Source organism: Leucoraja erinacea, chromosome 12 (genome assembly GCF_028641065.1).
Source record: "Leucoraja erinacea ecotype New England chromosome 12, Leri_hhj_1, whole genome shotgun sequence".
Lineage (NCBI taxonomy): Eukaryota > Metazoa > Chordata > Chondrichthyes > Rajiformes > Rajidae > Leucoraja > Leucoraja erinaceus.
The window spans coordinates 50,832,072-50,960,489 of record NC_073388.1 but is presented as its reverse complement, the minus strand read 5'-3'; the positions used below and the strand labels follow the sequence as shown (position 1 = coordinate 50,960,489).

At 45.5% G+C, this 128,418-nt stretch overlaps 1 protein-coding gene across 1 annotated transcript; it reads right to left on the bottom strand.

The window, feature by feature from the left end:
• Window positions 1–22,644: 22,644 nt before the first annotated feature.
• On the bottom strand, window positions 22,645–117,156 carry LOC129702362 (monocarboxylate transporter 8-like). The gene is made up of 6 exons (XM_055644130.1): window positions 115,657–117,156; window positions 82,179–82,323; window positions 57,510–57,939; window positions 30,016–30,159; window positions 26,660–26,888; window positions 22,645–24,922 (listed from the first exon to the last, which is right to left on the bottom strand). The coding sequence occupies exons 1-6, from the start codon at window positions 115,976–115,978 to the stop codon at window positions 24,696–24,698; spliced, it is 1,497 nt and encodes a 498-aa protein (XP_055500105.1). The 5' UTR covers window positions 115,979–117,156; the 3' UTR covers window positions 22,645–24,695.
• Between the last annotated feature and the right edge of the window lie 11,262 nt (window positions 117,157–128,418).

Genomic DNA, 128,418 nt, shown 5'->3' with positions numbered 1-128,418 from the left:
GGCCAGCTCTATGAAGAGTCCTGGTGGTTCCAAAGTTCTTCCATTTAAGACTGACAGAGGCCACTGTGCTCTTCAGGACTTGCAATGCTGCAGAAATTGTTTTATACCCTTCCCCAGATCTGTGTCTGGACACAATCCTGTCTCGGAGGTCTACGGACAATTCCTTAGTCTCCATGGCTTGGTTTTTTGCTCTGACATGCACTGTCAACTGTGGGACCTTATATAGACAGGTGTGTGCCTTTCCAAATCATGTCCAATCAATTTAATTTACCACTTGTGGATTCCAATCAAGTTGTAGAAACATCTCGCAGATAATCAATGGAAACAGGATGAACCTAAGCTCAATTTTGAGTGTCAGAGCAAAGGGTCTGAATACTTATGTAAATGTCTATTTCAGTTATTTATTTTTCATTACTTTGCAAACATTTCTAAATACCTGTTTTCACTTCTTCATTCTGGGGTATTGTGTGTAGATTGATGATAAAAAAAATGTTTTAATCCATTTTAAAATAAGGCTGTAACGTAACAAAATGTGGAAAAAGTGAAGAGGTCTGAATAGTTTCTGAATGCACTGTATAGTCGCTGCTGTAAATTCTACATGATAAAACCAAAAAGTATAAAAATAGCCTTTATTAAAATCTGACAATGTGCACTTTAACCACATGTGATTTTTTTTTTCTATTACAAATCTCAAATTGTGGAGTACAGAGGCAAATAAATAAATGATGGTTCTTTGTCCCAAACTTTATGGAGGGCACTGCAACTTTAAGCTCAGCTGCTTTTGCAATGTTAATTTAATAATTGTATAAACTCATCTCCTGCCACTATTTGTATTCCAGACAGTTTTAACTCGGCATTTGTGGCATTAAGATAAGATTTAATTTAATTGGCATCTTATTCAGACCAAAGAAATCTGAAATGAGAAATATCCGACATATCACTATTGTCAACTATGTGGTGTTCTTATTTCCCGGTACTTGCGTCATAGATAATTGGAGGATATGGAACTCGTGATGTCTGCAGTGTATTTCACTGTTTGTTATCCTGTGTTAATGATGTGTTTGGCTATTGAGGCAAGTCAAGTGAAATTTATTGTCATATGCGAGGTGCAGGTACAATGAAAATCTTCAACTAACATCGTGGGCTCATATACTCGGACAACACTTAAGCAAGTTTTACATAAATGATACAAATCAGTGAAGGAAGACTGCAAGCCACCCAACAATTCCATGGTAGTACCAGAGATGGTCCGTGGTGTTCTGTTCCCAAGATAGGATTAGGGTTGTGCAGGTCAGTTCAAGTATCTGATGGTTATAGTAATGTAGCTATTGCTGCTACTGATACGCAAGCCCCAATGGTAGCAGCAATAGGAAGGCATTCCCTGGATGGTGAGGATCCTGACAATAGATACCGGCTTCTTGAGATGGCACCTCCAGTTGATGCTAGCAATGGTGGGGAGGGCTGTGTGCATGTGTGACTAGGCCAGATTTACCACTCTGCAGCCTCTTGCGTTCTTGTGCCATTGTGCAACCAGTCAGTGTACTTTCTACCATGCAGTAAGGTAGAACTTTGTTAAAATATTTGGTGACATGCTAAATCTCTCAAAACGTCTAAGTGGAGGTACCAGCGGGTGATTACATCTTTGTTGGACTCGCGATAGGTTATCCAAGATGTCGGTGCCCAGGCATTGAAGCTGCTCGTTCTCTCCACTGTCCCACCAAAGAAAACTGGCCAATGATTTCCTGACTTCCTCTTTCTGAAGTCAACAATTTGTTCCTTGATTTTGTTGATAATGAGCGAGAGGTTGTTGATGTGGCACCATTCTACCAAGTTTTGTATCTCCTGGTTCATCGCCACCTCTGATTCGGCCAACAGCAGTGGAATTATCGTCAAATATATACATGGCATTGAAGCTGTGCTTAATAAAGCAGGGGGCTAAGCACACAGTGTTGAGGTTCGCCTGTGTTGGTGGTCATTGAGGTGATCTTACAGATTGCAATATCTGATCAAGGAAGTCAAGCCTTCAGTTGCAAATGGAGGTACAGAGGCTCAGATCTTGGAGCTTGGTGATGAATTTGGAAGAAATTATAGTGTTGATAGTCAACTGGTGATGAACAGCAGCCTGACATTTGTTCGTGTTATAGAGGTGGTCCACAGCGCAGTCGAGAGCCAGTGAGATAGCATCTGCTCTGGACCTGTTGTGATAGGCAAATTGAAACAAACCCAGGTCATTTCATGCCACAACCAACTACTCAAAACACTTAATTATTGTGGATGTAAGTTCCACCGGATATCAGTCATTGAGGCAGGTGTCTTTGCTGTTCTTGGACATTGGTATGATAGGTGCCGTTTTGAAGCAGGTGGGAACCACCGATTGCAGAAGCCAGAGGTTGAAGATGTCCGTGAATACTCTGAGAAGTTGGTCCGCACTGGTCTTTAGTATTCGGCTAAGTACACCATCTAGGATTTGCAATCTTGAAGGATGCTCTTGACGTCGGCCTCGGCGACTAACATCATTCTGACCTCAGGAGACGCGAGGGAATGTGAAGGTGTATTATTGTTCTCACTTTCAAAGGGTGCGTTAAAGGCATTGAGTCCATCGGAAATGATGCATGCTACCTGGTTTCAACTTGCAAGCCCAGCCACAGCTGTAAAGTGTATGTCCATGACGGCAGCTCGGTCCGGAATCGCCTCTTCACATTGACAATGGCCCTCAGGTGGTTGTACCTGGACTACTTGTATGACTGGATCATCAATAGACAATAGGCAATAGGTGCAGGAGTAGGCCATTCGCCCCTTCGAGCCAGCACCACCATTCAATGTGATCATGGCGGATCATCCCCAATCAGTACCCCTTTCCTGCCTTCTCCCCATATCCCCTGACTCCGCTATTTTAAGAGCCCTATCTAGCTCTCTCTTGAAAGCATCCAGAGAACCTGCCTCCACTGCCCTCAGTACTAAATGTCACAGATCTAGCCTTCAGTGATTACAAATCTAGTTCATCCAGGACTTCTGATTCAAAAAGATTCAATGTTTTTGAAATCAGCATGGGCTGGGGGGCGGGGGGGTGAACAAGTTAGCCGTGAGTTGATAGAGCAGTTCACTTGTTTAAGAATAATTGAAAACAATTGCAGTCTTATATCAGGATCAACATTACAGTCTTTGTAGTAAAAAATATGTGTGCTTACTTTATTACTTGCCAATGAGTTCACTGCAATAAGAGTTTATACAACAATTAGAGGACTACCAAAATCCAAGCAGATGATAGATAGATTGTATGCTAAACATATGGAGTGCATATTTGATGGACTCTTAATTTCCATCTCAACATATTAGTTTTTCATTTTTGCACAAGTTGGTAGACATAATAATATGTTCAAGTAGGCTGCATTGATTTAGCTTGCACTGGTAAATGTCCTAATTACTTGTAATGTGCAGAAACCAGGAATTCGCAAATCTGAAGCAAATGAGCTATTTTCCATTCACCAGCATGTTCTGATGAAGGATCTTTGACCCAGAATGTTGACCAGTTATTCTTTCCACAGTTACGGCTGAGTTCTTCCAGTATTTGTATTTGTGGGCAATTTACAATGTCAAAAGGAAAGTCCCACGATGATAATAAACATAAGTGCAATGAGGATCATTCAATAATGCTTGCATACACTGTACTCGCTCACATTCATATTATGAATTTGTTGAAATGGCTGTACAGGTGATGGCCATAGAAAAAGGATTAGCTAATGCTTTAGATCAATGCTCTTTCATGGGAAGTATCTTTGGTCAGAGATTTTAAGTTTTAAGGTACAGATGAGGAGAGAAGAAAACAAATGTGAAAATCTGCCGTTGATAGCTTCAACAGTCAAATTTGGGTCACGATCTTCGACAATTGGTAATCCCGGTTGACTGGTTTAAGTTTTTAATGTGATTCTGTTTTTAGTCTTGTGCATTTGCATTAGTGGGGCTGCAGTTAACAGTGCAAGTTACTTTGTGATAAATCTCTAAATGCAGGAAATGTTATGGTTTTCCCCTCATGCACTTGAATTAGTCGTGATTAGGACGGCAATTTTAATTTTCTGTATTGGAAATCAATGGGCCAGAATGGCACAACTCTCTGCATCTGCTTAAGATTGCATCTGCTTAGATGTTTCATGTGTAACTTCCTGGTAGTGCAAGCTGGTAAAGTCAATGGTACCTTGGATATTTGGATGTGGCAAGATTGTCAAAAGTATCATAATGTTAGTGTCAATAATTGAGAAAGATGCACAAAAGGCTAAATTTGGAGAAGAGTCAGAAAAAGGGCAATTCTTCTATTGGGCAGGGGGTACAGAAGTATAATGTCTCGCACCGCAAAGGCTCAAGAATGGCCACTTTCTCACAAACATCATGTTATAAGGTCATACCTCAGGTTCTTGTACCAACCTGCACAACCTTAATCCTACCTTGGCAATGGAAAACTATCGACTGCCTTTTGCACTACCAAGGACTTGTTTTCTAATTGTTTTGCTCAAGCATCACGTAAGAATTTTGTGTAATTTGTGTATAATTTATATTTGTGCATGGTCAGTCTAAGCCTGTGTTGCTGCAGGCAAGATTTCTCATTGTATCTGTACTTCATACTTGTGCATATGCCAATAAACTGAAACAAAAAGATTTTTTTAAATAAAAATAGATTACATTTGTGGTGTTCAAAAAAAAAAGAAAAAAAATCTACTGATTTGGGTGGAATGATAGAGCACTTAAAATTGTGCCCAGTAGGTAAGTCAGATTGATCAGTACTGCTTTCACAATAATTGTTAAATGTTTAAGTACTCTCTCGATCAGCAGACTACTTTCTGTGGGAAATTTTATTGGGGATTTACTATGAACATTTAGAAAGAAAATACATTGGAACAGTTAGTGATGAGATGCTGGCAATGGAACAAGCTTTGAAGGTTCACCATTGATTTTCCTGCTCAATGCAACATGTATAATGACCCCCCCCCCCCCCCCCCCCCTCACAAATGCCCGATTGTTCTGATGGTTATAGCCTTGAAAGGAAGTGATCTCGGAAGCTGATCTTACTCCTAACCTTGGTAATTAGGTGTTTAAGAAGGAACTGCAGATGCTGGAAATCGAAGGTACACAAAAATGCTGGAGAAACTCAGCGGGTGCAGCAGCATCAATGGAGCGAAGGATATAGGCAACGTTTCGGGCCGAAACTGGGTCTGAAGAAGGGTTTCAGCCCAAAACGTTGCCTATTTCCTTCGCTCCATAGATGCTGCTGCACCCGCTGAGTTTCTCCGGCATTTTTGTGTACCCTCGGTAATTAGGTAATATTTTTGTCAATTACAGTTGTAAGTCTATAAAGTATTTGAGCTGCACAGAAGACATGAAATTAAACTTTACATTACACAGGAGCTTTCGATTTTAAGGGAACTTTATTGTTGTACTGGATGAACTAATGCACAATAGTACAACACAAGAACGATGTCTGACCTGATTATGATGCCAATTTAAACTGCCGACATACAGTGCGTTCAGAAACTATTCAGACCCCTTCACTTTTTCCACATTTTGTTACGTTACAGCCTTATTTTAAAATGGACTACATTTTCTTTATCATCAATCTGCACACACTACCCCAGAATCACAAAGCAAAAACAGGTGTTTAGAAATTTTTCCTAAGTAATTCAAATGCAATAACTGAAATATCACATTTACATAAGTATTCAGACCCTTTGCTATAACGCCCAAAATTGAGCTTAGGTTCATCCTGTTTCCATTGATTATCCTTGAGATGTTTCTACAACTTGATTGGAGTCCACCAGTGGTAAATTAAATTGATTGGACATGATTTGGAAAGGCACACCCCTGTCTATATAAGGTCCCACAGTTGACAGTGCATGTCAGAGCAAAAACCATGCCATGAAGATGATGGAAATGTCCGTAGACCTCCGAGACATGATTGTGTCGAGACACAGATCTGGAGAATGGTATAAAACAATTTCTGCGGCATTGCAGGTCCTGAAGAGCACAGTGGCCTCCGTCATTCTTAAATGGAAGAACTTTGGAACCACCAGGACTGTTCATAGAGCTGGCCGCCCGGCCAAACTGAGCAATCGGGGGAGAAGGGCCTTGGTCAGGGAGGTGACCAAAAATCCGATGGTCACTCTGACTGAGCTCCAGAGTTCCTCTATGGAGACGGGAGAACCTTCCAGAAGGACGACAATATCTGCAGCACTCCGCCAATCAGGCCTTTATGGTAGAGTGGCCAGACGGAAGCCACTCCTCAGTAAAATGCACATGACAGCCCGCTTGGAATTTGCCAAAAGGCACTACCACAATTCCCTGGTATGATGAAACCAAGATTGAACTCTTTGGCCTGAATGCCAAGCGTCACGTCTAGAGGAAACCAGGCACCGCTCACCACATGGCCAATACCATACCTTCGGTGAGGCATGGTGGTGGCAGCATCATGCTGTGGGGATGTTTTTCAGCGGCAGGAACTGGGAGACTAGTCAGGATCGAGGGAAAGATGAACTGAGCAAAGTACAGAGAGACCCTAGATGAAAACCTGCTCCAGAGCGTTCTGGACCTCAGACTGGGGCGGAGGTTTACCTTCCAACAGGACAACGACCCTAAGCACACAGCCAAGACAACACAGGAGTGGCTTCGTGACTAGTCTGTGAATGTCCTTGAGTGGCCCAGCCAGAGCCCGGACTTGAACCCGATCGAACATCTCTGGAGGGACCTGAAAATAGCTGTGCATCAACGCTCCCCATCCAACCTGACAGAGCATGCGAGGATCTGCAGAGAAGAATGGGAGAAATTACCCAAATACAGGTGTGCCAAGTTTGTAGCGTCATACCCAAGAAGACTTGAGGCTGTAATCGCTGCCAAAGGTGCCTCAACAAATAAAGGGTCTGAATACTTGTGCAAATGTAATATTTCAGTTATTTATTTTTACTTTGCAAAAAATTCTAAACACCTGTTGTTGCTTTTTTATTATGGGCTATTGTGTGTAGATTGATGATTTAAAAAAATGAATTTAATCCATTTTAGAATAAGTCTGTAATGTAACAAAATGTTGAAAATGTGAAGGGGTCTGAATACTTTCTGAATGTATCCCTTAATCCCCTACCTGTTCATGTGCCTGTCGTAAAAAACTCTTAAATGTTGCTATTGATCCAGTTCCCATTACTTCCCCTAGCAAATGTTTCAGGCACTGAGGACTGACTGCATGTAAAACAAGAAACAACCTGGCTCATAAATTTCAAGATTCAAGAAGATTCAAGAGAGTTTATTGTCATGTGTCCCAGATAGGACAATGGAATTCTTGCTTTGCTTCAGCATAACAGAATATGGTAGGCATGAATACAGAACAGATCAGTGTGTCCATATATCATTATATGAATATATACATACATGAATAAATAAACAGATAAAGTGCAAATAAACAGATAATGGGTTATTGATGTTCAGAGTTTTGTATGAGTTGAGTTTAATAGCATGATGGCTGTGGGGAAGTAGCTATTCCTGAACCTGGATGTTGCAGTCTTCAGGCTCCTGTACCTTCTACCTGAAGGTAGCGGGGAGATGAGTGTGTGGCCAGGATGGTGTGGGTCCTTGATGATGCTGCCAGCCTTTTTGAGGCAGCGACTGCGATAGATCCCCTCGATGATAGGGAGGTCAGAGCCGATGATGGGCAGTGTTTACTACTTTTTGTAGTCTTTTCCGCTCCTTCTAACTCCACATTCCATCTTAAATCTATGCCTAATATTTAATATCCTGGGGAAAAGATTATGATTACCTTATTCATGCCTAATAATATAAATCAAATATTTACATGTAAAATATTAAAAAGGATGTATTACCATGTGTTTTAAGACTTGAAGATAGTCCAGCCGTTACTTTTTATGTATTGACTGAATTAATCAAGTGACAGGAATTTAGTAACTAAACAATATTAACCATAAATTAACTACTTCACATGGTGAGACAAGGGACTGTCAAATGTATAAAAGCAATTTCCATCATAATTGCAAATGTGGAATTTAAAGTCGCAAGTAGTTTTAAATGGTCAAATAAAACTCTAATTTTGACTAATAACTTGGCGTGCTTGTGACATCGTAGTGTAATTTTATACAAAAACTAGACTAAGTGGGACCCGTTGCGTCCCAGCTTCACACGGGAGGGCTGGTCCCCCAACGCAATATTCCACCTCTCCACCAATTCCAATATTGCTAGCCAGTGGGGGGAGGGGGAGGATGCTTTCTGGAGCGCTAGTATGGATGTTGTGGGCCGAAGGAACACGTAAAACCACATAAAGCACATAAAGGGCACTCGCAGTTCAGTAGACAATCATTGTTGCGTAGATTCCCAGCTCAGACTGAGAGTCGTGGCCTCTCCCTCATCATCTTGCAGCAACTGAGCCACGTCGAGTCCCCCTCCCCGGAAGGGTGGTTGAAAGGATAGAGAATCTCAACAAATTTTAAACACTAATAACTCTTATTTTTCATCTATGGGAAAAATCCTCCGGGCCTGATCTTTGGAAGAGGACTCTGAGTAAGATGGCTAAAAAATCACAGCCATATATGGTAGCGTTTTTGTTCTAAAATCAAACAACAGTGCAAACAGGAAGTGGTCAAGATGAGACTTTTAATTATATAGATTGTAGCATTGATTTATCTTTTGTCCCAGCCATAATACATTGGTATTTTTGTACAATATTTTATTAATTCATATGTTGATTTTCCTTTGGTGTCAATGAAATGGGCAATAGGCAGTGTCCACTGCTAATGAATGGTGCACAGCATACATCCATAAACTCCCATAGAAACGAGGAACTGCAGATGCTTATTTATAAAAAAAATAACACCAGTTTCGTTTAGTTACAGCGCCGAAACAGGCTCTTCGGCCACTTTGCGTAGCTCAAGCAGGTTGGTGTATTCCATATATGTAACACTGAGGGAAATAAAAACCTTCAAATAATTCTGCTATAACGTGTGTTTCCATAACATTAGATATAATGCGATTGATGAATCAGGGAAACTACTTGTATTATTTGGGCCAAATTGGTTATAGTGTGATGTAGATTATGAACTAGAGAACCTCTTTGTCAGAGCAATCAATCGAGGACTCAGACTTATATGGAGAGCAAGAATGTATTACATGATATCACGGAGGAACTGCCCGGGAGACGGTTCCTCAAAAATACAGACGGCATGGGTTTATATACTGATGAGCAAACTAGACCAAACCTGAGTTCCTTCAACAGCTTAGTCGGGGAGTTGCGATTTGATCAAAGCTGCCTAAATTACATTACTCAGACCTGTACATACAGTATTTTGGTTTTGCAGATAACAGATAATAACATGATGTACAAAGAACCAGATATGTGTACGCAATGCTCAATCATTCAGCCAAGGCTTTCCTAAGGAACAAAGCAGTATCTTTAGTTTCGTAATTTGTGTCAGCAAGCAGAACAGTTAAAGTTCAGCAAAATCCTCTCACCATCCCTCCTTTTTGATCATACCTGATTAACCTATCCCGGGGTATGGGAACTCATCGCCCTCAGGCAAAGGTCTCATCTTGAGACATTCTCCCTCGCCATACTGCGGGTCTGAAGTACCCACTCCACCGTGGATTCTAGTGGTAATGCTTCCTCCAGGGTAACAAGCAACAAATACATATAATTCCTAGCAGGAGCACGATTATTATTCCGAAAAATATTCCAGAATGCGTCAAGGTGGCTCACCAGTTTCCAAAAGTCCACCAGCCCGTCGGGGTTATAATTGTGACATTCTTGCCCCCACTTTAAAATCATATCAACATCCTGTTTTATTGTAGAAATCACCTCCCATTCGCTATGGTTGCAGAGGGCAACCCATAAGGGTATTCCTTCTTCACTATGATGGGGAATGTGAGTGCATACCCAACAGAGGAGGTATTACTGCCTTCAGCGAACTTATAAACCAAAGCTACAAACTGATTATATCCATCAACTGCATTTGAAGTACAGAGATAGTAACATTCTGACCTGCAAGAGTGATCGTCACCCTCTAAATACAATAGTTGTTGAAAATTCATGCATTAAAAAAAAACATAACATAATGACTCCGACAGGTCTTCCTCTGTACCTAGGGCAGTGTAGCATAAGCATTGCGCATTTGGCAACATTTCAGAAAATTTACATTTACAATAGACTGACAGAAAGCAACTCAACATACTAATAAAAAGGCAATCGCATTCCCAAAGTTAAACCCAGTTCATTAAAAAGTGTTGAGAAATACACCACCTTAACCGGCCCTCAGTTCTTGGTTCGGATTACACCATGTGGCTGGGGAAAAGACTTGTATAAAACCCAGTTCACTAAAAAGTGTAAAATGAGGAATAAATACCCCACCTTAACGGTACCCTCACTAAAATATTCTTGGTTCGGAATCATTTTTACAACCATGTGGCTGGGGAAAAGACTTGTCCATAAAACACGCCAGTCCCCCGGGCCATCTCTTTTGTTTAATGTTACTTTGTCTTCCCGCCTGGCTTGGGCAGGCACCTCTCCAGCTCCAGGTACTAGCTCCTGCTTGCTCATGTTCTCCCTGCAAAAGCAGATGTTCACCTGTTCCCAAAATGTCTAAAATCCAGGAGGGAATATTGAGAAAATCTTTTTATCTTTCCCCAAGTTCTAAATAAAGCCAATTTCATAGCTATAATTTTTGAAATGTACTCTAAACTACTAGAATGCGTCGCATGTTGTGCAGACGCGCAAAAAACATGCCGTCTTTATTATTAGAATACCCTGCAGCGCGCCAAAGCATACGCACGGTTTTCTGACAATGTGTTGCCTGCGACCGTTTGCATACTGTTTGACGTTTTTTTGAAATCCTGGAGCGCCAGCTACCAGATATATTTTGGGCTGTCCGTTTTTGGAATCTCTGCTTCCAGTCCTCGCAGCTTTTGCTTTTCCATGCTGTTCGCCAGTTTCCCCGTTTTTGTCTAACTTCCAGTCTGATCCTTTTCCCTTCTTAAATTTAGACGGTATATTCAGCCTGTTTCCCTTGTTCTCAGATATTTTTCTCCCGGCCCCTCTTGCTCATGTTCTGGGCAGGCTCCCTCAGAGCGTGATACTTCTCGTATCCTGTCGATTACACCAGATTGTCAGAGAAAAGTCTTTCTGCATGGGAACTCGCTTCCAGTACAGACGGCACAGGGTGTCACCTGTTTCCAACCATACTTTGTCTGCCGGACGGAGATCCAGGAGGGACTAGGGGGTCACCAAATTGACCTCTCTGATCTGGTCGCTTTTGAACAACAACAACAACAACGCGGCATCTTTAATTTCGCAAAATTCTCTCACAACCAGTGAAAAGTAATTCAGGGAGAGAAAAATAAATACAGTTTTCAAGTCACCTCCTTGCAGTGTTTAAAGCGCATTGTCTCTTAAGGACATACTCTTGTAAGTTTCACGGTGGCCATTGCAATTTACAAGTATAAAAAAGCTGTCTTAGGGAAAACAACTCTATGTAACCTCCCTACAGTAATCAAATACCATTATCCTTTAAAAATGCAGCCTCTTAGTTGCACTGCTAGTGGGCATTGAAATTGGCAAACAATCGCTTCTATGGATACACGCAATAATATCTATTAAACAATGTAATGTACAGCATTTAGGACTTTAGTTTGAAGAAGGATCGCAATCTGAATCATCGCCTATCCATGTTCTCCAGCGATACTGCCTAAACCACTGAGTTACTCCAGCACTTTATCTTTTTTGTAAGCCATCATCTGCGGTTCCTTGTGACTAGCCTTTAGTATTGTTTTAGCTTGTGACAGCATTGTTATTAAACCCTGTGTGGAAAATAACTTGGTTATTGCCAGTGCAGAATTCTCTTGTCCCCAACCCCATTTTTCTCCATTGTCACAAATGTTTTTGTGACATGATTATCTATAACGCAAAGTTTCTTTCGAACGCAACTATTTCAGTAGAACTATCTGTAGTAGAATTGGTCTTTGTCATGAAAGTGCACTGTCCTCCAGAGGGGCAAGAACATTGAACTGTTTAATTTATGACCTCATTTATGCACAGCAAGTACCAAGCATTGGGGAGTCAACAACCCGACTTGTAATACTGGTAATGTTCCATGGTTCTGGGCTGATGATGGTGGGTAGCAGTAGGAGCAGAAGTTAAAGCCTACTGTTAACCAAAAATATGATTTTTAATATGTATACACAGTAAAATACAATGGAACCTGTATTTCATGTTCATTTTACCGTCAATTGAATATTATCTCAAGCTGTGTCACACCACTCGTGTTGCCTCAAACAATGCATCCATTGAACACTGGAGAACCTTTTACATCAAGCCCAGCCCCTCAGTGTTGCAAGGGGTGGGGAGAATCTGTGATCTTGTGTTTGGTATGCTCTATGGGGTTCTGCAGGCACATTGCTTTCATTTTTGAAGAACTGATCACTTTGTGGAGACGTGTAAGAAAGAACTGCAGATGCTGGAAAAATCGAAGGTAGACAAAGATGCTGGAGAAACTCAGCGGGTGATGCTGCCTCATTTTCTCCAGCATTTTCGTCTAACTTTGTGGAGACGGTTCATGCTGGAAGAAGAAATCCCAGTTTTTGTTTTTTTGTTTAGCTTGGAGATACAGTGGGAAAGAGGTCCTTCGGCCAACCCAGTCTGTGCTGACCAGCGATCACCCTGCACACTAGCACTATCCCACACACTAGCGACAATTTGACACCTTTTACCAAAGCCAATTAATCTAAAAACATGGACGTCTTTGGAGTGCGGGAGGAAGCTGGAGAACCCGCAGAAAACCCCCACGGTTACAGGGAGAACGTGCAAAGAGGGGAAATAAAATCACAAATCTTAGCAGATTGTGTGTAATGCCCCTGTCCCATTTAGGAAACCTGAACGGAAACCTCTGGAGACTTTGCGCCCCACCATCAGGTTTCCGTGCGGTTCCCAGAGGTTTTTGTCAGTCTCCCTACCTGCTTCCACTACCTGAAACCTCCGGCAACCACCTGCAACCTCCGGGAACCGCACGGACACCTTGGGTGGGGCGCAAAGTCTCCAGAGGTTTCCGTTTAGGTTTCCTAAGTGGGACAGGGGCATTACTCTTTGTCATGGACTTTTGCTACTGGAGACTTGGCAAATGATGCAGCCTCTGAACTCATAACTCAAGAAGCTATGGGAGAAGAATATAGATGCCGCTGTGTCTGTCAGTAAATGGTTTTGTTTGCGTGCAGTTGCTTCTTTATCTTATAAAGCTATTTGCAAAATGTGCTGATCAGATTTTTCCTGTTTCCCGGTTCCAAGTGTTGATTAGCCTCAATACGTCCCCTAACGAATTGGTACATTTCAGTGCAAAAGAAGATCTTTAGAGAAGTGGCTGCAATCTGAAAATACAACATGACTGTGTAGCCGGACATAGTGCGAACTCCATCTTCAAATTCGCCGACGACACCACCGTTGTTGGACGAATTACAGATGGTGATGAGTCAGAGTATAGAAGTGAGATTCGTCTTAATGGACAAAGAAGATCTTTTCGATAAAATCTGGGCTCCATTCATTAACTATCTGAAGGGATAGATTGGCACAGCACGAGGATCCAACTGAAACTTGAACTCAGGATCAGATGAAAAGCTATACTTTCTATGAACCTATCTCCATTGACGTATTACAGGTAACCCATTCCACCTCTTCCGTTTTTCTGTTTTTTTTAATTTGTAACTTTCTACCCTCTCTTTCTCTCTCTTTCTATAAAAAATAAAAACACTAGAAGCAGAAGTAATTGATAATTGAACATTTTAATAATGTATGACTGATGTATATGAAAAGTCTTTTTACTATAATATGTAACTATACTTTATAATATGTCTACTTCTAATAAAAATATTTTTAAAAAAAGAAAAAAAAAAAGAAGTGAGATCGACCGATGGACCAAATGGTGCCAGCACAACAACATGGCTCTCAATATCAGTAAAACCAATGAACTGATTGTGGACTTTGGAAGAGGAAGGATAAGAACCCACAATCGTGCTTATATCTACGGGACGATTGTGGAGAGAGTCAAAAACCTCACATTCCTGGGTGTGCATATTTCCGAAGATCTTTCCTGGACCCAGCACACTGGTGCAATTATGAAGAAAGCACATCAGTGCCTCTACTTCCTGAGAAGATGAAGGAGATTCGGTATGTCAGAGTATTCTCCTGAACTTCTACAGGTTTACAGTAGAGAGCATGCTGACTAGTTGCATCATGGCCCCGTTCGGCAACTTGAATGTCCAGGAGCGGAAACGCCTGCAAAAAGTTGTGAGCACTGCCCAGTCCGTCATCGGCTCTGACCTCCCCACCATCGAAGGGATTTATCGCAGTCGCTGCCTCAAAAGGGCAGCTAACAATATCAGAGGTCCACACCATCCTGGCCACACACTCATTTCACCCCTGCCATCGGGAAGAAGGTACAGGAGCCTGAAAACTGTAACATCCAGGTTCAGGAACAACTGCTTCCCCACAGCCCTCAGGCTATTAATCACTACAACCTCAAATTACCTCTGAACTACAATAGACTATTGTTGTTATTATTGCACTACTATTGTTTGTTTTTTGTGTATGTGTACACATATATGTATGTGTCCTTGTGAGTATGTGTGTATATATACACACTGAACATTTTTTCTCTTGTTTATTTTATTGTTTACAGTGTACTATCTTTACATATTCTGTTGCAAGTTTAATAGAATGTAATTGTTCTATCTGGGACACATGACAATAAAACACTCTTGATTCTTGACTAATTAAGCAAGGTTTTGCCACAAGGTGGAGACTTTAAGGAGCTAAATCTTTACCTTATTTCCTGGCTGAAATAGACATCTAGACTGCTTAATTTTATTTGCATATAATATTTTAACGATCATGTTTATAGAACTCAAATGCCACTAAGTAATTGGCGCTTGCAAGAATTTAAGGTCTGTTTCCAGAACTGTTCTAATTTCTAGGTGCATTTATTTAAATGTATCTTTGCAGAGACAAAGTTGGTGTATGTTTATTTTCCAGCAGAAGTTTAATGCAGTGCCACACAGAAGTGGAACTCTTGTCTTCACTTAGGCGATGTGGCTCTGTAATTTCCCACCCCAGAACCCAGTCACCACCCGGAGGGGACTATTGACTTCTGAATACAAGGAGAATCATGATCGGAAGGTTGAGTTGAGGTTGGTGAGCTTATGGGAAAATGGAGCAAACTCTAAAATCGCAAAGCTCTGTGGTGTCTTGATTGCGATGCTCTATGGTGGTCTAGGGTGTTCTGTGGGCACTTATTGCTTTGGTTTTGGAAGAACGGAGCACTTTGTGGAGATGGCTCATACTGGAAGAAGAAAACCAGCTTTAACTTTTTAGTTTAATTTACAGAAACAGGCCCATCGGCCCACTGATCAGCCATCACCCTGTGCACTAGCATTATTCTACACACTAGGGACAATATCACAATTTTTACCAAAGCCAATTAACCTACACATCTGTACGTCTTTGGAATGTGGGAGGAAACCGGAGCACACAGAGAAAACCCCCGCAGGTCACGGTGGAACACACAAACTCTGTGCAGACCAGCACCCACTGTCAGACTCGAACCTGGGTCTCTGCCACTGTAAGGCAGCAACTCTACCGCTGTGCCACTTAACTGATTTCTTTGCAGATATAGTGCTTGGATGACTATCGTGCTCCTGCAATTAGCAATATATTAGGTGAGCGGGCAGATATCTGCTGTTTGGTGTGTTCCTGTGACCAGCAAGTTACGAGGCAATGCAGAGAGCAGTCCTGGCATCAGTGGATGGTCTTGCAGCATTTCAAGTTCAAGTTCAAGTTCAAGTGAGTTTATTGTCATATGTCCCTGATAGGCCAATGAAATTCTTGCTTTGTTTCAGCACACAGAACATAGTAGGCATTTACTACAAAACACATCAATGTGTCCATATACCATGTATAAATATATACACACATGAATAAATAGACTGATAAAGTGCAAATAACAGATAATGGCTTATCAGAGTTTTGTCCGAGCCAGGTTTAATAGCCTGATGACTGTGGGGAAGTAGCTATTACTTAACCTGGTTGTTACAGTCTTCAGGCTCCTGTACCTCCTACCTGAAGGTAGCAGGGAGATGAGTGTGTGGCCAGGATGGTGTGGGTCTCTGATTATACTGTCAGCCTTTTTAAGGCAGCGACTGCGATAAATCCCCTCGATGGAAGAAAGGTCAGAGCCGATGATGGACTGGGCAGGGTTTACTACTTTTTGTAGGATTTTCCTTTCCAGGGCTCTCAAGTTGCCGAACCAAGCCATGATGCAACCGGTCAGCCTGCTCTCTCAGTGACAAATGCTCTGGAAAACCAAGCTTGCAAGTGCATTGCTCTTCACAGGGGTGCAGGTATGATGGGAACTCTGAAAAACAAGAAACTGGCTCTTGGAGCAAAAAGCAAACTGCTGGAGAAACTCAGTAAGTCAGTGGGTAAACTGGCATAAGGAACTGACAGGTAGACGAAACATTCTGGAGAAACTCAGTGGGTGAGGCAGCATCTATGGAGAGAAGGAATTGGTGACGTTTCGTGTCGAGAGCCTTCTTCAGACTGGTCGGGGGGGGCGATTCAACTGGCAGTTAAATCGTGTATTCAGCATTGTTGCCAGTAATGTGTACTCCTGACCTATTCGACACTCAAAGCAGAGTTTTCCGTAAATTAATTTTATACTTTAAAACTGCAAAAGGAAAAATATCTAAATTGATGTGTTCCATGCAAGGACAATAATGGTTAAATTGATGGGTAAAGATCCATCACAGAAGTTAAAATCCCAAAACAACATATAATGGCAGTTTTTACACCATTCTCAAAGTACTTCTAAATGGCGTCAAGTTGGGAAAAGGGGAAGTACAACAGGATCTGGGGGTCCTTGTACATCAGTCTATGAAAGTAAGCATGCAGGTACAGCAGGCAGTGAAGAAAGTGAATGGCATGTTGGCCTTTATACCAAGAGGAATTGAATATAGGAGCAAAGAGGTCCTTCTGCAGTTGTACAGAGCCCCAGTGAGACCACACCTGGAGTATTGTGTGCAGTTTTGGTCCCCTAATTTGAGGAAGGACATTCTTGCTATTGAGGGAGTGCAGCGCAGGTTTACAAGGTTAATTCCCGGGATGGCGGGACTGTCATATTCTGAGAGAATGGAGCAGCTGGGCTTGTACACTCTGGAGTTTAGAAGGATGAGAGGGTATCTCATTGAAACATATAAGATTGTTAAGGGCTTGGACACGCTAGAGGCAGTAAACATGTTTCCAATGTTGGGGGAGTCCAGAACCAGGGACCACAGTTTAAGAATAAGGAGTAAGTCATTTAGAACGGAGACGAGGAAACACTTTTTCTCACAGAGAGTGGTGAGTCTGTGGAATTCTCTGCCTCAGAGGGTGGTGGGGGCAGGTTCTCGGGATGCTTTCAAGAGAGAGCTACATAGGGCTCTTAAAAATAGCAGAGTCAGGGGATATGGGGAGAAGGCAGGAATGGGGTACTGATTGGAGATGATCAGCCATGATCACATTGAATGGCGGTGCTGGCTCGAAGGGCCAAATGGCCTACTCCTGCACCTATTGCCTATTGTCTATTGTCCAACTTCGATAGCCATTAATTATCGGAGATGATTTGGAGGTAGAGCGTAAAGCCCTCACGACACACAAAAGACAGCAAAGATGAATCTTCCAGATGTCGTTTCTTGATTAATTGCTTTTCCCTCACTCCGACACCTAACTGAAACTTCTAATCCGTTAGAGGAATCTGCGCAACACTCCTCTAACAAAAAAAACACACCCTAGCTATGTATCAAATCCTACCTACAAAAATACAGGGAGATAAAAACTAAAACTTAAAATATCAGACATGATAATAATACTGACTTAAGCTTAATGGCTCATACACAACAGATAGGAAGTTCAAAATTTGGCTCCTCTACACTTTAGAATTTACAATTGTAGCCACTTATGATTGCTACAAGTGTGTGATAATTTGTGCTGATTAAAAACACCAACATGGTTTTATTGTTTAATTCAGACTTTATTTTTACAAAGATTAATTAAACACAACATTTGGCAACCTTAAGTGTGCTTAGTACAAATACTGATGAGTTTTCATCTTTAATAATGACAGTGGCACTTACAACGGTAAATTGCTGTAGTATTAGGCTTGTGATGTTCACGTTATCAAGAGAATTAACACTATCTGGCACCTCACTTTGCTCACTTTCCCCTGTAGTGCCACAGTGATTTAGAATCCAGTAGAATGGATGGGGGAGGGATGGAGAGAGAGAGGGAAATATTTCGCTTGGGCAGCTTACAACCCAGCGGTATGAAGATTGACCTCTAACTTCAAGTAACACTTGCTTTCCCTCTCTCTCCATCCCTCCCCCATCCCAGTTCTCTGACCAGTCTGACTGTCCTCCTGATTAAATTATACTTTGTATGCCTCATTGTCACTTTCCCCGAGCTAACAATGATCTATTCTACATTTTCCTTTAGCTTTGTCCTCTTTGATCTCTCGTTTTCACACCTTACCCTTCCATATCTGTGTCTTCCTCTCCCCTGACTCAGTCTGAAGAATGGTCTCAACCCGAAATGTCACCCATTCCTTCTCTCCAGAGATGCTGCTTGTCCCGCTGAGTTACTCCAGCATTTTGTGTTGATCCTGACATCAATGTGATCTGGGTGCAAGTCAGGTGGCTGATATTTTTTTTTTTTTTGCCAAACTTCTGCTTTTTAAGCTCTCTTAAAGGGCCTGTCCCACTTTCACCACCTAATTCACAACCTTTTTTACTCGTGAACATTTTTCATCAGGCTAGAAAAACGCCCCGACCTACTTGATGCCACGAGCATCACAACCCACCTGCGACCTCCTACAACCTTCTACGACCTCGTGACGACCATGCTGCGAGTATGAGTCAGGGCAAACTGGGCAGAGGTCGTGAATTAGGTCGTGAAAGTGGGACAGGCCCTTGAGGGTGAATGGCTTCCAACAATGTGATATTGAAGAAAAACCTAACTGAATATTTTGTAAGTAGTTAAAATCTATTTAATCCCTAAGGTTCCCTGTAAGGGAGGTGATAAAAATGACTTGTTGCAACCACATGTGAGTCGCTGAATGGTGGTGTGATCCAGGGCACACGTGTCTATAGTTGGTGTTTGTGACTTGAAGAGCTGAGCCAGAGACCAAGCTTCAGCTGATGGACGATCAGGAAGGGGAAACGTTACCTGGATATTTAGTACCAGGAGGTGATCGCATCTCATAACATAGGGTTTCTGATTTAGTCCGTTTTCAGAGACATTAGGTAAAAGGAAGTGAAAAGCCTGGCTGTTATCAGGCAACTGAATCATCCTACCACAACTAAAGAGCAGTCCTGAATTACTATCTACCGCATTAGTGACCTTAAGACCATCTTTGATCAGACTGTACTGACTTTACCCCGCACTAAACGTTATTCTCTTATCATGTATTTTCTACACTGTAATGGTACGATTGTAATCACGTATTGTCTTTCCGCTGACTGGATAGCACGCAACAAAAAGCTTTTCACTGTACCTCGGTAGACGTGGCAATAAACTAAACTGAACTGTTGGCTGAAGCCTCCATACCCTGGGATACTGAGCTGCCACTACTGCCCTTTCATCAACCATGTTTCCAGCATTGCAACATTATCCAACCCCATGTGCAGATCCACTCCCTCAGCTCTTTGCATTAAAGTAAATGCAATGCAGCCCACCAGCTCCCTCAGGCTTCCCTTTTTGTCTCTGCCTTCTCTTCCCACTGGACCTGGCTATTGAATTTTTGATAAATGAGTTTCAGGCTGAGTCGGCCTCTCTTTCTGCTGCACTGTCCCGCTGGGTCCCAGAATCGAGAAAGGGGGAAGCAGGTGGAGGGCTGGTGTCTGGCCAGTAGATGGAGCACCACAATGGCTCAGAAGGTAGAAGAAGACTGCTGTAGATACAAACTCCCAACTGTGGTGGAGTCCATGTTGTTGGACCTGGGCCTGCCTTTGTAAAGGACCACCAATGTGATGGCTCCCTGTGCACCTGTCTCACCACTGCTAGGTGTCACACACAGGTGGGAGGGACATACCCACCGAAAGAACCCATCAGGAGGACAATCAAACTCGACAGTGAATTGTCACCCATGGTGTTGATGTATGCCGGGTCATAACATTTTGTAATGTATATAAATGATGTGGATGAAGGAACCAAAGGGATGGACACTAAATTTGCCTGGTGCCACATTAGATAGGCAGGAAAGTAAGTTGTGAAGAGGAAATTGTGAAATTTGGCAGACAAAGTATTGCATCTACATGGCACAAGATTGCAATGATCTGAGATTCAGAGAAATCTGGGTATCCTAGTGCATGATTTGTAAAGTCTTTGCATTTAGATATAGCATAAAAACTAAAGAAATCGGATTGTTTATATTGTATGGGGCATTGCACTAAAAATGCAGGGTGGTCATGCTTCAGCTATGTATGTCAATCCTACACATCCCATGCTAACTGCACAAAGGAGTATTTTGCTTAACATTCTGCTGCCCGTCTTCAAAAAGTATTTGATTGTGTTTAACTCAGCAACATCTCAAAATTACCCGTTGATATTTGCTTGGTTGTGCAAATACTATTGACAGAAAGATGCGACCTTTCCTTATTCAGAATTAAACACACAGTGACCTAGGAACAAGAGTAGTCCATTTAGATCATGGCTGCTTTGTTCTTTGGCTCCATTTGCATATCGTTGCTTCATATCCTTTGACTGAGGTTTACAAGGCAAAGATATTGACTTTTTTAGCTGAACCCCACTGCTTCCAGCTCCTGACGTTGGACAACTTTCGAAGGAAAACGTGTTCTAGATTTCCACTGTTCTTTGCATGAAAAAATACTTCCTGACATCATCCTAAAGATGCAGACACAAGAAACTGCAGATGCGAGAATCATCAGTCAAACAAAGTGCTGGAGGAACTCGGCGGGTCAGGCAGCATTTGTGGCAGCAATGGGCAGGCAACGTTTTGGGTCAGAACACAGCTGCAGACTGCAATGTTGTCTGTCCATTCGATCCACAGCTGCTGCCTGACCTGCTGAGTTCCTCGAGCACTTAGTATTTTCGTCATTCTAAAGATTCAGGCTTCAATTTTAGAATTATGCTGCTAGTTCTCCCACCATTCTCCTAGTCTGGTGGTAGAGAGAAGTTATTGTTTATCAAATCCTTTAAATATCTTAACCATCAGATTATCCTTTCATCTTCTGAACTTTTCAACCATTACAATTTAACCGTTTCAGCTCTGGTAACAGCTCTGGTAACAACCAAGACTAAGATTTCCTTTCTAAGGTGTAGTGCCTGAAACTAAATACTGAGATAAGAATGAAATCTCTGATGTTGTTTCATCGCAATGTCGTATAACTTGGAACCAGGTTTTTTTTGATAAGTGAGACATAAATGTTTCTCAGAGAAATGCAGAGATTTCATGCTTTCAGCCACAAAGTAAATTGTATTAAATGTAGTTGTTCATAACTTTTTGTGAAACACAAGTTTTGGGAAGGTACCATTTAGGGGACCAGGGGCGGTGCAAAGATTGGAATGATTGGTCTTGCTGTAATGTGGACAAACCCATAAGTCTAGGCACCCATGATCACACAATGTGTGGGAGCAAGCAACAAGTTGGAATTAACAATGACCAATGCAGGGCACAGCAGGTAATGTTACTGTCTCTAAACTCCAAGAACCCAGGTTTACTTTAGACCCTTAAGGTTAGACCCTCAGTGTGGAGTTATTACGTTCTTTCTGAAAACAGGAGCAGGAGTAGGTTGGCAGTCCCCTTGTCCCGCCGTTCAATGTCATCTTGGCTGATCTGGTCCAAGGGCTCACCTCTTCTGTGGCAGTCTCGACTCTCCTCAATTCCCTCACCTTTCACAAATGTATCTGTCTCCATCCTAAATACTTTCAATGATCCAGCCCAATGGCCTACCCCCAGATTTCCTCGCCTACTTGCATTGGTTAGCTGGCTACTATGAACTACTCCTGGGATAGGTGGGAAGTGGAACGTTCATAGAATTATGGTACAGAAGTAGACCCCATTGGCCAACCTCGGCCATGCCCGACTGTGATGCCCCGTCTCTGCGCATCCATTTTGTTGGCATTAAGCCTGTGTCCCTCTATGCATTTCCTATATCCAAGTGTCCGTCAAACATTGTAACTGTATCTGCTCCCACCACCTCCTCTGGAAGCTCATTCCAGATATTCAGCACCCCCAGTGTTAGAAAAATGTACTCCTCAGTACTCTTTTAAACTTCTGCCCTCTCACCTTAAACATGTGCCCTCTAGTCCTAGCCTCCAGCTAACCCATCCTCTCTCTAATGCATCTGAATTTTACAAATATCTATAAGGTCACCCTTCTTCTTCCCAGTCTTTGTCATCTCTTCTTACAACAAGAGTCTACCCATGGAGCAGGGGTCGGCAACCTACGGCCCAGGGGCCGGATTGGACCCGTGTCCCGAAATCATCTGGCCCGCAGGCGTATATTTTTTTTCAATTAATTTTCACGAGCTGGGAACTGTAGCCAGTCCTGGGGACGTGATCTGACCTGCGAAAATGCGAAAAACAACACCAAGTGTCACGCTATGGCGATAGATGTGGCCCGCCATCCACTCACAGACATGGGTCCTGGCCCCGATGCAGAACAAGGTTGCCAACTCCTGCCATAGAGCCTCATTGGCAAATCCCTCCAGGAAATCCTCCCCAAGCTACTGCAGTGATGTTCTCTCTCATTAGTCGTGCAACACCCTTTCATTTTTGTACCTTCCACTTTCAGCTGGTTTGGGAACAGCACCATCCATGACCACAAGAAATTGCAGCGAATTGTGGACGCGACCTGGACCATCACACAAACCAACCTCCCATCCATTGACTCCATTTATACCTCACCCTGCCTCGGCAAGGCCAGCAGCATCATCAAGGACAAGTCGCACCCTGGCCACTCCCTCTTCTCCTCTCTCCCATTGGGCAAAAGGTATAGAAGTGTGAAAACGCACACCTCCAGAACAGGGACAGTTTCTTCCCAGCTGTTGTCAGGCAACTGAATCATCCTACCACAACCAGGGAGCAGTCCTGAACTACTATCTACCTCATTGGTGACCCTTGGGCCATTTGTGATGGGACTTTATTGCTCATCATGTATACACTGTAAACGGCTCGATTATAATCATGTATTGTCTTTCTGCTGACTGGATAGCACGCAACAAAAGCTGTTCACTGTCCCTCGGTAGACGTGACAATAAACTAAACTGAACTGATGTCCGAAGCCTCCATACCCTGGGATACTGAGCTGCCACTACTGCCCTTTCATCAACCATGTTTCCATCATCGCAACAATATCCAACCTCATTTGCAGATCCCCGCTCTCAGCTCCTTGCATTAAAGTAAATGCAATGCAGTCTACCAGCTCCTTCAGGCTTCCCTTTTTGTCTCTGCTTTCTCTTCCCGCTGGACTTGGCTGTTGAATTTTCTACAAATGAGTCTGAGGCTGAGTCAGCCTAACTATTCTCCTAACTATTGACGTAAATAAACATGATCCACTTTCCCATCGTGCAGCCCAGCCTTCTCACCGATGCCTCCCTGGTCAAGGCCTCGGCACTTTGTCCTCAGCCCCAGTGCTTCCACCTCGAAGACGGCTACACCCAAAATGGCCACTTCCCGTTTTATGGTCCTGTAAGCCTTGCCGGCATTCCATCTCCCAATCCCTCGGGTACCTGCTGGTCTCGTTGCCTGTCATTGGTCTTGCCTAGCTCCCACTCCCTTTCTCTTGCGATCTCCCGGTCGATGGCCAAGTGAGAGAGATGTACAGGAAAATAAGCGGGGAAACTGGATCAATCCAGGCTGGCTTAGACTTGATGAGCAGAATGGCCTCCTATGTCATGAGAAAACATGTGAATACAATACATTCTGCACCACCACTGTGACATTGAGGCTAAGAGGTACACAGTGGTCTATATACATGCAGCTGAATGCTTATTCTATTGATGTGCAGGTGTCAGGGGTTATGAGGAAAAGGCAGGAGAATGGGGTTAGGAGGGAGAGATAGATCAGTCATGATTGAATGGCAGAGTTGGCTTGATGGGCCGAATGGTCTAATTCTGCTCCTATCACATGGTCTTGTGACCTGTTACTGCTTGCGCACAATCAGAATCTGAGCCTCAATGGATACAAAACTGGGACATGACACAATCAGCCCCAAAGGCACTGTCTGGATTATACCTGTGACAGACCCATCACTGACATGATGGGCCGAATGGCCTCCTCCTATGCTGCATCCTTTCCAAGCTTTCCGTTCCACACAGTGCACCACGACCAGAACAATGATTAGTTCTAATAAATTACAATAATGAAAATCTGTCAGCATTGCCAGACTGCGATTAATTCCAACACTATACTCCAAACGCAGCCACAGACTTGTCAAATCTGCCTCGTTATCTAAGAACTTTCTGCTGAGTATTGTTTAATTTTTTTCACTGATTCCTTCATTGAGTGTTTAGAAAGAGTGTGGAAGAGCTATTATTGTAAACTATGTGAATAAACCAACAAGAAACATCACAGTGTATGTTGGGAATGACCCACTTTCTGGAATGTCGTGTGGACCTGGGTTGACTGATTACACACAGGCTTCTGGGTTGGGGTTTCCAGGAAGGATGTCCCCAGTTAATACATTTTCAGACGCCAACAGCACGTTGTCCATGGTGGACTCTTCTTTCTTTTGCCTTTTCAGCATTCGACGATGAATTATTGGCACACAGAATAGAACACATCCACCAATGATGGGTGGAATTCCAGCCAAGTAGAAGGCCAAGTGATAGTTGCCCAAGGAATCTTCAATAAACCCTATGTGAAGTAAACAGATCGAAAGTTAGGAGAGCTCTTTATTAAAACGCAACAAAGTTGAGGCTTCAACTAACTGACTCTAATCTGGGTGGAAATCTACGGCAACAGTGTTTTAATCGAATAATAATCTGAGTGTTTGGGCAGTGGGGTTTAGTTTACTATTGGTGATCGTTTCCGCATGACCCAGGCACGGAAATCGCTATCAAAACGTGGGGGGGGATGGGGGGACACACAATTTCTTGGCGGCCACGCTCACTCACTCACTCACTCACACACACACACACACACACACACACACACACACACTCACCCACACCCACACACACGGCTTCGGAGGCTTCAGCCGTGGGCCCTATGGACGGTAATTAGTGACGGGTGCCGGCAGTCGCTGAAAGAAATCGCATAAGGCCCACAGCCAGCGCGGAGAAGCAGCGCTAAATGCAGCTCAACTCTGCCTGTCTCGCCGGGTTAACCTACAGCCCTGCCTGGACTGACGGGACACCAGTCCCGGGCTGTGGAGCTAGCGCTGCTTCTCCGCGCTGGCTGTAAACCTGGGCCGTCATTGGCAGGCAGGGTTGACAGGCAGAGTTGAGCTGGGTTTAGCGCTGCTTCTCTGCGCTGGCTGTGGGCCTGGGGGCACCACTCCCGTCTGACACCCGACGTCTCTGGCCACCCCCGGGCGTGGTGGGGGGGGGGGGGGGAGGGGGGGGGGGCACTCGGGTGGGGGCAGGGAAAGATCCAGTGGCGGTTCGGCAGCGATTGCGGCGTCGGAGAGCCGGGATGGATCCTGGCTGCGGATGAAGCGCAGGTCTGTGTCCAGGGCTGCCCAGGGTGTTTTTCACTTGACCTGGGCATGCAATTCAAGCTCCGCTCTGATCTCTGCCCCACGGACGTCTCCCTCCTCCAATCATCACGCTGAATTATCATGGTCCCGCCCCCATTGCCTGCTGACTGACGTCTCTCTCATCCAATCGGCGCCCTCGATCAGCAGTCCCACCCCCACTGTCTCGTGGAAAGCGGAGATTTCACTGGGTTTTAAAATCCGGATTACAAAAATGGGGGGGGGGGGGGTGGGGATCGCCCCCCCCCTCTCAAAACAGAGGGGGGGGACGGGAGGGGGACGTGTCCCCCCTGGCCCCCCCTGGATTTCCGCCCCTGCACATGACCTCTGCCCTGATCAACGGGATGGATCAAAGCTGATTTTCAATGCAACGGAATCTTATACCAAAAGCTGTTAATCAAAACAAGCAGATTAGTCGGGCCATTTACTCTTCAGGTAGTTATGAGGTATAACTGTGTATTGTTTAGTTTAATTTAGTTTAGTTTAGTTTAGAGATACAGAGCGGAAACAGGCCCTTCGGCCCACCGAGTCCGTACCGACCAGCGATCCCGCACAGTAACACCATCCTACACAAACTAGGGACAATGTACATTTACACTTACACCAAGCCAAATAACCTACAAACCTGTACGCCTTTGGAGTGTGGGAGGAAAGCGAAGAACTCGGAGAAAACCAACGCGGTCATGGGGAGAACGTACAAACTCCTTGCAGACAGCACCTGTAGTCAGGATTGAACCCGGGTCTCTGGCGCTGTAAGGCAGTAGCTCTAACACCATGCCACCGCGCCGCCCCTGTTAGTATACAGGAGCTACATTCCAGTATGAACAGCGGACTGAATTCTTTGCTGTTCTTAGTCCATATTGCTGAAACAAATGCCACTTCCCTTTGTCACTGACCTGCAATGGGTGGTCCTGCAGACATAGGAATAGCCATAAGTCCCAGCAGGAAGCCGATAGCCTGGGAAGCCTCTTGAGGCTCAACCAATTCAAAGGCAATGGGCGCCATAATGGTTATGAAACATCCATCGCAAAGTCCCAGGAAAATACAGACCACAATGAGGCCTTCGAATATTTTGCAGAGCGGTATCATGATGGACATAAATCCCATCACCCAGAATGCCGCCACCTGCAAATGGCAACAAGAGGTCATTAGGTTCTTATTGTGCCATGTACCAAGGTACCGTGAAAAGCTTTGTGTTCAATACAATTAATTCTCTCCCCTGGCTCTCAGTCTGAAGAAAGGTCTCGACCCAAAACGTTACCCAGTCCTTCTATCCAGAGATGCTGCCTGTCCTGCTGAGTTACTACAGCATTTTGTGTCTATCTTTGGTGTAAACCAGCATCTGCAGTTCCCTCCTACACAATACTATACATGATTATTCCCAATGTCATTAATCCCAGGAAACTGCAATACTAAAACATAAACACATTGGGTTAACAAACAATAGGCATTTTAATGCACTGCCATTGCAGAGTTGTACTCCCAACAAATGCATCTGTATAAGGTAGGTTCTGGCTGGAAGTGGGAAGAGAAGCAACAGCAGTATAGATCTACCATTGAATTACCATCTTAGCCTCTCCGTGCTCTATAATTTTTCCTATTGCCCTGCAGCTATAAACAATTGATTTTTCCTCAAATTATTTCTTAATAGGTTTTGTTCCCTCTGTGTTACAGTAGTAATTAGAACAAAAACTAGATATTGGCCATCAGGGAGACTCAGATTTGCTCCTGCACTCGCCCAAAGTAGGTTCAAGCATCAATCATTAATATTATTCAGAAGCAAGAAAACTTAGCTACATTTCAAACCCTCCAACCTGCATGTAGTAAGGACAATTGGTGTATCTCAGTCCTATCCAATATTGGCTAACTATGTTGTGATTGACTAGACATCACATTTTACTGGTCTATACAGCAGCACCAGGTCCATAAATATTCTGATCTGTATTATGTCTCTTGATTATGTAGCCAACAACAATAATAATAATAATAATAATAATAATAACTTTATTTGTTAAGCACCTTAAAAACAACCAAAGCTGACCAAAGTGCTGTACAGAAAAAAGAAAACAAGCAAGACATCATAAAACACGCAGAACAACAGAACATACAACTAACACGAGGCGCATAAACTACATACGAAAATCCAAACAATAAATTAAAAAAACATAAAACACGAGCACGAACAACGCAGCAAAACCAATCAAATAAAGTTAATAAACAATTCAACACCTCACTGGTCTACAAAGGCCACGGAGAATAGATATCTCTTCAGGAGTGACTTAAAAACAGCTAGAGAAGGGGCCTGTTTAACGTGCAGAGGCAATTCATTCCACAATCTCGGAGCCGACACAGCAAAGGCACGGTCCCCTCTGAGCTTCCGCTTAGTCTTTGGCTCAATCAGGAGCAGCTGATCATCTGACCTGAGAGAGCGGGAGGGCGAATAAGGGTGAAGAAGCTCAGATAGGTAGGACGGGGCAAGACCACTTAGGGATTTAAAAGTAAATAAAATAATTTAAAAACGAATCCTATACTGAATAGGCAGCCAGTGGAGAGAGGCCAAAAGGTGTGAAACATGATCATGCTTTCGTGTGCCAGTCAAGAGACGAACAGCTGCATTCTGTACCATCTGGAGACGGGCGATGGAGGACCGACTAACCCCCAGATACAGTGCATTGCAGTAATCCAGCCGGGTGGTAACAAAGGCATGGATTACCGTCTCAAAGTGCTGCCTTGACAAAATCGGCTTTATTTTTGCCAGCTGCCTCAGATGGAAAAAAACAGATTTAACAACAGCCCTCACCTGACAGTCAAATCTAAGCTCAGGGTCCACTTTAATCCCCAGGTTCATGATGTTAGGTTTGAGATATGCAGACAAAGAGCCTAGTTCACAGGGGGGTCCCAGAAGGGCCACCAAAGATCATTACCTCCGTCTTGTCATCATTAAATTTTAAAAAGTTCAGTGACATCCAAGCCTTTATGTCACTGAGACACTCAAGCAAGAGCCCGACAGAGTGTACACCCCCCTTTCCCAGAGGCACATAAAGCTGACTGTCATCAGCATAAAAGTGGAATGAAATCCCGTGCTTCCTAAGGATGGAACCGAGTGGGAGCAAATAGAATGAAAAGAGGAGAGGGCCAAGAACTGAGCCCTGTGGGACCCCACACGAGAGAGGAGCAGAGGAGGATACAGAGTCCCCAAGGCTGACACAGAAAGTTCGATCAGCCAAGTACGACCTGAACCACTCCAGTGCTATGCCCCTGATACCCACCCACTGCTCCAAACGGGAGATCAAAATTTCATGATCCACAGTGTCAAAGGCAGCTGACAAATCTAAAAGCACGAGGACAACACAGTCACCTTGATCAGTAGCCAAAAAAATATCATTAAAAACCCTCAAAAGGGCCGATTCTGTGCTGTGTCGGGACTTAAAACCGGACTGGAAAACCTCCAAAACGTCATGTTCCTCCAAAAAGGCCATCAATTGCTTGTGCACGATCCTCTCTAGGACTTTTGATAAAAAAGGCAGTTTGGAGATAGGCCTGAAATTCCCAAGAACTGCAGGGTCAAGAGCAGGTTTCTTAATCAGGGGTTGTACTACTGCATGTTTAAAAAGCGCAGGAACAACACCCGAGGACAAACTGCTATTAACGACAGCGATAACAGATGGTCCTACAGTGGGCAACACCTCCTTAAACAGCCGAGGAGGAACAGCATCATTCGGAGAACCTGAGGGCTTTGAACGACCAACAATCTCATGCAAAAAGGAGAGAGACACGGGCTTAAAATGATCAAATACAGCCGTGCATGGAACAAATACCGAGGGGTCATAAGCAGATGGTGGGATTAGAGCTCTAATCATTGTACATTTCCTTAAACATCATCTAGTTTAATCTGTCCTTTTCACACCTTACCCTTTCATATCTCTAGTTTCCCCCTCCCCTGACTCTCAGTCTGAAGAAGGGTCTCAAACTGAAACGTCACCCATTCCTTCTCTCCAGAGATGCTGCCTGCCCCGCTGAGTTACTCCAGCATTGTCTATCTTGATTATAATCATTGGGTTTAAGAAATTAAGTTGGTGCCATTTTGCAGGTGAGTCTTTAACAGGACTATGACAATAAATCGGAGAATTTTACATGTGTAACAGACACAAATGGCTTCACTCAGTGCAATTAAAACAACGTATAATAATGAACATTGGGAAACTTAGAACCTGCTTCTCAAAGATGGAGCATTTCGACTGGATCGATCTACCTGCAGATAGATCTTCTTGGGCCCAGGGATGGAATCACCAATTTTTCCAAAGACCAGACGTCCAGCTCCTGATGAAGCTCCAATGCAGACAAGTAATATCCAATTTTTCTCGGTTTCTCTAAATTCCTTTTTGACATGATTCATCTGCAGATAAATAATTTGATAGATATTAGAATGAACACATCAACCAGGCTGAAGATGATCCACAAAATAAATGACTATTTCATGAAAAACAGGTCGGCATGTTTGGCCCAACTTGCCAATGTCCCAGCTACAGTAGTCCCACCTGCCTGGGTTTGGCCCATACCCGTTCAAACCTGTCCTATCCATATACCTGTCTAACTGTTTCATTAACATTGGGATAGTCCCTACTTCAACTACCTCCTCTGGCAGGTTGTTCCATACACCCACCACTCTTTATGTGAAAAAGTTACCCATCAGATTCCTATTAACTCTTTTCCCCTTCACCTTAAACCTGTGTCCTCTGATCCTCGTCAGTCCTACTCTGGGCAAGAGGCTCTGCATCTATTCCTCCCATGATTTTATACAACTCTATAAGATCACCCTCATCCTCCTGCGCTCCAAGGAACAGAATAGTAAGATTAAACAAGAACTTACCAGTTCGAAGTTTGATCTGTATTTTATGAGTAGTTATGATGAGGGATTACGTGAAGAACCCGCTTCAGCACGCATGCGCGGCATACTTCAAAGCAGCGGTGTGGAATCACAGATAGACACAGTTATTTGAAGTAAACATAGTAAAGACAAGGAGACATCAGTTTGCTAGTTTGATCCATATAATGAGGGTGGGAGCGGAGGGCAAGTAATCCCTCATCGTAACTCCTCATAAAATACAGATCAAACTTCGAACTGGTAAGTTCTCGTTTAATCTTACTATTTTACTTCGGAGTCACGTGAGTGACTACGTGAAGACTTCAAAGTTCTGTGATTTCAAACCGTGTAACAGTTCATACTTCACTCGCTGCCAAAGTCATTCAAGGGAGGAAGTATGTTATCGTAATCAACCATGAATCTGTTTGTAAAAACAATAATGGTGTTATTAACAACAACAAGATCAATTGCTCCCCCAGGCTTAAATTATATATTTTTTGCAGATTCTTTTTCTGCAAACGATACAGGTTCTGTCAGTGGTTTGTTAAAAAAGTTTGGAACGTATACTCCCTGGACCAACCTGCAGTAGCCAGGATGAGGTCCATAGGCTCTTCCATTCTCTTAGTCACTGACGTGGGAGCCGTCCTGGTGGAATAAGACTTATACACGTCAGTATTTACTCCAGCAACTCCCAGTACCTGCTTGAGCCACTAGAGATAGTTTAGCTCGTCAACCGACCAAGAGGTTTATTGTGGCTGACCCATAAGGCTTTTTCTTCTCCCTCGGTATTCCTTATTATAATAATAATAATAATAATAATAATAATAATAATAATAATAATAATAACGTTATTTATAAAGCACTTTAAACAACTGCAGTTGCCACAAAGTGCTGTACATGAGAACTCATGGACAAGAGGTTATTACAAACCATTAAAAACCGTAAAACAAAGGACTATAAAACAGTAAAAATTAAAAGACATTAAAAGCACTAAAAACAGGAGCAATGTCTCAGCCAGTGTCGAAAGCCAGAGAATAAAAATGAGTTTTTAGGGTGGATTTGAAGATGGACAGTGAGGGGGCCTGTCTGATGTGCAACGGCAAGGTGTTCCAGAGTGCCGGAGCAGCAACAGAAAAGGCTCTATCCCCTCTGAGCTATTATTGTGTCGATGTAGATCTCTGAGTGGGTCATGACACATAAAACGTGGTTCAGGTGGGTATGCCCGGAATTTCATGACTGGACCTGATGTTCCTGGTCTGTTCTGTTTGGCCAACCCTTGAATGGGAATGTGACACTATCTGGTGTCATAACCATGTTGTCCCATCGCAGTAGATGGGAGAACTGGCTCTTTGTGTTGATGTAAGGCCACCAGCATGTCCATCTTCAGGGTAGGCTGTTCCAGGGTGAGTGACCTGGCTGGTAATCATCCCCTAAGGTATGTCAGGATTTCACTGACATCCCAACTTGGGTGTACCTATTTCTGGGGAATGGATTGAATATACCTCTCCTGTATCTGATCACCAGTGAGCAGTACCCAAGTTGAGTAGGCTGACAGAACATTTCCTTCATTGTGGTGAAGACCTGCCAGGAGCTCCAGTACAGTTTTGTTGTAGTTGAATGTGTAATTCCTGTTTTGGAAAAACAGTGTCCCATTTCTTGATGCTCCTTAGGTATGTTCCCTAGGATATGCGACGGAATGCTGTCATCAGGTTGATAGTGCTGCTGATCCAAGCACAGCAGTGGTCTTCCCAATTCTGCAATTCTTTTAATGACCATATCGAGGATCACTGGGAAGCATGCCTGTGGATTTGGTCCACTGTAATGTGCGTAGTACCCGACTGATGAAGCCGTAGTACCTATTGAAGAGGTAGAAGGAAAGGAGAATTTAGAGATTAGATTTCCCCCACCCTTCAACACGTGGGAATGTCTCCATTGCCGCTGCCTTGAAATTGGTTTTATGTGACGTAAGTTAATACGTGGTGATTTGATTGGATATAAGGAATCAATATCTGGTGTCCATATTGCTTAGTAATGAAAAAAAAATGAAATGATTCAACTTATTGTCATTGTCAATGTACAGTACAGAGACAACGAAATGCATTTTTAGCATCTCCCTTGAAAGGGAGACACAGGGCGTCGCGGTGTGCCCGCGCCGCTGGAATAATTCCAGCAATATTTTTGGTTTAAATGTATGTTTACAGTATTTAGCTCACCTGATAAGTGAGGTTACTGATGGTCAAATATGTTTGACGACATACGGTTACCAATTGTTAATAAATTGTCATCTAATATCGATGTTCTCCGCCCAAGTGGTTTGGTATATGCCACCACTGTGATGTTGTTAACTTATACATGAACATGCAAATTTGGTGGATTACTGAGCAAATGCTTCACTAGAATTAAGTAAGTTAATATATAACACGTTTAAGTCAATTTGCATTGGCACTGAGTATTACAAGCTCAGTAACACATCCGGACACATAAGATGTTACTCAAAACAGGTGGAAGTGTACAACCATAATCCTTCCTGCCGATAATTCCATGATAACACTCCAGATTAATCCATTTGCCCCCATACCACAGGTATGGATATAGTTTTGAACACTAGTATCTCAGCTCATAGGAAAGGTACAATGTTCAGTAGCTGGTAATGCTGCTACTATCCCAATTACTATGCCACGTAGTTGATTGGTGGTTAATGTTACCATAACTGATAATCTTAATGAATACCAGATGACAAAGTTGTGGATGGTCACGTAATATCTGGATATATGGCAGTGCCCGCTAAATAAGTTAGTATCTACTGCAGCTAACGCTGTATCCAAGGATAGTCTGTCGTTAATATATAGACATGCCATGACGGAATGTTTCTTAAGTGTCAGGGCTGGTTGATTCTGGATAGCTTTGACTTAAATGCCGCAATGCTCATCATGGTTACTCCATCCAGGTAATTGCGGTATCCAAAACTTATATGACAAGGTACTGAATGGTATGCATCTTCAAGGTTGATGTCTACCATAAAGTATCCTTGGTTCCATGGTAGTAGTTACAAATCCCATGAATGGGTATACCTGGTGAATACTCAAGTGGTTTATCAATGATGGTGCGACATTCACCATCGCGGGAGGGTAGACCCCTTGGGGTGCTTGCTAAATTGTAAGATATTATATATAACTACCAAAAGTGATAGCTTCCTAACCAGGTGTGATTCACCCACCCCTTGTTAGTACAACCCTTCACCTCTATGTGACGGTAGGAACCATACTTATCTGTCTTTATTGCTGTTTTCTTTGGTTTCTGGTTCCTTATTCTTGTAGGGATGATGTTTGTTGGGGGGTGGCACATTTTCCCTGGGGCCTGCTCTGGGCCGTGGCCTAAAATCCTACGGGTTTGGCATGCAGGCCCCAAGCTTTCACCAGTACCTTGGGGTAGACGCCGCTGGTGGACGCGGAGAGGTACTGCTGTCTGGTATTCTGTGTGGTGCTCATTCCAGACTCTGCCCTCTTGTGCCGAATAGTTTGAACACTTTGTCCAGTTTTTTAGGACTGGTTTGGTAAATGCCAGGTAGCAGGATCTGTGCTTGTGAGGTCGGCATTCTCATAGTCCTGTTAATTTCATAGATTGAGGGCAGGTTTGTGACTTCACTAGAGAAGTTATGGGGTATACTGTTGAACAGTAGGGTCAGGTGTTTTGCCATACTACCCTGCCCTTCTGGAATGAGCAGGTGGACATGATAGCCGACGTCAGATATCAAATGCATTTTAAAAACATTTAGGTTAAATGCGCTGCTCAATGTATCCCCCAATAATGGCGGGCACTTTGAGTAAATGCAATTTAGGGGAGGCGTGATAAATCCAACGCCTCATGGCTACCTGTCTTGGAGAGGTTTTTTGGAAAAGACAGGTAGTAGGCTGGCCTCAGTTAAGACTGAAGCCATTTCGCTCGTGGTGAAACCACGTAGTGGCCACACCCAGCAGCTCTTCCTGTTCCTGTACCTCATGCGTACTCCCGTTGTTGTTCAGCCAGTGCCCCTCTTCTTGACCAGCCCAGGTCTGGTCGCCAAAGCTGGCCTCGGATGAGGAGGAAGCAATGGCCAGTGCATGAGGCACTGTGGAGGGAGTGCCTGAACTCCCTCTGCGAAACTGCTCCCCATAAAGCAAGTCTCGCTGGAGCTTATGCTCCACGAGCCGCTCCATGTGGCTCAGGCGGCTGTCTCTGCCCTAAGCGGGCGGTGAGACGTCCCCGTCCGGCGAATCGGATACCACCGGCCGGATTGTTGACATCCAGTCCGCTGCTCAGGCGCTAGTGGAACTGGGCTCGGCTCGGTGTCGGGGATGGCGGAGTGCCGGGTTGGCGGTCCTACCGCCCTCTGTCCCCCACTGATGAGACGCCTGTCTGCTGGAGCCGAGCTGGGGACAGGTTTATTGGAGCCTTGTTCCTTGAGCTGCCTCTGGACTGGAAACCGGCGCAGCTCTGTCTGTGGACCGCAGTGTGTGCGGTCCTGTGCCGTCTCTCCCCTTTCCGTGAATGGAGCACTCCTTCCCCGGAGTCCAAGGGCCCGCTTGTAGCTGGACTGGCACCGGCGCAGCTCCCTGTCCGTGGACCGCAGCGAGTGCGGTCCTGTGCTGTCTCTCCCCTGCGTGACCGGAACACGGCTGAAACGTAATGCCGCACATGCGTGCTGAAGCGGGTTCTTCACGTAGTCACTCACGTGACTCCGAAGTAAAACCCAGCCTACTCAACCTCTCCCTATAGCTCAGACCCTCTAGTCCTGGCTACATCCTCGTAAATCTTCAGTGTATTCTTTCTGGGATATCTTCCAGTTTGTGTGCATGGTTTCCCACTTCTATAATTGGTGCTGATATTTTTTGCAGATCCTTTATCTATTTGTTAGAAGATATCATTGGAACCTGCACAAAGTTCTTCTGCCTCTGCATTTTGAACAGTCACACATTAAGCTTTTTCTACATGTTGTCCAATCAATAGTTGTAGTGAAGATAAAGATGATTGACCATAATCTTTTCCATCTATATATTATTATCATGTCTCTCTGTATTGCCTCTCAATATATATTATTAAACAGAAATAAAATGGGAAATTTTGCAAATACCCTGCAAGTGAGGCAGCATCTGTAGAGGAAGAAATAGAGTCAACATTGTAGGACCTTAATCAGAACCAAGAAAAGCAGGAGATGGTGAACGAAGAGATGGTGAGAGAAACAGATAGATTGAAGGGCAGGAGACGTTAGACGTCAAAAACCACGAAAGACCCAAACAAAATGAGTACGGAGGAACAGCAGATGCTGGTTTAAACTGAAGATAGACACAAAATGCTGGAGTAACTCAGCGGGACAGGCAGCATCTCTGGAGAGAAGGAATTGGTGACGTTTCGGGTCAATCAATCAATCAGTTTTATTCGCCACTTGCACATAAAGTCCAAGTGAAATGAATTTGCCCACAGCGGTACAATGAAAAAGAACACACAAAAACATAATAAGAATTGTACATAATAAGAAGGTCGAGACCCTTCTTCAGAATAAAAGTGGGTAGTATATCACTGATAAATAACAAAGGCAGGTTTGGAGGAGGTGTACACAGGAGAAGAGTTAGTATTTGAAACAACCAGAGGACAGTGAATGAAAAAAAATGACTGTGAATGTTAGAATGTCAGAAAAAGAGAGAGAGAGAGAGAGAGAGAGAGAGAGAGAGAGAGAGAGAGAGAGAGAGAGAGAGAGAGAGAGAGAGAGAGAGAGAGAGAGAGAGAGAGAGAGAGAGAGGCTGGGATTGGGAGATACAGAAGCTGGAATTGCTGACCATCTGAGAATATTCAGTTCAAAGTTGTGTCTGGATTTAACTTGTTTAAACTCACAATTTGCTGTGGAAATCTGAAATTAGGACCGTCAGCTCAAGCCAAGTGAGACAATACTGGTTTATTAAGAACTTGCCAATCTGAAGCGTTTTGATGATCCATTTAAAATAAAATGTTCTATTGCGTTAATCTCAAAATGTAAAACTTCAAATTTGCATACATCCAAATTTGGCGATCATTTATCAAGTAGAGAGCCAGTCAAAAAAAGCTTGCCATCTGTCCTCACAACAAAAAAATAGAATTTCTCTTAATATATGCATATTTTATTTCAAATATTCTACTAAATAAAATAATTTGCTCTCCCTGTTGCTCCAAGTCATAAGGTCATAAGGAATAGGAGTAGATTAGGCCATTCGGCCCATCAAGTTTACTCCGCCATTCTATCATGGCTGATCTATCTCTCCCGCCTCACCCCATTCTCCTGCCTTCTCCCCATAACCTCTGACACCTGTACTAATCAAGAATCTGTCTAGAAAAATATCCACTGACTTGGCCTCCACAGCCTTCTGTGGCAAAGAATTCCACAGATTCACCACCCTCTGTCTGAGGAAATTTCTCCTCAACTCCTTCCTAAAGGAACGTCCTTTAATTCTAAGGCTATGACCTCTAGTCCTAGACTCTCCCACTAGTTGAAACATCCTCTCCACATCCACTCCATCCAAGCCTTTCACTATTCTGTATGTTTCAATGAGGTCCCCCCTCATTCTTCTAAACTCCAGTGAGTACAGGCCATTGGTGACAAATGCTCATCATAGGTTAAACTACTCATTCCTGGGATTGTTCTTGTAAACTTCCTCTGGACCCTCTCCAGAGCCAGCACATCCTTCCTCAGATATGGTGCCCAAACTTGCTCACAATATTCCAAATGCAGCCTGACCAGTGCTATATAGAGCCTCAGCATTACGTCCCTGTTTTGTATACAATCCCTCTTGAAATTAATGCTAGCATTGCTTTTGCTATCTTTACTACCGATTCGACTTGCAGATTAACTCTTTGGGAATCCTGCACCAGCACTCCCAAATCCCTCTGCACCTCTGATTTATGGATTTTCACCCTATTTAGAAAATAGTCTTCGCCTTTATTCCTACTACCAAAGTGCATGAATCCACCCATTACTATGCTATATTCCATCTGCCACATCACTGCCCACTCTTCCAACCTGTCCAAGTCCTTCTGCAGAGTCCTTGCTTTCTATACACTACCTGCCCCACCACCTATTTTCGTGTCATCCGCAAACTTTGCCACAAAGCCTTCAATCCCCTCATCCAAATCATTAATATACAACATGACGAGTAGCGGCCCCAGCACCGACCCCTGCGGAACTCCGCTAGTCACTGGCAGCCAACCAGAAAAAGCCCCCTTTATTGCCACTATTTGTCTTCTGCCATCCAGCCAACCTGATATCCATGCAAGTATCCGCCCTGTGATACCGTGGGCTCTCATCTTCCTTAGTAGCCTCACGTGTGGCACCTCATCAAAGGCTTTCTGAAAATCTAAGTAAAAAACATCTACTCACTCCTTTGTATATCCTGCTATTTACTTCTTCAAAGAATTCCAGCAAATTTGTCAACCTTCACAAAGCCATGCTGACTTCAGCCTACGTTATCGTGAGGTTCTAAGTACCCCGTAACCCCATCCTTTATAGACACAAAAAGTAACTCAGGTCTGAAGTAGAGTCTCGACCCAAAACATCACCCAATCCTTTTCTCCAGAGATGCTGCCTCTCCCGCTGAGTTACTCCTGCTATTTGTATCTATCTTCGGTTTAAACCAGCATCCGCAGTTCCTTCTTACACACCTCATCCTTTATAATCGAAATAATTAAAAGTCTAAACTTGACCACTTCCTGTTTGTACTGTATATTGATTTTTTTTTAAAACGCCACCACTTACGGCTGTGATGTTTGGCCATCTTACTCAGAGTCCCCGACCAGTTGTCAGGGCCAGAAGATTTTTCCCATCGATGAAAAATAAAAGACTTATTAATGTTTAAAAAATGTTGAGATTCTCTCTCCTGTCAAACACGCCATGAAGGCCACGCCCCTTCAGGTGGGAGGGGGAGGGAGGAGGGGCTATAAAACCCGGAAGTGTGGACATGCCTCAGTCTTTGCAAGATGGGGGAGCGAGAGACCACGACTATCAGTCTGTGCTGTGAATAACATTGTGCACATGTCTATTAAACTGTGAGTGTGGTTTTACTGACCTGTGAGCGCCCTTAATGTGGTTTGAAAATGACGTTTGAAAATTAAAATGTGGTTTGAAAATCTATATAATTAAACGTCTAATCTTGACTACTTCCTGTTTGCGCTATATATTGATTTTAGAAAAATTGCTACCACGTACGGCAGTGATTTTTGGCCATCTTACTCAGAGCCTCCTTCCGCTCATCAGGTGCCGAGGATTTTTTCCATCGATGAAAAATAAAAGAGTTATTAGTGTTTAAATAATGTTGAGATTCTCTCTCCTGTCAATCACGCCATGAAGGCCACGCCCCCTCCAGAGGGAGGGGAGGGATCATAAAACCCGGAAGTGTGGCCGTGGCTCAGTCTCTGCATGATGGAGAGGGGAAGGTCATGACTCTCTGTCTTTGGTGGCCTTGCACCCTGCTTGAAATGGTATCAAACTGCACTTGAATTTGGTGGCCTTGCACCCTGCTTGAAGTGGTATCAAACTGCATTTGAATTTGGTGGTCCTGCACCCTGCTTGAAGTGGCAGTAAACTGCACTTGAGTTTTGCGGCCTTGCACCCTGCTTGAAGTGGCATGAAACCGCACTTTAATTTGGCGGCATTGCACCCTGCTTGAAGTGGCAGTAAACTGCACTTGAGTTTGGCGGCGTTGCACCCTGCTTGAAGTGGCATGAAACTGCACTTGAGTTTGGCGGCCTTGCACCCTGCTTGAAGTGGCATGAATCTGCATTTGGGATTGCACTCTGCTTGAAGTGGTATGAAACTGCGCTTGAGTTTGGCGGCCTTGCACTCTGCTTGAAGTGGCAGGAAACCGCATTTGAGTTTGGCGGCCTTGCACCCTGCTTGAAGTGGCATGAATCTGCTCTTGAGTTTCGCTGCTTGAAGTGGTATGAAACTGCGCTTGAGTTTGGCGGCCTTGCACCCTGCTTGAAGTGGCAGGAAACTGCACGAATTTGGCAGCCTAGCACCCTGCTTGAAATGGTAGGAAACTGCACTTGAATTTGGCGGCCTTGCACCCTGCCTGAAATGGAATTTCAAGGAATAGCCGTGTCAACTTCCAGCCCACCAGCCGTGAGTGAGTGAGCTGCCAGCACACCAGTCTTGAGTGACTGAGCTGCCAGCCCAAGAAGCCATTCGGTCTACAATGTCCATAATAGCCCTCTGGAAACCCGTCCCTTCTGCCCACAACACCCATACTAGCTCTGCAGAACTCCCCCCCCGCACTATCCACCAATTGGTGGAGAGGTGGAATATTGTGTTGGGGCACCAGCTCTCCCATGTGAACATGGGTCCCAATGAGTCCCACTTAGTCTAGTGGACTCTAAAATCTTACCAACAACCAAAGTCAGACTAACCGGCCTATGGTTCACCACAATTCTGCCTTGCTCCCCTTTTGTGCAGTGGGGTAATATTGGCAATTATCCAATCATCTGTGATTTCACATTCTCCCTCTCAAATTGCAGATTAAAACTTATCATATTGTGGTCGCTATCTTATAATGGTTCCTTTACCTTGAGTTCCCTTATCAAATTCGGTTCATTACACTACACTAAATCCAAAATTGCTTTTTCCCTGGTAGGCTCCAGTAAAAGCTGCTCTAAGAATCCATCTCCGAGGCACTCTACAAATTCCCTTTTTTGGGGTCCAGTGATTTTCCCAGTCTACCTGCATTTGAAATATCCCATAACCACCGTAGCATTGCCTTGTTTTACATGCCAATTTTATCTCCTGATGTAACTTGTACCTTATATCCTGCCTACTGTTTAGAGGCATGTAAATAGTTCCCATTAGGGTCTTTCACAACGACTCTACATCAGGGATCGGCAACCCATGGCCTCCGGGCCGAATCCGATCCTCATCCGGCCCGCAGGCGGATTATTTTTCCCGTAATCATCCGGCCCACCGACAGAGCAGGCCCAGCGGGAACTGTATAAGGCCATCAGCACGCAGGAGAAGTCACACCTGGGCACTGCCTTCATCACCGTGGGCAACTTCAACAACCTGAGAGAAGTCGTCCCATAACTCCACCAGCACATCACCTGCCCTACGCGCGGAGACCACATACTGGATCACTGCTACACCACCATCTGCTACAAGCCGCCCCCCCCCGCCATGGCTACAAGGCCAACCCCAACCATGGCTACAAGGCTGCCCCCACCCACCACTGGGCAAATCAGGTACCCGAGCCAGCTGTCTGCCCCTTTTCCGGGGTTACGTCAGTGGTGGTGGTGGTGTTAGGAACCCTGGGGGATTTCCAGGACTGCTGGACACTGAGGGGGGTTGAATGTATCCTGGACAAGGATTGCAATATAGTTGTTTAGCAGTTTACTTGGTATATTTGTTTGTCTTGTACTATAGTGGTGGGTTCTGTTCTGTTTTATTGCGTTGTAAATACTATTTTAATATTTGACTAAATATTTTTGATTTTTTTTAAAAACTGGGCAAATCAGACCACCCCTCCATCCTGCTCCTCCCGGCCCACAGGTCAGTTCAACGCTGGACAGACCAAGCAGACTTCACACTTCCGGACTGAATTGTTCATGTGGAATGGGAGATGTTCCGGGCCGCCTCAGACGGCAACATCAATGAGTACACGGACACAGTCACCGGGTTCATCCCGAAATGCACGGTGGACGTTTTTCCGACCAAAAGGGGTTCCCAAACCTCAGGTGTTCCCAAACCGGAAGCCGTGGATTGGCGGCGAGATCCGCGCAGATCTGCAGGCTCGGACCGCGGCGTTCAACTCCGGCTCCGTGGACGACTACAAAAGGACCCGGTACGATCTGAGGAGCACAATTAGAAGGGCCAAAGGACACTAATTGAGGGTGGAAGCCAACCTCACCTCCGGCAACCCACGGCACCACTGATAGAGTCTTCGGACCATAACGGACTACAATGTCCCCCCACCACCAACACCAACACCAACACCGCAGCTTCCCTCCCAGATGAGCTAAACTATTTCCACGCTCGGTTCGAGAGGAAGCAGCTGACCCCCCCCCCCCCCCGCCCAGACCTTCCGTTGGCAGAGGACCACACCCCGTCCATCACAGAGGACAACGTGCGGCAGTCGCTCCAGAGAGTCATCGCTCGCAAAGCGGCCAGCCCGGACGGCATACCCGGTCGCGTCCTGAAGGCATGTGCAAGTCAGCTAGCGGCGACATTTTTCACCTCTCGCTTTCCCCAAGATCCATCCCCACTTGTCTGAAATTCTCCACCATCGATCATCCCCCGTACCCAAACACAACCAACCCACCACCCTCAACGACTGGCGACCCAGAGCATTGACACCCGTCAGCAGCAGATGCTTTTAGAAGCAAGTCAAGGACATCATTTGCTGCTCACTCCCCAATAACCAGGACCCCTGCCAATTAGCCTACCGCCCCACCAGATCAACAGACGATGCCATCGCCGCCCTTCACACCACCCTCACACAACTGGACAACAGGGACACTCATGCGAGGATGCTGTTCATAGACTACAGTTCAGTATTCAACACAATAGTGCCCTCTAAGCTGGTCAGCAAGCTCCTGGACCTGGGGCCGACCCAAGCTGGTGAAGATGGGAGACCACACCTCCCACAGCCCTCACCCTCAACATCGGCGCACCTCAGGGGTGTGTCCTCAGCCCCCTCCTGCACTCCCTGTACACCCACGACTGTGTGGCCCGACATGACGCCAACACCATCGTCAAGTTCACGGATGACACTGCGGTCGTGGGTCTGATCACCAACGGGGCCGCGCTGATGAAGCCGAATTTTAGTTAAAAATATAAGGAGATATTAAATTGGCTTCTGGGCTAGCTTACCGCTTATATTTAGTGTCAAATTAGGCTTGCCTCAGGTTGCAGTGTGTGGGATAATAAATACCATAACATTGTCTCCCAAGTGAAGAAGTGACGAGAGAGGAACCAGGGAAGTGGAAAGATAAGATGACATAAAGCAAATGGCCTAAGTTTATGAGGGACCAAGTAACAGAGAGGAAGCAGCCAAAAGAGCCAGGGTGATCTCTTTGGAGATAAAATGACCTAAAGCAAATGGCCAATGTTTTTAGTATATCTTGTACCATGTAAACAAAAGGCCTTTGATGTGATGCATTTTGTGGAAACCTTTTCCTGTACCTCTGACCATGACTAATGTCTGTGGAATGTGCTAAGGGGACAAAAAAAACCCTATTTAAGGCAATGTAATTCTGTTGTTCAGAGAAGGTGGACGGAGGACGGTTAGGTGTCTGCATTGGTCACTTGACTGGAATTCTCCCTCCCTTCCATCGGCCGATGTTAAGTAAAGTTTTGAACTGGTCTACCAAACAGTTTGTGTGGCGGCTGTTTATTAAGAAGCGAACTGGTTTAGTAGTTAAGATAAGTAGCTTTTTCAGCGTCGGCCTACAGAGAGGGGGTAATGGCCATGACACAGTGGTGCCAGGCCTACAACCTCTCTCTCAATGTCGACAAGACCAAGGAGATGATCGTGCTGGCCATCCGCCAGTCACGGTGCCAGGCGGAAGTGGGCTCTGCCCGAGCCGGCTGCCTGCCCCTTTTCCGGGGTTGTGTCTGTGCCCGGGTGGTGTTAGAGAGGAACTACACCGTGTCCACAGGCACCCTGGTGAATTTCTGGACCGCTGGGCACCGCGGATGGTTGAATACATCCTTGACAAGGAGTGTAACATAGTTGTACAAGAGTTTATTTAGTATATTTGTTTGTCGTGTATTATGTATTATGGTGGTGGGTTCTGTTTCGTTTTATTTTATTTTACTACATTTTTTGATTTAAAAAAAGAGGTGATCGTCGACTACAGGAGCCCCCACCTCCCCTCCCCCACTCCCATCAACATCAACATCAACATCAATGGTGTAGCGGTGTAGAGGGTGGAGAGCTTTAAGTTCCTCGGTGTCTAGATCACAGAGGGCGTGAAAGACCCCAGCCACCCAGACCACCGTCTATTCTGCCTGCTGCCCTCAGGCAGAAGGTACCAAAGCATCAGCTCCCATACCACTAGACACACGGACAGCTTTTTCTCCAGGCAATCAGACTGTTGAACCAACCAGCCCTGAAACTCACCTGAACTGGACTCTGTTAATAATTTAATGTTCACTTCACAATTGAATGCATGCACTTTGAATATATATTGCAGACTGACATCAGGAGTAATGTTGTTGGATCAGGTACATCTGTCCATGTCTTTCAGGTAAATTTCATGGTTCTTCTCTGAGAGCTACTTGAATATATGGATAACTTTAAGGCAGATTCTTGATTAGTACGGGTGTCCGGGGTTACGGGGAGAAGGCAGGTGAATAGGGTTAGGAGGGAGAGATCAGCCATGATTGAATGTTGGAGTGGCCTTGATGGGCCGAATAGTCTGATTCTGCACCTATCACTTATGACATGAATATGTTTACCTATTCTGTTGCGCTGCTGCAAGTAAGAATATCATTGTTCTATCTGGGACATCTCTATATTCATAAAAAATCTCATCTTGTGTGTTGTATGTGTGTTGTATGTTTTTCTTTTTTTATCTTCCTCAAAACGCTACGTGTTAGCGCTTAAATATTGACATATTCTGACTCACATTTGGCCCCTCCACTCCTATGATTAGGTATGTTACAAAACCTACCTGAAGCGTCGTTGAAAATCTGCCCCAGCCCGTGTGTGTGATTTTGGCGCTGTTTAGAGGGGGCGGGTTTAAAACCCGATTTTCACTAGGCTGTTGCAATCAGTTCAGCCTAGTAAATCATTAACGAAAAATCGCTGAAAGACCCCGTCGCAAAAGGTAATATTAGTTTTTATGGCCTTGTATAATAGTTATAGTAGTTTAAAAATCACTCTCTAAACCCGCGACCTCTCGCAGCCCCAGGGTTTTATAAAGCAAACAATTAAAGGTATGTACCTTATTTTTACATTAAAAAGGGCTTCTTTAGAACCCTTTATACAAGTTTAATATTGCGAGTAGCTCATTTTGGCCCCATTATATCCCGCAGTATTTTTCTGGGCATTTGAGGGCACAAATCTACCGTAATGTGAACGTTCTAAACCAGCGCGTTCACAGGATCCCATTGATTTAAAATGGACTTTAATTTACAGCAATTGAACACTAAATTCCTTCCATTTGGCCTATAAATGAATGTAAATGAGATTTCAAAATCATGTTTTATTGAGAATTATTTATGAATATTATTTGGACACTTGGGCTATTTAAAAATGTTAATCATTTATTAAGAAATGGATAGATGTTTAGATCTAGTAATTGAAGTTTGAAATTAGCTACACTTGGGTAACTGACTAATTATCTGTTTTAATTTCAGGTCATCCAAGTAAGATTATTTTATATTTGTTTCAGAATGCTTCAATCTACGATAACTGAAAATTTCATTCAGTTCTCTTAATTTTTAAGAAGGTTATGGCCTTTTGACAGCACACGATCACAGCTTTTTTGTTATGTCCATAGAAAATCAATAGGGAACAAGATGCTAATTTCCTAGTATGAAAATGGCCATAACTTTAATACTTGAGATATGAAAGTGAATTAGGTGTCAAATTAAACTTCTTTTTATGCTTTATCTGATGGTATAAATTACAGACTTGATGTTTTAAATCTCAAAATTTTGTAACATTGCTACTATGATCACCATTTCTCTCTTTGAAGAAAGGGTCTCGACCTGTGACCCACTCCTTCCCTCCAGAGATGCCGTCTGTCCCATTGAGTTACTCCAGCTTTTTGTGTCTATCTTCGGTTTAAACCAACATCTGCAGTTCCTTCCTACACATTTTTCTCTCTCAAGCAGGAGCATGAAAACATGATCATTCAACTATATCCTTGGCAGACTGTGGGATAGAAGACAAACCTTCAATATATTAATAACTGTTCTTCAGGGACTGCTATTTTTTTATGTTTTTTTAAGTGTTTTTTGAATATCCTGAAGGTTGATTCCTAACTGGAAAAACCTATATTTGAAGCTACACATTCATTCAAATGTAAAAGTTTTTTTTGACAAGGTTACGTGTCCAAATGGTTGGGTACATTCTAATAATGACATTGAGCCTGAAAAAATACTCACCTCCTTACCAACACATTTGCTTTGAAAGTACTGCAGCCATTTTGATGCCAAACTGAGGTCTCTTCAGGTTGACTGCAGGAAACGTTCCTGCTTAAATCAGCAGTGAATAAAACTAGAGGACACAGGCAAAAGATAAGCGGTACTGGACTAAGTGGGATTCGTTGGGTCCCAGGTTCACACGGGAGGGCTGGTCTCCCAACGCAATATTCCACCTCTACACCAATTCCAATATTGGTGGCCAGGCTTTCTAGAGCACTGGCATGGGTGTTGTGGGTCAAGTCAAGTCAAGCACAGTGAGTGCCGGGCCAACAATCCATTTCAATCCACTTCAAGTCAAGTCAATCGGTTCAATTCACATCAATCCACTTCAAGTCAAGTTCAAGTCAATCCACTTCAAGTCAAGTCAAGTCATTTCAAGGGCAGGCCAAACAACTCATGGCATTGTCATTTCATTTCCTATTTTACATTGCAGTTTCAAGCACAGGCAGGGCAGAACAAACAACTCATTGCATTGTAATTTCATTTCAAATTTTGCATTGCAGTTTCAAGCACAGGCAGGACAGGCCAAACAACTCATGGCATTATCATTTCATTTCCAATTTTGCATTGCCGTTTCTAACGCAGGCAGGGCATGCCAAACAACTCGTGGCATTCTCATTTCATTTCCAACTTTGCATTGCAGTTTCAAGCACAGGCAGGGCAGACCAAACAACTCATGGCATTGTCATTTCATTTCCAACTTTGCATTGCAGTTTCAAGCCAGGCAGGGCAGGCCAAACAACTCATGGCATTGTCATTTTATTTCCAATTTTGTATTGCAGTTTCAAGCACAGGCAGGGCAGGCCAAACAACTCATGGCATTGTTATTAAGGACTAACAAATCATTTATTGCAAGTACATTACAGACTCACAGTTCAGTTGATTCACAGCTTATAATCACAGTTGTGGCCTCTCCCTCATGATCTTCCAGAGTGACTGACTCAAGTGCAAACATCCAGGGTTTATAGTCCTACCCCACCCCCCCCACCCCCACCCCCGCAAGGGGCGTTACCTTCATCATGGTGATTGACAGGTGAGAGGACCAATAAGCTGATCTCAAGATTTTTTAAATGGCCAAAAATCATAGCGATATAGGGTAGCGCTTTTTCTAAAATCAATATACAGCGCAGAAAGGAAGTGATCAAGATGAGACTTTTAGTTATATAGATAGATGTGATTTACCATCTATATAATAAAAAGGTCTCATCCCCGAGGATGTTTCCCATCAATGAAAAATAAAAATGTTATGAGTGTTTAAAAAACCTTGAGATCCTCTCGCCTGTCAATCACCCCGATGAAGGTAACACCCCTTCCGGTGGGGAGGGGGGAGGGCTATAAAACCACGGATGGCTGGACGTGAGTCAGTCACTTTGCAAAATCGCGAGGGAGAGGCCACGACTCTCATTCTAAGCTGTGAATCAACTGGACTGAGTGAATGTACTTGCAATAAGTGATTTGTTAGCCCATAATGACAATGCCATGAGTTGTTTGGCCTGCTGCCCTGCCTGTGCTTGAAACTGCAATGCTTTATTAGGTCCGACTGTGTTTGGAAGGAATAAATGCTTTATTAGGTCCGACTGTGTTTGGTTCAAAAGTCCCGCTCATTTTGTGACTTCTGCTTAGTGAACAGGTTGCGCTGATTGCGTAATTTACGGTGAGTGCAGAGGTCACGCTGATTTTGGAATGCCGCTGACTGCGGAAGACCCAAAGTGGAGAAGCTGCGCCCAGCCATGTGAGAAAGTTTACTGCCATATATATGGTGTGTGTGTGTGTGTGTGTGTGTGTGTGTGTGTGTGTGTGTGTGTCTGTGTCTGTGTCTGTGTGTGTGTGTGTGTGTGTGTGTGTGTGTGTGTGTGTGTGTGTGTGTGTGTGTGTGTGTGTGTGTGTGTGTGTGTGTGTGTGTGTGTGTGTGTGTGTGTGTGTGTGTGTGGGTGTGGGTGTGTGTGTGTGTGTGGGGGTGTGTGTGTGTGTGGGTGTGGGTGTGGGTGTGTGTGTGTGTGTGTGTGTGTGTGTGTGTGTGTGTGTGTGTGTGGGTGTGGGTGTGGGTGTGTGTGTGTGTGTGTCTGTGTGTGTGTGTCTGTGTGTGTGTGTGTGTGTGTGTGTGTGTGTGTGTGTGTGTGTGTGTGTGTGTGTGTGTGTGTGTGTATGTGTGTGTGTGTGTGTGTGTGTGTGTGTGTGTGTGTGTGTGTGTGTGTGTGTGTGTGTGTGTGTGTGTGAGTGTGAGTGTGAGTGTGTGAGTGTGTTGCGTGTGTGGGTGTGTGTGAGTGTGAGTGTGTGAGTGAATGTGTCTGTGTGTGTGTGGTCTCAGTGGCTAAACTGCCAGCCCAAGAATCCATTTGGTCCACAATGTCCATACTAGCCCTCTGGAAACCAGTCCCTTCGGCCCTCAACACCATGCTAGCACTCCAGAAAGCCCCCCTCCCCTACCACTGACCAGCAATATTGGAATTGGTGGAGAGGTGGAATATTGCGTTGGGGACCAGCCCTCCCATGTGAAGCTGAGACCCAATGGGTCCCACTTATTCTAGTTCAAATTAAATCTTTATGGACATTTGTAGTAGGAGCTTCGCGCGCGAACATTCTGCGGCCGACAGCACTTTGTATAAAGCTTTGAGCGAGTCTGTGGCCGGAAGTGCTTTGTTTAAAGCTTCACATGAACAGTCTGCAGCCGACAGCTCTTTGTTTCCAAACAGAAGTGAAAAACTGCCATTAGTTGCTGTTTGAATTTGGAAGCAGCGCTATTGGCCAGGACTGAGCGATGGTTTCGTAACGGCAGATCTTTGCCGGTATAAAGGCAGCAGCAGTAAACCATGAGGTGGTACAGACGAGAGAGATTCACCAATGGGCTGGGTCACGATCAGCACCACAGACAGAGGCAGTGAGAGACAGTGAGAGAGAGAGAGAGAGAGATGCTGCTGTGGACGGGCCCCGCACATGCCGAGACAAGTATTGTTTTTGTTCTCTCTCTTGATCCTTTTGTATGGTGGAATATACCAATTGATCCTTTTTCTGTTCTACTAGTCAGATCCTTGAACCTGTTCCCATGTAACAATTGGCGTAGTCGGCAGGATCTGACGAATAGAATAGGAAATGTTTGGGGACAAAAAGAATCAAACGGTCCAGTGGAGCACAGCATTCCGGGGTGGACCAACAATACAGATGGACCTGGGATCAGGACAATAGGCAGAGAGATGGTAAAACAAAATTTTACAATAGACTGGCTCGCATGAAGCAGACGCGATAGGCGCACCGAGAAGAAGCCCAAAGAAGGTTCTGTGGGCGATTGCAATCCCTGTGCTGCCGTCTCCATGAGCTCTCATGCATAAAACACCACCAACACCTACCAACCTGCACCACCACCAAGAGATTCCACGCCCAGAGCAAACAGTGAAGGACAGTGCAGGCAGTGACTGGAGCACACAGAAGGATTGCTGGGGTTCGGAGGGTTCAGCCAGGACCGGGCAAGGGGGAAGCGTGGACTGGGAGTGTGAGTGTGACATCACTCGCTGGGTGCGCACCGTATTTGCAGCCCAACACACCCACAAGCTGGAGACGAAGTTCAAGCAGCAAACCGTTGGAGAGGAGAAAGCTGGCCACCCTTCTCCACCTGTCCGAGATTCAGGTGTCGACCTTGGTTTCACAACCGCAGGGCGAAGTTGCAGGAGTTGTGTTCCGTGTCGTTTGGAGAGGAGAAAGCTGGCTTACTCACTGCCCATCATAGCGGTTCCCCCACGCCCCGTTAATGGAACCTACTGGGTGCGTGGCCTGTGGGCCTACACCAGGCTCCCGGGAATGCCAAGGGTGTACTTTGGGGCATGGGAGAGACCAATTCCCTGGAAGGGATACTGTTACCAGGCATATGTCGTGCCCCACCTGAGACACTTGCCAGCCTTACCCTCTCACCCCCGGCATTGACTTGTGGAACGGGCTATTGCGGAGGCCAAGAGGCTTTGGGCTATCGCATTTCCCTCCTATAGTACTGCGAAGCTGGCATGGGAAATGATTAAAGTGACTTCAGCTATGAAAGGAATAGCCCAACGAGATGGCAGACGTCCTGAGTGCGGTAAAAGAGGCCTCACAGGACTATCAGCGGAAGTATTCACACCCTGCAGAAACGCATGGCCCTAGACTTCATCCTGGCTGAGAAAGGAGGCATTGTGCTTTGATCGGGCGGGAGTGCTGTACTTGTATTCCAGATGATTCAGAGAGCATCACCAACCTCGCTGAGCAGATCGTGGAAGCCGTGGAGAAGATTCGAAGGGTCGGAGAACAGTACCACAACTACAACCCCCTGGGAAGATGGTGGCCCTTCGGGATGTTTGGAGGCTGGTGGACAACAGTGGTGCACTGGGGACTGACCATGGGGACAATTCAGTTGGCAATATTATTGTTACATTGTATGTGCACTTTGGCAACAGGACCCGTGTGGAGTTTACTGAAGCCTGCGGGCCGGATGTGAAGGTAACCAGACTGTTCGAGGGGTGGAAGGTAGGAAGAGCTTTGCACAGGGTGTCCAAAGATGAGGATGCTGGGTGCGACGTGCAGCCAGAAGGCAAGGAGCAGCCCCTCTAGATAGTGGACCGGGGACTGCAGCCTCACACACTCCATATACACGTGGTACACAGACTCTTCCAGCCCACAAAAGTGGCAGGCGACTGGTGAACCGTGAGAGAAACAGGTTGCAGGGAACTCCTCGGTGCAGTGCCCTCCATCCCAGGTCCCCAATGTAGAGGTGGAGAATCCCTGCGTAGAGTGACTGTCCTATGAAGAAAGACTGGATAGACTTGGTTTATACTATCTAGAATTTAGGAGATTGAGAGGGGAGCTTATAGAAACTTACAAAATTCTTAAGGGGTTGGACAGGCTAGATGCAGGAAGATTGTTCCCGATGTTGGGGAAGCCCAGGACAAGGGGTCACAGCTTAAGGATAAGGGGGAAATCCTTTAAAACCGAGATGAGAAGAACTTTTTTTTCACACACAGAGAGTGGTGAATCTCTGGAACTCTCTGCCACAGAGGGTAGTTGAGGCCAGTTCATTGGCTATATTTAAGAGGGAGTTAGATGTGGCCCTTGTGGCTAAGGGGGTCAGAGGGTATGGAGAGAAGGCAGGTACGGGATACTGAGTTGGATGATCAGCCATGATCATATTGAATGGCCGTGTCAGGCTCGAAGGGCCGAATGGCCTACTCCTGCACCTAATTTCTATGTTTCTATGTTTCTATGAGTGACCCCCACCAGGGGTCCCACTCGCGACCGGAAGGCTACACCGACCGCCCCTTGGTGTCTGGACGGTGGACCAGGGCGAGGAAGTGCAGGGTTTGGAGGAGGAGCCTGTACAGGACACGCCTCCCTGCGTCTCGGAGGGAGATGAAAAAAAAAAGGTACAGTGGGCTAAAGGTACAGTGCTTTTTGTTTATATAATAAAGGGCAGTTTAAAGGTCACGAGGGAGCAGCTGTTGTGAGTCAGATACCTGCTGATTTCTCCCAGCAGTTTCTATTGTATTATACTGGTATCAGATCCAGGGTAAGGCGGGAGAATGACAGTCAGAGCAGTGTACTGTTCTGGATGTCAGATGTGGGAGGTCATGGTGTCGGATGGCCCTCCAGACGTCCACATCTGCACCAGGTGCAGCGAGATGGGGCTCCTAAGGGACCGTATTAGGATCCTGGAGCAGCAGCTCGATGACCTCGCTCTGATCAGGGAGAGTGAGGAGGTCATAGAGGGGAGTTATAGGGAGGTGGTCACTCCAAAACCACGGGAGAGAGACATGTGGGTCACGTTAAGGAAGGGCAAGGGGCAGAGGCAGGAACGAGTGAGTACTCCAATGTCGGTACACCTCGCAAATAAGTACTCCTGTTTGAGTACGGATGGGGGTGACAGCCTACCCGGGGGTAGTGACAGCGGACGGGCCTCCAGCACAGAGACCGGCCCTGTTGCTCCAAAAGGTAGGGAAAAAAAGAGGGCAATAGTAATTGGGGACTCTATTGTTAGGGGGTCGGATAGGCGATTCTGTGGACGCAGTCGGGAGACCAGGATGGTGGTCTGCCTCCCTGGTGCCAAGGTCTCGGACGTGTCTCAACGCATCCAAGATATCCTTAAATCAGAGGGAGAGGAGCCCGAGGTCGTGGTACATATAGGTGCCAATGACATAGGTAAAAAAAGGGAAGAGGTCCTGAAGGGAGGATTTAGGGAGTTGGGAGGAGAATTAAGAAAAAGGACCAAAAAGGTAACAATCTCAGGATTACTGCCTGTGCCACGCGACAGTGAGAGTAGGAATGGAGCGAGGTGGAGGATAAATGAGTGGCTGAAAGACTGGTGCAGAGGGCAGGGATTCAAGTTCCTGGATCATTGGGACTTCTTTTGGGGAAGGTGGGACCTGTACAGAAAGGATGGGTTGCACTTGAACCCGAGGGGGACCAATATCCTAGCGGGGAAATTTGCAAAGGCAGCTGGGGAGACTTTAAACTAGAATGGTTGGGGCGAGGGACTCAAATAGCGAAAGGTAGTAGACAGAATGGGAGGCAGGAAGCAGAAATGGGAAGCACTCGGACACAAGAGGAGAAAGAAAAAAAAGGAAATAAACAGAGAATAAGAGACGGGGGTTTTCTTAAATGTGCATATTTTAATGCTAGGAGCATTGTAAGAAAGGTGGATGAGCTTAGAGTCTGGATAGACACCTGGAAGTATGATGTTGTGGCGATCAGTGAAACGTGGTTGCAGGAGGGCTGTGATTGGAAACTAAATATTCCAGGATTTCGCTGCTTCAGGTGTGATAGAATTGGAGGGGCAAGAGGTGGGGGTGTTGCATTGCTAGTCAGGGAAGATATTACAGCAGTGCTTTGGCAGGATAGATTGGAGGGCTCATCTAGGGAGGCTATTTGGGTGGAATTGAGAAGTGGGAAAGGTGTAGCAACTCTTATAGGGGTGTATTATAGACAGCCAAACGGGGAACGAGAATTGGAAGAGCAAATATGTAAGGAGATAGCAGATATTAGTAGTAAGCACAAGGTAGTGATTGTGGGAGATTTCAACTTTTCACATATAGACTGGGAAACACATTCTGTAAATGGGCTGGATGGGTTGGAGTTTGTAAAATGTGTGCAGGATAGTTTTTTGCAGCAATACATAGAGGTACCTACTAGAGGAGGGGCAGTGCTGGACCTCCTGTTAAGAAATGAGACGGGACAGGTGGCGGAGGTATGCGTTGGGGAGCACTTCGGGTCCAGTGATCACAATACCATTAGTTTCAATATAATTATGGAGAGGGTCAGAACTGGACCTGGTGTTGAGATTTTTGATTGGAGAAAGGCTAACTTTGATGCGATGCGAGATGATTTAAAAGGAGTGAACTGGGACATTTTGTTTTATGGGAAAGATGTAGAAGAGAAATGGAGGACATTTAAAGGGGACATTTTAAGAGTACCGAATCTTTATGTTCCTGTTCGGTTGAAAGGAAAAAGTAAAAATTGGAAAGAGCCCTGGTTTTCAAGGGAAATTGGACATCTTGTTCGGAAAAAGAGGGAGATCTACAATAATTATAGGCAGCATGAAGTAAATGAGGTGCTTGAGGAGTATAAGGAATGTAAAAAGAATCTTAAGAAATAAATTAGAAAAGCTAAAAGAAGATATGAGGTTGCTTTGGCAAGTAAGGTGAAAGTAAATCCAAAGGATAACGAGGGATAAAATTGGTCCATTGGAGAGACAGAGTGGACAGCTATCTGCAGAGCCAAAAGAGATGGGGGAGATATTGAACAATTTTTTTTCTTCGGTATTCACCAAGGAGAGGGATATTGAATTATGTGAGGTAAGGGAAACTAGTAGAGTAGCTATGGATACTATGAGGTTCAAAGTAAAAGAAGTACTGACACTTTTGAAAAATATAAAAGTGGATAAGTCTCCAGGTCCTGACAGGATATTCCCTAGGACATTGAGGGAAGTTAGTGTAGAAATAGCCAGGGCTATGACAGAAATATTTCAAATGTCATTAGAAACGGGAATAGTCCCCGAGGATTGGCGTACTGCGCATGTTGTTCCATTGTTTAAAAAGGGTTCTAAGAGTAAACCTAGCAATTATAGACCTATTAGTTTGACTTCAGTGGTGGGCAAATTAATGGAAAAGATACTTAGAGATAATATATATAAGCATCTAGATAAACAGGGTATGATTAGGAACAGTCAACATGGATTTGTGCCTGGAAGATCATGTTTGACTAATCTTCTTGAATTTTTTGAAGAGGTTACTAGGGAAATTGACGAGGGTAAAGCAGTGGATGTTGTCTATATGGACTTTAGTAAGGCCTTTGACAAGGTTCCTCATGGAAGGTTGGTTAAGAAGGTTCAACTGTTGGTTATAAATGCAGGAATAACAAGATGGATTCAACAGTGGCTGAATGGGAGAAGCCAGAGTGTAATGGTGGATGGCTGTTTATCGGCTTGGAGGCAGGTGACTAGTGGGGTGCCTCAGGGATCTGTGTTGGGTCCTTTGTTGTTTGTCATGTACATCAATGATCTGGATGAAGGTGTGGTAAATTGGATTAGTAAGTATGCAGATGATACCAAGATAGGGGGTATTGTGGATAATGAAGAGGATTTCCAAAGTCTACAGAGTGATTTAGGCCATTTGGAAAAATGGGCTGAAAGATGGCAGATGGAGTTTAATGCTGATAAATGTGAGGTGCTACACCTTGGCAGGACAAATCAAAATAGGACGTACATGGTAAATGGTAGGGAATTGAAGAATACAGTTGAACAGAGGGATCTGGGTATAACCGTGCATAGTTCCTTGAAGGTGGAATCTCATATAGATAGGGTGGTAAAGAAAGCTTTTGGTATGCTAGCCTTTATAAATCAGAGCATTGAGTATAGAAGCTGGGATGTAATGTTAAAATTGTACAAGGCATTGGTGAGACCAAATCTGGAGTATGGTGTACAATTTTGGTCGCCCAATTATAGGAAGGATGTCAACAAAATAGAGAGAGAGTACAGAGGAGATTTACTAGAATGTTGCCTGGGTTTCAACAACTAAGTTACAGAGATAGGTTGAATAAGTTAGGTCTTTATTCTCTGGAGCGCAGAAGGTTAAGGGGGGACCTGATAGAGGTCTTTAAAATGATGAGAGGGATAGACAGAGTTGATGTGGACAAGCTTTTCCCTTTGAGAATAGGGAAGATTCAAACAAGAGAACATGACTTCAGAATTAAGGGACAGAAGTTTAGGGGTAACATGAGGGGGAACTTCTTTACTCAGAGAGTGGTAGCGGTGTGGAATGAGCTTCCAGTGGAAGTGGTGGAGGCAAGTTCATTGGTATCATTTAAAAATAAATTGGATAGGCATATGGATGAGAAGGGAATGGAGGGTTATGGTATGAGTGCAGGCAGGTGGGACTAAGGGAAAAAAAAATTTGTTCGGCACGGACTTGTAGGGCCGAGATGGCCTGTTTCCGTGCTGTAATTGTTATATGGTGTTATATGGTTATATGGTGTCGAGGAAAGGCGGCTCAAGTTGTGTGGGACTGGCTCCCGGGAAGGATTACGGCACCTGTGTCCGATGAATATTTCCTGCTGAGCGGGGGTTTGCTCAACCACAAGTACTCCATACGTTTGAGCCCCCCTGACACCCGGTGGGGCGGGACAAGGACCGGCGGAGGGGTCCCGATCGACGGCAACCAAGTTCCAGACTCTCAGCAAGTCCCGGTAGAAGCCGGGCATCCTCAGCAGGACGGCAGGACGGCACGTCTGACGCCCACCATCGGGATCCGCGTATCTCTTTGATGGCAGCGGCCTCGTTGGAAAAGCTTTGCGCAAACAGTGCGGCTGGTAGCGCTTTGTTGAAGCTCCGTGCGAGGTCTGTGGTCAACAACTCTTTATTTAAAGCTTCACGTCAACAGTCTGCGGCCGGAAGCACTTTGTTGCTAAAAGGGGGAGGGACCTCACTCGGACTTGGGCTTGGCCCCTGGAAATCAATATTCACACCACTGGGCTGCGAGCTGCCCAAACAAATATGAGATGCTGTTCCTCCAATTTGCATTTAGCCTCACTCTGACAATGGAGGAGACCAAGGACAGAAAGGTCTGTGTAGGAATGGGAAGGGGAATTAACCGGGAGATCAGGTTGGTTCAAGCAGACTGAGCGAAGGTATTCAGCGAAATGATCGCCCGGTCTGCCAATGTTCTATCTACCTATGTATATTGAACAACGTAGATGAGGTTGGTGGATGTGCAAGTGGACCTCTGCCTCACCTGAAAGGACTGTCGGGGTCCCTGGACAGAGTTGAGGGAGGGAGGTATAGGGACAGCGAAGGGACAGGTTCTATCTATCTATGTATATTGAACAACGTAGATGAGGTTGGTGGATGTGCAAGTGGACCTCTGCCTCACCTGAAAGGACTGTCGGGGTCCCTGGACAGAGTTGAGGGAGGAGGTATAGGGACAGGGACAGGTGTTGTATCTTCTGCAGGGGAAGGTACCTGCGGAGGGGGTGGTTTGGGTGGGAAGGGATGAGTTAACCAGGGAGTTGCGGAGGGAACGGTCTCTACGGAAGGCGGGAAGGGGTGGTGATGGGAAGATGTGATGAGGTGGGAAAAATTGGGGAGGATTATGTGTTTGTATGTGGTGGTTGATGGGGTGAAAGGTAAGGACTAGGGGGACCCTGTCTCTATTGCGACTAGGGGGAGGGGGAGCAAGGGTGGAGCTGCGGGGTACCAAAGAGGCATGAGTGAGGGCCTCATCTATGATGGGAGAGGGGAACGCCCGTTCTATAAAGAATGAGGACATCTCGGATGTTCTGGTTTGGAACATCTCATCTTGGGGGCAGATGCGGCGTTGATGGAGGAATTGGGAATAGAGGATAGAGTCTTTCCAGGAAGCTGGGTGGGAAGAAGTGTAGTCTTGTGGGTTTGTAATAGATGTCAGTCAATCGTCTATTTCCTGTGATGGAGACGGTGAGATCAAGAAAGGGGAGGGAGGTGTCGGAGATGGCACAAGTAAATTTGAGTGCAGGATGGAGATTGGTGGGGAAGTTGGTGGCGAACATGAGGTGTACACGGGTGCAAGACAGGAATTATTTTTGTTCTCTCTCATGCCAATAATTCTGACTTGTAACTAAAGGGACGGGTGAACCTTTTTCTGTTCTGGTAACCAGCTTGCCCTCCACCTGGTGGACAATACCCTTTGGGTTCCCGCCGATCTTGTAGATGTAGAAGGACATCTCATCTCCCGAAATGATGCACCTGTACAGCCTCATGGTGGTGGCAAGTCACACACCTGGCGTCAGTCAGATCCTTCAACCTGTTCCCCGGCAACAGTATTGTTATGAGATGCTGTGAATTCTTCAAAACTAAATTCAACTTTTGTATATCGGTTTGCACATCGGTATAAGATGAAGGGGAAAAGATTTAATATGAATCTGAGGAGTACCTTGTTCACACAATGGTGGGTGTATGGAGGAGGCAGTTGAGGCAGGGATTAGCGCAACATTCAAGAAACAGACAGGTACATGGATAGGACATGTTTGGAGGGGTATGAGCCAAATGCTAGCAGGTGGGATTAGTATAGCTGGGACATGTTGGCCTGTGTGGGCAGGTTGGGCCGAAGGGCCTGTTTTCATGCTGTATCACTCTAGGTGACTATATAGCTATCAATCCAATTTAGCAGAGGTGTAGAAGGTTTTCATTGCACAAATTTCTTCAGGATAGCGTCTACAATTTATCACAGAAAAACTCTTTCAGGTTTGCTCTACTCACCAAGTGAACGTATGGCACAAAGTAGCCGAGAACAGCAGTGGCAATTCCAAAGGCCCAAACTCTGTACGTGACTTTCCTGAAGACTCTCAAATTAAGATACCTCCTGTACTGATGCAAGCACGTCAAGCAATTTGTTGAGTTAGTCTTCAAAGGGATCACGGGTATATAGGTGAAGGTGAGGAATATCTGAATGAAGAAGAACACACTGAGGATCTGCAGGGTGTGAGCCAGACCCAAGGCATCACCAATCTTCTTCAAAAGGAGAGGCATGGTAATGGAGAACACGCTGCTCCCTGCCGTCATCACTCCATTGGCCAGGCCCAAATGGCGTCGGAAGTAATGGCCGAGGATGACTAACGATGGCTGGAAAGCAAAAGATGATCCACATCCAAAGAGAACTCCATAGGTGAAACACCTCATCTCCAACGACCTGGCAAACAAAATGGAGAGGTGCGTTAGATCAGGTGGCTGCTCCCCTCAAAGAATAAGACTTGCCCTTATTCGGGTCAACACTTCCCTCAAAAACCATCCCACAGGTGTGAAGGATTTCATTTTATAAAGTCATACAATGCAGGCCAGTCCAGTCCCCAGGGAAAGCAACACAAGCTGAATGTTCATTTCCATTTACACTCAGCAGATAATGAACCCATCCATGCATGTGGCAGGGTGTTATTGATATTAGAGCACATCTTGCCCACGCTGCTGCAATGGCCGTCTCCAACAGCGGCCCAGTCTAATCATCTGCCACCTGACATTTATTGGCATCACCTTTGTGGAATCCAGCCCCAACATCCCGAGGGTCCTCAAACTAAAAGCTACTGAAGCACCCACCAGAATTCTGTGGCTGCAACAGAAGCTGAGAGGTTAGGTATGTTGGCAGAGTGACCTCCACCCCAATACTATGATACCTTCCCACATGTACAAGGAGTAATAGAAAAGCCTTTACTTGCCTCTCATTCTAACACACAAGAAACCTGGCATCATCCAGGTCGGAGCAGCCAGCTAGAATTGACAGCCATTTGCTACCCTAAACCATAATTCCCTCCATCTCTAGAGGAACGATGACGGCTCCTTGTACTGTCAACAAGATCCACAGCATCAACGTACTACATGTCACAGTTCATCCCACTGAATTGGTATCTACAACACACTTCAAATTTTAAATTTCACCTGGTGTGCAGTTTACATTGAAGAAGACACAAAATGCTGGAGTAACTCAGCGAGACAGGCAGCATCTCTGGAGAATGGGTAACGTTTCGGGTCGAGACCCCTCTACTTAGCAAATTAGACTAGTTTTAAACCCTGCTTTTCCTTTGCAATTTGAATAGCAAAAAGAATGGTACATCTATCTATCTATCTATCTATCTATCTATCTATCTATCTATCTATCTATCTATCTATCTATCTATCTATCTATCTATCTATCTATCTATCTATCTTATATTAAAACTCTGTGTGTGTGTGTGTGCGCGCGTGTGTGTGTGTGTGTGTGTGTGTGTGTGTGTGTGTGTGTGTGTGTGTGTGTGTGTGTGTGTGTGTGTGTGTGTGTGTGTGTGTGTGTGTGTGACTGAGCCATTTTTCCTAGAAAACCAAGCGCCGAAAAGTGGACATTTTAACATATTTAATTAGAGATTTTCCCTGTGATTTTAGAAATTCACTCCTCTGTACATTTGGTACATTATTTTCCCGACTTTTTATTATAATTGTTAACCAATCTGACCTTTTTTTTAAAATCTGACCGCTGCCCAGCTGCTGACGTTACAATAACAGTTAAATTTTTACATCTTCTGGTAGAAATTTACCTTATCATTTCAAAAATCCAATCCTCTATAAATTTGGTCAATTATTTCCTGAGATATTTACTAAAATTTATAACCAAACTGACATTTAAAAAAAATATTAAGGGTGCCCAGCTACTGACCTCACAATGCCTTTCCTAATTACAGCAAGTGTAGCAACTATTCGACTGCCAGCATGAGCTGAGTCCTGATAATATAGACCTCACCCACTCCCTTCTCACGGCCTATCATCTGGACTGGAGCGGCGTTTCCTGTCGGAGACCGGCCAGAGCTTCGGCGGCGGCGCAGCGATGAAGCACCATCACGGAGCGGGCGATGCCATACCGAGGATCGCTGTGTGGTAAGCTCCGGAGTGCTGAGACCGCCGACTCCAAATTCGCGGAGCTGTAGTTGCGGAACGTCCAGCTGCGGGCGGCGCTGACTTCAACATCGCGGAGGTCTGGATCTTTCGCCGAGATCGCCAGTGTTGGACCTCCGACCAGCGCGGCCTGTGGACTTCGGGAGCCATGGTCTCAGGGGAGGAAGCGGCCGTTCCAGACACTCCAAGCCGCTGAAAATGTTCTCTCTGAAGCCGGAGCTCCATCATCTGGCGAGAAAGCCTGAAACATCGGACCGCTGTCGCGGAGACTGCAGAGGCCTCAATAGGCCCGACCGTGGGTGAATAAGAGGAAGAGGACTGGACTTTGTTGCCTTCCCTCACAGTGGGAACCATTGTGCGGGATGTTTTTATGTTTAATGTTAAATACTTTAATGCTGTGTTTTATTTCTATTTGTGTGCTGCAAATGGCAACTCAAATTTCACTGCCCCAATTGGTGTATGTGACAATAAATGTCCTTTGACCTTTTGCATGGTAGGCAGAGCTTCTACTAATAAAGCACTACAATTGGTTAGTGTGGTGTAACCAATCTCCATCTATCCTTGTAGAAATGAAATGAAGCACAACTAAATGCAAGCCAATGAGCAGAAACACATTAATACGTGATGGCGAAATAATACGGTACCCGAAACGCTAATAACGCATACAGGGATGTATAGATGGTTTCACAAAATCTCCATATCTAAGTGGTGGCCTACCGACCTGCCCGCATGCGGCGCTATAGATCCACGTCTCCTTTCACCATGGAAGTGACCGGGGACGGTGCCGGAGACCGGCAGAGTGGAGGCGGCGAAGCTGGTGAGTGGGGCGCGAACATTGTGGTGAGGCCGCAGGGGACACGGTCAGCAGTTGCTCTGCAGCAACTGGGCACGAGGGAGGAATCATCCCGACAGTGGGAGGGTACATCAGACGTGTGGATACGGAAATGCAGGACATGGTTCCTTCACAGGAAGGAGATGTTGACGGTTGCATCTGTAAAGGTCTCCGTCGGCGCTTACCAGGTAAGAGCGTGGTTCTTTGGCAGGGCTGTGAATGTGACCCAAATGGTCATAGCCCTTGTCGGTCTGAAGGCAAACAACTTGACCGCTAGAGAGAGGTTTAAGTGGTTTGCTGGACTTGTCGAAAGATCGTTTCTGTGCATCACATTTGAGCTGGAGTTGTTTCTGGACAACGGGAGGTGAATGGACCTGTGGCTGCAACAGCTGCTGGGGCTTGGGCACGACATCAGGCGTTGGGCTGGCGACCCCAGTATCGGGTCATGGGCGATGTTCCTTAAGTTGCGCAGATCCAAGTAAATGTCAGATTTAGCAAGGCTCCATTAATTGTTTGTCAGCCCGTTCCGCGAGTCCATTAGACTGAAGAAATTCAGGGCTGCTGGTGACATGGTGAACTGACTACCGTTATCAGACAGGAGGGGTGCAGGGGCGCCGTGCACGGAGAAGTGGCGTGACAGCTTTTGGATGACTGTGTTGAATGTGATGGTTTGGAGTAGGTCAATTTCGAACCAGCCCGAATACGAGTCAACGAGAACCAGATAGCGTTTTAAAAAGGAACTGCAGATGCTGGAAAATCCAGATAGTGTTTTCTACGCCATTCGAATATGTCGTTAGCAGATTGCGCAGTCTTTGAGTTTTTCTCGTATATACTTGGTCATGCCAGGCCAGTAAAACATGCTCTGCGCTTGATGTAGGGTTGCTTCCACAACGGGGTGGCCCCAGTGGACGGCATCAAAGTATTTGTCCCGAAGAACAGCTGGGATGACTGCTTTGTGACCCTTGATTATAACCCCATCCTGTAATACCAGTTCGCCACGAACTAGATAGTATGGGCGAATCGCAAGTGGGCCACTGTGTTGTTTATCCGGCCAGCCACCCTGGATGACTGAGGACAGTAATTGTAGAGTTTCATCGGCAGCCGTGTGCTCTGCCAGGCTGCTTAGACATTCAATAGGTACGTACAACACCATCATTACCGTGAACTGGTCCTGTTCTGAGGGCTGTTGTACATAGGTTTTGCGCAGGGCTCTTGATAGAGTGTCAGCTATGTGCATGTCCTTGCCCTTTTTTGTAGTCTATAGTAAAGTCAAAATGCTGTAGCTCTGCATCATCATCGGTTGCAGGCGAGCCGGAGCGGCGTGAATGGATTTGTTCAGAGTGGTAACCAACCATGGTCTGTTTCCACAATCGCAGATTTGCCAAAAAAAGTCTTTGAATTTTGTGCAGGCAAAAACCACGGCAAGCAATTCCTTTTCGATCTGGGCAGAACGTTGTTTAGTTTCAGTCAGAGAGCAACAGGCCTGCGGTTGGCATCCGTGGAGGTCTGTAGGCAAGTAGTGGCAAGTCCATATTGGGATGCGTCACATGTGAGTATCACTGGCAACTCTAAAGCAAAGTAGGCGAGGGTGGGGGTGCTGGCCGGCTGCAACTTAATGATTTTGAAAGCTCTTTGGTGCTGTGGGTACCAGGACCAGGCAGTGTCCTTGTGAGTCAGTTCCCGCAGGGGGGCAGATATATCGCTGAGGTTGGGAATGAATTTCCCCAGTAGTTGACCATTCACAGGAATCTCTGTAAACTCGTAACGTCAGTGGGGACTGGCATCTCGTTGATGGCAGTGATCTTGGATGATGTTGGATTGGCATAACTCACACACAGTGATTAGGATCCAAAGATTTTTATTAGCAATTCAGCATCGGTAACTTCATCTTAACACACAGCTCCAGACTGAGAGCGAAATGGAAAAAAGCTTTCAATTAAATGGGCAGAACTGCAGTATGACTCATAGCATGAGTAACACTGATCTACATCCTCCCTCTTAAAGAATTAAATGTCAGTACAAAACCATTGACTAAATAAGGCATGCATAGTAAATGATAATAGGCTGGAGGCAAGTCAAACGTAGCCCGGGTACTTCACGGTGTGTTTGCAAACACGACCAGTATGTGTGCGATATAAACCATCTCCGTTTTTCGCCACCGGGAACAGAGTCGGTGGTATAACTGGTGGCGGAGATTGAAACAGCATTCCCGGTGATGAAACAGGGGACTTTGGTACAGGTGGAGGAGGCGTCGCCATTGGCAGAGCAGCCGTTTCAGAAGTCGTTGTTGTGCTGGTACAGGCGGGCCGATGCCGCTGGATGTGGATGGAAGCACACTTGTACGGTCAGGGTAATACAGAGGTGGAGCCGGCTCATTCACAGGCAGGATATGTTGCCTATTACATCTGTAGGTGCCGCCATCAGCACTGACCAAATATGAGCGTGGCTCAGAGGGAGTTCCAGAAATTACACCGAAATGGTCATGACATTTGTCGGTTTGCAAAGGAACCACCTGCCCCTCGGTTAATGGCGGCAGCGGTCTGCTTGTTATGTCACATCACTGTTTTTGAATGTCACGCATTTGTTGCAGCCTGGACTGGACTTCCAATGGTGGGACCACCTGCGGGATCAATGCCTGATCTGCTACAGGCACCGTGGCTCAGGTCTGCCTTGACAATAAATGTTGAACGGGCGAACCCAAAATGGGGTCGCGGGAGATGTTGCGCAGGTTGAGCAGGTCCAGGTACATGTCGGAATTGGCTCTGCGGGATCGTTCCATTAATTGTTTTACACTCCTGACAGCCTGTGCAGACAGTCCATTCGACTGAGGATATCCAGGCTGTTGGTGATGTGGCGAAAACCCCAGCGTGCAGTAAACTCTCTGAAGTGATGGCCGGTAAATTGACTGCCGTTATCAGATAGTAGTTGACAAGGAGCTCCGTGGTCTGCAAAATGGCGAGCGAGTTTTAGAACTACCCTGTGAGAAGTGGGGATATTAAGAAGATCGATGTCAAACCTGCCGGAATACGAGTCGACAAGAACCAGGTACTGCTTGTCATGCCACTCAAATATGTCAGTTGTCAGGGGAGGGCAGGAGCCGGGTGTGAGAGAAGTGGTAGCTTTTGTTGATGAGGTGCCAAAGTGTTACACACTGCACAGGATGCCACATTCTCGAGAATGTATTCAGCCAAACCAAACCAGTAAAACATGTATTTTGCACATAGGACAGTTGCTTCAGTGCCTGGGTGCCCTGCATGGACAGCGTTCAAATACTTGCTTTGTAGCAAAGCAGGGGCAACAGCCTTGTGGCCTTTTGCAATAATGCCATCTTGTAGTACTAGTTCATCACGGACGACAAAGAAGGGCCGAACTGGAAGCGGTAGATTGTAAGCGGACAGGCGCGCTTAATGACGGAGGCGAGCGACCGTAAGGTATTCTCAGCAGCAATATGGGCAACCAGGGCCCCCACACAGGACGAGGGAATAAAATACACAGTCACTGTTACAAAGTGGTCATCCAGTGAGGGCGGACCCTTGCAGGTCTTTTGGGGGGCTAGCGAGAGGGTGTCCGCCAGGTGCGTATCCTTACCACGTTTGTAGGTCAGAGCAATGTCATACCTTTGATGTTGAAGCAACATCGTTGAAGGCGTCCTGGAGAAGCATGAATCGGTTTGTTAAAGATGCTGATCAGGGGTTGGTGGTCAGTTTCAATCGTGACCGTATGTCCGAAGATGAAGTCATTAAACTTGCAGGCGAAAACGACTGCTAGCAGCTCCTTTTCCATTTGGGCGTAGCGTCGTTCTGTGTCAGTCATGGTGCGCGAGGCATACGAGACAGGCTTGCTGCCGCTATTGTCATCTTCGCCCAGTCCGTGTTGTGAAGCATCACAAGTCAGTGTGACCGGTCGTTTAGGATCAAAATAAGCGAGAGAAGGGGCACAAGACATTTGCTGCTTAAGAGTGTCAAACACCCTCTGCTGTTGCTCGTGCCAGACCCAAGCAGTGTCTTTGTGGGTAAGCTGGCGCAGCGGGGCTGAAATGTCACTGAAATTAGGAATAAATTCACTCAGGTAGTTTACCATGCCAAGGAATCGCTGCATACTAAGCATGTCTGTGGGTGCTGGTAACTCGTTGATAGCAATGGTTTTTGCTGGATCAGTATTTAGGCCGTCTTTAGTTCCACTTCTGACCCCTTGGATTGGGTCTCCCCCAAGGTCGTGGCAAACAGAGAAGAACAAGGATGAAATACGGATTTGCATCAATCCCAAGGACTTCAACACAGCCATTAAGCGGCCACATTATCCCACTTCTGACACCATGTTGGATTGGCATAACTCACACACAGTGATTAGGATCCAAAAACTTTTATTAGCAATTCAGCATAGGTAACTTCAACTTAACACACAGCTCAAGACTGAGAGAGAAAGGGAAAAGGGTCTTGTATCAAACTTGTGAGCGGAGCCACAGTATGACTCATAGCATGAGTGACACTGATCTACAGATGTGTCCGGTCTGAGATCATTACTGGTGAAAATGTGGCCGACATAGTTGACTTCTGTGACGTGAAATCTGCATATTAGAGGGTTAAACTTGAGGTGAATGTCTTTGGCACGGTCTAGTACTTTTTTTAGATTGCCATCATGTTCAGCCACGTCGGGACCGGCAATGAGAACCTCATAGTCAATGATGGCGCACGGATACCCCGCAAACAATTGTTCCATTGTGCACTGGAAAACCTCGCTAACAGAGTTGATGCCGAAGGGCATTCTCAGCAATTTGTAGCAGTCAAAGGGGGTGCCAAACGTGGTGAGAATGGATGAGTCAGGATCCAGCGAGATCTGCCAGAACAAACTTTTGGCATCCAGAACAGAGAACATAGATGCACTACCTATCTGAGCAGCAACTTTGTCTACCGTTCGCATCGGGTGGTGTGGGCGTTTGATCGATGTGTTTAGGTCTCTGGGGTTGATGCAGATTTGGATTTCTTCCTTGTTTTTCTTTGTTGCAACCACCATGGTGGAAACCCAGTCGGACGGGTCAGTAACCGTAGCAATGACACCCAGGGACACCATCTGCTGGAGCTCATTTTATACTCTGTCCCACATAGCATGCGGAATGCAGTGTGGTGCTCGGACCACAGGTGTAACATTTGGATCAGTGGCGATATTGTACTTGATGGGCAGCTTTCCAAGTTTGTTGTCAAATAGTTCTTTGTACTGTGAGATTATCTGCTCAGTGGAGCCCTCAGTGGGAGAGATTTGATGGACAGCAGGCCAAAGGTGACCAGGCCTAGATCCTGGCATGCGTTGATGCCAAGCAGAGTTGCAGGATCCCCCCGAACAATGAAAGACTTCAGTTTGTGAGGTGTGACTCCACGTTGCAATTCAGTTCAGTTTCTCCAAGTGGGATCAGTACCACTCCCCCATAGGCTCGTAACGTAGCCGTAGTGTTTTCAATATGTTCAGTATTACGAATTTGTTTAAATTCATATAAAGACATGACATTACATTTCGCACCAGCGTCAATCTTTGCAAGCACAATGTTGTTGTTAACGAGGAGAGAGACTTCAGGGTCAAGTTGCTTGTTAATGGAAGCAAACAGGGAGTGAATGTCTGACAATAGACAATAGACAATAGACAATAGACAATAGGTGCAGGAGTAGGCCATTTGGCCCTTCGAGCCAGCACCGCCATTCAATGTGATCAAGGCTGATCATCCTTAATCAGTACCCCGTTCTTGCCTTCGCCCCATATCCCCTGACTCAGCTATCTTTAAGAGCCCTATCTAGCTCTCTCTTGAAAGTATCCAGAAAACCGGCCTCCACCGCCCTCTGAGGCAGAGAATTCCACAGACTCACAACTCTCAGTGAGAAAAAGTGTTTCCTCAACTCCGTTCTAAATGGCTTACTCCTTATTCTAAACTGTGGCCCCTGGTTCTGGACTCCCCTAACGTCGGGAACAAGTTTCCTGTCTCTAGCATGTCCAAACCCTTAACAATCTTATATGTTTCAATAAGATTGCCTCTCATCCTTCTAAACTCTGGAATGTACAAGCCTAGCCGCTCCATTCTCTCACCATATGACAGTCCCGCTATCCCGGGAATTAACCTCGTGAACCTATGCTGCACTCCCTCAATAGCAATATTGTCCTTCCTCAAATTAGGGGACCAAAACTGCACACAATACTGCAGGTGTGGTCTCACTAGGGCTCTGTACAACTGCAGAAGGACCTCTTTGCTCCTATACTCAACTCCTCTTGTTATAAAGGCCAACATGCCATTCGCTTTCTTCACTGCCTGCTGTACCTGCATGCTTACTTTCATAGACTGATGAACAAGGACCCCCAGATCCCGTTGTACTTCCCCTTTTCCCAACTTGACGCCATTTAGATAGTAATCTGCCTTCCTGGTTTTGATACCAAAGTAGATAACCTCACATTTATCCACATTAAACTTCATCTGCCATGCATCTGCCCACTCCCCCAACCTGTCCAAGTCACCCTGCATTCTCATAGCACTGAACTGTTATCTTGGCTCGCAGGGAGAGCAGGGGATGGAGCTTCCAGCTCTTGGAATTCGTTATCAGTAGATTCATGTTTTGTTCGGAACCTTTTCATATCTCTAGTTTCCCTCCCACCTGACTCTTTAAAGGTTTCACCTGAAACATTGTCTATTGCTTTTCTCCAAAGAAGCTGCTTGTCCCACTGAGTTACTCCAGCATATTGTGTCTACCTGCATAGACTTTGACTCTATTACGGCACGCAGGGAAATACCAGCAAAGCCCAGCATGCAGGTTTGGAGCTCATGCGTTCACACAGACATCCCACCAGTGCTCAGAGAAGCTGCCTAATTCAGGACAGAATTCTGGGCGCGATGTTGGGCGCTAGGGGCGCTGCACTGGCAGCAGCCTCTACGTACAGCCTGTATGTCATTTCTATCTTTTTTTTATTTTTAGTTAGTCCAAAGTCTGTTTTAGGGGGAAACTTTTACTTTTCTATGTGGGGGAGGGGGGCAGGGTAAGGGGGAAAACCGTCTCCAAGTCTCTTCCTGGCGGGGAAGCGACTATTTCTCCAAGCCGCGTCCTCGCCCCCCCACCTCACGGCCTACCAGCTGGATTGGAGCGGCCTTTCCTGCCGGGGACCGGGAACCGGACCAGGGCTGCTACAGCGGCGGCGCAGCGCTGGAGTCACCACGGAGCGGGCGATGCCTACCTGGGTCGCCGTTTGGAGCTCCGGAGCGTTGGGCCGCTGCTCCAACATCGTGGAGATCTGGTGCGGAGAGCTTCCAATGCGGGCGGTGCTGACCGCCATCGTGGAGTCCTGGGGCGCCTTGCAGAGGGTCTACAGCAGCAGTCTCCACCTGGCGCGGCCTGCGGACATTGGAAGCCGCCGACTCCGATAGGAGGGGGCCGACTCTGGTGTCCACGCCGCTGAGGACATCCCGCAGCCCCGACGTCGGACTTGTATCACCCCGGCGAGCGGTCCTGGACATCGGGCTGCCCGTAGCTGCAACTGTGGAGGACACGGGGAGGCCCTGACCACGGGGAACAGTGGAGGAAGAGACTGACTGTGGTGCCTTCCCACACAGTGGGGAACTTTGATTCTGCTGTGTGGGGATGTTTTGTGTTAAATTCTATAGTGTGTTTATTTTTATAGTATGGCTGTATGGGAATTCATTTCACTGTGCCATCTGGCACATGTGACAATTAAATCTATCTTGAATCTTGAATCTTGAATCATTATTTGCTTGATCACTCTGGTTAACAATTGTTAACCCAAAATAAACAAACCCATTTCTAACTGACTCTCCTTGTGTACGACCACTAAAATAAACCATCCTTCACGCCTTTTAAAACTCACTGCCTTCTCTGGATCAATTTCAAACGTTTTCTGTCCTTAATCTAAAGTACAATGTAGATTCCAATCAATGCTCAATGGCATGGTTTAAATGATGTTGTTTGAATAGGGTGGTGAGGGGTTGCATGTCTGAAGATCAAATAGGGAGCCAAAATAAGGAAGTATTATTTATTAATTGTAGGTGTGACTGCACCATGATCTCTCTTCAGCAATGATACTACTTTGAAAGCAATGCCAGTTCATTTGAGTTAACACTGGAGGCGTGTCCTTACTAACTGCCACACATTAACTTTTCCAGAAGTCATTTGAGGACATGTCCTGTAATTGCATGACTCAATTACAATGCAAAGACTCCTGCATGATTAAACAGTGCCCAGTTATCGTGCAGGGGCAACTAATGAAGGGCTAATTGGGGGAAGATGAGCTGGACAGTAGCCCCCAATGAATCCAGGTCCTGGTAAGAGGGAGCAGCATCGGGAAGTCTCACCGCCACGTGACAGCCTCCCTCCAGCTCTGCGCATTTATTAAAGAATACTCTTGGCTAAAATGTGCCAACTTCAAATGTTTTTATTCATGAACGCATCCTGATCACATGACCCAGCTGCACTGTGAAATGGAAGGAAACATGCAGTTTCCTACCACTTCAAGCAGGGTGCAAGGCCACTAAATTCAAGTGCAGTATCATACCACTTCAAGCAGGGTGCAAGGCCACCAAAGTCAAGTGCAGTTTCATACCACTTCAAGCAGGGTGCAAGGCCACTAAATTCAAGTGCAGTTTCATACCACTTCAAGCAGGGTGCTAGGCCACCAAATTCAAATGGCGTTTCATACCATTTCAAGCAGGGTGCAAGGCCACCAAAGACAGAGAGTCATGACCTTTCCCTTCCCCATCTTGCAGAGACTGAGCCACGCCCACACTTCCGGGTTGTATAGTCCCTCCACCCTCCCACCGGAAGGGGCGTGGCCTTCATGGCGTGATTGACAGGAGAGAGAATCTCAACATTTTTAAACACTAAAACTCTTTTATTTTTCATCGATGGGAAAAATCCTCGGCACCTGATGGGCGGAGGGGGACTCTGAGTAAGATGGCCTAAAATCACAGCCCTCCGTGGTAGTGTTTTTTTCTAAAATCAACATACAGTGCAAACATGAAGTGGTCAAGTTTAGACTTTTAATAACATAGATAGCATTGATCGGTGAGGCAGTGGCCTGGGTTGCTACAACTACTGTGAGTGTGGCGGTGTGAGTCTGCATTGTAACTATTAGTAAATGGGACACTAGGGGGCTCACTATTGGATATCATGAAATGCCCCAGAACTATTTTATTCTGAGTAACAAAGTGCAGTTTCTTAACAGGCTACTGATCACTCTTTAGCGACAGAAAGGTTCAAGTGAGTTGAGATGAGAAATAACTCTATGATAACCAGCTGCGAACATTGACTCTATTGTGGTCTGTTTCTCAGGCATTTAGAGATCAAATTTTGCTGGGCAAAGTCTTGCACTCTAAAGCATTTGGAACACGCCTGCCCTCCGATGAACCTTGAGCAATATCCCAATGTGTGTGTGGTTGCCTTGAGCAAATTTTTGGCCCTTTGTTTAAGGTATGCGGGCCTTCAACAAAACAGATCTGTCAGGATGCAGGGTGTCCAAAGACTCCTATGCCATGTTCATAAAGAGTAAGCCTTTATATTGAAGATCCGATTCAGATTCAGATTCAGATTCAATTTTAATTGTCATTGTCAGTGTACAGTACAGAGACAACGAAATGCATTGGAGTAATATGCTGTAGTAACTCAGCGGGACAGGCAGCATCTCGGGAGAGAAGGAATGGGTGACGTTTTAGGTCAAGACCCTTCTTCAGAGGTGCTGCCTGTCCCGCTGAGTTACTCCAACTTTTTGTATCTATCTTTGGTTTAAGTCTTTATATTGTCCATTGCACACACTTGTGTGGAGACAGGCTGTGTAGGAGTTATTGTCGCTCCCCCCCCCCCCCCCACCACTTAGCAATCCTACCAGCCTTCTCAACCGCACCGTCCACTATTGGTGCGTTGACAGCCTGAATTACACCTATTCACTCCCATCTGTGAGCTCCTCCATTACTATCCACCATTTGCTGATGAAACCCAAGCCCCTGTTTCAAGTGAGCCACAAGTTTCTAGTGTAGATTTGCTGTAATGCTGTACCTAACTACAAATCTTTAGCCCTTTGGTTTGACACTTCACTGCTTTCACAAGTTCACACATCCACTAATGCATCTGCTGGCCACTCTGAGAAGGCCACGCAAAAAAAACACACACGCTCTCGTTGATTCTTCTGCTTCATCTATTCTTATAAAAATATTGTTCCAAGTTCCATTGCCAACTCTCCAGGATTGTCATGGAGACCACAGAAAACAGTGAGTAGTCCCTGTTATGAGCAGCAGCCAAAGAACAAAAATCATAGAGGCATTAAACAAAAATCTACTGAGTGTGTTGGACGTGCATTTAGAAGGTGTTTGGCATCTACATGGAAATTTACGACCCCATTCATTATTCAGTTTGGGTGGGGAAGCCACAAGCCGTGATAGTGGACAGGTTGAGTGACCAGTAATGGGCTTGCTGCAGCTAGAGGCTGAAATCAGATGTTGACATGAAGAAAGACTGGATAGACTTGGTTTATACTCTCTAGAAATTAGGAGATTGAGAGGGGATATTATAGAAACTTACAAAATTCTTCAGGGGTTGGACAGGCTAGATGCAGGAAGATTGTTCCCGATGTTAGGGAAGTCCAGGACAAGGGGTCACAGCTTAAGGATAAGGGGGAAATCCTTTAAAACCGAGATGAGAAGAACTTTTTTCACACAGAGAGTGGTGAATCTCTGGAACTCTGTGCCAGAGGGTAGTTGAGGCCAGTTCATTGGCTATATTTAAGAGGGAGTTAGATGTGGCCCTTGTGGCTAAGGGGATCAGGGGGGTATGGAGAGAAGGCAGGTACGGGATACTGAGTTGGATGATCAGCCATGATCATATTGAATGGCGGTGCAGGGAAGGAAAAAGGGAGGAGGAGGAGGAGGAGGAGTTTCCCGAGGGCGGGGGGATGGGAGGAGAGACATCCCTCGAGGGTTAAGAAAGGGGAGGGGAGACAGCAAGGGCCAGTAAAACTGGGAGAATTCAACGTTCATGCGATCCGGGTGCAAACAACCCAGGCGGAATATGAGGTGTTGTTCCTCCAATTTCCGGTGTTGCTCACTCTGGCAATGGAGGTGACCCAGGACAGAGAGCCTGGGTCTTTGTCCCAAACATTGTAAATGATTTGTGAAAAGCCACGGCAATTTAGTGTGTACTTTATCAATTGGTATGCAGAACGTTCCTGACACTCACTCTTGCAGAACAAGCACCACTTCACCTGAAATCCAGTCCCCCTTGTCACGCCCGCCCCCTTACTGTCTCCTGGCCCTGTCCGGTCCCAATTGTTACGCCCGCCCCGTGTCCGCTGACCACGCGTTCTGGTCGTTGTGTCCTGGTCCCTGCTCGGTTCCGTACCTCGGGTTCTGGGGAAGGTCCTGTGGCAGCACCTGCTGGTGCCTCGGTGTTCAAGAAGGAACTGCAGATGCTGGAGGATCGAAGGTACACAAAATTGCTGGAGAAACTCAGTGGGTGCAGCAGCATCTATGGAGCGAAGGAAATAGGCAACGTTTCGGGCCGAAACCCTTCTTCAGACTCTCGGATTGGCTACTCCTGTCACGTGGGCGCGGGGAGTGGGTTTTGCGCGCTTTGTGTCGAGTTCATTCATTCGAGCTCCACACTTGCGGATGCAACATCGTTATTTAGCTGTCTTACAGACTCGTGTTATTCATTGTTTTACCGTTCGTAATCAAGTTCATTGAATTAACTCACAGTCTCGACTTCGCTCAAGTAGACTTATTTACTGAGTCAGTCAAAGTGATTTCCAAACCTTCGTGGTAACCAAGAGTTAAAACTCCTCACAGAACATTCGAAAAACAAAATAGGTCAGTCAGGTGGTTTATAGCCTGTTCTGTATGCGCAAGAGGCCAGCTTGGGGGAAGAGAGAGAAGAGCTTAAACCGATCTGCTGGCTGCTGTCTACTTTGTTTACAAAGCTAATGGTGTTACTGCCGCAGCTACACGCATTCATTGCTGCAATGGTAAAACAGAACAATGTACTGCAGTGAAATACAGGGCCCTGCTGTGTCTCACAGTGCAGGCCATCAAAGGCCGGGCTCCTGGATTATGGAACCTAGTGATGGCCCCGGCCCCCGTCTATCTCATGTTGACATTGTAGACATGCGCTGAGAGAAGAAACACAATGCTGAACTTGACAGCACTTAAAAGGAAGGGGCAAGATAGGAGGAGATAGACACAACAAGCAGGACGAACTCAGCGGGACAGGCAGCATCTCTGGAGAGAAGGAATGGGTGAAAGGAGGTCACCCACACACATGCTCAGAGGCAGTGGGAGCAGCTGCTCCAATGATACAAGATACAAGAGACATTTATTTGTCACATGTGCCAGATGCACAGTGAAATGTGATCACCATACAGCCATACAATTAAATATAGAACACAACACACGATAGAGATCAACATAAAACATCCCCACACAGCAGAATCAAAAGTTTCCCACTGTGAGGGAAGGCACCAAAGTCAGTCATCTTCCTCTGATGTTCAATCGTGGTTGGGTGTCTCCAGAGCCCTCCGCAGTCACCTCTATGGGCAGCCTGCCGCTCAGGCCCACTCGCCAGGATGTTGGAACTCCGACGTTGGAACGGAAGGCCAACCTCAGCGGCTTGGACCTCCAAAACGGCCGCTTCCTACCAGAGTCCACGGCTCCCGACGGCTCCCGACGTCCCCAGGCCGCGCCACGCAGAGATTCACGCTGGCGGCCTTCGGCAAAGGGCCCCAGGACTCCACGATGTCGGTCAGTGCTGCCCGCACCTGGAGCTCCATGGTAGGACAAGCCCTGTGGATGTGGACGCACGGCTACAGGAATCTGTTATGGGCATTGTCACGGTGTCACGGGTTATGGGAAGAAAGCAGTAGAATGGGAATAGGAGGGAGAGATAGATCAGCCATGATTTAAAGCAGTTGACTTGATGGGCCAAATGGCCTAATTCTGCTGCTATCACTTATGGCCTTATGCCGCTTCCTTCCACCAGCACCACCAGCCTCAGAATGCTCAAATTACCATTGCCCCACCATTAACATTGTGGGGTTCACCACTGACCTGGAGCTCAACATCCACAAGCACTATGGCCACGAGAGCAGCTCTAGGGCTGAGTATCCTGAGGATGGTGACTCACTGCCTGACAGACCAAACCTTTCCTATCATTTGCAAGGCACAAGTCTGGAATGCAAAGTCTCTGTGGAATTCCAACACCCAAAAAGCTTGCCATCAATTAGAAAAAAAGTAGCATGCCTATCTGGCACCCCATCCACCATCCCAAACACCCATCCCCTCCAGCAATATGGTGCAGTTATTCACCCAGGCTGCCCCAATCACTACCCTGCCTCCCAAGTGTTACGACTCCCGAATGCACGTACTTCAGAGCCGCGTAACACAAGGCAAAAACCAGGTTCAAGTTCAAAAATAGTTTTAATTATTCAATGGAACACAAAACCCAAACCTGATTTAAACAACCCAGTCAGGGATATGGATGAACTGACAACCAATTTAACAATGCTCCAGCCAGCCACGTGATGGACCGTCGAACCGGAGACTCTAAAAGCTGCCTAAAGAGATATAACCCTGAAACAAAATACACAAAAACACCAAGGTCAGCCCTTATCCGTGCATGTGTGGAGTCTGGCCAGGGGTAAAGTTGCGGGAAGGCAGGAGCGTTGAGAAGGAGGTGGTCGGGGATCAAGCCAGGAACCAGCTCAAAGCAGGTCAGTGGGCGATGGATAACAGCAAGCGGTGGAGCTTACTCCATGTGTCAGCTGCCCGCTGTCCTGTTTCCATCACCCGCTGACCCACTCCGCTCTATGATCTTTGCTCTTGAGCTGATCCCCTCACTGTTCAGACGTAGAGCACTGCCAGAGGTGAGTGGGCCGGCAGAAGGCGCTGAGGTCATGGCGGCCACTCGTAGCCACGCGAGCTACTTCCATCCCCGGCCACAATGCGGTGGCTCCGCGCCCGGAGCTCCGCAGCAGCGGTGAGTGAGTTGGTTACTGGCATGATCCCCGACTCCCTCCTTCACAACGCTGCTGCCCTCCCCGCAACTTTACCCCTGGCCAGACTCCCCACACGTTGTGAAAGAAACTCTCCCCCAATTGGTTCCTTGAACTAGTATTGTCATTCAATAAGATCACAACTGATTCAACTTGTCCTGGTGTGCTCCCGTTTTTCCCCATCTCTCCACCTGCCATCACCTTCCACCCCACACCCATTCAGTAATTGAGAATGAAGGAGATTTGGAAGCCTTGGGCAAATTGAATTGTTACTTTTTTTATTTTTATTTATTTTTACGGAGAAAAGATTTTTTTTAAAGCCGACTGACTGCCTACCCTGAGTAATTACTCACGACATGTGCCTGAGACAAAGGTATATGGTAACACCACCACCTGTAGGTTCCCTTCCCACTCAGGCTAACCATCCACAACCTCAATCCTGCTCTTATGCTGTTTGCTGGGTTTAAATCCCAGAACCTACATAACAGCAGCATTTGTGTAGGATAGTGTTAATGTGTGGGGTCACTGGCCGGTACGGACTCAATGGGCCGAAGGGCCTGTTTCTGTGCTATACCTCTAAACTCTAAACCATTGCTGCATCCCCACTATCAACCCTGCAGATATGTCACTAATCTAATACACAAGTAATGAAAGCAGGTCAGAGAGTGGCCATCTGTGGGCAAGTTGCTCACTTCATGATATCCACTTCCACAAGCCAACTGTGTAACACACACTCTCAACCTAACCATGGGAGCAGAGCAGCAGCAAAACTCAAGAAGCTTGGCACCATCCAGGATTGCTTGATTGCCAGCTCATTCATCATCTTAAATATTCACAAATGAACCATTGACAAGGGCTTCTAAAAAGGTATCGCCCAAATCTGCAATCTATCATTTGGAAAGAGAAAGGCAACTTGGGCAAGACTCCACCTGTAGATTGCACGCCATTGGAATACCAAGGAAACAGATTCTTCCAATATTAGTCAAATAGGAAATTCCTAACAGCACGATAGGTGTAGCTTCAAAACACAATGGTTCAAGAAGGTGGCTCATCACCACTTGCTGAGTTACTCCAGCATTTTGTGTCTAACTTTGGTGTAAACCAGCATCTGCAGTTCCTACCCACACTGTCCAAGATGCCCCATCTATGCTAATCCCACTTGTCTGCATTTGGCCCATGTCCCAACTAAACCTTTCCTATCCATTGTTGTCCAAAGTCCCTAAGAATCGTATTGTTCTGGTGCATAAGTCAATTAAACACTTTTGACAGTGTCACAATTTCAGATGAGGCACCTTTTTGGCTCGCTCAGATGGTTACAAAAGGTCCCAGTACACCATTTCAAAGATTTGATGTACTATCTGATACTTATTTGCCAAGAAGCACTATTGTAGCAGGTTATCTGATCATTTCACTATTGGGTAGAAACGTTCTGTTTCAAATGATGCAGTGGTATCTGCCTCAATTTCCTGTGGCAACAACCTTTAGTGATCGTACAAACCTCCATATATTCATATTTTCTAAGCTTTCTGGTGACGGTCATGTTTTTAAATGATCACTTGTCACTGATTCACCAGCAAGCAGATGTTAATCTCAGTAGACTTCATCAAAACCCTTTGTAAATAACAAAAGATGTGACTTCGTAGTGTAATTAACATTGTACTGTAATGAATAGTAACGTTGAGCCAATTTAGTTCTCAACGCAGCAATGATTAGCCATTTCACCATATACAGTAGTGGGGTCATACAGCATGGAAACAGGCCCTTCAGCCTAACTCGTCTATGCTGATCAGATTTGAGTTGGTCATGTTTGCCTGTGTGTGACCCATATCTCTCTAAAGAGGAATAGGTGCAGGAAGATTGTTCCCGATGTCTGGGAAGTTCAGAACAAGGGGTCACAGTTTAAGGATAAGGGGGAAATCTTTTAGGACCGAGATGAGAAAAACATTTTTCACACACAGAGTGGTGAATCTCTGGAATTCTCTGGTAACAGAAGGTAGTTGAGGCCAGTTCATTGGCCATATTTAAGAGGGAGTTAGATGTGGCCCTTGTGGCTAAAGGGATCAGGGGGTATGGAGAGAAGGCAGGTACAGGATACTGAATTGGATGATCAGCCATGATCATATTGAATGGCGGTGCACCCTGCAGACCAGAGGGAAAGGTCCCAGCCTACCCAGCCTTTCCTGACACCTCAATCCCTCAAATCCTGAGTAGCAAGAAATTGCAGATGCTGGTTTACACCAGAGACACAAAACGCTGGAGTAACTCAGCAGGACAGGCAGCATCTCTGGAGAGAAGAAATGGGTGACCTTCTTCTGGATGGAAGGAATGGGTGAAGGAAGGGACTCAACCCAAATCGTCACTGCCTTCTAAAGAATGTCAGGGTCACTGCAGGTGAATTGCAATTTTAACCATTGCTACATGTTGATTTTTTGAAAGATACATCGAGTCAACGCCGGCCATCGACCACTGTTCACACTAGTCACATGCTATCCCACTTTCACCCCCACTCTTTGCACACTAGGGGAATTTACGGAGACCAATTAACCTACAAACTCACACATCTTTGGGATTTGGGAGGAATCCGGAGCACCCGGAAAAAATCCACTGCGGTCACAAGGAGAATGTGCAAACTCCACAAATGCATTGCTGGAGGTCAGGATGGAAGCCGGGGTCTCTGGTGCCGGGGTCTCTGGTGCCGGGGTCTCTGGTACCGGGGTCTCTGGTGCCGGGGTCTCTGGTGCCGGGGTCTCTGGTGCCGGGGTCTCTGGTGCCGGGGTCTCTGGTAGCGGGGGTCTCTGGTGCCGGGGTCTCTGGTGCCGGGGTCTCTGGTGCCGGGGTCTCTGGTGCCGGGGTCTCTGGTGCCGGGGTCTCTGGTGCACCACTATGCTGCCCTATCTTTTCCACTGAAAATCCAAATTTACAAACGTACAGTCTCATTCCTTCATAATCTGATTCTTGGAGCAGATTTTAAAACGGCAGCTTTCACCCACCAAAGCCCTTGAGACCTCAAGTTTCAGATGCCAATTTGGCACTCTTTCTGCCAACTAATGTCATCTTTTTGTGCAGGGTAGATGTGGGGAGGACATTTCCTCTGTCTGAGAACTAGGGAGCCACAGCCTCAAAATAAGGGCAGTCAACCGTTTAGAACTTAAACTAGACTAAGTGGGACCCGTTGGGTCCCATGTTCATATGGGAGGGCTGGTCCCCCGAAGCAATATTCCACCTCTCCACCAATTCCAATATTGGTGGCCTGTGGGGGGGCTTTCTGGAGTGCTGGTATGGGTTCTTGGGGTGGCAGCTCAGTCCCTCAAGCCTGATCTGCTGGCAGTTAACTCACAGCTGGTGGGCTGGCAGTTGACTCATGGCTATTCCTTGAAATTCCATTTCAAGCAGGTTGCAAGGCCACCAAATTCAAATCCGTGTTGCTACCATTTCAAGCAGGGTGCAAGGCCACCGAATTCAAGTGCAGTTTCTTACCACTATGAACAGGGTGCAAAGCCACCGAATTAAAGTGCAGTATCAAACCACTTCAAGCAGGGTGCAAGGCCACAGAACTCAAATGCAGTTTCATACCACTTCAAGCTAGATCCAAGGCCACCAAATTCAAGTGCAGTTTCATACCACTTTCAGCAGGGTGCAAGGCCACCAAATTCAGTGCAGTTTTATTCCACTTCAAGCAGGGTCCAAAGCCACCAAATTCTAATGCAGCTTCATACCATTTCATGCAGGGTGAAACCACCATAAAACCACACAAGACACCAAACTCACAGTTCAGTAGACATTCAGTGTGTTCAGTTGATTCACAGTTCAGACAGAGTCATGAACACTCCCCCACCCATCATGCAGAAACTGAGCCACACACACACACTTCCGGGTTTTATCCTCCCCCTCCCACCGGAAAAGGTGTGGCTTTCAGGGCGTGATTGACAGGAGAGAGATTCTCAACTTTTTTTAAACACTAATAACACTTTTATTTTTCATTGATGGGAAGAATTCTCTGCACCTGCTCAGCGGAGGGGGGACTGAGTAAGATGGCCAAAAATCACAGCCGTAAGTGTAGCGTTTTATCTAAAATCAATATACAGTGCAAACAGGAAGTAAGTGCATTTGCAGTAGTGCCTTTTAACTTCAAGCCAAAGCACCCAAACCGCCAGTTGCAGTAAGTAGTGCCTTTCAACTTCAAGCCAAAGCACCCAAGCCACCATTTGCAGTAAGTAGCGCTTCAACTTCATGCCACCATTTGCAGTAAGTAGTGCTTTTCAACTTCAAGCCAATGCACCCATGCCACCATTTGCAGTAAGTAGTGTCTTTCAACTTCAAGCCAAAGCACCCAAGCCGCCATTTGCAGTAAGTAGTGCCTTTCAACTTCAAGCCAAAGCACCCAAGCCACCATTTGCAGTAAGAAGTGCCTTTCAACTTCAAGTCAAAGCACCCAAGCCACCATTTGCAATAAGTAGTGCCTTTCAACTTCAAGCCAAAGCACCCAAGCCACTTCATTTGCAGTAAGTAGTGCCTTTCAACTTCAAGCCAAAGCACCCAAGCCACCATTTGCAGTAAGTAGTGCCTTTCAACTTCATGCCACCATTTGCAGTAAGTAGTGCCTTTCAACTTCACGCCATGCACCCAAGCCATCATTTGCAGCAAGTAGTGCCTTTCAATTTCACGCAAAGCACCCAAGCCACCATTTGCAGTAAGTAGTGCCTTTCAACTTCAAGCCAAAACACCCAAGCCACCATTTGCAGTAAGTAGTGCCTTTCAACTTCATGCCACCATTTGCAGTAACTAGTGCCTTTCAACTTCAAGCCAAAGCACCCAAGCCATCATTTGCAGCAAGTAGTGCCTTTCAATTTCACGCAAAGCACCCAAGCCACCATTTGCAGTAAGTAGTGCCTTTCAACTTCAAGCCAAAGGTCCCAAGCCACCATTTGCAGTAAGTAGTGCCTTTCAACTTCAAGCCAAAGCACCCAAACAACCATTTGCAGGCAGTGCCTTTTTACCTCAAACAAACCATATTTTCATTTTCAAACCACATTAAGGGTACTCACAGTTGTGTAGACATTTGTTCAGTGTTATTCAGAGCTCAGAGAGACTTGGCTTCATCCATCTTGCAGAGCGTGTGAGGCACACCACTTCCTGATTTTATAGTCCCTCCCCCTCCCTCCAGCAGGAGCAGCAGAGAGAATGGTGAATTTTTTTTAAACATTAATATCTCTCTGATTTGTCATCGATGGGACAAATCCTCTGCACCCATAAGGCGGAGGGGGGCTCTGAGCAAGGTGGCCAAAAATGACGGCTGTAGGTGGCGGCGTTCTGTCGGAAACCACAGCACAGTGGGCCCAAAACGGTCAAGATCAGAGATTTAGTAATATAGATGTGGAGACATTTCTCCATTGGAAGGGTGGTGCTTCCCTGGAGGTCTCTACTATGGAGAGCTGAGGTGGCAAAGTCACGAATACATTTTCAGACATTTTCAGAATCAATGTATAATAGGAAAGGATGTGGTCATTATGTTGAGGTAAAAGAGCAGCCACAATCTTGTTGATTTGTGGGGCAGGCTCGATTTATCTATGTAATGTGCAATACACAGGATGCATGAGTGAACTGCATGCTTTTATTGCTGGCAAGAGAAACATAAAAATATTAGGACTCAATGTAACCCCTTAACCTCATTCTCTTAACAAATCTGATAGCTAGCCTCAAATCCATCATGCAGTCTGTGACCCCCATGACCCGTGATTCCCCTTTCACCCAGTGGTCCAAATGGGCTCCAGGTCAAAGGGATCTTTCTCATAAAAGACACAACCACCTCAACTCGGGAATCTAGTGAACACTACAATGCTGTGAGCAAGTCAAGTCATGTAATTAGAACTGTCTTTGCTTTATTCTGGCTGTCTTCCCTCTACATTCATCCCAATGCAGTGTCTCAAACCAAAACATCACCCATCCCTTTGGCTCCGCAGATGCTGCACGGCTTGCAGGGGTTAGTTTTTGTTCCAAATTCCAACAGCTGAAGTTGATGTGTCTTATTTCTTGAAGAGGACAGTGACAGACACAGAAAAATGTTAGAAGTGGGCTCAACATCATAATTGCTGCACATATATTGAGCAATCGGTGCCATTATGTTGCACTGAGTGACTCAATGATACAGTTGGAAGCAATTGGAGTATAGGTTGGCTGGTTCTTGGTGGCTGAGTCTGTGTTAATATTGACGGGAGAGTGGCTTGCGTTTAGAAACCAATCATTAAAAAAAAAGAATATTATATGAAAAATGACACGTTGATTTAAATGGCCCTGCGATGGTGTAGGGGGTCAGAAAGGATGTGTCTGTGGGATAAAAACATGTGGATGGAAGGGATAGTGCTTTTCATCAGATCAGGTGGGCATGAAGGCATAATGTTGGGGCAGAGATAGACCAGAGTGCCAACCCTTAAACTTCCAGAGGCATGCAAGGCATCAGACAAAATACAGTTTCATTCAGATATCAACCCAGCTGATCAACCCGCAAGACAGTTCCTGCCAAGAGACACATTGATAAAACATTGAACTCAACATGCTTATATTCATTTCCGTGATTGATTGTGTTTGGATGCCTTGTTGTTCCCTTCCCCCTCAGCCAACAATAAACCATTCTACATTTCCTTGATCACCATCAGCTTCGATCTGTGTCGTTTTCACATCTTACACTTCCATATCTCTAGTTTGCACCTCCCCCGACACTCAGTCTGAAGAAGGGTCTCGACCCACAACGTCACCCATTCCTTCTTTCCAGAGATGCTGCCTGTCCCGCTGGGTTACTCCAACTTTTGTGTCTATCTTCGGTGTAAACCAGCGTCTGCAGTTCCTTCCTACACATGCTTATGTGTCCATTGGTGCCAGAGCCTCGGGTCCCCGGTTCGATCCCGACTACAGGTGCTGTCTGTACGGAGTTTGTATGTTTTCCCCATGACCTGCTTAGGTTTTCTCCGGGTGCTCCGGTTTCCTCACAGACAGGTTTGCAGGCGAATTAGAAACATAACATAGAAATTAGGTGCATGAGGAGGCCATTCGGCCCTTCGAGCCAGCACCGCCATTCATTGTGATCATGGCTGATGGTCCCCTATCAATAACCCGTGCCTGCCTTCTCCCCATATCCCGTGATTCCACTAGCCCCTAGAGCTCTATCTAACTCTCTCTTAAATCCATCCAGTGATTTGGCCTCCACTACCCTCTGTGGCAGGGAATTCCACAAATTCACAACTCTCTGGGTGAAAACATTTTTTCTCACCTCAGTCTTAAATGGCCTCCCCTTTATTCTAAGACTGTGGCCCCTGGTTCTGGACTCGCCCAACTTTGGGAACATATTTCCTGCATCTTGCTTGTCCAGTCCTTTTATAATTTTATATGTTTCAATAAGATCCCTCCCCTCATCCTTCTAAACTCCAGTGAATACAAGCCTAGTCTTTTCAATCTTTCCTCATATGACAGTCCCACAATTGGCTCGGTATAAAAATGTAAATGGTCCCTAGTGTGTGTAGGATAGTGTTAATGTGCGGGGATCGCTGGTCGGTGTGGACTCGGTGTGCCTGAGGGCCTGTTTCCGCGCTGTATCTCTAAACTAAACAAAATGTGTGTCTTACTGTAGAATATGTACCCGTGTGTGCAATAAGTCAGAAATACAGTCTTACTTTGTAAAGGAGCTGGAAAGAAGTCCAATAAAAGCCAGTGTTGCACCACACATGGCAGTCTTCCTGCAGCCAAGCCAGTCAGTGAAAATGCTCACGACAGGAGACCAGAAGAATATCATCCCCATCGAGAGAGAACCAACCCAGGCTGTGTAGAAGATAAAATAGGTTTTATAGGATTTCATCACCCCCTTCCCACCATTGACCACACCATAAACGCTGCACCAATAACAAAGTCAAACATCATTCCCTTCTTATGTCATCCATTATTCGCACTGTTTTGTGAATACCATTTATCAGGAAGGTGTACAAATATTTCCACTAAGAGCCAATATATAAAAAAAAAACTCATCTAGATTTGAAGTATAAAGCATCATGGTTTCATAATCTAGGGATGTGCATGGTTCCCTAAATGTGGCAAGTCAGGTGGATGGTGTGGTGAAGGAGACAACTGTAGATTACACTGAAGATAGACACAAAATGCTGGAGTAACTCAGCGGGACAGGCATGACATTCATTGGGAAGGGCATTGAGTACAATAATTGAGACATCATTCTACAGATGTTCACGTCATTGGTGAGACCACTCTTGGAGTACTGTGTGCAGTTCCGGTGGTCCAACCATAGGGAGAATGTCATTAAATTGGAAATGGTGCAAAAGGAATTCACTAGGATGTGGCTGGGCTTGCGGGCTTGAGTTATAGGGAGAGGTTGCATATGTTGGGACCTTTGCCTTGGACAATAGGAGGCTGATGGGTGAACCTATTGAGGTGTACTATATCCAGAGGTGCATGGATAGAGTGAATGAATGTCTTTTTCCCAGGAAAGATGAATGTAAAACTTGAGAACATAGGCTTATAACCATATAACCATATAACAATTACAGCACGGAAACAGGCCATCTCGACCCTTCTAGTCCGTGCCGAACACATAATCTCCCCTAGTCCCATATACCTGCGCTCAGACCATAACCCTCCATTCCCTTCCCATCCATATAACTATCCAATTTATTTTTAAATGATAAAAACGAACCTGCCTCCACCACCTTCACTGGAAGCTCATTCCACACAGCTACCACTCTCTGAGTAAAGAAGTTCCCCCTCATGTTACCCCTAAACTTCAGTCCCTTAATTCTCATGTCATGTCCCCTTGTTTGAATCTTCCCTACTCTCAGTGGGAAAAGCTTTTCCACGTCAACTCTGTCTATCCCTCTCATCATCTTAAAAACCTCTATCAAGTCCCCCCTTAACCTTCTGCGCTCCAAAGAATAAAGCCCTAACTTGTTCCACCTTTCTCTGTAACTTAGTTGCTGAAACCCAGGCAACATTCTAGTAAATCTCCTCTGTACTCTCTCTATTTTGTTGACATCCTTCCTATAATTAGGCGACCAAAATTGTACACCATACTCCAGAATTGGCCTCACCAATGCCTTGTACAATTTTAACATTACATCCCAACTTCTATACTCAATGCTCTGATTTATAAAGGTCAGCACACCAAAAGCTTTCTTTACCACCCTATCTACATGAGATTCCACTTTCAGGGAACTGTGCACAGTTATTCCCAGATCCCTCTGTTCACCTACATTCTTCAATTCCCTACCATTTACCATGTACGTCCTATTTTGATTTGTCCTTCTTATGGTGAAAGGAAAGATATTTAAGGGCAACTTTTTTTACTCAGATGCTTGTCCATATCTGGAATAATCTAAAGAGACAATACAATTACAACTTTTTAAAGATCTTTGGACATGGTGGCACAGGCACAGCGGTAGAGTTACTGCCTTATAGCGCTTATAGCACCAGAGACCCGGGTTCGATCCTGGCTACGGGTGATTGTCTGTACGGAGTTTGTACATTTTCCCTGTGACCTATGTGGGTTTTCTCCGAGAACTTTGGTTTCCTCCCACACTTCAAAGACGTACAGGTTTGAAGGCTAATTGGCTTGTCATACATGTAAAGATTGTCCCTCATGTGGGATAGTGTTCGTGTGCGGGGATCGCTGGTCGGTGCGGACTCAGTGGGCCGAAGGGCCTGTTTCCGTGCTGTATCTCTAAACTAAACTAAACTAAAATCAAAGGTTTATGGATAGGAAGGTTTAAATGGCTATAGGCCAAATGTAGGCAAATGGTAGTGGCCCAAAATGCCAATTTGTTCAGCATAGACAAGTTAGGCTGAAGAGCTTCTTTCTGTTGTTACAGCTCCATGACTCTATCATCAAAAGCTTGCTGATTTTGGTTACAATGGTTGAAGAAACCTATCTTTGGAACATCCCTTTGAACTAGCAGTGGACACCTCCCATGCATTGGTAAAAATGCAATATATTCCAAACAATTGAAAGTACAACCAAGTCCAGCTCCTATTTATAGTATTTAAACATTGAATACAGTGAAGGAGAATTTACTCCTGTGCAGCTCACCTTAAAAAGAGACAGCCAGCTCTTATTATCATTATATCAATATATACTTTTATATTTAAAAAGTAGGAACAGCTAGTTTAATTCAGCAGCCCTGAAGCATCTTTATTGCCCTCGTGTGTTTAAGATGAGCCAGGTGTAGACAGATACTGTTCCAATTGTCTGCACTTGGTTTAGCACCTTGGTGGTTAATAGAGGATTCTCAGTAAAGGACATTGGGCCATTTCTCTTCATTTGATCAACTTGGCTCTATCTCATATCTTTGTGGGCCATTTTGAATGTGGCACTCGCTCAATATTAACATTGGGATATAAACAAATCAGTTGAAAGCATTCACATCTCCCCCACAAAGAAATTCAAGTCGTGTAATGTGAAAGAGACCAACTACACATTTTCCAAATAGCTGCAATTGTCTATGTTCACCGTGGACTCTCGCATGAATTGTTCACTTCAATACGCTGCAGGGGGGCTCAACTAGCTTTTATCAACTAATTGCACAAAGTGCTTCCATCGTCTTTGAAAAGCTCTGTCTCAACAGGAATTTGATTATGTGCTTCTGAAGACCTTGTCAAAGGCCAAGTTATAACTGGCTTTGGCGGGTTTTAGTCTCCTAATGCGCTGCCTTGTCTCTTTATGTGCGGAACAGGTCCACTGTAGAGCCAAATGCTCAACATTTCTTTGAACAAAGTTGTACCTGTTTCCACAAGCTAGCATTTCCATTTCAGACTCTGTGACCTGAAAATCCTTTGGCCACATTCCCAGTGGGAATGATGCCCATGTGTATCTTCCCAGGCTGGTGCTGGGTCAGCAAAGGAAATCTGATTTACCTGAAGCTGGTGTCCTGCCCCCTTGGGATAGGAAGCTCTGGGGCCAATGCTGAAATGTTGTTTGCCTCTTCCCCAACCTAATGGCCACCTTTCATTTGTGTGCATGTCATATGATCATAAGTGATAGGAACAGAATTAGGCCACCCAGCCCATCAAGTCTACTCCACCATTCAATCATGGCTGATCTATCTTCCCTTCTCCACCCTGTTCTGCTGCCTTCACATAACCCCATGACACCCATACTAATCACGAATCTATCTGTCTCTGCCTTAAAGATATTCATTGACATTTGGATTCAGAATCTCCCCAAAGTTATTCATAAGCACTGGTTACGAACAAAATAAATGGGATGTAATTCAATCCCAACTTCAGCTGCGTACATTTTTCTTTTAATGTATAGGTCTTATGTGATCCAAGTTAAAAGTTAACAGAAAATCATCTACATTTATACAAAGGTTGTATGCAACCGACTTATACAACTCGAAGCAATGGCCATTTAAAATAGTGAGAAGATCTCTGCACTACATGGTTGCGTACATTCATCAACTTCCAGTCTAATGAGAGCCTTGCTTTCTGAGCTGTATGAAGTAGGTAGCTTTGTTTCTTGATCTAGTAACTGTTATGTAAATGCAACTAAAGAGTACACCAGCAATAGCCAAGGGCCACATCACAAAACATCATTCATGATTGAACCTGATGCTATTGGTATTACAAGAGTCCACACCCAATGTGATTAATAACTCTAATTGTGTGGTTCAACACGGAACCTTACTACCACAATATTTTACTTTCATTCCCTGCCGCAGAAGGCAGCGGAGGCCAATTCACTGGATGTTTTCAAGAGATAGTTAGATTTAGCTCTTAGGGCTAAAGAAATCCGGAATGTGGGGAAAAAGTGGGAACTGGGTACTGATTTTGGGTGATCAGCCATGATTGAATATTGAATGGCAGTGCTGGCTCGAAGGGCAAAATGGCCTACTCCTGCAACTATTTTCTATGTTTCTATTTTCTATTTATTCACAACATGGGTTCAGTTTCAAAACTAGCAAGTATACTGAGCAATAAAAGTGACGGCCTGGTATCTCACCAGTGCTCTCACCAGGGTCTCCTCTATATCCCGCAGCTCCGATCTCACTCCCCATCCCCCTACTCGTAACAACGGCAGAGTCCCCCTGGTCCTCACCTTCCACCCTATCAGCTGTCACATACAACATATAATCCTCCTACATTTATGCCACCTCAAACGGGATCCCACCACTGGCCACATTTTCCCATCTCCTCCCCTTTCTGCTTTCCGCAGAGACCGTTCCCTCCGTAACTCTCTGGTCAATTCATCCCTTCCCGCCCAAACCACCTCCTCCCCGGGTACTTTCCCCTGCAACTGCAGGAAATGCTACGCTTGTCGCTTTACCTCACCCCTCGACTCCATCCAAGGACCCAATCAGTCTTTCCAGGTGAGGCAGAGGTTCACCTGCACCTCCTCCAACCTCATCTACTGCATCGGCTGTTCCAGGTGTCAACTTCTCTACATCGGCGAGACCAAACGCAGGCTCGACGATCGCTTCGCCCAACACCTGTGCTCAGTTCGCACTAATCAACCTGATCTCCCGGTGGCTCAGCACTTCAACTCCCCCTCCCATTCCGAATCTGACCTTTCTGTCCTGGGCCTCCTCCATTACCAGAGTGAGGCCCAGCGCAAATTGGAGGAGCAGAACCTCATATTTCGCTTGGGTAGTTTACACCCCAGCGGTATGAACATTGACTTCTCCAATTTCAGATAGTCCTTGCTTCCCCTCCACCTTCCCAGCTCCCCACAGCCCACATCAGTCTGAAGAAGGGTCTCGACCCGAAACATCGCCTATTCCTTCCCTCCATAGATGCTGCCTCACCCGCTGAGTTTCTCCAGCATTTTTATCTGCCTGGTATCACTTGATTAGTTTCAGTGGAACTTTCACACCCTTGCAATCATTTGGAGGTAACAAATGCATCTCAATTTAAACTAAAGACACAAGTTAAAAGGTCAAGACCGAGGACACATGCACTATAGTCTGTGGTGTTCCCAATGTTTTCTGATAGTCTACTCTGCACCAAGCCCAAGGACTCGCGTGCCACAGAATACTTCCTTCCTCAGAGAGATCGTCCAAAGAAGGACATTACTGCTGTACGTGAGGCTTTGGAATTGGTGAAGAGCAGAATATCAGAAACCTTTTGTGCATTGTTGGTTCACCAGCTCACTTCTGTTGAGATCTCCTGCAGAAACCTAGGCAGAGGTGAACTGGTGAGTTGCCAATCCACGATGGTGGAGTGGTGAAGGAGTATCACAGTGATGGTGGTGGTCAGAGAGGTGAATGGGAAACGCAGGCTGCAGCAAGGCAGCGGAGGATGGAAATGTGGTCATTAGCAATGGAAAGACACCGACCTTAGGGAAAGTGAACATCGCAGATTCTCCTACAGCAGTCCAGGTAGCCCTTAGCCCTAAAGCAGGCCTCAACTTTCCAGGTAAATTTGTTTCCGTGTTCCTTGGTACATCCTTGTATGCAAATCTAATGTCCTCATTTGACACCACTGCACTTACCTAATGACCTCCTGCAGATCAGTGTCACTCATATTATGAGTCATGCTTTTGTAGTTACGCCCAGTAGCTTTACAGTAACTCTCTTGGCCTGCTTCCCTTAGAATTAGAGAGACGTGCAAGTGTGAAGTCATATTTGCTATGTAGTTAATAATGTCTTTGGACCTTTATCTTGGTGTAAGGCTCCAGTTATTTACAACAGCCGGAACACAACATCTCCTCACACTCTTACATAGCCTGTTTTGGTTACGTTTTAGTTTGTTGGGTTGTGTTGGGGGGGGGTGAAACATGTTCTCTGTCTCTTCCTTTGGGGGAATGCGACTTTTTCATGTCGTATCCCCCTTCTCTGCCTCCGTCTGCGCTGAGGCCTAATGGCGGAGCTGGCGGCCTCTAACCTGCGACTGACCCCGAGGCTCCGGAGGCAGAGCCAGCCAGGACTCACCAACGAGAGGCTGGCCGTCTTCGGGGCTAAGGCAGCGGTGGCCCGACTTGCTGGTGCGGCGTTCTGGCTTTCGACGGCGGCCTGGAGCTGATGCAGCGGGGCTCGGAGCGGAGACTGCGGGATCCGGAGCTGGGGCGGCGGCCTGGAGCTGGGGCAGCGGCCTGGAGCTGGGGTGGCTGCCAGGAGCGGAGACTGCGGGACCCGGAGCTGGGGCGGCTGCCCGGAGCGGAGACTGCGGGACCCGGAGCTGGGGCGGCTGCCCGGAGCGGAGACTGCAGGACCCGGAGCTGGGGCGGCTGCCCGGAGCGGATGCTGTGGTGGGCCGTCTCGGAGCGGAGACGGCGTTCCGGCTTTCGGCGGCAGCCACATCACCACGGAGGTCCGCTGGACTGGAGGGCGGCATCTCCATCCTGGATCGATCGCCTCAGCGCAGAGGGAGAACAAAGAGGGAAGAGACGGAGACTAAGACTTTGCCTCCATCACAGTGAGGATGTGCTTGGTGAACTCACTGTGGTGGATGTTTAATTTGTGTTTATGGTATGTTTTGTTTTTATTGGTTCTGTGTATGACTGCAGGCAACATAATTTCGTTCAGACCGAAAGGAATCTAATTCTAATCTAATTCTAATATGTCAGCATGTAGTCTTCTGTTCCAAACCACAGGTGGCCCGCCAACCACAAGAGGGCAGACTGCCTTGTCAAGATCGGAATCAAAGAGCACCAAGTTTGAAGAGGGTACGTGGGTTGCAGTGAAGGATTGAGCAGAGAATGGGAAAGTTAATGTATTGGAGAAATTAAGTCACAGCACAGGATGCGCATATGAATGGATGGATAAATGAATGAAGGAATACATTTATTGGCCAAGTATTCACATACAAAGAATTTGCTTTGGTGCTCCGCCCGCAAGTGACAACATGACATCCAGTGACAGTTAGGAATGACACATAAAACATTAAACATTAATAATAAAACGGTATTAGACAATAGACAATAGACAATAGACAATGCGTGCAGGAGTGGGCCATTTGGCTCTTCGAGCCAGCACCGCCATTCAATGAGATCATGGCTGATCATCCCCAATCAGTACCCCGTTCCTGCCTTCTCCCCATATCCCCTGACTCCACTATTTTTAAGAGCCTTATCTAGCTCTCTCTTGAAAGCATCCAGAGAACCAGCCTCCACTGAGGCAGAGAATTCCACAGACTCACCACTCTCTGTGAGTTGATTAAACATGTGAATTAAATAAAATAGCAGAGCAAAAGGAGGCTACAGACTTTTGGCTATTGAGTAGAGCTACTGCTCGTGGAAGTCAATGTTTTGACTTCAACAGAATGGAAATGTAGACAAGCCTGCAAGATGCCTTATATGTTTAAAAGGGACAGGGCCAGATATTATAGAACAAATCGGACTATAACAGCACACATTTAAAAAATAACTGTGCAAAGCAAAAGTGTGAAGTTAAAGATTGAAAGCTGCAGGACAGGCTGCCTGACTGTTATTTTGTGTGTCATGGCTAGCCATAGAACAGAAGTACCCCACTAAATCTGGGAATAGCTCAATAAAATGCACAACCTACAGCTTTTTTTAAAAAGTTGAGCCGAAGGGAAAATGCACATGACACATCTGGGCTGTAAAATAATGACTGTCTTGAGAAGATAGCCTAACCACCACCGTCCCTTGACACATAATTCAACGGAACACATCACCTGAATACAACGACTGCAAGAACATGTCGGACACTCGTGTCATCTATTAACACCGCCAAACTTTTCCAAGATCAACCAGACATAAATCAGGAGTGTGATTGAGCAATCTCCACTTGACTGGATGAGTACAGCTCCAACCTCCAAAATCTTGGCTTGGGAACAGCTCCGTTCAAGACTGCAAGAATTACAGTGAATTGTGGACGCAGCCCAGACCATCACACAAACCAACCTCCCTTCCATTGACTCCATTTATACCTCACGCTGCCTCGACAAGGCCAGCAGCATAATCAAGGACAAGTCTCACCCTGGCCAATCCATCTTCTCTCCTCTCCCATTAGGCATAATGTATAGAATTGGGGAAAATGCACACAGCCAGATTCGGGGACACTTTCTTCCCGGCTGCTGTCAGGCAACTGAATCATACTACCACAACTAGAGAGCAGTTCTGAACTGCTATCTACCTCTTTGGTGACCCTTGGACTATCCTTGATCGGACTTTGCTGGCTTTACCTTGCACTAAACGTTATTCCCTTATGTATCCATACACTGTAAATGATTGTAATCATGTATTGCATTTCTGCTGACTGGTTAGCACGCAACAAAAGCTTTTCACTGTACCTCAGTACACGTGACAATAAACTAAACTCAACTGAACTGAATTAAATGTGCTTGCATCAGCACTCAGTACTAACATTGTCTCAGCTTCTCTATATATTGCTTCCAAAGTATTAGTGCAAGTGATAAACAAATCATCTAGCTATACCTGGAGATTACAAATTAAGAAATATTCTCACCTCACCTTAATATCTGTAACCTTAAACAGTTAAACTCACTATTATCCATGTAAGCAGTAAGCAGTCAAAGTCAAAAAGAACAAAGACTTATTTGCAGAAGTGATTCCCAAACCTTCCTGGTAACCAAGAGTTAAAACTTGTCAAAGAACATTAGAAAAACAAAATAGGTCAGTGAAGTGATTTAGAGCCTGTTCTGTGTGCGCAAGGACAACAAATGAAACTAAATGAACTAAGCTGAACTCGTACCAACATCCAGAACTAAGCAGCTGGTGATAGGCAGTAGGTCGATTCGTCAAGGCTAGTGGATCAACAACACTGTGCGGGCATCTTCAATATAGGCTCTGCATTGGCCAAAAAGGAGGCCTTCTCAAGGGCAATTTGGCAACATCCATATGCAATAAACGGATATTGGTGGAAGAGCTAACCTTACAGGAAACTTCAGCTGAGGAGAAATGGGGGTTTTGTGATTGACTGAATGACCTCCCTCTGTGCTATGATTCTATGATTCATTTTAAACTAGCCAAAATTATGAATGCAAGATGATAGGGATAATATACAGTGCCTTCCAGAAGCTGTAAGTAGGCAGTGGTTATGGGTCAATTTGCAAGACCCTTGAAGAGAAACGAGGTTTGCAAATCCTGAAAGAAATAAAGGTGCAACTATCTTTCAAAGGATAAAAGAAATATCAAGGTATAATTATATGCCCACCATACTTTTAATATATGCTCGCTGCATGCTCCTGGACAGTGTTGCAACCGTAGCTTCAGATGGTCAAGGTCTCCTGTTGTTTCAGAAGCTTACTAACTAGAACCCTCGTAAAAATTCAAACGCATGATTTAAAAATAACTATTAATTAATAACCACAGAGTTTACAATTAATATTCTCCTTTGGTGACCTTGCCTTGTTAAGATTCAGTACAATGTGTGTGTATAGTTTGTCACATGACTCAAATAATTTGGAGATGGTCAAGAAGAGACTGTCACAGACCCGGAGGAGAAGTTGCCAGTAACATCTTACAGTAAACAGAAAATATTGCAACCAGTTCAAAATGTTCTGTCTTTAGAAATATTATCAGAAGAGTGTGAGGTAAAACTTTTGCCTGGAAATGACTTCCAAATAGTAGTGCTAAACATGTGTCTTTGGAACGGAACTTCATACGTGGAGTAAAATATGGCGCATGTCTAGGAAGGAACTGCAGACGTTTTTTTAAACCAAAGATAGGCACAACATCACAACAAGCTGAATACAATAGATACAATAGACAATAGGTGCAGGAGTAGGCCATTTGGCCCTTTGAGCCAGCACCACCATTCAATGTGATCATGGCTGATCATCCCCAATCAGTACCCCGTACCTGCCTTCTCCCCATATCCCCTGACTCCACAATCTTTAATCTAGCTTAATTAACCATATCTAGCTCTCTCTTGAAAGTATCCAGAGAACGGCCTCCACCGCCCTCTGAGGCAGAGAATTCCACAGACTCACAACTATCTGTGTGAAAAGGTTTTTCCTCATCTTCGTTCTAAATGGCTTACCCCTTATTCTTAAACTGTGGCCCCTGGTTCTGGACTCCCCCAACATCGGGAACATGTTTCTTGCCTCGAGCGTGTCCAAACCCTTAATAATCTTATATGTTTCAATAAGATCACCTCGCATCCTTTTAAATTCCAGAGTATACAAGTCCAGCCGCTCCATTCTCTCAGCATATGACAGTCCTGCCATCCCTGGAATTAACCTTGTGAACCAGTGCTGCACTCCCTCAATAGCAAGAATGTCCTTCCTCAAATTTGGAGACCAAAACGGCACACAATACTCCAGGTGTGGTCTCATTAGGGCCCTGTACAACTGCAGAAGGGCCTCTTTGCTCCTATACTCAACTCTTCTTGTAATGAAGGCCGACATGCCATTCGCTTTCTTCACTGCCTGCTATACCTGCATGCTTGACTGATGAACAGGAACCTCCCAGATCCCGTTGTACTTCCCCTTTTCCCAACTTGACACCATTTAGATACTAGGGTCTCGACCCAAAACATCACCCATTCCTTCTCTCCACCGATGCTGCCTGTCCCGCTGAGGTACTCCAGCATTTTGTGTCTAAAATATGCTACAACCACCATATGTTGGGTTTGACGATCAGGATGAATTTCTAGGCTTAGAGTATTTTCAAGGTTTGAATAAGGGTTTGTGCAGAGGTCTGGGAGAAATCTGAATGGTTGGAGCCCATGTACTGACTCTGAAAGGACATTTTTCATTGGAGGTGTCAAAATATTTCAGATTCATCAGACAATTCTGAGATTGAAGAAACTTAATTTACTTGCTACTTCTTTTACCAATGAAATGAAACTGTGCATTTGGACAACATTTAATAAGTTGGCTTTAAAGTACGTTGGAAGTTTGCTTGGTTGGTAAAATGAGAGAAATTGGACCTTTGAGAATTGGATTAGTGCAGGTAAGCAAAAAGCAAAAAGTGGTGGGCCGAAGCAAAGGGCCTGTTTACAACTCTGAGTCTTTGAAAAAGTTGACAACTGGTTAAAACAATCACCCAGAGCTCCCACTGTAACACAAACAAGGGAAAATGCAGATGTGAAATAATGGAAAAAGTTGAAAAAACTGCAGATCAGGCGGAATCTGTGAAGAGAAAAACGTTCCAGTATTTTCCGGGTCTTTCCAGTATATTCTGGTTTGATCAAGACAGCACGGTAGAGTTGCTGCCTTTCAGCGCCAGGGACCCAGGTTCGATCCTGTCTTTGGGTGCTGTCTGTACAGAGTTTGTACATTCTCCCCTTGATCGCAAGGTTTTTTACCGCGATCTTCGGTTTCCTCCCACACTCTAAAGACGTACAGGTTAATTTACTTGGTATAAATGCAAAATGTCCCTAATGTGTGTAGGATAGTGTTCATGTGTGGGGATCGTTGGTCAGGGCGGACTCGGTGGGCCGAAGGGCCTGTGTCCGCACTGTATCTCTAAACTAATCTAAACTCATTTCGCAATGTCACAAGGGCACAGGTTGTGGCTGTGTCCTTTGACAGTCCCGAAACATTGTGGGCTAAATATTTGCCCCCGAGTTGTATTTGCTGAACATGTGATGTAGTTATGTGCACTTGCTGCAATCCCATTGTGAAATTTGACTGATTTCAGTGGAACCATCTTTTAAAAGAGTAAGTCAACATGCCTGGTTGCTAAACATGTTCAGGGCGTGCTGAGGACAAATGTCATCCCTCATTTTCTGCTTGGCCGTTCTAAATGAAGGTTAATGAGCACAAACCGCAACGTAGAAAACATATTAATTGCAAAATAACCTTTAATCTCTACTTATAAAGCTCTCTGTGCTATTCTTTTGCACGAGGAAAGCAGTATAAAAACAAGTGGATTAGTTGATCGCAGTACAACTATTTAGTTAGAAGTGGATTAGAAGTGTTCGGAACAAATATAATGATCAAATGCCCCATGAATACACACGTTCCTATGCTGCTACCATTATGAACATCGGTGGAATTAAGTGATCAGTTCGAGAGACTGGACATTTCAGTGTTGATGTTTTCTTTGAATATATTTTGAAATAGTGATGAAATTTTGATAAATTGCACAAACAACTCCAGAAGAGATGATATGACAAAGATAAGGAGACTAGGGAGTGAAGAGAAGCAAAGGTTACTGCTCGTGACCTCAATGCAACCCAGTGCAAATATCAAACTGGTGAAGGGTAAACTATTGAGAACAGACAGTGCAAGGTCTAACAGGGAGTTAAACTTTTACTCAGGTTTTACCGGACAGTTTTGTTAAATTGACCTGTATTTATTGTCACATCGTTATTTTGCTCAATACATCCTTCAGAATAGAAATTGTGAAGCAGTGTGTGTCAATTGATATTGGTCGCTAACTCTTTTAACCTCTGATTCAAATAAGCAGAAACTCCTTGAAATATAAAAAAACTATAAATGTAAACTGATTCAAACCTCTTCCAAAGTTCAGATCATTTTTCCCATATAATAATCACAAATGGAATCAAAATGCTTGACGTTTAAGATCAGAGTGCACATGAAACCAAGGTCAATATAGAGTTCCACATGCTGGAGCTTTGGAAATGTTAGCATGTGTCACTGACGGGGTTAGTGGACTGGGAACGCAGCCAGGCGCCGAGGGAAGCTGAAGCCACGGTCTCGATGCCGCTTAGAAGCCGGGTCGGGGTCGGGGCAGGCCTGGGCCTCGCGGGTCGGAGTCCAGGTGGTGGAGTGGCCGACGAAGCACGTGGCTGGGGTCCGGGTCGGCACCACTGAGTCGGGCATCGACAGCGGTGGACCCCTGATGGTGGTGGAGCTTCAGCTGCAGTGGAGCCTCGCGACGATGGGGCCTATTTGTATCTCTATTTGTATACATTGAGTAAGCAAGCAAAGAATCCCATTGCGTAGTCACATGTGACAATAAACTATTCCTATTCCTATTCCCTGGTTTCTTGGTTTCTTGGTCCTCCAAAATATTCCAAATGGAATTTAAACTGGAGGTGGTGGAGGGAGGACTTAAGCCAGAAAGCGTTTTTGGGAAAAAAGAGCTACCTTAAAGTTAGTTGCATCTGGTTGGGTAACTATGGTAGGGTGAAGATTATTCCATGCTTTAACTGTGCGGGAGAAGAACGAATCGCTGTCTTAGTAGCTGGGATCAAAGATCATCTGTCTTTGTAGCTGGGATCACAAATTAGATCAAATGTCCTCGTCTGCTCCTAATTGGTTTGGGTTTGGTGTAGGTTTTGTAATCTAAGTCGAGCTGACCATTTAACATTTTGCAAAAACAGGTCTAACGGTGAGCTTCACGTCTGTCTTGGAGAGGGTTCCACCCCAGAGAATTCAGATGTTTGGTGACACTCGCTTCTCTCTCATAGGTGTTAGTAACAAATCGAGCTGCCTGTCTTTGGACACGTTCGATGGAAGAAATGTTTTTATTTGTGTATGTATGGGTCCCATGCTGCAACTGCGTAGTCCAAATGAGGTCTAACGAGGGTGAAGTATAACTTCTCCTTGACAGAAGTTGAACAATGATGAAAGTTGCGCCTCAGAAAGTTTAGGACACCTGTTGCTTTCACCGTTGCATGATGAGTCTGACCATTCCAACGCAGATCATTCTGCAATTTGATGCCAAGATACTTGGGTTTATTTGGATTTGGGGGCGGTCCTGTGCACGGCTGCCCAGCCAGCAGCTGTCTGTCTCTTCATCTTTTTATTTTTTATTTTAGTTAGTTAAGTGTTTTGTTTGGAGGTCTAGACTTTTTTATGTGGGTGGGGTGGGGGGGGGAGGGGGAAACTACCTTTCAGGGTCCCTACCTGGTCGGAGAGGCAGCTTTTCTCTGGGCTGCAGCTTCGACCCGTCCTCGCGGCCTACCAGCGAGCCTGGAGCGGCGTTTCCTGTCAGGGACCGCCCAGAACCTCGGCTTCGGCGGCGGCACAGCGCTGGAGCGCTATCGCGGAGCGGGCGATGCCTTGCCCGGGTCGCTGCGCTGGAGCTCCGGTGAGCTGAGACTGCCGGGTAAAACATGCGGAGCTGCGGGACTGTGGAGCGACCAGCTGTGGGTGGCGGCGCTGAACTTAACATCGGGAGCCTGGGATCTCTAGATGAGATCGCCAGTTGTGGAGCTCCAACTGGCGCGGCCTTGTTGGCTTCGGAAGCCGCGGCCTCCAGTACGAAAGCGGCCGTTCCAGGGTTCCCAGCTGCTGTGAGGATTCTCCCGACGCCGGTGCAACATCACCCGGCGAGAACGGCCTGGAACATCGGGCCTCCGTAGAGGCAACTGTGGAGGCCTCAATGGGCCCGACTATGTGTGAACTGGGATTGGGGACTGGACTTTGTGCCTTCCCTCATGGTGGGAGCCATTGCGGGGGGATGTTCTATGTGTTTAAGACTCTTATTGGTGTTATGTCTGTATTCTTTTTTTGTGTGCTGCAAAATGGCAAAAAGCATTTCACTTCACTACACCTGGGTGTATGTGAATGTGACTAATAAAATACCTTTGATACCTTTGATGTTTTGCCTGGATCCCTCTTTCTGGTGACACGCATGGTTTCACATTTAGAAGTGTTGAACTGCATGCCCCATTGTTGTGACCACTCAACCATTGTGTCGAGATCCTTTTGGAGAGCATCTTCACCATCAGCTGACTTAATTGGACGGTACAGCAAACAATCATCAGCGAATAGTCTGGTCGTACTTGCGACTTTTTCATGGATGTCAGTTATGTAAAGCAAAAATAGATGTGGGCCAAGTACTGTGCCCTGGGGTGTACCACTCAACACTGGACGCCAATTGGAGCTCTTTCCGTTCACACACACACACGCTGAAGACGTTTTGTCAGGAAAATGGAAATCCGTCGTTTCGTGTTGGAACGAATACAATAGAATTCAAGCTTCCGAAGCAGTCTCTGGTGTGGGATGACATCAAATGCTTTAGAAAAGTCCAGCACAACTAAATCTGTGATGACGTTACTATCAAGGTGCTTGGCCAGGTCATTTGTCGTTAACATAAGCTGAGACTCACATGATCTATGCCTCCTAAATGCATGTTGGTTGTCAGCAAGAATGTTATGTTTGCTCACGTGTCGCATCAGATTACTATCAATTAAAAGCTCCAGCAATTTGCAGCAAGTACTTGTTAATGAAACAGGACGATAATTCACTGGGTTGGAGGTTGAACCCTTCTTAAAGAGAGGAGTGATGTTAGCTTTCCTCCAATCCAACGGAACATCACCTGAGTCAAGCGATTGTTGGAAAATGAACTGCTAAACTGGAGCCAGTTCTTCGGCTGCGATCTTGAGGGCTTGATTCTGTATCTGATCTGGTCCAATTGCTTTTGTGGTATTGATGTTGAGCAATAACTTCTTGACACCTTCAACCACAATTTTAATAGCAGGCATATCAGCACACGGGCTGGGCGGTAGGACTGGATATGATGAAGGCTCCACATCTTCCCGGGTGAAAACGTGTTGAAATTGGTTTGCAAGAGCTTCTGCTTTCGCCTGGTCCTCAGTGATCAGACAGTTGTTCACTTTAAGCATCTGGACACTAGTGTTGTCTGTCCGTCTGGATTTCACATATCTCCAAAAAGCCTTGGGTTGCTCTCCCCCAAGAATAGAAGAAACATGTTGTCTATGAGCGCTCCTAATTGCACGATCGACTTGCTTTCGCACTCTAGTAAAATTGTCCCAGTCCAGTTTTGTACCCCTTTTTTTTGGCACGGATATAAAACTTCTCTTTCTTACTGCAGAGACGTTTCAGTTTTGCCGAAAACCAAGGAGGACGCATACGGCCCTTAATGAGTTTTTGAGGAACATGATTTGTAACAATATTATTTAAAGAGTTTCTCAGCCACACCCAGTTGTCTTTTATGGATCTTTTATCTGGTTGCAGGTTGAAGAAATCTTTTCTCAGTTTTTTTGCTAAGTCTTTAAATTCCTCACCGTTCACTTTTCTCCAGAGGGAAATTTTACGCGGGTGTTTTGAAGGAACTTTAAGCTTTGCGTGCAGTTTTGCTTGGATAATATAATGATCGCTAATCCCAGCACACGATGAAACTTCCAAAATTAAATCTGGAGGTTTTTATGCAGGGGGATCCTTTTTATGCCCCTGTCCCACTTAGGAAACCTGAACGGAAACCTCTGGAGACTTTGCGCCCCACCCAAGGTTTCCGTGCGGTTCCCGGAGGTTGCAGGTGGTTGCCGGAGGTTGCAGGTAGTGGAAGCAGGTAGGGAGGCTGACAAAAACCTCCGGGAACCGCACGGAAACCTTGGGTGGGGCGCAAAGTCTCCAGAGGTTTCCGTTCAGATTTCCTAAGTGGGACAGGGGCATAATGGGGTTTAGCAGCAAATCCAGCAGGTGAGAAAAGGTCAGAGTTCTGCATAACATTGCCTTTCTACATGTATAAAATGATCACAAAATGATACAGAAATAGGAGACGGAGTAGATCACTGGACCCTTCCAGCTGCCCATGATTCAACATGATCCTCACTGCTCTGCCCTGGGCTTCATCTCCTCTTTTGTTCAATTTCTCCATGGTTTCAATTCCTAATCTTTTTAAAATATACTCTTCTTTAAATATCTTCAATGACCTGGCCTCCACAATCCCCCTGCATAGAGAATTCAAAAGGTTCTCCAGCCTCTATGGCAAGAAATGTCCATGGACCTGGTTTTAACTACAACCTCCTTATCTATGTCTCCTCGTTTATGGCTCTCTGATGGGAACATCTGAATATCTGTCCTGCCATGCCCTTTCGGATCTTTCAATAAGGTCACACTTCATTCTTCTGAACTTCAAATGGCATACTTCCAATTTCTTTAATGACAAAACAACTCTTTCATTCTAGAAATAACCCGGTGAATCTCTTTGGACTGCCTCCAATGCTGTTATACCATTTCTTATATAAGGAGACCAACCCTGTACAGTACTCCAAGTGTAGCCTCATTAACACCAGGCACAATTCTAACAATACTTCACTTTGTCTAAACATCAACTCCCTTGTAATAACGGTCAATGTGCCTTTTAATCCATTTACTTCACTTGCCTGCTAACCTGTTGTGATTTATGCACAAGAACACCACGTTCCTGCCAGACAGTCATGAGACCATTCTGAATTAATAGTAATGTTAGCTCCACATTCCTTTCAAATCAGTGAGTTTTTACAAGGATCAAAATCCCCATCAATCTTAAAGCAAAATGTTGTACAATGCAACCGCAAGTCGTAAAGTCACAGCGTGGAAAGAGGCCTCTCAGCCCAACTCACCCACATCGGCCAACATATCCCAGCTACACTAGTCCCACCTGCCCGTGTTTGGTCCATATCCCACCAAACCGGTCCTATCAATGTACCTGTCTAACTGTTTCTTGAATATTGGGATAGTCCCAGCCTCAACTACCTCCTTTAGTTCAGTTTTTAGCGGGGAAATAGGCCTTCAGCCCACCGAGTCTGCACCGAACTGTGATTCCTGCACATTAACACTATCCTACAAACACTAGGGACAATTTACACATTCACCAAGCCAATTAGTCTACATACCTGGTACATCTTTGTTAGGAAGCGGCCGTTCCAGGTGGCCCAGCCGCTGAAAGGACTCTCCCGACGCTGGGACAACAGCACTCGGCCAGAACGGCCAGGAACATCGGGCCTCCGTAGAGGCAATAGCGGAGGCCTCAATAGGCCTGACTTTGGGAGAACTGGGGATGGGGACTGGACATTGTGCCTTCCCCCACAGTGGTAACCATTGTGGGGGGATGATTTTTTGTGTGCAAGTGAATATGTTAGTCTGTGCCCAAGATGGCTGTCGGAAGGGAGAGTGGACGCTGGCGCGGTTTAGCTGCCGCTGCTCTCTCTTCACATTGTGTTTTTGATTTTTTGTCTTTGGAGCGAATTCTGTCTTTAATTTGTGTATTGGTGATGTCCTTATTATTTATTTTACTCCGACTATATGTTTTTTCTCTTTTGTTAATTTCTGTAAGGTGTCCTTGAGACTTTGAAAGGCGCCCGCAAATAAAATTTATTATTATTATTATTATCTTTGGAGTTTAGAGTTTAGAGATACAGCTTGGAAACAGGCCCTTCAGCCCACCGGGTCCCCGCCAACCAGCGATCCCCGCACATTAACGTCATCCTACACCCACTAGGGACAATTTTTACATGTACCAAGCCAATTAACCTACAAACCTGTACGTCTTTGGAGGGCGGGAGAAACCGAAGATCTCGGAGAAAACCCAAGCAGTCACGGGGTGAACATACAAACTCCATTGGCGGGATCGAACCCGGGACTCCGGCGCTGCAGGGCAGCAACTCTACCGCTGCACCACCGTGGCTGCTTCTCCTGCAGCTTGTTCCATACACCCACCATCCTTTGTGTGAATAAGTTACCTCTCAAATTCCTATTAAATCTTCTCCCCTTCACCTTCAACCTATGTCCTCTACTCCTTGATTCACCTACACTGGGCATGAGATTGGGATAACAACACAGGATGAAATTCAAGCAGGTAGTTACAAGGTCTGGGTGTAGCAAGATCCAGAATGTGTATATGACATGCACACATGTGCACAGTTTTTGTTAAATACCATACCAGGGATGATATTAATACATGTGCTCTGAATGTTGGCTAGAAGCATGTACAATTGAGGGACTACGATGACAGTCAGCATGCAACCTTCATTTGATGCCAATGCTTTGGGTCTCCGGCATGGTGGTGCAGCAGTAGAGTTGCTGCCTTACAGCGTCTGAGACCCAGGTCCGATCCTGAATGCAGGTGCTGTCTGTACGGAATTTGTACGTTCTCCCCGTGACCTGCGTGGGTTTTCTCTGAGATCTTTGTTTTCCACCCTCACTCCAAAGACGTACAGGTTGGTAGGTTAATTGCCTTGGTATAAATGTAATAAAAATGTCCCCAGTGCGTGTAGGATAGGGTTAATGTGCGGGGATCACTGGTCGGCACAGACTTAGTGGGCCGAAGGGCCTGTTTCCGCGCTGTATCTCTGAACTAAAACATCAATGGGTTAACCGGTGGCTGATTTATTCTTGTCATAAATAGTTGGTAATTTTCATGAAAATAACATAAAGCAGGAAATGTGAAATAAAAACAGAAAAGGCCAGAAATACTCAGCAGATCAGGCAGCATCTTTCAAAAGAGAAAAGCAATAAGCATTTCAGGTTGAAGAGATTTTGTCCAAACTGACATGAACAACTTATCTCTACCCACAGATAATGCCTGAACTGCTACCTTTTCTGGTTTAATCATTAATTTCCACAGTGATTTCAATTGGTGGCACATGTTGAAAGTCTAATCCAATTTTGTACAAAACAATTGGTATTGGTGGACAGACTGAATTCTGAAGAAGGGTCTCAACCCGAATCGTCACCCATTCCTTCTCTCCAGCGGTGCTGCCTGTCCCGCTGAGTTACTTCAGCATTTTGTGTCTATCTTCGGTTTAAACCAGCATCTGCAGTTCCTTCCTACACAGTTGGTATTGGCATTGGTTTAACATTATCATGTGCATCGGGATATTGTGAAATGCTTCCTTTTGCATCCTAACGAGGCAAAGCATACACTGTACATGAGCACAATCAAACTATTCATGAGTACACCATGTAGTGAGTCAATTATAAAAGATGAAATAGCGGCACATTTGGACAGCAGTAACAGGATCAGTCCAAGCCAGCATGGATTTACAAAGGGGAAATCATACTTGACTAATCTTCTGGAATTTTTTGAGGAGGTAGGACTAGGAAAATGGACAAGGGGAGCCAGTGGATGTAATGTGCCTGGACTTTCAGAAAGCATTTGATAAGGTCCCACATAAGAGATTAGTGGGAAAAATTAGAGCACATGGTATTGGGAGTAGGGTACTGACATGGATAGAAAATTGGTTGGCAGGCAGGAAACAAAGAGTAGGGATTAACGGGCCCCTTTCAGAATGGCAGTGACTAGTGGGGTACCTCAAGGCTGAGTGCTGGGACGCAGCTATTTACAATATACATCAATGATTTAGATGAAGGGATATACAGTAACATTAGCAAATTTGCAGATGACACAAAGCTGGGTGGCAGTGTGAACTGTGAGGGGGATGCTATGAGGAAGCAGTGTGATTTGGACAGGTTGGGGGAGTGGGCAGATGCATGTCAGATGCAGTTTAATATGACACATAAAACTTAAACATTTCACACATAACAGCAAAAACAATCCAGTCCCTGATGAAACAGTATAAATAGTTAAAAGCAGGTAAAACAGCAACATTAAAATACAGTACAAACAGTCATTAAAATGTCCAGGGCAGCTGCTTTGAGTGGCCAGTGCCAGAGTTATTAAATTGTCAGTGCAAAGCCGCAGAATCAGGTGGAGTGACTGTTTAGCAGCTTCACCGCCTGTGGCAGGAAGCTGTTTAGCAGTCTGGTAGTCCGGGGCTTTGATGCTACGGTATCTCTTGCCTGATGGCAGGAGATCCAGATGTGTGTGGAGGGGGTACACTTTGTCCTTAGCTATTCTCAGAGCTTTTTTCAGACACTGGAACAGTTCTTGTACCGAGGGTAGGGAGACACCAATGATCCTCTCTGCTCCCCTCACTACCCTCTGCAGAGCCTTCCTGTCCGAGCAGTTACAGTTGGAGTACCACATGTTCATGCAGTACATGAGTACAGACTCCACCGTGCCCGTGTAAAAAGTCCTGAGGATGTTGGTAGGGATTTATGTTCAACATTCTAGATTATTTAATCTTCCTAAATTACAGGCCAGAAAGGATAGGAGGGGGATAACCTTGTTAATCCGGGAAGGTGTCAGCAATGTAGGACTAGCTGAATTGTGAATAGCAAGGGGACGAAAACAGTCATAGAGCCAGACTGAGAAGGGACCCAACCCGAAACATCACCTATCCATGTTCTGCATTCTGCCTGACCCACTGAGTTACTCCAGCACTTTGTGTCTTTTTCTGTAAACCAATACCCGTAGTTCCATCTATCTACAGCCACACAGCACAGAAGCAGGCCCTTCAGATTCAGATTCAAGTTCAATTTTAATTGTCATTGTCAGTGTACAGTACAGAGACAACGAAATGCATTTAGCATCTCCCTGGAAGAGCGACATAGCAAATGATTTGAATAAATAATAATAAGTGTCCGGGGGGGGTGGTGATTGGCAGTCACAGAGGTACGTTGTTGAGTAGAGTGACAGCCGCCGGGAAGAAACTGTTCCTCGACCTGCTGGTTCAGCAACGGAGAGACCTGTAGCGCCTCCCGGATGGTAGGAGGTTAAACAGTCCATGGTTGGGGTGAGAGCAGTCCTTGGCGATGCTGAGCGCCCTCCGCAGACAACGCTTGATTTGGACAGACTCAATGGAGGGGAGCGAGGAACCGGTGATGCGTTGGGCAATTTTCACCACCCTCTGCAATGCTTTCCGGTCGGAGACAGAGCAGTTGCCATACCATACTGTGATGCAGTTGGTAAGGATGCTCTCGATGGTGCAGCGGTAGAAGTTCACAGATGGACCTTCTTCAGTCTCCTCAGGAAGAAGAGACGCTGGTGAGCCTTCTTGACCAGAGTTGATCAGCTCCTCATCCCTGCTGACTAAACAAACTAGTCCCATTTGTCTCTGCCTGGTCCATCTCTCAACAAACCTTTCCTATCGATAGACCTATCCAAGAGTCCATTAAAATGTTGCAGTTGTAGTAACCTCCACCATCTCTTCTGGCAGCTCATTCTATACATGTATTTTGTGTGAAAAAGGTTCCCCTCAGGACCCTTATAACATTTCCCTCTCTCATCTTAAAACGATGCCATCTTGTTTTTAGGGTCTTGTACCATGAGGAAGAGGCTATTCACATAACCTATGCCCCTCATGATTCTCTAGGCTCTCAGGTCACATCTCAGCCTCCTGTGCTTAAGCGAAAGAAGACCAAGCCTATCCAGACTCTCCTCATAACGCAAACCTTTCCAGCGTACCCAATCTCTCCCTCTATGTAGCTTCTACCCTCAAGTCCTGGCAACGCTGTTTTACACTCTTTCCATCTTAATGCCATCTTTATAATGGCATGGTGATCAAGCCCGATCGGACACAACACTCCAAGTGTGGCCTCACCAAAGTCTTGTACAACTTACTCAAATCCCATAATAATGAAGCCCAGTGGGCCATGGGCTTTATTCAAGTTGCTGGAGGGGAATCTCTAGGTGTAGTGTGTTTAGATTTCCAAACGCCATGGGAGAAGTTAACACATGAGAGGCTGGTGCATAAATTAAGAGCACAAGGGAATTTGGTGGAGCACGTTAGCATGGATTGAGAACAGTCAACAAAGAGCTGAGGTAAATGATCCTTTGTAAGCCCGAAGGATGTAACTAATGGAGCAGCCCAGGAGTCACTTCTTGGCCCCCAATTTCTAATAGCAGGAAACAATAAATTAAATCAAGTTATCCTCAGTCTCAGAACCACCAGGGGGCGCCGACAATGCCAGCCTCATCAACAGTCTGTCTGTCTTTTCGTCTCTTTTTAAATTATTTTTAGTGTGTTTTAAAAGTATGTGTTAATGTTCTCTGGTTTGTTTTATGTGGGGGGAGGGGAAACGTTTTTTTCAATCTCTTACCTTGCCGGAGATGCGATTGTTTTCCGGATCGTATCTCCGGTCGCTCTGCGGCCTAACATCATGGAGCTGGAGGCTTTGCTCGGGACTGAGTTTGAGCCCCACCGCGGGGACGTGGACTTACTATCGGAGCCTGCGATCCCTTGCCTGGGATCGACGCTCCAACTGCAGCCTGCTGATTTCACCGTCGAGAAGGTCGCAGTCTCAGGCAGAGGCCGATGTCGGGAAGCTCCAGTGACGCAGATGGTTCGACCAGTCCTGACCCGGGGTCAGATCACCTGGTGCAGGGGAGCTGAGATTACCCCCCCCTCCACACTCCCCAAAACCCCCGATGCAGGAGCTTGATCGCCCTGACGAGGAGGGCTCGACTGCCGGCTACGGAGGTCAAGATCGTCCCATCAACGGCAGGCTCAAGGCCCCCAACCTCAGGAGAACAAAGAAGGGAAGAGATTTTACTTTTTTTTCGCCTTCCATCACAGTGAGGAATGTGGAGGAGTCACTGTGCGGGATGTTTATGTTAAAATGTATTTTGTGTGTTCTGTTGCTTTTTATTGGTATGGCTGTATGGCAAATGAAATTCCTCGTATGTTGCAAAACATAATTGGCTAATAAAGTATTTATTATGATTACGATAATTATGATTGTGGAAGACATTGTAAATATTCCTAAGAAAACAGATTAACTGATTTTAAATAACGGGGAAGAACTTCTAATCCCAATCATAATGGATAAGGTATTAGAGAAAAGGTTGAAAAGATGCCAGGACCCAATGGAAGACACCCAAGGCATTTAATGAATGAAAACTTTGGTCAAAATAGAGCACACCAAATTGAGGGAGGATGTCAGAATATTTGAATTTATAGGAGTGAACCCCAGATGCTTGTTCACACTGAAAATAGACACAAAGTGCTGCAGTAACTCTGCGGGACAGGCAACATCTCTGGAGAAATGGAATGGGTGAAGGAAGGGTTTCAACTCGAAACGTCACCCATTCCTTCTCTCCAGAGACGCTGCCTGTCCCACTGAATTTCTCCAGTATTTTGAGTCTGTCTACAGAATATTAGAAAGCAGCCAATGTGACTCCTTTATTCAAAATTAGACGATGGTGCAATGCAAGGAATGATAAGCAAGCTAGTTTAACACAGCACGTTCTCTTGTGGCGATTTGCGCTGGCACGCGGCATGTATGTTTATTAATCGTGTGTACTGGAGCCTTTTTGTGTTTGTTTGGCATCTATGGTTGACAAGATGCTAGAGTCAATAACTAACATTTCAAGAACAATTAATTTAGCAAAGCTAAATATAATCAAAGTTAGCAAACATGTAGATATCTTAACTACTCACTTCATGACCTTTGCTGTGTACAGTTCGTCAATGGGGGAAAGAGGCTGCAGCCAACAACCTTATCGGCTGATCGAACGATGCACTGCAATCTCCGGATGTTGTGCTTGGTGACTGAGCCAAACCAGACCATGATGGAGCAGGTGAGGACAGATTCTATCATGGCAGTATAAAACTGGACTAGCATTGCCTGTGGCAGATTGTGTTTTCTCAGCTGCCTCAGGAAATACATCCTCTGGTGGGCCTTTTTGACTGTGGTCGATGGTGGCCTCCCATTTAAGGTCCCTGGAGATGATGGCTCCAAGGAACTTAAATGACTCCACAGATGTGACTGTGGTGTTGTTGATGGTGAGTGGGGTGAGGAGACTGGGCGCTCTCCTAAAGTCTGTACTGTTCTATATTCAATGTACTATGAAATTTTCTTGAGGTAATATATAATTTGCATAGAATACCCTTTGTGAATTATTATATTAGCATTTCAATCTCTGTCATTACTATTTCAAAATCTCATGTCAACAAAATTAGACTAAAGGCCCGTTCACATGACACGAGTTTACCCAAGAGCTCTCCCAAGTTTAAAACAAAATCAAACTCGTGGTAAGTACGTAGAATGTACACAGCGGGTACGTCACAGCTCGTGGACGTCTCGTAGTGGCTCGTAATGCTAACGGTTGTACTCAGGAAACGCGGAAACTCGTGAAGTTTTTTCAACAGCGTGAAAAATTTCCAAGAGTAAAAAAATACTCGAGGTGAAGTACCACGAGTTTGATTTTTTTTTTAAACTCGGGAGAGCTCTTGGGTACCTCGCATCGTGGGACAGGGGCTTAAGCAATGGCGGCAGCCCTGTCAGCAGCGCGTTAGTTTTTCAACTTTTTTTTTTTTTAGTATGTTTTAAAGTATGTTTTTACTGTTTCTTTGTGTGTTTTGTGTGGGGGGTGGGGGGGTGGTAAGGGGGAAACCGTTTCAGTCGCCTCCTCCATGGAGAGGCAACTTTTTCCAGGTCGCCTCCCCCGTGACCTAACAGCAAGGATCGGCGCGGCCTTTCCCGGATACGCGCCCAGGGCTTCAGCGGCGGGCGCAGCGTGGACTCTCGGCGTGGAGTGGACGAGCCCTCGCTGGGGCTCACTGCAGGGGAGCGCACCGCTTCGCTGGCCCGGGGCAGCCGGCAGCCTGAAGCCGCGGTCTGCAGAGCTCCAGCTGGAACGGCATTTACAGCCCGGGATCCCTCGTGGGGGACCCGGGGGAGGAAGAAGCCACCACTGCCGGCCCGCGGCCAACTTCTATCGCAGGCGCGGTGGCGACTTACCATCACCCCTGGAGAGGAGCTTCGACCGCCGGCCCTGCGGTCTGCGGTGCTTCTGGCTGCGGCGCGGCTGGAACTTTCAACTTTAAATCTTCGACCGCAGGCCTGTGGCCTACACCAACTTAAAGCCGTGGTCTCTGGTGGGGAAGAGTCGACTCTGGACTTACCTGGACTTGTACCTTGTCCTTTTACCATCTGGACGCCCGCAGCAACGGCTGCGGAGGGTTGAGGTCCCGACCACGGGGGGAAAATGGAGGAGGACTGGCCAAATTGTGTGCCTTCCACCACAGTGATGAATGCTGTGGTGGATGTTTATGTTAAATTTTTATTGTGTTTTTTGTGTGTGTGTTCTTTATCATTGTACCGCTGCTGACATATTCATTTCACTTGCACTTTATGTGTAATGTGACAAATAAACCGTATTGTATTGTATTGTATTGTAAGCAGACAAATACACTCCTCAAGGGATGCAAAGTGCTGATTTTACACTCACGCTTCTGCTTGGCTTCAAAGGGTTTAAGAATAAATTATTTCCGGTAAAAGATAAAAGATAGTTCATTTCTATTTGGATTACAGTTGCCTCAATTGAAATTAAAATGTTTTACTTTAACATATAATTACTGAAGTGCTTGGGTTTTCAGGATTTGTAGAGTGCCTACTTAGTCGGTGTTTTTAGTGGTGCCCAACAGCTAGAGAATCAATCTCTGTTACCAATCCATTGTTAGGGAGATAACTGAGGGGATTTTATTTGAAAATCAACTGATCTTCCACCCAGTGGAGGAAATATTTTGGAACTACATTCAAAAATGCAAAATATAAACAGAAACTGCAGGAAACATGTGATTTTGGGTCTGATTCTGAAGAAGGGTCTCGACCTGAAACGTCACCTATTCCTTTTCTCCAGAGATGCTGAATGACCCGCTGAGTTACCCTGGCTTTTTGCGTCTAACTGATGGAAACCTGTCAGCTGGTCAAGTAGAGGGGCAAACTCTAAATATATCAATGACATTTTACAGAACCTGTCCCAAGTATGTGAGGACATTATGGAGTACTTCTAAAATGCCTGAAAGACCATGTGAGCACACGGACCTTAGTATCATAGTGACTACTTCAGTGTTAGAGATCTGCATAATTGTTTGTCTTGGTTTTTAAAATGGTTGCAGCAGTTTTCGGATGGATAAAGCATGAATAAACATTTTATTAGATCAGGACTGTGTTTAATTGCAAATATGGCGCTTATTCCGTGACTTCCGCTTAGTGGCAAGATGGCGCCGATGACTTGATTTCCAGTCAGCGGCAAGCTGGCGCCGATTGCGTCATTTCCGGTTCGTGGCAAGAAGCGAGAGGGTGACGTCAAGATCGCGGCGAGTGCAGAAGACGGCGTTGAATAATTCAAGAGAGCTTACTGCTCCGTCTATGGTGAGTGTGATTGTTGGACGTTATTTAAAGCACGTTTTATGTTAATGTTCTGTTTTATGTTAAAAACCCATTTGAGAATCATGGGCGATTTAAAAAATTTACAGCCAAATTTATCACTTCTGAAACTTTTTAAATGCTATAGGGATCAAGAAAAAACACAAATAATGCCTTACAATAATTTGGTCACTGATGAAATGCAGTGACCAAATGCTATAATTCCCAATATATTCAATCTCAATATCTGCACGGCCAATGTTCGCCAAGAACTTTGACTGTTGTTGTCCCTTCAGCTCTCGCTTCTATCTACCGTCATTTCTCCTCACTTTTGGAATTCAAAAGTAGGATAAATGTCTCTCACGCTTATCCCGATTTCCATAATTATTTACAGCGCAAAAATTGACCATTTTGGCGGGTTTTAACAGGCCCGCTACGCTGGAAACAATGGTAAGTGCTTACCTGCAGTTCATCGCGTGTACTCCAGTTGGCGTAGCGTAGCAACAGTATGGGTCACAAGTCTGTGTGTGTCTGTGTGAGTGTGTGTGTCTGAAAGTCTGTGTGTGTGTGTGTGTGTGTGTGTGAGAGAGAGTCTGTGTGTGGTGGAGGATGTGGGTGTGTGTGTGATCAACAAATAACAAATAGTACAAATAATAAAGTATTTCATAGTTCAGAGCTTATTCATTGTTTAATAGCCTGATGGCTGTCAGGAAGAAGGTGTTCCTCAATGTGGATGTTACAGTTTTCAGATTACAAAAGTCGGACGTGACTCCAGAAGTCGGGCATATGTCAGTCAGTCCACAAGCCGTGATTCAGTCTGTCAGTCCAGAAGCCATGAGTCAGTCAGTCAGTCAAGAGACCATGAGTTAGTCCCAAGGCAGTGAGTGAGTCCAGAGGCCATGAGTAGGTCGCTCACCGTCCCGTCCCCGTCCCCCCCCCCCCCCCCCCCCCCCCCCCCCCCCCCACTGACATCCGCCTGAAGCCGTCCCCTTCCTTGGCTGCAGGACCAACCCCCCCACCCCACCCTGACAGCTCCCGCCTCAAAAAAATGCTTTGCACAAATTCTTCAGTTAGCCCAGAGGATTGTGAATCCCAACAAAACAATGGTATTCTTTAATTTGCCACAACCAATAAATGGAAGGATGCACCTTGATGATGACAATCCAGAATTGCTGCAGGAATTGCAATACGATAGAACTGAACAACAGCAATTTGTGGAGGAGAATGGGCCACTGCTGAATGCAGAGCAGAGAGCAGTGTATTTAACAGAAGGTGAAGGTGAGCACTCAATTTAACAGAAGGTGAAGACATTCCCCTTCAGCAGACCAAATTCCCCATTCAATCAAGTTTTGCTATGACGATCCATAAAGCACAAGGACAAACAATGCAGAATGTGACAAACCGGTATTTCAGCATGGAAAACTATATGTATCTCATAGCCGAGGAAAGATGAAGGGAAATGTCAAAGTTTTCCTGAAGGATGGAACATCGACCAAGAATGTTGTCATTAAAAGCGTGCTTCGTTGAATGATGACCTCGGAGATAAATTCTCAGATTTTCTATGTTAAAATTTGACCGCTCAATCTCTCTATATTTAAATTGTCTCTTTTTATCAACAGCAAAGAGACATAAAGATGCAGTGAGCAGCAACAAGAGACACAACAAGAAATAAATTAATAATTCTCATCTTTAACATTTAAATTGTTCTTATATTTTAAGAGTCATTCACATTTTAAACTTTAATAAATCCTTTTTCCACTTTTCATGCCTGCGTGTTCTTCATCACAGTGGGAACATAATGGGCAGGAATGGCTGGTCTGTGGGAGAGCCACTAAACGTGCATGGGGGGAGAAGGACTGAATGCGTGGGGGGGGGGGGGGGAAGGGGAATGGCAAGGAGCAGAGTTGGGGGGGGGGGGGTAAAGGGAGAAGGGGTGACTGAGTGAACTGCCAACGTACCAGGCATGAGTAACTGCACTGCCAGCCCACCAGCCGTGAGTAAGTGAACTGCCAGCTCACCAGCTGTCAGTGACTGAACTGCCAGCCCACCAGCCGTGAGTGACTGCACAGCCAGCCCACCAGCCGTCAGTAACTGCACAGCCAGCCCACCAGCCATGAATAAGTGAATTGCCAGCCCAGCAGCTGTAAGTGTCTGAACTGCCAGCCCACCAGCCATGAGTGACTACACTGCCAGCCCACCAGCTCTATGTGACTGAACTGCCAGTCCACCAGCCATGAGTGACTGCACTGCCAGCCCACCAGCCATAAGTAAGTGAACTACCAGCCCACCAACCATAAGTGACTGAACTGCCAGCACAATAATCCATTCAGTCCACCCTCTCCCCCTTCTCTCTCACACAGAGTCTGTCACCTGTTTTGGGCAGAATTTCTGGCAGTTTCTTAGCTGCCAGCCTGCCAGGTCTGAGTGACTGTACTGCCAGGTCTCAGTGACTGAGCTGCCAGCCCAAGAATCCATTCGGCACACAATGCCCATACTAGCCCTCTGGAAACCAGTTCCTTCTGCCCACAACACCCATACTAGCCCCCCCCCCCCCCCCCGGCCAGCAATATTGGAATTGGTGTAGAGGTGGAAAATTGCAATGGGTGACCAGCCCTCCCATGTGATGCTGGGACCCAACGGGTCCCACTTAGTCTAGTAACTTTCTATAACTCTCCCTGACGAAAGCTCGCAATGCCACCAAATATCAACTTTGGTCGCTAAATTGCTACACAAAGTAAAGTTACAGTTCAACAGTTGCCTACGGCGATCCTCCAGTGTTGCCATTTATAGATGTATGATCCCACTGGCTCGTCTGGTCTTCTCTAAAAGGTTACATTACAGTAAATTTGGGAAATATCCTTCTACTTTGAAATTAAAAAACCCTAGGTAGAGAGAGAAAAAAACATCAAATTTCCAGCTCCACTGCCATTAAAACCAATAAGAGCTTACTAACCACTTTAATGGCAACGCCTTTTTTAAGTATAGAAAATATATAAATATCTGAATAAATTAAGTCATTCACCCTTCATTCACCCCTCTAGTTTCATTCACCCCAAAATAATTTCATTTGCCCTTGGGTGAGCCATTCACCAGTTTAAGAAGCACTGTTCTAAAAGACCAGTCCAAACATGCCAGCTTTTACAGTGATGGAATAATAGTCATGCTCAAAACAATCTTCTTGCAATCTCCCAAAAATTTGATTAATAACCCAAAATTAATTCTGACAAATATCTAGGTCCAAGTCACTCAGTACAGAATTAGCTGAATGAAAGCTGCATAGGCTGCCTGGGGGAGTGGAAATATTAAAAGGATTAGTGTAAACTTTGACTGCAATAGTGTTGGATAGCATGGATGTTAACAGTTTACAAATGAGAGAATAAAAAAAATAGAACGTGAATGATAAGTTCATGTTCTAGGAGTAGAATAAGGCCATTTGGCCCATCAAGTCTACTCCACCATTCAATCATGACTGATCTATCTCTCCCTCTCAACCCCATTCTCCTGCCTTTGCCCCATAACCTCTGACACCCATACTAATCAAGAATCTGTCAATCTCCGCCTTAAAAATATCCATTGACTTGGCCTCCGCAGCCGTCTGTGGCCACAAATTCAGCAGATTCAACACCCTCTGGGAAAGAAATTCCTCCTCATCTCCTTTCTAAACGTACGTCCTTTCATTCTGATACAATGGCCTCTGGTTCCAGACTCTCCCACTGGTGAAAACATCCTCTCCATATTCACACTATCCAAGCCTTTCACTATTCGGTAAATTTCAATTAAGTAGATTAGATTCGATTAGACTTTATTAATCCCCTTATTCAGGGGAAATTCAGATGTCCTTGCAGCACACTAATAAAAATACAACATAGCATTCAAGAAGAAATTCAACACCAAAACACAAAAACATCCCCCCACAGTGGTTCCCACTGTGGGGGAAGGCACAAAGTCCAGTCCCCATCCTCTTGTCCACCCAGAGTCGGGCCTATTGGGGCCTCCAAAGTCGCTGCCGACGCCCGATGTTCTCGCCGGGTGATGGTACTCCGGCGTCGGGAGAACCCCCAGCGGCTTGAGGTGCTAGGAACGGCCGCCTTCCCACCGGAGACCGCGGCTTCCAAGCCAACAGGCCGCGCCGAGCGGAGCTCCACACACTGGCGATCTCGGCGAGAGATCCCAGGCTCCGAGATGTAAGTTCAGCACCGCAGCTGGCCGCTCCACAGAACCGCGGCTCCACGATGTTATTATCGGCGGTCCCAGCATACTGGAGTTCCAGCGCGGCAACCCAGGAAAGGCATCGCCCGCTCCACGACAGTGCTCCAGCGCTGCGCCGCCGCCAAAGCCGATGTTCTGGCCAGGTCCCCTGAGGGAAACTTCGCTCCAGGACCCGCTGGTAGGCCGCGAGGCCAGGTCGAAGGCGCTGCTCGGAGGAAGGCAACCCCTCCGACCAGGTAGGGACTTGAAAAACAGTTTCCCCCTTCCTACCCACCACCCCCCTACACATAAAAAGATTAGGCCCCCTGACTGCACACTCAACGTACTAAAAATAATTAAAAAAGGGGAAAAAAACGGATAGCTGCAGGTCAGGCAGCCGTTCAGGACAGCGCCTCCTCCGGAACCCCCTCATCGTTATAAACCTCAGCGAGTACAGGCCCAGCACCGACAAAGGCTCATCATATGTTAACCCACTCATTCCTGGGATAATTCTCATGTTTCATCAATGATGTTTTTGATCAAAGCTATGCCAGTAAAATAAGGGCCCACACAGAGCAGTGATTCATTTCTCGTGACTCAGTGACTTGTTTCACAGATGAAAGCAGAAAATATATTGAGGGTTACATGTATTGCCTGTCCTATACTGTCATTGCCAAATGTTTTGAAGTTCCATAGCAGTACTTCAACTTTATTAAAGAGTAAGCCTGTTTCAGGTGAAGGCCACAAATAATACAAACAATTATGTACATTGCAAAGAACGGCAACATTTTTCAATATAAGTGAAGGAAATTTCACTTGAGTAAGTTGCCGCTGGACATCTCTTATTGAAATGCTCTATGGGTCAGTCTATGTGAAAATGCTATTTTCCACAATTCCTAGAATGCACAGTGAGAATTCTAGCAGAGTTGGAAACAGTTCTAAAAATTAACATTAAGGAAGTGCTTCCATTGTTTCTGGTAACTCTGAGCACATGATTACAGTGAAAATGAGAGGATTGTCTTAATCTCTTTCATGTAGATGGCAAGTTGAATCAATTTAATCGCAACAGGCTTTCTTCATTTTGATAACTGTTTGTGCTCAGCTTCAATCCATGGAATTATTAACAATTGTTTCACACCCCCTGTTCAGGAAACTCCTCAAATATGGAAATGTGCCAGTTTCTGTTTACACTGTTTACAAAATTTACATTGATATATAGTTGTTACAAACTGACTGAAATAGGCATTCAAATGCATAAAGACTTGTGCCATGTTTCAGTCCTTGATCATGGGTGAAGTTGGTAGATGTATAGGATACTATCAATTATCCCCAGGGTGGCTGGATGGCACGAGAATCAGGGCAGAATGAAATGGGCATTTAAGTCAGAAGAGGTTACAGGGATGTGAGTGGGGTAATAGAATTGATGAGACTGATCTGAAAGCTGGCATTGACTTTTGAAGCCAGATCGCCTGCTTCTATGTTGTAAGAAAATGTGGTCGGAATATACAAATATGTTAGAAAAGAAGATAGACACAAAACGCTGGAGTAACTCAACGAGACAGGCAGCACCTCTGGATAGAAGGAATGGGTGACCTTTCGGGTCGAGACCCTTCTTCGGACTTCGAACTAGAAGCTGGTTATATCTTAAGATGACCGTGCAGTGAGTGGTGTGTAGGAAGGAACAGCAGATGTACAGTTTGCGCTTCCGCCTGAGCAGTGGAGAACTGTTATGTGCCGGGGGGATACCGTCACATCAAACTGCATCTTAAGGCTTCTTGCCATCACCTGGAGAATGCCACATTTCACACCTGCCTCGCCCTATCTCCTCGCCAGACCTAGCGACTGGAGTTAGTTAGCACCCGACACCAGTAAATGAGACAGTGTTCAAATTCCACGCCCCATCTATGGCCGAGGGTGGCAAGTTGGAGAAAATATCAACCAGGGAGCCCACTCTTCCTGATCTGACTCCACCTGCCAGCATTTACTACTTTTATTTCACCTCGGGCAAACTTGTGACACTAACTCATTTGAGTAAATTAAATGCATCATTTATAAACACTTTAGCTTTCACCAACAATGGCCCGTTTCTTTTATCATCGTTACTTTTTTGCATATCTTTCATTCACTTGTTCTATATCTCTCTACATCACCGTCTATATCTCTCTCTCTCTCCCCTTACTCTCAGTCTGAAGAAGGGTCTCGACCAGAATGGTCACTTATTCCATCCAGAGATGCTGCTTGGCCCTCGGAGTTACTCCCGCATGTTGTGTCTATTTTAACCCTTTCTGTCGCTAACTCCGGCGGTGTGTTTTGCAGCAGCCGGGGACACACTCGGTGCTAACACTGGGGGAGAGGGTTGCAAGCTGGAAGCGGGTTCATTCCCCCAGGACAGTTCGCACTCACCCGTCTTAAAGCGAAGGCTCGGGTCGCGCTGGTCCTCCATCTCCCTCAGCAGCATGAGGAAGAGGATGCCAAAGGAGTTCTGGATGCCGAAGATGGACCCATTGCACCAGGTGACGGCGAACACCACCACCCAGCCGAAGCCCCCGTCCGCCACTTGGTAGTCCTGGAGCGGGGGGTCGGCTGGCGAGTCCCCCGGCGGCTGCGAGCTGTCCCCGGACTCGGGCACATCCAACACACGCACTCTACTCTCCTCCTCAACGCACTCCAATATCTGTGCAGCCTCGACCCCCATCTGGCCGGGCTCTGTCGTCTCGGCATCCATCCCCCAGAGCGGCAGGGAGGGAGGGAGGGAGGATGGGGAGGGTGAGCAGTCTGTGGCAGCCGCTCTCTGTTTACAGATCAGTGTTATCTACACCAGTGTTGTTATGTCATGTGGCTCCTTACTCAGATCCAGCCAGTGTCCAGGGCTCGCCGCTGCCCCTGCACGAATGGCTTGCTCCAGATCAATGCATTGCTTAAATAATATCAGGTGCAAATCCGCCCCCCCGCCGCCGGGTCTGTCGCCAAAGCAACCGGCAGCAGTGGATCAGTCAGTGGCAGCGAGACCACGTCCCCGGACAGTGCACGGTCACGGACTCCGCCTCTGGACCCGTTCACACAGCGGCGTGGGCGAGAGAGCAGGGATGTAGAAGGAAAAACAACACGCTAGCCGGCGGCCAAACTCATTTCCATTAACACGGGGATGTTTACAGACAGGGAGCGAAGGCGATAACAGTGCAGCCTCGCCGCTCCACTCACCCATTGCGGCACTCAAAGGTCCACTTCCCAGCCCCTTGCCGGCTTCACTCACCCACCCCCAATAACATTATCTCAGCATCACCAACGTTTCGTGCACTTATTTCGTATCAGCAGCATTTCACGCAATTCTCCATGCGTGCGATACAGCGTTTCCTTCTTCTCATCGAACAAATACTGGAAAATGGATGGATTCTCGCTGTACATGTGCTGCCCGATCTGCTCTCCAGTGCTTTACTGGTTCACTTTTTTCATTGGGCATTATGAAAAAACCCATCCCACGTACAACTGGCAGCTGTACTATTCTTCATCTCGTTGTTTCAGTTTCACGCAGCGCCATTCTTTGAATAATTCGATTGTTGACCTTTTCTCTGGTAACGCCTCGATTCAAGTTCAAGTGAGTCTATTGTCATGTGTCCCTGTATAGGACAGTGAAATTCTTGCTTTGCATAAGCACACAGAAAAAAAAATAGTAGGCATTTACTACAAAACAGATAAATGTGTCCATATACCATGATATAAATATATACACACATGAATAAATAAACTGGTAAAGTGCAAATAACAGAAAGTGGTTATTAATAATCAGAGTTTTGTCCGAGCCAGGTTTAATAGCCTGATGGCTGAGGGGAAGTAGCTATTCCTGAACCTGGTTGTTGCAGTCTTCAGGCTCCTGTACCTTCTACCTGAAGGTAGCAGGGAGATGAGTGCTTTTTGCCGGGGTGGGAAGAGTGCAACCTTCACGTGGTCCGCCCTGTTTCGACGAATGCAATCAACCTGGCGTGCACAATCGACTAAGATCAAATACTACAAGTTGTCCTACAACTTTAGGCTGTGTACGCCAGACACAAGAAGACGCTGTTTGTTCTAAGCCCTGCCAGTTATTCCAGACACAGCGGTGCCTGCTTTTGTTCCTTTTACCTGTGTTCCGAGCGACTACACTTCATTTGCTTACTTTACTGTAAATGTTTTGAGGTTTCAAAGGGAAAGAGAAAGAATGTATAAAGTCAGCGATGGGGAAGGGACATTGAGGCAGGGCTGCAGCCACAGAAGGCAACGGGTCTATCCCAATGCACAAAGAATTCATTTAAAAAAAAGTAGTGGCAAAATATCCTGGTTTGATCTGAATGGACTACAGCGATGTGACTGCATGATGACAAAGCCAAAATATTTCGATGTTTTGGAAACAAGCAGGTCGCAAAGGGGGTGCTTGTAGAGGGGGCAGGGGTTGTAGGTGAGAGCTGGTATTCTGATCAAGGGTGGCATGAGGGCAGTGTGAAGGAATTATCTTGGCTTTGTATTAGAATAGTAAGATTAAACGAGAACTTACCAGTTCGAAGTTTGATCGTTATTTTATGAGGAGTACGTTGAGGGAATACGTGAAGAACCCCGCCAGGATGCATGCGTGTCATTCTTCAAAGCAGCGGTGTGAAATCACAGATAACTGTAATGACTTAAACATAGTAAGATTAGAGAAAGAAATACCAGTTGAGTATATGATCATGGGTGGGAGCGGAGGGCACGTATTCCCTCAACGTACTCCTCATAAAATAATGATCAAACTTCGAATTGGTAAGTTCTCGTTTAATCTTACTATTTTACTTCGGAGTCACGTGAGTGACTACGTGAAGATTTCAAAGCTCTGTGATTTCATGCCGTGGAAACGAGTCCATGCATCACATCTGCCTTAATGACTGTAGGAGGAATTGTGTCAACATAATTTAGACATGAATCCGACATTAAAATCCATGAAATTTATTAACACAAATTATAACCCCTATTTATGGGGTAAATTAAATTACAGAACTTAAAATTGTTTCTGCAAACGTTTCAGGTTTCATGACTGGTTTATTATAAAATAGTTGGAATGTTTTTTCCCCTGACCATCCTGCTGCCTTGAGGATTTGGTCCATTGGTACATCCAACTGCATAGCTGCTGATGTAGCTGCAGCCCTGGTGGAATGAGATTTAAAAATAGTAGTATCCACCCCAGCCTGTGTTAGAACCTGTTTCAGCCATCTTGAGATGGTCTGGACTGTCACTCTTTTGTGTGGTTGCTTATGGCTGACTAAAAGTGCCTTCTCATTGCCTCTGATGATTTTCGTTTTCTCCATGTATAACGACAAATGTCTTGCTATACAGAGACGATTATCTGTTGGGTAAGACCTAAATTCTATATTGAGGCCCGCCGATCCCTGTCTGTTCTGCTTTACTAATTCATAAATTTGAAATGTAATATTTTCTGTTGAGGAAGTCATGTTGTCCAGTCTTAATTTATGCAATGACTGTACCCTTTGTGCCGTGACCAATGCCATTAGCATGACTGTTTTTAATGTCGGTCTATGTAGGGACAGAGCGGTTGCTGGAGACCAATTCCTGAGCATCTTCAGGACAATACTCACATCCCATATTTGGGAGTACCTGGTTCTTGGGGGATTGGTATTAAAAATTCCCCTCATAAGTTTTGTTACCAGTGGGTGAGGCCCAGCAGAGTGACGCTCTGTTCCTTGCCATAGATAAGTTGATAAGGCACTTCTGGCGCAGTTGATGGCACTATAACTGAGCCCCTCATCATAATGGAGGCCTGCCAGGTATTCCAGAACAGACGGGATGTTCATATCTCTGTAGGTGATGCTGTTTTTGTTACAATACATCTCCCACTTCCTGATATAGACCAGATACTGTTTTTTGGTGGACTGTCTTTGGGCCGCCAAAATCATGTTCACTGTTCGGTCCGTCAGTCCCAGCTGTAGTAGAGGTATTTTTAAACTCTACAAATTAATAAATTCAAATAGTTATGGCATGGGTGGCTATCCCTTGTTACGGGATGAACCAACAAGTCTGGTCTATTCGGGATGGTGATACATGGTTCTAATACCATGTTCAGTATCACTGGGAACCATGGTTGAGTAGGCCAATCGGGTACTACCAAAATACCAGACGCAGAGTCCTGCTGTATTTTCCTTAATACCCGACTGATGAGGCAGAAAGGAGGGAATGCATAAATAAACAATTTCCCCCAATGAAGCGAAAATGCATCTGTCGCCGCTGCCGCAGGGTCTGGTTCCCATGAAACATAATTTGATAACTGGTGATTAAGCCTGGATGCGAATAGATCGATATCTGGTGTTCCATATCGTGCTGTAATATCAGTAAATACTTTTTTATTCAACATCCATTCGGTGTTTTCATTAAATATGCGTGACCTGGTGTCTGCCACTAAATTTAGTTTACCTGGGAGGTAAGTAGCTGATATCCAAATATCTCTCTGGATACACCACTGCCAAATTGTATTAGCCAGATTGTCACATGATGTCGATTTGTTTCCACCCATGTGGTTGATATATGCTACCACGGTGGTATTGTCTATCTGTAGTCTAACATGCTGGTGATATGACCCAATACAATATGACTTTAGGCCATAGAATGCACCCAACATTTCCAGGTAGTTTATGCCTAGTGTGAGTAATAATGATGCCTCCTGAGCAGTCCATCTACCTCCACAGCTGGAGATGGAATTGGTGGCACCCCAACCAAGTGCACTGGCATCAGTTTGTAGCACCAATGAAGGGTTGCTGATAATGATTGGATTGAAACAAAGCCAAATGTTATCTATCCACCATTTTAGTTCCATTATAGCTTTGATTGGTAGCTTCATTGGTCTGTCAAAATGACCAGCATTGATTTTGAGTGCTTGTATTTTTGCTCTCTGTAAATTTTGGTAATGTAAAGGTCCAAATTAAGTGGCTGGAAAGGCAGCCACCATTTTGCCAATTACTTTTGCTATCAATCTGGTGGATGGTTTACTGATGTCAATGAGGTTATTGCAAGCCTCTATTAAGTCTATAGCCTGTTCCTTTGGCAAAGTCACCGACATGTGAACTGGGTCAATGGTGAACCCCCAATAGTCCATTGTAGTGGAAGGCATTCATTTAGATTTAACTGGATGGATAATAAACCCCAGTTTTTCAAATAACTGTTTTGTGGCTGTTACAGTTTGTTTGGCCAATTCCAAAGTTTTGCCCACAATCAGTATGTCATCTAGATATGCCATGACCATGTGTTTTCGTTTCCGTAGAAACGCTAGGGCTGGTTTCAAAATTTTTGTGAACAGTCTGGGGGCTGATGTTAACCCATTTGGTAGCGCTCTATACTGCCTGAGCTGTCCCATCCAGTTGAATATTAAGAAACATCTGTGGTCACCTCGTATAGCCACTGAATAGTAAGCATCTTTTAAATCGATGCTAGCCATGAAGTAACCTTTGGAAATCAATTGTTTAGCAGTAACAAACATTTCCATTTTTAAATGAATATATTGGGAAGAGCAATCCTAATATGAAAAATTAATAAATCTCTTCTGATCAAGAAATCAGAAATCTACTGGCGCTCAGCATTCTCAGCAATATACATTTGAGAAGTAAAGACTCGCAGGATTGTGATTTGTGCAATGGCTAACCAAGGTGGGGTGTTTGCATTGAAATTGATAGTCAAGGTTTAAGAAGTTATGAACTGTAATAAATCTGAGTGATGGGGAGTATGAGCAACCACGGAATATTTAAAAATTGAGGGAGGAAAGTAGAAATAAATAGACTAAGGGTTTGTTAACTTTTAAAAAAGGTGATAAAAGTAATAGTCAAGAGAGTTTATAGTCATGTGGCCCTGAAAGGACAATGAAATTCCTGCTTTGCTTCAGCACAACAGAACATAGTAGGCATTGACTACAAAACAGATCAGTGTGTCCATATACCATTATATACGTAAATACACACATGAATAAATAAACTGATAAAGTGCAAATGACAGATAATGGGCTATTAATGTTCAGAGTTTTGTCCGAGACACGTTTAATAGCCCGATTGCTGTGGGGAAGTAGCTATTCCTGAACCTGCATGTTGCAGTCTTCAGGCTCCTGTACCTTCTACCTGAAGGTAGCAGGGAGATGAGTGTGTGGCCAGGATGGTGTGGGTCCTTGATGATGCTGCCAGCCTTTTTGAGGCAGCGACTGCGATAAATCCCCTCGATGGAAGGGAGGTCACAGCCGATGATGGACTGGGCAGTGTTTACTACTTTTTTTAGTCTTTTCCTCTCCAGGGCGCTCAAGTTGCCGAGCCAAGCCACGATGCAACCGGTCAGCATGCTCTCTACTGTGCACCTATAGAAGTTAGAGAGACTCCTCCTTGACAAACCGACTCTCCGTAATCTTCTCAGGAAGTAGAGGCGCTGATGTGCTTTCTTAATTATTCCATCAGTGTTCTTGGACCAGGAAAGATCTTCAGAGATGTGCACGCCCATGAATTTGAAGCTCTTGCCCCTTTCAACCATCGACCCGTTGATATAAACGGGACTGTGGGTCCCCATCCTACTCCTTCCAAAGTCCACAATCAGTTCCTTGGTTTTGCTGGTGTTGAGGGCCAGGTTATTGTGCTGGCACCATTTGGAAAGTCGCTCGATCTCTCTTCTATACTCATCCCCATCAGTGATACGTCCCACAACAGTGGTGTCATCAGCGAACTTGATGATGGAGTTCGCACTATGACTGGCTACGCAGTCATGAGTATAGAGTGAGTACAGCAGGGGGCTGAGCACGCAGCCTTGAGGTGCTCCCGTGCTGATTGTTATCGAGTCTGACACATTTCCACCAATACGAACAGACTGTGGTCTGTGAATGAGGAAGTCGAGGATCCAATTGCAGAGGGATGCGCAGAGACCCAGTTCTGCGAGTTTGGTAACCAGTTTGGAGGGGATGATTGTATTAAATGCCGAGCTGTAATCAATGAATAACAGCCTGACATATGAGTTTTTGTTGTCCAAGTGGTCCAGAGCGGAGTGGAGGGCCAGCAAGATCGCATCCACTGTTGATCTGTTGTGATGGTAAGCGAACTGCAGTGGGTCCAGGTTTTTGTCGAGGTAGGAGTTAATTTGCGCCATGATCAACCTCTCAAAGCACTTCATCACCACAGACGTTAGTACCACTGGTCGATAGTCATTGAGGCACGTCACCTTACTCTTCTTGGGCACTGGTATAATTGATGCCCTTTTGAAACGGGTGGGAACCTTGGACCTTAGTAGTGAGAGGTTGAAAATGTCCATAAAAACTCCAGCTAGTTGGTCCGCACAGGTTTTTAGAACACGACCAGGTATGTCATCAGGTCCAGGCGCTTTTCGAGGGTTCACCCTCTGAAGGATTTCCTGACGTCGGCCTCTGTGACTGAGACTGAAATACCATCACAGCGAATGGGGGCTCAGGAAGGCACATCAGTATTCTCCCTATCAAAGCGTGCGTAAACGCATTGAGTTCATCAGGGAGTGATGTTTCGCCGACATTCGAAAGTTGATCACTTGGAATTATTATCAGAAAAGTAAATGAAATAATTTGTAGGAACTCATATTGGGATATATAAAAACATATTAATAGGTAAGAAGAGAATAAAGAAAGGAAGTAATTATTGCAGAGAGAAAGTACTCAGCAAATTCATGGTTCTTGGGGCTAGAATATGCTCCGAGCCAGAAGCCATTCACCCACAGGTTTCAAGAGGTGGCGGAAGATGCATTGGTTACAATCATTCATGACAGGCCACAATTGGTAAAGCAGTTAAAGTAACACTACTATTGAAGAAAGAAATAAAGCAAGGCGTGACAGACCAGTTAACCCACTTCTGTTGCCAGGAACATGCTGGAATTGGTTAAAGTGGCAACTCAAGTGTGAAGAAGGTGTCTCCACCTGAAACATCACCTATTCCTTTTCTCTGGTAATGCTGTCTGACCCCCGCTTTTTGTGTCTATCATCAGTTGAAACCAGCACCTGCAGTTCCTTCCTACACAGGTATAATATGGTTTTATGAAAGTAATTAACCTGACTGGTTACATTTTTTTAATGAATATAGTGTATTTGAATTTCCAAAAGCCATCCAATTAGGCACAATGTCAAAACGTTATTGCATACGCAGGGCAGCCCAAGGATCTGTGCCACGCCTCAGCTATTTGCATTCTCTATAAGTGACTTGAATGTAGGATCATAAAAAAGCAGGTGGAAAAAGCATTGTGAGGAGGACAGTCTGTGATAAGCTACAAAAAAGTACAAGGAAGTGAGGTTATACACTGCAGGAAGGATGCAAAACCAGCATCCTCTGTGTGGAACTGTTAAGTTGGTCTCCGGTATTCAGGTTTATTTATTTAAAAAATTGCCAACTTTTCTTGAATGTATTCATTTGAGGATCTAGGTGACAATGTCATGTCAGCATTATTTCCCCTTGAAGTGACTAGTTCCATTTGCTTCTCCATTGGCAGCAATGTTGAGTCTGAAGAAGGGTCTCGACCAGAAACACCTATTCCTTTCCTCCACAGATGCCGTCTCACCCGCTGCGTTACTCAGGTATTTTTTGTCCATCTCCGGTTTAAATCCGCACCTGCAGTTTGTTCCTGCACGTGACAATTAATTATATGGGATTGTAGGCCTAACCAGATTTCTTTCTTGGAAGTTCATTGGCATTGATCCATGCAGCTGTGACCCCTTTCCTTTTAATTGAAGGAAAACTACTAGGTTCACAGGAGTAGAATTAGGCCATTCGGCCCATCAAGTCCACTCCACCATTCAATCATGACTGATCTCTGCCCCTTAATCCCATTTTCCTGCCTTCTCCCCATAACCCTGGACACCCATTCTAATCAACAATTTGTCCATCTCTGCCTTAAAAATATCCACTGATGGCATCCACAGCCCTCTGTGGCAATGAGTTACACAGATTAACTACCCTCTGACTGAAGAAGTTCCTTCTCACCTCCTTTCTAACAGAGCAACCTTTAATTCTGAGGCTATGACCTCTAGTCCTAGACTCCCCCACCAGTGGAAACATCCTTTCCACATCCACTATATATGTCTTTCATTATCCTGCCAGTTTCAACAAAGTCCCCCTCTCAACCTTCTAAACTCCAGCTACTGTGGTAGGATTTGATCTCAAGTCTGTGGCTCGAGATTAGGATTTTGGTCATCTGCATCCCCAATGCGCACAGCATGTACCTCTAGCACAAACATGCAGCAGACTATCAACAAAATCTGACTTTGAAAGCAAGAAACAATAGACAATAGGGGCAGATGTAGGCCATTCGGCTCTTCGAGCCAGCACTGCCATTCAATGTGATCATGGCTGATCATCCACAATCAGTACCCCGTTCCTGCCTTCTCCCTATATCCCCTGACTCTGCTTTCTTTAAGAGCTCTATCCAACTCTCTTGAAAGCATTCAGAGAACCGGGTCCACTGCCTTCTGAGGCAGAGAATTCCACAGACTCACAACACTCTGTGAAAAAGATTTTCCTCATCTCCATTCTAAATGGCTTACCCCTTATTCTTAAACTGTGACCACTGGTTCTGGACTCCCCCAACGTCGGGAACATGTTTCCTGCCTCTAGCGTATCTAAACCCGTAATAATTTTATAAGTTTCAATAAGATCACCTCTCATCCTAAATTCCCCAGTATACAAGCCCAGCCGCTCCATTCTATCAACATATGACAGTCCCATCCCGGGAATTAATCTCATGAACCTACGCTGCACTCCCTCAATAGCAAGAATGTCTTTCCTCAAATTTGGTGACCAAAACTGCACACAATACTCCAGGTGTGGTCTCACTAGGGTCCTGTACAACTGCAGAAGGACCTTTTTGCTCCTATACTCAACTCCTCTTGTTATGAAGGCCAACTTGCCATTCGCTTTCTTCGCAGCCTGCTGTACCTGCATGCTTACTTTCATTGACTGATGAACAAGGACCCCCCAGATCCCGTTGTACTTCCCCTTTTCACATTGCCATCCAGCTTTGTGTTATTTGCAAATTTGCTAATGTTACTTTTAATCCCTTCATCATCTAGATCAGGGGTCGGCAACCTATGGCCCCCGGGCAGAATGCGGCTCGTAACCCGAAATCAGCCGGCCCGCAGGCGTATTTTTTCCACGTATTTATCTGGCCCGCAGACTTCCGCATGTCCGGTACCTCCCGGGCCTGAGGCCACGGCGCCCAGGCGCGTTGACTCAAGGATGCAAGAAGGCCTGCACTGGCGGCCACGATGGCCGAGTGCCGAGCAGCGTCGAGCTCTGGCTGTACCGCATCCTGCGCAAAGCCTCCGACACAGCCGCGCACCTTCTGTTTCTGGGCTTCACTGTTGGGACGGGGTGAAAGATTGCAACCGTCACGTGGTCCGCCCCGCAAATAAGATCATATAGAAGAAGTAGTCCTACAACTTTAGGCTGTGCACGCCATACGCAAGAAGAAGACTGTCGGGATCGGAGGTAGAAAAAAATAAAAAGCTGGAGAAACTCAGCGGGTGAGGCAGCATCTATGGAGCGAAGGAATAGGTGATGTTTCGGGTCGAGACCCTTCTTCAGAAGCGGCTGATGCTGCTCTGAGACCAGACTGAAGAAGGGTCTTGACCGTTGTATAAGATGTATAACACAGCAAAGAGTAGCCGGAAGCCAGAGGATTGGGAAACTTTTATAGGACAACAGAAGGAAACAAAACGGGCAATATGGGCTGAAAAGATGAAGTATAAAGTGAAGCTGGCCAGGAATATAAAGCGTCTCTAGATATGTTAAGGGAAAAAGAGTAGCAAAGTCAAATGTGGGTCCCTTGAAGGCAGACACGGGTGAAATTATAATGGGGAACAAGGAAATGGCAGAAGAGTTGAACAGGTACTTCGGATCTGTCTTCACTAATGAAGACACAAACAATCTCCCAGAATTACTGAAGGACAGAGGATCTAAGGGGGTCGAGGAACTGAAAATTTTCATTAGGCGAGCATTAGAAACTATAGAACATTGGAAAATGATCACCAATGGGTCCACAATTTCCAGAGCCACCTCCTTAAGTCCCCCGGGATGCAGACCATCAGGCCCTGGGGATATATCAGCCTTCAGTCCCATCAGTCTACCCAACACCGTTTCCTGCCTAATGTGCATTTCCTTCAGTTCCTCCATCACCTAGATCCTCTGGCCACTAGTACATCAGGGAGATTGTTTGTGTCCACTTAGTGAAGATGGATCCAAAGTACCTGTTCAACTCATCCACCATTTCATTGTTCCCCATAATAAATTCTCCTTTTTCAGTCTTCAAGGGTACAACTTTGGTCTTAACTAATTTTTTCCTCTTCACATACCTAAAGCTTTTACTATCCTGCTTTATATTTTTGGCTAGCTTACCTTCGTACCTCATCTTTTCCCCGCTCATCTTTGCAACGTTGTACTTCTCTTTTATTTTTATACTGTCCCTGACGTCCCTTGTCAGCCACGGTTGCCCCTTACTCCCCTTGGAATCGTTCTTCCTCTTTGGAATGAACTGATCCTGCACCTTCTGTATCATTCCCAGAAATACCTGCCATTGTTGTTCCACTGTCATCCCTGCTGGGGTATCTTTCCAGTCAACTTAAGCCAGCTCCTCCCTCATGGCTCCGTAGTCCCATTTGTTCAATTGTAATATTGATACCTCTAATTTACCCTTCTCCCTCTCAAATTGTAGATTAAAACTTATCATATTAAGAAACGCATGTGCTTGGCTACATCAGAGTGGTCTCCCTGTACAAGAATATACTTGTATTAGAAACAGAACAGTGAAGTTTCGTGAGATCAAGCGACTGTTGTAAAGCGAGATTGTTAAGTGATTTCGCTGGTATCTGTAATTTTGAGCCTCAACAGGGCAGATAGCGTGAGGATGCGCCCCCTGTTGGCGAAACCCCGGACTGGTTTTGTCAAAATAAAAAGCCAGACCATCTATTATCAAGAGAATGCATTTCTTCTCTCGGAAGGGGTGTAAATCTCTGGAATTCTCCATGTGGGATGACAGATGGCGCAATGGGCTAAGTGTTCGGCTGGCGACCGGAAGGTAGCTGGTTCGAATCCCGCTTGGAGTGCATACCGTCGTTGTGTCCTTGGGGCAAGACACTTCACCCACCTTTGCCTGTGTGTAAATGTAATGTAATTATGTGAAGCACTAAAAATGTGCTATATAAATAAGATTATTATTATATTATCCCTGGAGTGTAGATCAAGTACATTCTTGGACAGTAAAACAAAAAATAGGAGAAAAATGGAAAATTGAGTCAATTTGATCATAGAGAAAACAGAAAATAGGTGCAAGAGTGGGCCATTTGGCCCTTTGAGCCGGCACCACAAATTGCTTGGACACATTTGAGGTTCAGTCATACAAAATGGTCCCCTTCATATTTCAACGCCAAGTTGGCTCCTGGTGACCAACCATCAACTGTATTTAATAGTCATAGTTTGATAGTTGGCTTCTTTTAAGACACTGCCTCCCACAGATTCCTTTGATGGTGGAGGCCAGTACTAACGATGGACCAATGTCTACCATTCTCTATACTTAGACCGTTGTATAACTCGGACAGATGAACTTGTCAGCTTGTCTTCCCAATCCATATATTCAAATGGACCAACAATCTTCTCAGGTGAGGCAGAGGTTCACTCGCACCTCCTCCAACCTCATCTACTGTATCCACTGTTCCTGTTGTGGACTCCTACGTCAAAGACTCTGCTGCCCAAAACACAGCTTACACTTGGTTCTACTCATCCACAAGCCTTCCCTCAAGTGTCAAGAGGGTTTTATTGTCACATGCACCAAAACAGAATAAAATTCTTACCCTAATTGGCAAAATTCTCTCCAGGAGAAAACGTCCATCTTCCGCACCGATTTAGGCCACATTTGCACTCCTTCATCCCAATGTCGGTGGCATTTTCTGGTGCCTCTGCAAGCCTTTGATTATCTTATAAGAATTTACAACAATTATGTACATTGTTTTTAGTGACTTGCTCAGATGTTATACATCAAGTAGTTAAATATGCAATTTATTTAAATCAAATAGACACCACCTACAAATTAGAAATCGTAGTAGTGGATTTGACTTGCCAAAATTACATTCAAATATGTTCAATTATCTCTGTCCAATGCTGCTGCAAGATAAAACTGCTG

Coding starts and splice junctions, on each gene's coding strand:
- LOC129702362 (XM_055644130.1), bottom strand. CDS start 115,978: ATGGATGCCGAGACGACAGAGCCCGGCCAGATGGGGGTCGAGGCTGCA. Junction 26,889..30,015: donor CCAAGAAGATCTATCTGCAG/GTAGATCGATCC, acceptor TGCCATTTGCAG/GTGGCGGCATTCTGGGTGAT. Junction 24,923..26,659: donor TGCAGGACCACCCATTGCAG/GTCAGTGACAAA, acceptor TACTTCACATAG/GGTTTATTGAAGATTCCTTG.